General features: G+C 42.8%; 1 protein-coding gene and 1 pseudogene across 3 annotated transcripts; one reads left to right on the top strand and one right to left on the bottom strand.

Annotated features, from left to right (window-relative positions):
* Positions 1-32,431: 32,431 nt before the first annotated feature.
* On the bottom strand, positions 32,432-102,006 carry LOC148643326 (uncharacterized). Of its 3 annotated transcripts, none has more exons than XM_088615703.1 (3): positions 101,372-102,006; positions 80,694-81,722; positions 32,432-33,975 (listed from the first exon to the last, which is right to left on the bottom strand). In XM_088615703.1, the coding sequence occupies exons 1-3, from the start codon at positions 101,859-101,861 to the stop codon at positions 33,701-33,703; spliced, it is 1,794 nt and encodes a 597-aa protein (XP_088471829.1). In that variant the 5' UTR covers positions 101,862-102,006; the 3' UTR covers positions 32,432-33,700. The 3 variants fall into 3 exon arrangements, with proteins under 3 accessions (XP_088471829.1, XP_088471830.1, XP_088471828.1); XM_088615704.1 differs by lacking the exon at positions 32,432-33,975 and adding an exon at positions 40,493-40,581; XM_088615702.1 differs by lacking the exon at positions 32,432-33,975 and having other exon boundaries at positions 77,891-81,722.
* Positions 83,225-83,852, top strand: LOC148643327 (general transcription factor II-I repeat domain-containing protein 2B-like; annotated as a pseudogene).
* Positions 102,007-144,179: the final 42,173 nt, after the last annotated feature.

The raw sequence follows: 144,179 nt of genomic DNA, 5'->3' as shown, positions 1-144,179 counted from the left end.
TTTACCGAAGATATCACTTGTAGTATTAATAATGAATGACCTTGGACAAGCTGTAAACTCAAAGAATTGCCCTGGTCCACATTCTTTTTTCATTGACCGTCTTCTAAGACTTCTAAGCAACAGGAGTTTATGGCAGAAAAGGGGGTTAACTGATAAGGATTCCACATTCTTTTTTCATTGACCGTCTTTGTTAATGTAACACCACAGCACTTTGCAATCACGCATTTGTTTCAAATCATGCAAAGTACAGTAATTTTTGAGAATCTCCGATTCACCATGCCTTTCACATGCTCATAAAAGATATTGATTTCGGAACATAAACATATCCAGACACAGCTGTATGAGCTCCACCAGTAAAACTCAAAGTATTATGCGGGTCCACACTATTTGCAAACATCATTTTAATTGAAAATACTTTATTTTTTCGACAAAAAGTAACACCCACCACAGCATTTTGTTGATCTTAATAACAAGGATAGGTCATTAGCTAGCCAATATGAAAAAGGAATAACTTACTTTTTTGTTTATTCCTTTAGCGCATTTATTTGAACACTTCCATCGATTGTAAAAGCACTGAAAAACTGTTAAATCCCTATTTCGTCAGGCATTTTCTTTTACTATAACAGATATAAAAACTGCCTTGCTTTTAACAGAGCTTTTCATAATTTCTAACAACAAAAATTATTTAAACTGCGACACTTTTATCATTCAACGAGAGCTCAAAATATCACAAGGATCCTCAAGAGATCAACAAAGACAACAGAAAAAGATATGTGTATAAGATACTGTCCATGGGAATCCAAGCTTTTTTATCTACGCTAAGAAGTAGTCTTTAAAATTTCTTCATTACACAGTGAAGTCAAAATTACGGGATGTGCCTATATTAGTACGCTGGGCAAACGTTCCAAGGTCAAGCACTCGTGGTGCATTGGTTGGTAGTGAAAAGATTTAATCATTTAATCTCTTTACTGTGCACATTTTAATCCGCTTAGTATTGAATATTTATATGAAATTTTACCAATAAAGGGAAATTTTAGTAGCTGAGCATAAAAAGAAGAGGAGCATAACGCCTCTGAAGGTCATAAGCGATATTAATTTAGGAAAATAAACATATTACCGTATGTAAACTGTACCGTATAAGGCTGGTCATGGTAGTTTAAAGAAAACATACACACCAGTCTTCCATTTCTCCCTAAACATTTTAAGCATCAAAGTTTTATGAAATGGTTCCCAGATATGTGATTGCTTTATAGAATGAATTTTAATTAAAAAAAATATTTAAACACGAAAATTAAGCTGTTTACGTTCCTCCGCCTGAGATTATAGTCACTCGTTGCTACGCAATGCAGAAACACAGCCACAGGTAACTAGCAAAGAGAGGACATTAGCTAGCCAATATGATAAAGGAATAAATTATTTTTTATTTCTTTTGCACATTTTTCGAACATTTCCATTGATTGTACAAGCATTTGGAAACTTTCAAATCCCTAGTTCGTCTGCATTTTCTTTTATGCTCCCACTGGCGCCGGTCTGTGTCTTCTAGGATATAATGCCGCCGATTTGTGTTAAAATTGGGTTTCCAATAACGCCGCAGTAAACTCTTGTTTTTATGTCCACTATAATGGACAATCTCCCTTGCTTTTAACCAAGCATTTCATAATTTCCTAAAATGAAAATGCGACAGAATTCTGGGGTATCCCTATACCAGAGATTACGGTACTGCTTCAGAATGGTGATTGGCTGACACCAATTCAATTCAAGGTGCTTTATTAGCATGACCGATGGGTACAATCAGTGTTGCTAAAAGCAAATAAAAATAATAAAATTAACATAGAACAAAACAAAAAATAGAAGTAAAATAAAATCTACAGACATGTTACAGACATTTACAACAATTACATATTATAAAATATTTACATATACTCTAGGCGGCTGGAGCATTATTGGGAGGCGGACTCACTGTTCCTCAGGCTGTGACAGGAGATCACATACTGGGCTGCCAGATCAACTGAGTTCCCTCCTCCCTCTTCCAGTAAGATTGGGACCTGTTGTGGTTTTGGCAGGTGTGGGAACTCTGGGATTAGATTTCTGAATTTCAGGAAGAATGTTTCTCTAATCCCAGAGTATCTGTCACAGTGCAGTAGGAAGTGCACCTCTGTCTCTATTTCTCCCCGCTGGCAGTGGGAGCACAGCCTGTCCTCTCTGGGCAGCCAGGTCTGCCTGTGTCGCCCCGTTTCTATGGCCAGGTTGTGGTCACTGAGCCTGTACTTCGTCAGGGTCTGTTTCTGTTTGTTGTTTTTTATTTTGGTCAAATATTCAGCTAGTGTGTATTGTCTGTTTAAGGTTCTGTAACATTCCAGTTTATGTTGTGTTTGTGTGTGTGTGTCCCAGTGTGTGAGATACTGTTGTTTGATCTGTGCTGTGATGTGGTTGAGTCTGGGTTGTGGTGCTCTAGCAGTGCTGTCCTGAGGCTGGTTAGTGTTGGTGTGGCTCAGGACCAGCTGGCTCAGGGGGCTCTGTTTTGGGCTCAGCTCTTGGCTCAGCAGGCCTAATTCGGCCCTGCACCCGTTGTTAGGAGTTTTTCTCTGCACACGGAGGATGATTCTACAGATCTCCATGTGCAGAGTTTCTGTGGGGTGTTTGTCCCATTGGGTGTAATCCTGGTCTGTGAGGGGACCCCACACTTCACTGCCATATAGGGCAATAGGTTGGATTACACTTTCAAATATTTGGAGCCAGATTCTTGTTGGTGGGTTGATGTTGAAGAGCCTCCTTCTTATTGTCTTCACTGCCAGGTCAAAACTCCCGGAAGAGCTGATGGTGAGACCGAGATATGTGTAGCTGGATCTGTGCTCCAATATGTTGTTGTTCAGTGTGAATTTGTACCTGTTTCCCTGGGTCTGGCTTTCTTCTGGAAAACCATTAGGCTGGTCTTGTCCAGATTGACTGTCAGTGCCCAGGTCTGACAGTACTGCTCCAGCAGTGCCAGGTTCTGCTGCAGCCCCTGTTCTGTGGGCGACAGCAGGACCAGGTCATCTGCTTATAGAGCAGGAACTTGATTTCTGTGTTGTGTAGTGTGAGACCAGGAGCTGCAGACTGCTCCAACATTCCTGCTAATTCATTGATATAGATATTGAACAGTGTTGGGCTCAGGCTGTAGCCCTGTCTCACCCCGCGGCCTTGGGTGAAGAACTTGTTGCAACTTTGGGCTGCTGTGTCTCAGCATCTCATTTATGACACGATCATGGCCACAGGCTTTGCGTGGTCTGAGGGCCTGGAGTTTGTCCAGTAGCTCCTGCTCAGTGATTGGGGAGTCTAAGGGGTTTTGGTTGTCTTTGATAGCCAATTCCAAAATTTTGAGTTTTTCATAAATGGTGTTTTGGTCTGATTGATTTGTATTTGAGAGCTTTTCATAGAGATTTTCAAAGTATGTTTGCCAGATTGTTCCATTTGGGATGGCCAATTCTTCTGGTTTTGATTTGTTTAAGTTGTTCCACTTCTCCCAGAAACAGTTCTGATTTAGTGACTCCTCAATTTCTGCAAGTTGTTTGTCTATGTATATGTTTCTTTTCTTTTTCAGCGTGTGTTTGTAAAGTTTTACCATGTCACAGTACCTGAGTCGCAGATCTGTGTTGTGTGGTTGTCTGTGTTTTTCATTTGAGACTTTTCGTAGTGCATTTCTGATGTTTTTGCACTCCGTATCAAACCACTTTTCTTTTGCTTTTGTTTTTTGGTAGGTTTTTGATTTAGTTGTTTTTAGCTTAGATTTTGATGCTAGTTTGTGGAATAGGTGATTTAGTTTTTGTGTGGCCAAGTTTATGCCTAATTTGTTGGTTTGATACGGAGTGTTTAGGAATGTGTCCATCAGTGTCTGAATTTTGTTGTGGCCCAGTGCAGTTTGGTATCTGTCTAGGCTGTCTGTGTCCCATCTGTATGCCTGGTTGAGGTCATACAGCTGGCTGGGCTGTGTCAGTGTGTCTCTGTGCTGGTGTGCTCTCTTCATGTAGAGTGTGATCTGGCTGTGGTCGGAGAGGGGAGTTTGTGGCCTGACAGTGAAGGCACTGATACAGGAGGGGTCCAGGTCGGTGATGGCGTAGTCCATCACACTGCTACCCAGAGCTGAGCTGTAGGTGAACCTGCCTAGAGAGTCCCCTCTAGTCCTGCCGTTGATGATGTACAGGCCCAGCCCTTGACAGAGCTGCAGCAGCTAGCGCCCGGTGCTGTTGACCGTGGTGTCATGGCTGCACCTGTGTGAGGTGACCGGTGTGTGGTACAGAGGGGATTGTCCGAATATATGAGTATTTCCCTGTGTGCTGGTGAAGTCTGCCAGTGTGCCTGTTCGTGCGTTGAGGTCACCACAGAGCAGCACGTTTCCCTGGCCCTGGAAGTGACCGATCTCCGTGTGGAGACTGGGGAGAATTCCCTTACTGTAGTAGGGGGATTCTGAGGGCGGGATGTAGACAGCACACAGGAAAACCTCGTTTTCTGTACAGATGGTATTTCTTTTGATTTTAAGCCAAACTCGTGACTCTTCTTTCTTTACTAATTGTATGGAGTGACTGAGCTCCGCTCAGTACCACACAATGATCCCCCCAGAGTCTCTGCCCCGGGTGATTTGGGTTTTTTTGACAGAGGGCACCATGATCTCCTTGTAGCCTGGGGGACAGTGGGTAGCCAAGTCTCCCCGACACCATGTCTCCTGTAGGATCATGATGTCTGTCTCCTTTACATCCTTGATAAATTCAGGATCAGTGCTCTTCAGCCCAAATGCTGACCAGCCCAGACCCTGAATGTTCCACATACTTATCTTTAGAAATCTCATTGTTATCGTTTGAATTATCTTTGCAATTTGTAATTGTTTTCTGGAACTGTATCAAATTTGTGTCGGATATTTACATCATCAACAGAAACAAGTATTGTGCTGGGTTTTTGTCTGTCGCTGTGGGTTCAGCTCATAAGCCGGGTGCAGATGAGGTTCAGGAGCTGCTTCCTCCCAGCTCCAAACCGCCCGGGACTGCTGGCCTGGCCAGGGCTGCGGCGTAGCTGTGCAGGAGGGGCTCGGTCCGGCTCTGCTGTTGTGCGGGGTGGGGAGGGGTTGTGGTTCTGGTCCGGTTCAGCTGCTGGTCTGGGTGAGGGGCATGGGGTGGGGAGCTGGTTCTGGTCCTGTTCGGTCGTTGGTCTGGGTTGGAGGGCTGTAGGGTGGTGCTGGTTCTGTTCTTTGTGGGTTGAGCTGGTCTGGGTTGGGGGTGTGGGTGCTGGGGCGTTCCTCTAGTAGTCCTCCTGTTTCTCTCTGGGATGCTGTTTGGGTGTCTGCCCAGTGTGGTGTCTTTCAGAGTTTTTGTGAAGAGTCCAATGGTCTGTTTTTTGAGGTGTTTATGGTCGTGTAGATGCTGTGGTCCAAGGGTGGAGTGATGGGCCAGATAGACGTTTGGGAGCAGGGCGCAGCACCGTGAGATCTCAGCATTGATTTTCTGGATGGTGTGGTGCTGCTCGTCCTGTCTCGGCAGCAGGGTGGAGATGACAATTCGGGAGGAAACTCCTGTATGGCCCTCTCTGCCACTCTCCTGATGGACTGGGCCACCTGCTCCCTCTGGGTCCTCAAGTCGTTGGTGCCGGTGTGGATGATGATGTGCTGAGGGGCTCCCAGTACCGACCTGGACAGCAGCTGCAGGGCCTTCTCTGTCGTTGGACACCAGAGCTTTGCTGTTTGTAATTCCGGGAAGAGCCTGTGCTCATCGATGTACCTCCCGTTGGAGTCGATGAGAAGGGCTACTTCCATGCGTCTGCCTCTGGTGTCCAGTCTGCTGGAGGGGCGGGGGGCTGCTTGGGGGGGTGCAGTGTGTGAGGTGGAGGAGTTGGGTGGGGCCGGGTGTGTGTGTGGGTCACCCTGAGTGTTCGGCAAGGTGGATGTGCTTTTGGGCAGTAGAGTTCTGAGGGGATTTGGGGTGCCGGGGGGTGCAGTGGGTGTGGTGTTTGCTACGGTGGGGGTACTGGGTTAGTGGGAGTTGGTGGTGGGGGTTGTAGGGGTGTCAGGTTGTGTGGAGGTGGGTGTGTCTTTGTGGGTTGGTGGTGGGTGTTGTGTGTTGTGTGTTCTGGTTCTCAGGGCTGTTCTGTTGCAGTCAGGGTTGCAGTGGGAAGTAGTGAGTTTCCTCAGCTGGTCTTTGAGAGTCTTCTTGTCCTCTCTGCGAGCTGTAGCTCCTCTCTCAGCTCTGCTACTTCAGGCTGCAGCTTACTGTTGTCCCGCAGCAGCTCTTCCATCTGTGCCCTGAGCTGTTTGTTGGAGGTTTTACATTCGTTCCTGTGTTTGTTAACCTCGTCTCTTAGCTGTTGTGCTGTCTGCCCCTCTGTGAGTCTCCCCAGCATCAGCTCCTTGAACTCAGTGAAGTCCAGCTCCAGAGCAGAGAGTTTCTCTCTCAGGAGGCGCACTGTGCTGTGGTCACAGGGGGGTTGGTGTGGGCTGTGTGTGTCCAGGTGGTGTGTTTCCGTGTTGCCGAGGGCTACACTCTTGCTGGGCTGTTCTGTGGCTGAGGCTGTGTTTGTGGGCTCCGAGTCAGATGGAGCTGAACTCTCCGGTGTGGCGGGCATCAGGCTGCTGGGTCTCTCTCCTGTTTCTGGGGGAGGTTTCTCCAGGTCGGCCTGTGTTTTAAGGTCTGTGAACTTTTCCTCGAAAAGCTCCAGAGTGGCCTCTGAAGTGGAAATCTAATAAGTAAATTGATTCTTAAAAATGTAGAGAGCTTTGAAAAAAATATATTGGTGCTTTTAGATAATGTATTTCAAGGATGTAACTGCTGTGCTACAGTGCGTGCAGAATTTTAGAAAACAGTTCGTCAACAAAGTACACTGTTTAGGTTAGTTTAGAAGACAATGTACCAAAACAATATATGCTGTCTGGGTCATTAGAATTAGCTGAAAGTAACTGATAAGCTTTGAATAACAAATCTAGTTTTTCTTCTCTCGATCTATGATGTAATCTGTTTTCTCTTAGAGAAAGGGGAAGTTTTAGAAGGGACCAAGTCCTGAACTTTTTTACAGCGCAACGTCTTATAAAAACCCTGTACTGCTTGTAACAAATTGAGTCTCTGGTTGCACTTTGCGAAGTGGCAGCAGGGCTCCCAATATTGCAATATTGAAATAAAGACCTTACTCAGGTGAGAACTCTCTCTTGTGGCTTCCTTGATAGTTATATTTCCATGACACCTCACTGCCCTGTATCATCACTGTACCATTGTGGTAAGTGTTGACGGTCAGGACAGTGTCTTCTACCTCGCTGTCGTCCCCTATGGAGATTTGCCTGCCTTTGCTGATGCCCCTTCTGGTGGTGTTTGTATAATTCTTACACACAGCTGTGTGCCAGGCATTCGGATGCTCAGTAAAAAAGAGCAGGTTGGTTTTTATGTGTTTTTCTCCTGCCTGGCAGTAGTCAGCAATGAGGGTCTCTGGGTTTTCTTTCATCCAGGAGTCTTTGTACTGTTTCCTGGTCTTAACAGTTTTCACGTCCTCAGGGTACTGGAGTACTGTGCTAGGGGGCAGGGCTGGTCCAGTGGGGCTGTGCTCTGCTCTGTACTCATCTTGCTCTTTTAAATACAATGGGCCCAGGTGAGAAGAGCAAACAGACGGCCTGGCTCGGGCGTTTTGAATACAATCAGCCCCCTGTTGCTTGGGAACAGGTTCTTCAACTTTGGCCTTTTGAGTGTAGTGGGCTCAAGTGGTATTTTGTTTAATTTAAACTTTAAGGTAACTTTTTCTAAAGACTTTTTAAACTTTTATCTAGCAAAGCAGTTCAATTTTTTAGAGGCCTCTTCAAGAAAGGAGAAGAAAGAACAGGGCTTACCAGGTGTTTTTCGTGTTGATGGCTGAGTTCTTGGCTTCTCTTGATGCTGCTTGTATTTTCCCTTTCCTTCTTGTTTCCTTTGGTGTACTTTTTCTTTCTTTCTTTCTTGTCTTCTTATTCTTATTTCCTTGTTGTAATTATTCCTTTTCTTTTTGTTCCTCTGCATCTCTTGGGGATTTTTCTTTTTGGAGTTTTTCCTCAGGTCCTTTATCCTCAGGTTTAGCTGTGTCTTATAGTTGATCTTCAGTTTTTTAGATATTTGCTTTGTTGATTTTTTTTTCGATCTGACACCATCTGACACCCCTCTGATTGGAGAAAAAAGACCTGTTGATCTGTTCTACACACCAGGAAGACAAAATATGTTGCTTTTATTCGAAACCCGTATTTTAAAAGTTTAATTAAGAAGTAAAAGCCTTACAGCGTACGCAGATTTTTTAACTGCAGTCCAATACGGGTGCTGAAAGCTTGAACTACTCTCAATGTCATGCTGCCTTTCCCCGGAGTAAATCTGTTACATTGAAAGAACACTTCTCGCAGGTTCAAAAAGGGACCCTTGTTAATTGGAGAAATCAATGATTTCGAATGAATTCTGTATGCATTAAAAGACAGCTTTCTTGATTTCTCTAGTTCCTAGTTTCTCTAGTTCCCTTTAAAATAAACTATTGTTACGCCCTCGCCTGGTGGTGAGGAGGAAGGGCCCCTAGGCGCTCGTAGTACCGCTGGGCATGCTGGGAGTGGTAGCCGGGGAGAGTCTGAGGCTCAGCACGATGACCAGAGGCTGACCCTACCTGTGTAAATAATGTCCTAGTAGTTTGAGTGCCCTGTATAGTCTTGTAAAAGTATAGTGTGTTGTTAGGTAATTACCACCCTAACGATGTGTACGTGTTCTGTTAGTCTCCTCATGTGCGTGTATATTTTATGTGGTTGTTAACCAATAAAGCTAATGCTTGTTTGTTAATTGTGTCTCTACTCGTCCTTTGTTCTGAAAAGAACCTGTAAACGCTACACTATTATTCCACAATGCAGAGTATTACATGGCCAGTATTTACATATGATATTTGTGATTTAAAGAAATTAACACAAGCAGCTTTTGGGGATTTAAGTGTTGGCTGAGTTATTGCAGGATAAAAGACTAGCAATATTGGTAAAAAAAAGATAATTTTGGGAAAGTTGAGGAATACACTGATAACAAGAACACTTCCTAATGGGGTTAGGCATTCTTTTGATGATTTCTAGTTCACAGGTTTGCATGCATAATTTAATTTTGAAAGCCACTGAGACATCAGGTACTACCGTTGTAGTATTTATGAAAAAGAAAAAAAACAAAAAGCATACTAACAACTGTGCCATCCTACTCCTTAGTTAATACATTTTCTGATTTATAAACAGTTAACATTGTTAGCAAAATATTTTGAATTATATTTTACCCTCTTTTTTCTTTAGTTTTGTATTTAACTTATTATTTGATAGTCAGTTTTGATATGTAGCGGCTAGGCTTATTAATAAGGCAGAATTAAGTGTTTCTGAGCTTTCCCAAATTAGGCCTCATCTCTCTGTTCATCTCTGTGGTGCAGCCACAGAGAAACTATTCATGCAGGTTCCTTTGATAAGGACAGCTCCCAAAGGGGGATGCACTTAGCTAAGCCTGGCTATCATGATCAATGGTCATCCATTGGTGCCTATTTGTCTAGGGAGTGCCAGATGGACATCTGGACTGCATTCCTAAGTGTCAAGGGTAAGTGACTCATATCTCACCTTACTGGGTTACTGGTAAGGCAGAGTAACCCACGTGGGACTCTGATGCCCATGGAACATTCAGCCAATCAATGAGCTGAAGTTCCTCCAGGTAAAAACAGGCAACACAGAGAGCCGGGGAGATTCAGTAAGATTCAGAAGAGATTCAGTGGAGAATTCTGTGGACTGTTCTAAAGGGAATTCAAAGGAGAATTCCAGGGCAGGACGGCCCAGGAGCAGAAGGCTCCCAAGGGCAGGACATTCTCGCAGCACGCCTCCTGACCATCCTGAGACTCAGCCCGGACAACCACGGAATGGCCAGTGTGTCCGAGTTCCAGAACTTTCCTTTGTTCTAAGAGTCTAGAGCGGAGGTTGCCAGAGAGTAACCGGAGGATCCACCCGAGGTTAGCAACAGCAGCAGGCCTCGTGAACAGGTCGGAACTGTGGACAGCTGAATCACTATTCAGAACTAGCGCTTCATCAGGAACGAACCGGTCCTCTTCCTGACTTGCTGGGACCCACAGTCATCTTTTCTCCTGTGCACAAACTTTGCTAGTTAAAGCCAACACTAACTAGCCGGTCAGTGAGCAACAGCAACGCACCGTCGCAAGCCGCACAGCACAGCCTGGCACCTAGCCAGAGAGCGCGGATTGGACAGCAACAAGCCTGCAACTGTTTCTTTGTGCCCACAGGAGATCTGAATCCCCAGAGATTGGATGAGTATTCAACTTCAATGCATTGCAGCTCGAGAATTCAATTGTTATCCAAACCAGTTGATATCAATTTAATTCCTAAGAGTTATGTATTTGTTTTGAGTATCTAATGTAGAAGTTATAACCAAGTTCATTTACGAAACGGTCTAAATGAATGATATACTGAACATATGTCCTCTTGATATGTGTAACTCTTTGTAACTGACTGAATATATACCTTTTGTATTCTGATAACCCTCTCGATAAGATCTGTTAGGTTTACATGCATATTCTATGTATTAATAAATGTATCCTCGTGTATTAATACCTGTGTGTGTGCGTTGTTTGAGTTATGTCGTAGGGTTGGACTCTAAAGCAATCAAAAGAATCAACTTTGTGATTTACTGCTACAATTAATAATTGTATCAGTAAATGCCCAAACCCTACAGAACTGGTGCCTTCAGAGAGCCACTACATTTAGGCTATGGCAACGTTACAACTGTATAATTGAACAGTGAATATATTTTTACAAGATGCGGGGGAAAGTGAAACAACTTATTACTTATTAAAGTGCTAAATTTTATTAATATTTTTTTAACTCAGCAGCATATTAAAAACAGCTCCAATAATATGCCAACCGATTTTTTACACAGAAGGCTGACACAGCTTTGCGTTCTGAATCTCTTTTTCTCGTGCTTTTATTTAATGTGACACTATGCACTGGGATAGGGGAATGCTGTTCACAAGACAATAGCATTTAAACCACAGCACCCACAATGCTGCAAGTAAGTGTTTTACACACTAAGCAGGTCCTCTGACCTTTCCAAGCCTTGCTTTGGCTTGTGAAACCTTTTTGTTTTATATTGGCACCATTTTTGAATATAGCACTATAGGTAATATACTAAAATAAGGGGGTCTTCTTTAAAATGCATTTAGTTTGAAGGCGTTCTGTGTTTCCATTGTGTTGATATGGACAAGAGAATATTAGTGAGTTGACCAAAAAATGTCATAAAAACGACAAAGTGAAGGCTGTGAAAACAGTCACAATGTACTTTGTACACAAAGCAAGTGTTCTAGTAACCCTAGGAGGTTTCGTGAAAACGCTGCTGGTGTGCCAAAATCGTTTTCGAACTTTACCCCGGTGCATGCCGGGAGGAATTCATGCACTACAGAGGAAAGGGGGAGGCACGTACAGTTCACATTCAAGCCACAAGTACTCTTCTCGGATGTTGCACAAACAAATCCTAACGTCCTGAAAGCATTGCAGCATGTTTGTGTCCCACTTCCCGTGGCTGCAGGACGACTGACACGGACAAACACAATCTGTGGCGTTTAGCACGGCATAGTCTTGCAGGCATGGTGCTGTCTCACTGCAATACTATACCGATGGAGGAAACAGCCCGGGTTCGATGAGCCTTGGAATGTGACTAGGAAAGTGAAGCCTTTTGAAAGCGCTAAAGCACTGCACAACGGAATTGAGGGAGAATCTTACAAGGGATTCTGAGCGGTGTCTGCATACACGCAGTCCGATACGGGTGCTGAAAGCTTGAGCTACTCTCAATGTCATGCTGCCTTTCCCCAGAGTAAATCTGTTACATTGAAAGAATGCTTCTCGCAGGTTCAAAAAGGGACCCTTGTTAATTGGAGAAATCAATGATTTCAAATGAATTCTGTATGCGTTAAAAGACAGCTATACACAGAAAACATGCAGGACACTGCTCATGATGTTTCCCGAGCCGAAACAGTGCGTTTTTCCAAGCCATTTGACAAAGCCCGCCGACTGAAAACTGCAGCAGATCATGTAAAGACGTTCAACTTTGTAACTACTGCACGCACAGGAAGCAGAATAAATTCCTCTTTTCAAAAAGGTTTGCTTTGCGAACGCTGCAGGACATCACACAATCTCTTTTGAACGGGGACAAATGATTTCTTATGGGGCGCAGTAAGTACAGACGTTTAAAAAGCTCCACTCATGCCGATGATGCAGCATGAAGAAGCGCAACCTAACGTTTGACAGACAAAAGCCGGGCGCCGCTACTAGCGAAATGAAATCAAATTGACAGCACACGGCGTTTCGCGCCTGCTCAAAAGCGATCTCGACAGACGCTGTTCCCTGCATAACGCTAAAAGAGCTAAAGAGCGTTTCTGTTGAGAAGAAACAAACCCGAGTTTATGTAACCAGGTGGTTATGGAAGGGATATTTGAAATAATTCTTGAAAGAGACGTACAGATGCAGCCATTAAAAATGGGTGGGATATTTCGCGGTAAACCCCGGTGGGCTTGTCGCAGTATCAAGCAGTATCACAGGGTTAATCGCATCATTTGACGTCATGCCAAAAAGTATCTGGCATCACCTTGTAAAACCGCCAGGAGGAGCCAATAAAGCTTAACCTCTCATGTACAGCATTTTAACTTTTAAATTTAAACTGTGTATTACAGCATGTTAATCATCAGTCATTAAAAAGTTGGTATATTTTATGAAAGCAAGATTGCTCAGTTGTACAAAAGTACACAACTTACCTTTATCAGAAATATTTATGCATCAAAGCCTTTACCAAAGATATTACTAATAGTATTAATAATGAATGACTTTGGACAAGCTGTAAACTCAAAGTATAATTTCTTTAGCACATTTGTACAAGCGCTTGGAATCTGTCCAAGCCCCAGTTTGTCAGGCATTTTCTTTTACTGCAATGGACATAAAAACTCCCTTGCTTTTAACAGAGCGTTTCATAATTTCTAACTTCGAAAATGATTTAAACTGCAACACTTATCATTCAACCAGAGCTCAAAATATCACAAGGATCCTCAAAAGCACAGCAAGGACTGTATTAAAAGATACTTGTATCAGATACATGAGAATCCAGGCTTTTTTTTCAACGCTTTCTTTTCAGTATACCAGATATTATGGAATCACTTCAGAAGGGTGTCAGCCAGTCAGATTCCAGGAATCGGTACTTTAAAGAAAAAATACACACCAGTATTCCATTTCTCCCTAAACATTTTAAGCATCGAAGTCTTTAACTAACGTGAAATAGCGTGTAAAAAAGTGGTAGTTTTAAGCTTTTCTGCCAATACAATATGGAATCGCGTATCTAAAGAAATTAATAACGATTTGATTATATTTGTGTACTGCAACATTTCTTTGAAAAAATAGAATAGCAATATTATGGACAATTAATTGACTTTTATATTTCTAAATATCACAACATGATAGAATTTAAGTCATTTTAATAACAATGAATAGTCACCTATGCATTACAATATAAACATTTATATTGATTTAAATCACGTTTTGATTTAAATCGCAAACACGTGTTTAAATATGTTTTTTTTTTATTCACAATCAGACAAATGCAACATAAATTATATTTATCTTCTAAGTATCTTAATAAACTTTCAGCATAGCTTTCTCCCCGTTTAGATTTATTTTTCTTGGGATCTTGGGATCAAACATGGAAAGATTAGATTGTAATCGTTTTTATTTTTTACATACATTTTAGAAAAGTGTAATCTATACTAAAAAGCTGTACACCACCTGCTTTAAAGATACATATTGCAATACTTTCGGGCTCGGATAGGACGGACACAAGAACTCAGACTTGCGGAGTTAAATCTCAACAAAACAACAGCAAATCTCAATATCTTGTACGAATTATTCCTAATACAAACCAAAAACTCTCTCAAATTCCTCCAATTATCATAATCCCGCCCCTTATGCAAAACAAACCCTCCTCCCATCCCAGTTTATCCTCTTTATCATAAATAAAATCCAGCTCAATTTTCAACATAAAGCATTACACAAAATCAATACCTCAACACTATACTCAACAACGATAATTCACAAACAGCCAGAACATGTAACTCCACATTCCCAAATAGACCTCATTTCCATAGCCCCGCCCCTATGTAAAACCAAAATCCCTCCCCTGTTCTCTCTCTCTGCTGGCGTTTGTAATCGTTTTTATTTTTAAATATATTTTAGCAAAGTCAAGTATTTTAAAAAATTTAAGATTTCTATATTTATGTCTTTATTTTAGTGTTTTCATTAGTGACAAAGGCCAAACTTTCTTGGAAAAATGTATTTTATGTAAACCATGTTTGCTATTAATTCATTTAGGGCTAGAATATGTTCATTGTCTTCCAATGAAAGAAGGGTTCCTTTCGCCGTAGTCGAGTTGACTTTAGAAGATTGCCACGCCCGGACTGTTACACAAACGCATTAGCATGTTAAAGTGATTTCATTTATGAGCCTAGCTTTCTTAACTAGCAAGTACTCTACTTTTGGAGGGTTGGAGGTGTCTTTCGCTGGAAATCTTGCCCCCTTCTACTTTGAAAGTACCTGTGAAACCGGTTTAATTCAAAACAGCCAGCAGTCCAGCAGAGAGGGGGGTTGTACTCGTTAATGTCTAAGCCGGAACACATCATTATATCTCATTTTGTATTTCTTTAAAAAAATCGTTTGCCCAGCCTAACACTATTGTTGTTATTGTTTTTATCCTGTAAAGCGCTTTGAGGAGCACAGCTTTCTCACCACTTAGATTACTTTTTGATACCATCCTTACACAAAGCAGAAACTTCTTGTATTTTCCGATGACATACAAGTGGAAAGATTACAGATTTTAATCGTCTTTTTTCTGAACCAGGGAAAATCTGATCATGTTTCTCTATAACAATAATAAAAAACTTTATTTTACATATCACCTTTAAAAGTGGCATCTCAAAGCAATACAGTAGATGTAAACCACAGATCACAAAGTAAATACCCAGACAAACGCAAATACGTTTTTAATAAAATGCTTTTATTCATTCAGCAGAGAGAGAGCGTAAAACCTGGGCGTATAAGCTGTTCCTTTTTCTGATCACTCGCTCTCTGGATACACGTCTCACCTGCCCTGTTCTCTGTTTTCCTAATTTGCTGATTATGCCTTCTGCGATCCACTCCTGCCGTCACACCTAAAGACTATTTTAAATTTCTTTGCGCGGTCCATTGTGCAATTAACCCTTGTATGTGCTGTCCTTGTATGTGATATCACATAAAGGTGATATGTAAAATAATGTTTTTTATTATAGAGAAACATGATCAGATTTTCCCCGGTTCAGAAAAAAAGATCTAAAGTATACTAGTTTGTCACTAGTATACTTTTAATACAGTCTTTGCTGTGCTCTTGAGGATCCTTGTGATATTTCGAGCTCTGGTTGAATGATAAGTGTCGCAGTTTAAATAATTTTCGTAGTTAGAAATTATGAAACGCTCTGTTAAAAGCAAGGGAGTTTTTCTGTCCGTTACAGTAAAAGAAAATGCCTGACAAAGTAGGGCTTGGACAGATTCCAAGTGGATTTTTGCAATTTACGTTGCATTGTGCATTGTGCTGCTGTAATACAGTTTAAAATAATTAAAAGTCTAAACAGTATCAGCTTTATTTATGGGTTGCAATTTAAAAAAAGTCAAAAACCACACTCAAAATGCAATTTAGAGCTTTCTGGCAAGAGGAGACACCCAAATTAATAATGTAACATGCCACTGTTTGTGCATGAACAAGGTTATACTGCTATTTCCTTAGATACGCGATTAAAAAACATGTTATTAAGTTTTTAATAAAATGCTTTTATTCACTCATAATCTGACAATTTCAGGAAGATTAAGGAAGGACTAAGGGAATTGTCATCTGCTGTTGAAGCTCTGTGAGCTCGATGACTTTGAGACCACTTGTTATCCCAGGCTGTTTGAATCGCCATAATTCAAATAGAGTTATTTGAGCTGACTGACAAGATTTAAGATGTGGCTGCCAATGTTGGATTTAAAAAACACGTTGCCCGACGTTAGTTGCATTGCTTGAAAAATAATTTTATTTTGAGAGACTGAATAAGGAATTCAAGTGTTTTTTTAACTTCCTGAAAAACAAGTAATAATTTAATAGTATGTGGAAACGTTTTATGATATGTTGCTGTTGTGAATGTCTGTGGAGTGTATGTTATATGCCTGTCTGTCCTGGCTGTGCTCTCTCTCTCAATTCAATTCAATTCAAGGTGCTTTAACTTTAATTTGCTTTAACTCCGCAAGTCTGAGTTCTGAGTTCTGAAGTCTGAGTTCTTGTGTCCGTCCTATCCGAACCCGAAAGTATTACAATATGTATCTTTATAGCAGGTGGTGTACAGCTTTTTAGTATAGATTACACTTTTCTAAAATGTATTTAAAAAATAAAAACAATTACAATCTAATCTTTCCACGTTTGATCCCAAGATCCCAAGAAAAATAAATCTAAACGGGGAGAAAGCTATGCTGAAAGTTTATTTAGATACTTAGAGGATGAAGATATCAAGTTATGTTGCATTTGTCTGATTGTGGATCAAAAAACACATATGTTTAAACACGTGTTTGCCATTTAAATCAAAACGTGATTTAAATCAATATAAATGTTTATATTGTAACTCATAGGTGAGTATTCATTGTTATTAAAATGACTTAAATTCGATCATGTTGTGATATTTAGAAATATACATTTGTTTGGTGCGAGTGAAGTTCTATTTAATCTAATCTCTGACCCAGGGAAACGTTTTATTTTTTCAAAGAAATGTTTGTTAAAAAGGGAGTAATGGCTCCAGCACAGAACACAGAACATGTGATGGGGGAGTCAGAAACCTAACCCACAGCACTACCTGCAAGGTCACATGAGGAGTGTTGAAAAAGCCCTACAAAACATTATCAACAGACATTGTACAGCATTCACTATTCTTGTGTTGCGGTACATGAATATAATGATATCGTTATTAATTTCTTTAGATATGCGATTCCATATTATATTCCCTTTTAATCAAATTCCAAAAGTATGCTTGTTGACTCCGGTATCACGTTAGTTAAAGACTTCGATGCTTAAAATGTTTAGGGAGAAATGGAATACTGGTGTGTATTTTTTATTTCAAGTACCGAGACCAGCCATATACTGTATGTTTATGATCCAAAATTTATATTGTTTATGGCCTTCACACGTGTTACAGTATGCTCCTATTCTTTTTATGCTCAGGTACTAAAATTTCCCTTCAGTGGTAAAATTCCATATGAATATTCAATGCTAAAATGGGCACAGTAACGACATTTACTGTAAATCTTTCTGCGACCAACCAACGGACCACAAGTGCCCCTGTCGGTCAACCAATCATCTACCGTGGTATTATGCGTCAACGTGCGTCACAATGCGTGAGGCCGTAGCAAATTACCCCTGGTATGTGTCTGTGCCGTGCACTTTGAATGGCTGCATCTGTAACCTGTGCAACTCCATATCAGGAGGTGGAGATCTAGCAGGTACAGAGAATCTATCCAACTTGACATAAAAGACTGTGTTAAAATCACCCCCTAAAATAATTTAAATATCCTGGAACTTGTCCTTCACCTTATTCACTTCTTCTTCAATTTCAAGAAACAAATCTCTGGTATATTGTTTATTATTAAAAGCGTATATATTCCCAAGCAAAAACATTTTCCCATTAAGAGCCACTTCAAGAATTATCCATCTGCCTAAATGATGAACTCTACTACTAATAATTTTACCTTTAAATTCACCCTTTAATATTGCAACTCCCGAAGAATGATTACTACCAAATGATAACCAAACATCACCCCCCCATTGACTCTTCCAAAAATTCAAATCCGAAGAACAAGCGTGTCTCTTGTAAAAAATAAAAATCTGCATTAAACCTCTTGCAGTACAAAAAATTAGCCTTTCGTTTTGTCAAATCATGAATACCCCTGACATTAATAGAACAAAGCGATAACGACATATATAACCTTTAACAAGAAAAAACGTTTTGAATGAAAAACTGAAATATATGTAACTCGAGGGGCCCTTATTCCCTATAAAATACACAAATAGCACAGGAGAGAAAAAAAAACAAGTATACTTTAACAGCTATGCAGATAAGAACATATATATATAGTTGTTTTAATTCAACAATCATATAAGTAATATTCAAACCATTTATAAAAGAACGCTATAACAAACAATACTTAACCATCAGAGTAAATCCCATATAAACAGTCATTTCTTTATTTCCGTTTTATTCCAGCTTCACTTCCAGACCATCAATGTAAGCCTTTCCACCCACGAAGTAGGCTCTACGTCCTCTCTCCCTGGCGCCTCTCACCCAAGGCCACAGCAGCCTGTGCGCCGCTGCGTCTAGCACGCTCAGGTCCTCCACAAACCTCAGCCGCTCCGATCGGAGAAACTCGCAGGTCTTTGCTCGCTCGCCTCCACAGCAGATCTGGTGATGAACTAAATGATCTTGGTTCTCGGATTTTCGCCCTGCTCCTTCCGCCCCAGCCCATGTCTACCTCTGTCTTAAATCCCTCCTTGAGCTCAGGAACCACAGCCCTGCAGATATTGATCACTGTGTCTTTAATGTCCTCTTCTGACTTCTCAGGAATGCCGTGTAGCCTCATGTTCCATCACCGGCGATACCTTTCCGCCTCGTTTAACTTCTGCTCCAGCTCAGTAATTTTGTATTCATTCGTTTTAAGCACTTCCTTCGCTACTTTCATATCTGACCTTAAGTCTCTCACTTCCTCTAATGCGAAGTCCACTGATTTTTGTAAGGCATCAATTCTCATTGTGTTCTTTCGAATCAACGCCTCCAGATGATCTGCTCTCTCGTTAATCATCCTGGAGAGAAGCACCACGATGTTATTCTCCGTTCACCAATATTTTGGAGGAAAAATACCCCAAATTTTTCAGTGCTTAACAAAACATGTGCGATCTGGTCGCCATCTTGCCGACCCCCTCTTGGTGGATGTTTAGGGATGAAGTGATCCCGACCCCCATGAGGTTCCTGTGCTGTGTGGGTGAGTTCGTGGGAATAATGTTCACAACGTTGAATGGTCATACATTTTTGTTAGATGTTTGCGTTTCTTTTACCATTGTTTGTGGAGGAAATTATTTGTTTTGTTCTTTGAGAATGTACTTATTCTGTTTAACTTGTTCAGAGTGTGTTAAAAGAAGACTGTGATATTCTGTGTGTCTTGGATTAGATGAGATCAAAGAGTGAGTAGTTTTTTTATATTTCTGTGATGTAATGGGACCAATGAAGAATGTGGCATCAGACTAATGTGGAGTATTTCTTTCCTTAGGGAAATTGCCACTACTGTATTTTTTCTTTGTCTTTTTTATTTTAGTAGCGCTTTGTGCACCTTGGTGTGTTTATATCTCCATGTATATCTATGTGAAGCTTTTGGGTTAAACGTTATACCGCATCCAATCTAAGTTCTGTAACAGAAAAATATACAACCACTTATTTTTATGATTTCATGCAGATCCAAAATTAAAAAATCCCCATTTACATTCATTGTAGTATGGTGTGTTCTTTGCCAGGCTACCTTTTGATAGTTCAATATCGACCATAACAGTCTCCAAGTTCAAGTTCAAGTTCAAGTTCAAGTTTATTGTCAGTACACTCATATACATGGTATATAGTATAACGAAATGCTATTTAGCTAGCTCTCGGACATAAGTAGTACAAAGAGAAAAAAAACACAACAACAACAACAACAATACAGCAACACAACAACAACACAACAAGTGTAGCAAAAGAAAGACAGAGACAACAGGCAGTGTGCAAAAAACAACAACAGACGATGTGCAAAAACAACAACGGGCAATGTGCAAAACAACAAAAAAAGTAACAGGTTATGTGCAAAAATATGCATCAACAGAATAAAATAAAGGGATAGAGATTATGACTCCAGTCGAAGGGGCGGAAGGTATACCTTTTCACAAACATACAACTCCATGTAGTGTAGTTCAAAGTCAAATACCTACATTTCTACTGATAATATACTCTGTGTGTTAATTCCAATACCGCCATATTTCCATATACTAGAAATGTTTTTACATGGGATGTGAAAAGGAAAAGAAAGGCAGAAGGTGATAGGGTGAGGTTTCAGGGGTCAGTTCAGCGTAACACTCCGATAGTGTTCTGACACTGAAGAGTATTACAAATACTAAAAAAAACACCAGCTTCCCACATTTGTTCGAAGAAAGCTGTAGGTAATGAATTTGGAAAAAACAGTATGAATGCAATTTCTGTCCGAGAAACACACTGGAGATGCTGAAGCAATGATGCCATGAAAAACCAGAAGCAAACCTGGATCTTCAACCCAGAGTGTTGATGTGTTTACCAGTGACACCACAGAGGTTATATTTGTTATATTTCTTCTTTTAGAGCACAGGCTTGAATGTATGATATAAATATGCAGTTACAGAGTCTTTGAATCATAAAAATATGTTAGAATCCCTCATACTGATTTAGATTGATCTTGGTGAAAACAGGACACTCAGAGGAGTGGAGAATTCAGATCAGGAGTCTCTGCTTCATCGTTCATAGAGCTTTCGATCAACGTCTAAGAGGAAGCAATTCACTATGTTTACGTTTTGATTAAAGGACACAGAAAGGGCCTTCTTTCTGAGCCAGATTCGAACAAGTGATCTAAGGATTCCTGGTTGTTTCTACTACAGTTCTCTGCTCTACCAACTGAGCTACCAAAGGGAGAGGGATGCATACTGTAGCTGTTGTCACACATACAGCCCGATGTAGTGTAGTGTTCCTGACCTTTAAATCCCAGTTTGACATCAATCTTCTGACTCGTTTCTTTAGTCTTGTTTAGCTTGAATTGTGAACCAGGCTTCTACTGTATAAACCTCCGGAGATATTACCACATGTTTGATGGGACATCAACCATTCCAAGCGGTACTTGACTCTTTTTCTATTGGGATAATATGAATCCTTTTTGGATCGAGAAGAGGATCATCGTGAGTCACAAAACATACCTGTCTCTTCTTCTTAAAATCCATGGGTTCTTGAGCTTAAATGTGAAATTCTGCTCATGATTTCTACTTTAATCTCTTTACTGTACAGTTTTACCATTCCAGAGTCACTTTCAGGTAATTTGCTTGCTGCGCATTAGAGACTAACAAGTGGTAGGGCCGTGCGAGTAGCACGTGATGGCCAGTGCCTTAAGAGCTTTGCGTAATTCAGCTTTATTACCGCTTTGCACTTCGATTCAGATATTGCTCTGAAAGCAAGTGCTGTATGCATGGACACTAGTGAAAAGTGTGGGAAAGAATTAGTGAAGTATTCTGAATGAGGAAGAAACAGAATAAGTAGTTGTTGTGTTTTTGTCCTTGTGATCTATTTCTTTGGATACAGATGCTTAATATTGTTTATGTGCTTTTCTGTTTATTGTATTGAATTTGAGGATGGATTTATTAAAATTGTTATCATGTTTCTGTATAATTGAATGTGTTTTGTAATTGAGTCTTTTTTTCTATTCATGAAGACAAGAAAGCAGGGGCTGAGCAAACGTTTATACATACTCACCAGTAAGTATAAACACTTCAGCATTAACTGTTTGAAGCCCACACTTGGTTGGAACACTACTGCCTCTTAAGGTAATAAGTAACCTTTTTTGAGATCACATTGTATAGCTCATGTTGTTTTTAAAAAAGCTTAAATTCACATAATGGGAATATGGAATAGGGTGCAAAGTAGTCTAGCCGGTGTACAACTTCCAATGCCCACTGAGTACAGCTTAAAGCTACAACAGCAGGAGAGAGAAGTAACGGCAGCAATGTGTTTGTAGTTCGGTGTTTCTCTTTTCTTCTGCAGAGCCAATATGTTGGCTTCAGATCGTTTTTTCTGAGCGCTGTGTTGTTCTGTTCATGCTGCGTACACGCTTTGAATTGCTGACCATTGTCACAGTAAGGTGAACCCTTTGGGCGAGGAATGTTCCTGCGTCATGTACGACTACACCACCTAGCAATGCAAACGGGCTGCTAGGGCCCCTCTACATTACCACAAGTTCTGTTTATCTCCCAGAATCACCAATGCACACACAGACCAGCGACAAGCATTTGTATTGTATAAGTGCCCTTTTTATTTTCCAACTACATTCACATTCACTATCACTCAAAAACACAACGAAAACAGCATTTGCAGCAGCAAAAGGTCCTTCCCAGGGTTATATTGAATACAGAGGGGCAGCAGTCTTTCCTGTAAAATATGCCTTCAGGTGTAAAAGTCTCTGTACAGTACCTCTGTTCCAATGCTAATGTCTCCCGTGGTCGTCAGTTACTGAACCAGTAGTCCCTTGCCTTCAGGTATTAGAAGTCTCTGCACAGTACCTCCGTGGTCTCGCACTCTGTAGCTTCCCTTGTGCTATGTGACGTTGCCATTAACTGTGACCGAGAAATACTCCAACCGGCGCGTCGCTCCGCCTGCATCCCGAATATGGGGTGGGAGACTGTGTTACGGAAAGTAGTGAGGACCCTATGCAGAAAACCAGGGCAAACTCCAAAGGCGTGGTTGAAAGAACAATCCAAAGTCCGAAAGCTGTAGATAAACTAGCCGGTGCAAAAGAACAAATAACCAGAAGCGGAGCTGTAAACCGTGAGGAAGCCGATAGTCAAAAGTACTAAAACCAAAACCAGGAGACGTAGACGGAGAACAAACCAGGGTCAGGAAGCCAAAAATCAAGTAATAAATATCAATGAGAATGGGAGTAGCTCTAGCCAGGAAAACCCTAATATTGAGCACAGGGAAGAGTGTGAGGCAGCATTAAATAGGCTGGGGAAAAGGGCTAATTGGGAACTGTGCTGGAATGTGAGGTAGAATGACAAGTCCTCCGGGGGCGTGGCATAACAGACTGTTCCATAAGCTAGGGGCCCTGTTACTAAAGGCTTTATCACCAACTATTATTTTATTAATGCGTGGAATATGAAGAAGACCTGAATTCTGTGATCTAAGCAGGTGACTTTGATGGTAAACATTAATAAGTTCCATTAGATAGAAAAGTGCTTGACCTCTGAGAGCCTTGTAAGTAAGTAGAAGGCTTTTGAAGTCCATCCTGTACCTGACAGGAAGCCAATGAAGAGAGGTAAGTATGGGAGTTATATGGTTGTACTGTCTGCTCCTAGTAACAATTCTAACTGCTGCATTCTGAATTCGCTGTCAGGTGTTGAAAGAGGGGTGGGTGCTCCCTGATAGTAGGGCATTGCAGTAGTCTAACCTGCTATATGTCACGACCACTAACTGGCCCAGACCAGCTCCTAAGAGGTCTAATCAGTTCCAGCGGCAGGGTGATAATTACAAACGCCGCCGCACGTGTTAATGTCTCATCAGACGCTTACCGTGCGGCAGGCTGCATTATTTAAGCCTCCCTTACCCGCATATCACTGCTCGGTATTGTGTTCACTTCATGTTACTCTACCTAGCGTTACTTTCCCTTTTGCCTAACTGGATTTTCTGACTTCACCTTTTGCCTTCGGACTTCGGTTCTCGTCTCGCCCCTTGGATTGTTTGCTACCTGTGACTATTTTCGGAATTGACCCTGCTGCTCTTGTTTCGACCACGAACCTGTCTCTCGTTCTGGATTGTTCGCCACCAGTGCCTTTACTGGATCTTGACCTACCTTACGCCTTCGGACTATGGTTCAGCTCCTGGATTTGCTCTGTTCGCTTACTCACCTCCCAAGGTCTCCTGCATCTGCATCGGATCCGTTTCACCACAACCTAGCTCTGTTACACTGTATACAAGAGCATGGATTAATTTCTCTGTGTCTTGAGAGAAACTGCCTTCATTTTGCTATATTTCTTAACTGTAGGAAGCATGTTTTAGATACTGTTTTAACATGAGAGTTAAATGAGAGACTTGTGTCTTATATGACGCCTAGGTTACGTGCTGAGTCTTTGAGGCAAATGTTTAAATCCTCTGAGTTAAGTGCTGAAGTTATAGTAGTCCTATCACCGTTGTTGCCGCCGAACAACAGAACCTCAGTTTTATCAGAATTGAGTAACAAAAAGTTAGGACTACACACATAAGGGAGTCATGGACGCTTTCCTGATGCCTGTGGCTGAACATTTTCTTTTGTTGTTATTGGATTCAGAACCTACGAGGACACAGACTTGGGTGAAATCTGTTTTTTTATATTATTATTATCACGTTATCTGTGTTCAAAGAGCTCATGGGTGTGTGACTCTGTGGTATATGTCAAATATGAAAATGAGCTTTATGCACCTAATTTACACACAATTATTAAAAAATATTTATTTGATATCTCAAATTGAAATTTTAACCTTCTTTTGTGTGCGTATTGTTTCATTTTAAATTCTACTCTCAGCCAATGTTAAAGGTCTTGTTCTTTTGTGCTGTGTTTTCAGACTCAGAGGGCAGTGCTCTCCCTGATGCTGGGGAAAGGGCTCCTCTCGAACAGCAGTACAGTGAGGAGGAGTGGGGCTCCAGTCTGATGCAAGAGACAGAGCTCACTGCTGCAGAAGGGAAAGAGAAACTCAGTGAGGAGCACACAGAGAGCAGACAGAGTGTCAAAGATCTGGACTCTTAGTATCTGATAATTTTACAGAGAAGATTAATCTGGCTCTGTACAAAAGCTTTAAGTAGAACTGAATTACATTAATCTTACAGAGCAGAGCATGACGCTCCAGTTGATATATGCAGAAGAGCAGCAGACTGATGTACCTGGTGAAGAGAACAACACTGAGCAGCACACAGACAGTACAAGGAGGAACATCAGCGACAACTACAGGGCTTCATAATATCAAGGCCTTGTTCTGTTAAAGTGGAGAGACTGTCATTGCAGAGGTTGTTTAAACAATTGGATAATGACTAAATGACTTAAAGAAATTAAATGACTAAAGAAGGAGCTCAGGTACTTCTGTGGTGTTGGTACTAAAATTTGAGAGCTTATTTTATATCTATCTTTTGAGAACCTTTGATTTTTTTTTTACATCTTTTCTATATGTCACATTTGACTTGACCTTTCTCCAGTGTCGTTACAGAGGCAAAGCCCAGAAGGGGCAGAAGAAAAAAATATTTAGTGCTCCTGAAGTCATAGAAGGAATTTCTCAAGGTGATTCAGGAGCAGAGTCCGATGAATGGTTCTCAGGACTGGAGAGTGTGGATTCATTCTCCGAAGATGCATTCAATGATGGACTGGACCCACTGCTGGATTTGTAAGTATAATTGTGTCATCTTCACCATCAATATCTTTATTATTAGTTCTTAAGTTTTATTGTTGTGTATTTCATGTTCCTTGGTCAGCTGGCAATAACAGATCTGTGACGCTGCAATTACAGGCAGGCAATCATTACACATTCAGAATGTTCTGGTTTGTTACTTGTAAATGAAGTGCAGATCACTGACCTGTGATACTTGAAATTACAGGCAGGGAGATTTAGCTCTTTCTCTGGGGCCTTGGTCTGTTGTTGGTTGATTTTCATATTCAGAGAGATGTACTATTGTCTTCCCTTTGTCACCTAGCAGTCAAAGGGAGGTGTGAGGGTGAAAAAAGAAACCAATTTTATTTTCAGTGAGGACATTGAAGAGTCCCCCAGCCCCTCAAGTCAGCGCAGTCAGAGTACTGGCAGTCCTCAGAAAAAAAGAGGAAGCCTGATTCCCAACCCGCACTCCCAGCCTGCTGGACCAGCCCCCCCACAACCGCCAAGGCCGAGGGCAGGTGGAAGACTGAGAGAGAAGAAGAAATGGAACCTGTCCAGTTCCACTTCTGTCCAGTACAGACACCTGCCGCCCAACTGGACAGCTCCAAGAAATACTCCCCCCTTGACCTGTGTCAGCTCTTTTTTAGTGTGAATGTTGTACAGAGCCTCTGTACAAACATCAACAAAAGTGCTGAAAAGTGAAAGGGCCCAAGGCATAAAATATGAGTGGCATCCAGTGTCTATAAAAAACATATACCAGTTTATGAGAAGTCTAATTTTTATGGGGCTTCTAACATCTCACAACATGAGAGACTACTGGAGTCGTCAGGTGCCCTACAATGTTTCTTCCTGTCGCTCCATCATGACCCATCAGTGACCCGGAGGAGGAAGGGAAAATGATAAGAAAAGAGGCACCCCAGAATAACACCCCCTTTCCAGCTCAGACCCCTGTTAGACTGCCTGCAGTTGGCCTGTTGGTCTTTCTATCAGCCCCGGCAGAATCTCTCGGTTGATGAGAGGATGGTGGCCTCAAAGTACAGAATCGGCTTCAGGCAGTACACGAAAAGGAAGCCCACGAAATGAGGCTTTAAGCTGTTTGTACCGGTTGATGCCTCCACTGGCTACACTTGCAATTTCAGCATTTACACGTGCCGATCCCAGTCTGCCTCAGGAAAAGGGCTGAGCTATGACTCCGTCATGAACCTCCTAAAGGTATTGTATCTTGGCATGGGGTGTCATATTTACATCGACAGTTTTTACTCCGGCTCATGTCACGCCCTCTGCAGCCAGAGGGCGCTCCTTCTCTGTCCTGTCCCTAGTTTCCAGTCTTCTGTCCTTCCTGTCCCTCTCTTTCCCTTGGGCTATATATTTCCGGGTCTTGCACTCTGTCCAGGCTCAGCATTGACGTTCGGATGTCCTGAGACCCGCCTAGCACCAGGGCGCCCCACGTCCACTCCCTGAGGGCATAGGTTTCTATACGGTTCATTCCTGAACTCCTTGCACTAATGAGCCCGGGCCTTTTTCCCGTCTCGCCGCTATGCATATGGGTCTTTTTCCGCTCTCCTACTCCCCACGGTTAGTCCTTTTGGACGTCCGTGACAGAATGCTGAGCAACCTACTGACCCCGCGAGCGGCGCTTTTTTTTGTCTTGCCGCAGTTTTTTTTTCTTGTTCTCTGGGCTGTTTTTTTTTCAGTTCCTCTATTCTAATCACTGGATATCACTCCGATCTTCCGTGCCTGTGAGCGGGTCCTGCACCTGGCTTTCCTCGGGTAGATCACTCCGATATCAGTGATTGAATGTTGAGGTGGCTTGCTTATTCTTATTACTGGATATCACTCCAAGCTTCTGTGTCTGGAGCAGTTTTCCGTGCCTGGCTCTTCCTGGTCTTCCTCTCTCTGATATCAGTGATAGAATGGTAAGCTTTCTGCCATTCCTCCATTCTTTTCGCTGGATATCACTCCGGGCATGTGTGTCTGTGAGCGGGCTTCGGTCTGGCTTTCCTCAGGTTGTCCACTCCGATATCAGCGTTAGAATGTGAACGTGGCCATTGCCCAGTCTGCGGTATTTTTCCCTGGGGTTTTTGTGTGTTTTTTTTCTTTATTTTTTGCCTTTTGTTTTGATTTTTTCTTCCTGGTTTCCCCTCCTTTTTGGTCCCCCCTGCTCTCCGTGTCTCGGAACTTTGGTTCCTATCTGTTTTTTGTGGTTTGTCTCCCTGGTCTTTCCCAGGTTTTTGTCTGTTGTGTTTGTGCTTGTGTACTTTTTTTTGTTTTAAGTCTCCGGAGCTCTACTCGACCCCCCCTTCCTCCACCCAATAAAGGTTAATACCCCGGAGGAGGGGGTAGCTCTCAGCTGTGGACTCCCGGAGGTTTCCTTTCAGTTAAATGAGGTTTTTCCTCCCCCCAGTGCTGGGCAGCTCATTTATTTGTATGGGCGTCAGGAGCCGCCCATGAAGGGGGGGGTACTGTCTCGCCCTCTGCAGCCAGAGGGCGCTCCTTCTCTGTCCTGTCCCTAGTTTCCAGTCTGCTCAGTCCTTTTCAGTGACCCACACAGACTGAAATTCGGCGCCTGTGACACGATCACGGAGAACAGTCCGGGGTTCCCCAGCACAAAGGAGAACGCCCTCCCAAAAAGGGCTGAGAGGGGGTCCCTGCACTGGATCAGATGTGGTGAGCTGCTGTTTACCAAGTGGATGGACATCCGCGAGGTGATGATGTTGTTACGAGTTGGTGGTATAGTGAAACTCCTATGCGGAGTTTAGGAGAGCAAAAGCAAGAGATGGTTTTGCCGGGTAAAGGTGCCAAAGCCGAAATCCAAGAATCTTAGTCGTATAGAAATGCCAAGTCCTGAAACCAATGTCCACAAAATAGGAAAATCACACTGAGAAACAGGAGGATGAGCTCAACACAGGTAAACCCAAATACTGAGAGGTGATGTAAGCACACGGCGGTCTTAAGTATAGAAAAGCTGGAGGTGTGGTGGTGAACAGGGATGGTGAGTGGTTAGGTGACTGGACAAGAAAAACGCCTTCTTAAAGTGGCCATGGTCAGATTACGGGAGACCGTAACAGATTTGTAGCACCATCCACAAGTAGCCCAGACAGCAGGATAACTACCTACTCTTATCAAGAAATGGACAGGTATCTTTAATAACCACTGAGAGTCAGGACCTGGTTTAACGTCTCAGCCAAAAGATGGTACCCACTACAGTATAGTGTCCCTGCCACTATAATTAGAACCCACAAAGACCACAGGGCGGGCACCCCCCCACTGATCCCACTAACACTAACGCTAAGCCAGCAGTCATATCACTCTGCAACTAACAACTGGTAATCCACTGAAGCTAAGCAGGTGTGAGCCTGGTCAGTACCTGGTCAGTACCTGGGTGGGAGACCTTGTGGGAAAAAACTAAGGTTGCTGCTGGAAGAGGTGTTGGCCAGCAGAGGGTGCTAATGGGGACACTATACTGTAAATAGGCGCCGTTCTTCAGGTGAGCTGTAAAACCGACATCCTGACTCTCTGTGGTCATTAAAAATCCCAGGGTGTTTCTCCAAAAGAGTAGGGGTGTAACCCCCCCGTCCTGGCCAAATTTCACATGGGCCCTTACCAATGATGGCCTCCTAATAATCCACATCTTGAATTGGCTTCATTACTCTGCTCTCCGTTCCACTGATAGCTGATGTGTGGTGAGTGTTCTGGTGCACTATGGCTGCCATCGCATCATCCAGGTGGATGCTGCACATTGGTGGTGGTGGTGGAGGGGAGTCCCCATTACCTGCAAAGTGCTTTGAGTGGAGTGTCCAGAAAAGCGCTACATAAGTGTAAGCAGTTATTATTATTAATTAACACCACTTCCAGCAGCAACTGTAGCTTCTCAGAAGGTGTCTCAACCAGGTACTGACCAGACTCAATGCTGGTTAGCTTCAGTGGGTAGTCAGCTGAGAGATGCAGGGTGATGTAGGTGCTAGTTCGCTTCCTTGTGTTGAGCTGCCTTTAGCCTGGAGTAAAACTATTGAATTGGAGGAATGATTATCACGTTTAAAATGTTATTTGGAGAAATCAACAAACTTGTAGTTTTTACATGCTTTGAAAGATGGCTAAATGCACAGAAAAAAAACACTGCTGATGATTTTCCTGAAGCAAAGCACTGTTGATCATTGTGAGCCAAATGATTAAGCCCACGCAGTTAATACTATAGCAGAAAGTAGAAGGATGATCAACTTTGTAACTATTGCAACCATGGGAACAACAGCTAGAAGCAGAATCAATTCTCCATTGAAAGCTGTCTGTTGTGTGTGGACTTTGTGAACACATGTAGTGAGTCCCATGATCTCCTTTGAACTTGGACAAAGTATTTCTGATGCAACGCTGTGCACAAATATCTATTAAGCTCTACCCCTGCGGACGATTCGGCATGATGAAGCGGAGCATTATCATTTCACACCCAAAAGCAGCACATCACCACAACTAATTGACGCCACACTACGACTTGCACTGACTCAAATATGATCTCGGCAGATGTTGTTTCCTGCATAACGCTAAAGGTGGCAATGAGCATTTTTGTTGAGAAGACAAAATAAAGCTTTTTTTCTGCCTTGACGTGAAGCTGATCTTTAAATCGGCCTTGATGTTAAGTTCGTCTTTAAATACCTTGCTCAGTCTTTCAAGAGACTGTCAACAACTGTTTTCACAAATTGCATTTCACGTCAGTGGAAACATTTCTTAACCCACCAACACTTAGCAGCAGTGGGATTGGAACCTAAAATCTAGCGTCTTAGACCACTCAGCCACACTACCCTCTGCAGGATGTCCATTGACACATTGCTGAGTCAGAGAATGCTGGGTGGCTTCAACTCTTATCGTCCAGCAGAGAGGTGGTGTGACATGCATCTGTAAAGCAGTGTTCGTTCGCATCACTTACGTGGGGCAGCAAACTTATTTGATGAACCTTTGCAGTTTTCTTCAGTTTTCTCCCTTATATTCAAATACACTAGATTACAAAGACTCTTGTCTTGGGCTGCTGTGACCCGGCTTCAAAGCAGGGCTATTCAAGCCACAGCATAATAACCACTATATGATTACAACAGACTGCCAAGAAATACACTTCTTTTTCATGCCCACGTAGAAGTGAGTGTAATCTCATGTTGTGACAGGAATCAAACAAATGCTGTTGGTGGTGCTGCGTTTGCATGTAAAGGAGGCAACATGCTCAGCAAGCAGATGAAATGCCATGTCTCAGAGTGGTGTGTCCAAGTGGCTGTAAAAGAGCAGTGCTCTACTGGTGTCGTGGTTTAGTTTGTTAAAGTGCCTACCTAATAAGCAGGAGATCCTGGGTCTGAATCCCAGAAGTGCCTCTCTTCCTGTATTCTTGTACAGAATGTACCATTATGGACAATCACTATGGCTTGATTTAGTTAAATGCAAGTATTCATTTCCTTTCTGGAAAAACTTGTTTTTCAAGAAATTCATAGAGCTTGAGAAAGGTGAAATACAATTCTTGGTTATCAGTGCAGAAGAAATATTACCGTCTGGGAAGAAAATGACTGCAATTTGTTTTTTTTTTAACCAAAAAAAACAAATAAACATGATCTTTGTGAGTCACTGTGATACACTCAGTTAAAGTGTTTGGCTGTTAACCAAAAACATGGTATCTCAAGCCCACCCAGGGATGTAGTTGCTATTTTAAAATAAACTCTCCCCGAACCTTATACAAATCAACCCATTCAGAATACTTGATGAATAATTTGTCATAAGGCATCAAACATGTTTTTTAATATTCTGTACTTTGTAAAAACAATGAGAAAACATGTAATCACACGTTTTGCCATCCTTATAGTACTTTGTGGAGCTTGTTTCTACAGTGAGCTGATATTTTGGAAACGAAAAGGTTAAAGAGCCACATTCCTCTTGCAACAGAGCTCGCTGTATCACCTGCAAGTACACAGCCACCACCACACTCATTCAAGGCCCCTCAGGACAATTCCGGATCACCCAGACAGCATCTTGTTCCTCCAGCAACCTTATTTACTGTATCTCTTGCAGTAAATGCCCAGCCATCTACATTGGAGAAACAGGAAGGAGACTCGGAGACCGCTTCAGAGAACACGTCAGGGCTGTGAAGATTAAAGATCTCTCCAAGCCCATTGTTTCTCATTTCACCTCTGACGGCCACGACCACACTAATCTCTCCGTCTGTGTTCTCAAAGACGGTTTTCCGAACTCATACATCAGAAAGACCACCGAAACTAAAATTATTCTGCAGTTAGGATCACACATTCTCCCTTCCCTTAACGACAGATTACTGTTCTTTTAAATTTTCTCCATTCATTGGAAGTTTCATTTCACACCTCTCTGCACCCATTCTGACTTCACACCTCTTGATTGGCCTCTCTTTCTGTCCCCTGCTCCCGCCTCTCACTCCTCCTCCCTCCCAACCTTTGTTCTCCCGCTACTTTACCTTTGCCTACTGCCCTGTCTCTCTCACACCTGAAGAAGGCTCCACGGCCGAAACGTTGTGTTCTCTTTCTTCTTTTTTTCAGCATGGAATAAACCTATTACTTGTTCCTTCACATTCCTGTATAGGCAATCAGCTGCATTCCAGGCTGCATGGGTAAAAACTAGGATTTCTAACCACTAGACCATATGGGGCATTACCATTCTATGCATGATGCAAGCAAACTGTAATCCTTGTCTTTATAGTGTGCTTGTTAGAGAGCTAGATGACACTCAGAGCTTTGCAGAGTCTGTTTAATGAAACTCAGTTGATGTACAATGGCAGGACTTATCAGATCCCTGGCTCACAATGAGATCACCGAGGTGTCCACAAAGGCATGGCAAAGCAAAGGTAGCTCTGCGCAGCTCACTGTGATTGTATAGTGGTCAGGACTTTGCTATGCGGCCACAACAACCCGAGTTTGAATCTGCATCATGGCGGTTTGATATTTGTTTGAATTAAGAGGCCTATAAAGCTAAGCTTGTACTGCAAAGTATTATTGAATTGGTGTGCTGCCCCATATAAGTGATGTGAATGAGCACTGTCTGAGCTTGTTGTTGATAAACTGGAGACCACACTCTTTAATAGCGAAAATTAAAGGACAACACCCGCTGTATCTTAATGTTATTTCTTTAACCTTGTTTGTCAGACAGCGGGTTGTCCAAACTAATTTCCAATGAATATTTTCACATGTTGAATTCGAAGAAGGATGTGCAAGGAGAAATGAAGCAGAGGCTACACAGATGTGATTAATATTGCATTTCTTATCTTTTATTTCCACACCATCCAAGAACAGATTAACTGTAAAATCAGGAAGGTCAATACTGAAATAGTGACTTTCTCACGGATAACATCAGACACTATGACATATTCCCAAGGGGAAACTGGAATCTGGAATCTATCCAATAAGTGCATTTCAACAACCCACCCTCTTTGTTTAACAATAGTGCCACTAATCAAATCTTATTATAGCACGTCTGACAGAATATACTTTTAGTTTTGCACTTTTATTTTTCACTTGATGTCTTTTTTATTATATATATATATATGTAACCGGGTGGTTACGGAGTGGATATTTGAAATCTGACACTGAAATTGGTAGCTGTCTCTTTAAGACATGCATGTGTGAGTGACGTCAGTGCGCCAGTAATTGTGGAAGTGGACATCGTAAAGTTGAGCGTGGTGTGTGGCTACATGTGATGTGAATGCAGAGGTAAATGTTCAGAATTTAGTTGATGGTGTAGCTATTAAAAATGAAGTTTGGAAATCCTTGAAAGAGATGTATATTGTTGATATATGAGGGGAGGGTGACATATTAGTTAGACAAAATTGATGGATGTTTAGGGATGAAGTGATCCCGACTCCCATGAGGTTCCATGTCTGTAACGGTAAATGGTCATACATTTTTGTTAGTTTGCATTTCTTTAACCATTGTTTGTGGAGGAAATGATTTGTTTTGTTCTTTGAGAATGACCTTATTCTGTTTAACTTGTTCAGAGCATGTTAAAAGAAGACTGTGGTATTCTGTGCGTCTTGGATTAGACGAGATTAAAGAGTGAGTAGTTTTGTTTTTATATTTCTGTGATGTAATGGGACCAATGAAGAATGTGGTATTCATGTGGAGTATTTCTTTCCTTAGTGAAATTGCCACTACCGTATTTGTTTCCTTTGTCTTTGTCATTTAAGTAGCACTTTGTGCATCCTGGTGTGTGTATATCTCCATGTATATCTATGTGAATCTTTCGGGTTAAAGGTTATACTGCATCCAGTCTAAGTTCTGTAACAGGAAATAATACAACCACTAATTTTTATGATTTCATGCAGATCCAGAATAAAAAGAATCCCCATTTAAATTTATTGAAGTATGGTGTGTTATTTCCCGGACTACAAATGGTACCAGGAGTGGGGTATTCTGAGCATTTGGATGCAGTATAAGGTCAAGTAAAAAAAAAAATTAAAAAAAAATATGGTAGTGGTGAAGAGCTGCACTGCGGGTGTCCGGTCTGCACAGAGAGGTGTGGGAAGGACACCAAGGTGAGCATCCTGGACGTCCGGAGCAGGGACCCAGGAGTGGATCGCCGGCAGAACCAGCATCCTGGACTGTTCTAGCACACATTGGCAGAGACTTTAGTGCTACTCTGCTCTCCTCCCCACTGATAGCTGGTGTGTGGTGAGCGTTCTGGCGCACTATGGCTGCCGTCGCATCATCCAGGAGAAAGGCGTTGTTGCCTTCAAAACAAAAACAGAGTTAAGTTTTGTCTGTTGTACCATGGTGGATTTTACCACCCAATATTCACATTACCTCTCGAGAAGTTGTACAGGAAATAGTGTTGGAAAGAACATTGCGTATACCTGCTCTCGGTTATAAGGTACATAGAAATTAGATATCGGGCATCATCATTAGCCCTAGACCTTAAACTTCCGGCAGTTCACTATCAGTATCGGATAGCTCCGCAGCAGGCAGACGTTTGGGAGTGGTTACCTGATTTCGGTGATACACCATTGCTCCCTTTTTCTCATTGAAACTACCTCGCAAGGCTTTGATACAAGAGAACAGCATCCAACACATTACCCCAGCCATAACCAGCTACCCAGCAGCAGTGTCAAGATGACCACGTTTACTGTTCCCAGCTCCCCAGAGGATCCACAACGACTGTGCTTGGGACCTACCAGCGTAGTTTGTAAGTTTGTGTCGTTGAAAACAAATTCGACTAACTGTACCCCCTCAAGGCTTACTGTCTCTTGGATTCTGTCATCCAAGTCAATGCTGTGTCCTCTGAAAGCGTCCACAATCTCGAGTTCCATTTCATACAGTTCTGACTCCAGGTGATATAGTGCTAAATCATTGAGATTCGTTGCTCCTTCAGGAACTTGTAGAAAAACTGTTTGGTTGGCTAGCTGCACTTCTGTAGCTGTATCATGTCTGTCATAGGTTATTGTAACAGTTAACTGTGGTGTGCTGACCAGCCATTGCTTTCCTACCTGCTCAACCTTGGGTTCGTTAACCTCCCTTCTGCTCGTTACTGTGGCTTTATACTTTTCAGTGGCAGCCCCCTTCCTGATACCACACAACCTCTGAGTTGTGTCCCTAAGGAATGGCTTACTTGGGCATACCCAGTGGATATCCTTGGTTGATATACACAGTTCCAGGTTTGGAACAAGGTACAAATTCGGATCATCCTCCTGGTTAGCTACGAGCGGTGGGGTGGTCAACTTCACATGCATGTTCCCCCTCCAGAAGCCAGTGTTCGATATAGACTTGAGTCTATAGATATCCTTGCTACTCACGATGGGAAGGTTCAACAGGAAACCTATTTCCTTGGCTTCGGGGTTTAAATGTATGGGAATGGCACTGCCTAGACTGTATGCAAGATGTGCTTGCAATGGCTGCACCATCTCAGAAGTGGTTGTCCTTAGTACTTCTTCTACTAAGGGAAGTGGAACCAAGTAGGTTGGAATTTGTCCCATGGCTAGGTTAGTTACCGTGGCACTAAGCTCCCTGAGCAGATCCTGCATCAGCATTCTGACCTGTTGCACATAAGCAGAGTCCCACTGTAACACGTCGACAATCCTGGCCATGGTGTGGAGGGTGTTATTTAACACTGCTGCATGAAGGTTTACTGCTACAATTGTGCCCTGTAAGGTTTTCCCTAGGCTTTCCAGCCGCTGCTGCTGTTGATACAGCCTGTCATAAATTTCTATTTCCTTACGTAACCCAGACACCTGCCTTCTCAGGGTGGTCAGGGTGAAAGTGTTAGCAGCAAACAGACCAGCGAACCCACGGCGGAGGCCGCAGCAATCAGACCCCCCAAGAACCTTTTTGGGGAGCTGAGGCCTGTCATCTCCTCCTGGGTGACTGTTGCCTTCCTCAGCTGGCAGAGCATGTGTATAGTGTCTAGCTAGGCATGCCATACAGTATCCTTATCCCACTGCCTACCATGTTAAGACACCCTACTGTTCATGTTGATGTGCTTCCGAAACACATCAGTTGGGTCCAGCCGTACATACACTCATTGAGTATATGTTCTGCAATTTGTTAATAACAATCCGGGAGAGTCCTGTAGGATTATGCCGGTAGGAGGACCGGGTTCCACAACTTCAAGGGGCTGTGTCGAGGCGATCCACAGTACTGTCAGGACCAGCCGTGGCAGTTTTAGGATTCCCATTCTGGAACACAGATGAGGCACATGGTACAGTTCCACTATAATTTTGAATATATTTTTCTAGCAGGACCTACACTACAGTACCTAACTACCTGCAGCTACAAAGGGGCACCCCCCTCTTGATCGGGTTTGGACTTTAACCCTATTCTGTGTCCTCCGGCGCCATTTGAGGTGGGCGATACAACTGGAGGTGGTTGCGATGCACCCACTTGTAGACCAGAGATTGCCTTCCCTTTTCAAGCCGAATTCGATAAGCTAGCGGTGATGCCTTATCGACAATCTCGTGGGGTGCTGTCCAACTGGGTAAGAACTTCCACCCCTGTGGGATTGACAAATTGGAAGTACAGGACCTTGTTTCCTACTTGGAGTTCCTGGTTAACTGCCTTTTGGTCATAGTATGCCTTCCTACCCTCTGCACTCCTTCACAGATTGTTCTGGGCAAAAGCAAAGGTTGCCTGCAGATGTGCGTGCAGGTCTGACACATACTGATGGGCCGTAGCAGCCCCCGTCGTGCTCAGGTCCTCCACCCCATAGAGACAGTGTAGGGGAAGAGTCATCTTCTGACCTGTCATCATCTCAAAAGGTGGGACCCCCGTAGAGCAATGGGGCGTAGCTCGGATGGCCATCAAAACCAGGGGCAGCTTAATGTCCCAGTCCCTACTGCTGGCGGAACAAACTTTTTGAGCATACTAACCACCGTTCGGTTTGCCCTTTCTGCCTGACCCGAGGATTGAGGGTGGTAGGAGATATGCAACTGGGCCTTGACCCCAAGCATATTTCACAGGGTTGCCATTACTGTAGCTGTGAAATGGGGTCCCCGATCCGAGTCCACAGTCAGGGGAAGTCCCCTTTGACTGAACACACGGTTCACCAACAGCACTGCCGTGTCATTGGGTGCTCGGAGGCACTCAATCCATTTTGTGAATGCACATGTAACAGTGAGGAAATATTTATTCCCTCTGGATGACCTCACCAGTGGCCCCACCCAATCCATTTGTAGATTGGACCAGGGGAATGTCATGTCCTTTTTCTGGAGTGGTGCACGGTGCAAGGGCCGTGATGGTTGGAACTGGCTACACGTCAGACACCCCTTTACATACGCCCCATGTGAGGCCAGAATGCCACCTGCTGGATAGTGTCGTACGTGGCCTTGATTTCCCGGTGACCCCCACAGGGTTCGTCATGAGCATGTTGGATCATAACCCCACGATGACAGCGGGGAACTACCCACTTTGGGACACCCTGTGCAACTGGTACACAAACCAACAACCCCTTTATAATTTTTAGGTTGTCTTTCACCTCTGCCAGCTCCTTCAGCTCCGGAGACTGGTTCAGCACCTGCTCCGAAAGAGGTTGACACACTGGGTCAGCGATATGCCGATACATTTGCCCAATTGCTGGGTCCTGTTTCTGCATTTCCGCAAGATCGGTATTAAAACCCTGTGACCCAAGCACTACAGATTGAGGGTCAGCTCTGACATCCTGTCTAGCCCTGCCTCAGGTGACCGCCTTGACCTCAGCCATGGTTTCTGGGGGTAGCCATTCCTGCTGGAACTGCCAGGGTTCACCCTCCAACGCGCCAGATTTGGCCAGCCGGTCTGCCTCATCATTCCCGTCTTTGTCGGGTCCCTTCACCTGGGAGTGTCCCTTCACCTTCCTCCAGTAAACCATCATTCCAGCCTCGGTCGTGAGCTTGTCACTGGCCAGGAACAACTCTTTGTTCTTTACCTCCTTGCCCCGGGCATTTTTCATGCCGTTACCCTTCCAATACGGAAGATGGGACATGAAGCTGCGTCGGGCGTAGTTTGAGTCACTACAGATAACAAACTGTTTAAGGCCACGTGTCAGGGCCTGCTGGAGGGTGATTAGCACCCCAGCTACTTCCGCATACTGACTAGTCTTTGGTCCTAGCTTATAATGGGTCGGCCCACAGGGAGTATTGTCTTGCCAGACTACTCCTACCCCTGCTAGCACCTGCTGTTCGTGGCGAAAAGAGAAACCGTCAGCATAGGCCGTGGGTAAGCCCTGGGCCACGTTCTCATCGTAGTACTGATGATTGTTCGGTAGCTCAGCAGCGGGAAAAGTTTCTTGAGCTTCCATGTCAGTGTCACAGCCGTGACACAATTGCCCAAAGCCAGGCCCTGTCCCAGGTACATTTTCTTGCTCTGTGAATAATGTACCTCTATCTCGTAGCCTTGTAGGGCCACCATCCATGCCAAAATCCTGCTATTTGACACCCTGCCCGCTTTCAGTTTCTGGCTGTGCAGGAATGTCACAGGTTGGTGGCTGGTTTCGATGATGATCTTTTGTCCCCACCATAACTACGGAAGTGTTCTACCGACCAGATCGTAGACAACAGGGCCTTCTTGCAGTCCAAGAACTTTTGCTCCACTGGGGTCAGGGCTCAACTGGCATATACCACCACCCTTCGCTCTTGGTCATATTGCTGACTCAAAGCAGCCCCAAGGCAGTGCTCTGAGAACCCTGCTTCAAGGTAGAAGACCTTATTTTTGTCAGGGTAGGTCAAGCACGGCGCACTACCAAGTCTGCGCTTCAGCTCCATTACAGCCTGTTCTGGGGAAGACCCCCACTCAAAGGGCACGCCTTTCTGCAACAGCTTGTGGAAGGGCCTTGCTATTTCAGCGTAATCCTCAATGAACTGCCGGGAATAATTACATACTCCCAGAAAGCTGCGCAGTTCAGACAGATTAGTGGGCGACTTCATATTCTGGATAGCTTGGACTCTGCTGGACTGTGGCTGTATGCATTGGGCTCCAACCAATAGTCCCACATACTCCACTTGGGTCCTACACCTTAGCCAGGGACAGTTTGGCCCCTGCACGGGAGAGCTGGGTCAACACATGCCTGATCTCTGCCATGTGTTCTTCCCAGGTCTGACTCCGCATCAGAATATCGTCCACATAGACCAGGTTGCCCCTGGCAGCTGCATCACTCATGGCTTTGTGCAGAAATATGTTGAACTCCGCTGGGGAGTTAGAGTACCCAAAGGGGCATCGATTCCAGATGAACTGCCTGTTTCCAAAGGAAAAGGCCAGTTTGTACTGGTCTGTTGGTTCTACCTTAAGGGTCCAGAACCCATTGGCCACATCCACTGTGGTGAATAATTTCGCTGTTGTCAACTTGGCTAACTCCTGATCTTGGTAGATCATTGGCAATCGTGACAAAGGAACCTGTTTATTTAGCTGCCGGTAGTCAATGGTCAGAAGCCACTTACCATTGGGTTTCAGCACCGGCCACAGTGGGGAGTTATAAGTGGAGTTACACTCCCTTATGATCTGTCGCTCTACTAGAGCATCCAACATCTTCTTTATGGACTCGTATGCCGTGAGGGGAATGTGATACTGCCTGACATAGGCTGGGCGGGCGCTAGGGGCCGTGGGAATGCGCACTGTGTGCAAATCCATCACCCCGCAGTCATAGGCGTCTCGTGCAAACACTGCCTGGACGCAGCTGCTGACGCTGGCTTTCCGTTTCCAGGGCATCTGCCTTACCAATCTGTTCCTGTACCTGCTCTAGGAACCCCGCTTTTGACGGCATGGCGGTATCCCGGGTCGCACTCTTGGCTGAGTGGTCCGTCGGAACACCTGCGTGTACTGTGTACACAACCATCTCATCCTTATTGCTAAGGTCCACCCTGCACACCTCCTGGTTGCGGAATCCCTCTTTTGGCATAATTGCAATCATCCACCGGGGGTAGGTGTAGACTCGGTTCCCCCCTCCCTGGCCAAGGGACCAGGGAGCTGCCCCAGTACTGGGATGGCCAGTTTGAAATCATAGAACCCATTGTCAATTACCAGTCCCATGTCAGTGCGAGCAGGGATTTTGACATCTTGTTTTGCTATGTTCTGCACCAACAGGTGGCTCGGCCATTCCGTTCCAGTGGGGGTACCACAGACTGCTAGGTTCAGTCTGATAAACTGAGCTGATGGTTGGAAGAAAACCATCTCGGCGTCCATTCTCTGTCCCTTCTTTAGGACTAGGCGTACCAGAAACCCTGCTGTCGACGCAGTAAGATCAGGTCCGATTCGTTTACTACCTGGCAGGCCTGAGAAATCGTCTGACCTGACCGAATGTTCTCGGGTCGCCGCTTAGAGAGTTGGCATCTGGGTTCACCCGTGTCCACAGCACACTGTTTACTGTGTCCAGCTGGGCGCCCAGTTGAACCAACAGGTCTGCACCAATACAGACTGAGTGGGTCGGCTGAGGTGCTACCTGGAAGTAGTGAGCAAACTTCCTTTTTCCGATGGAGATGGAAGCTACACAGCTTCCTTTGCTCCAAATGGACCTATGAGGTGGGGGTGCCCACCACAGAACCTGTGACTGCGTCACCAGGGTCACCTGACGGCTTTGCGACAGGTCCTCGAAGAGACCTTCACTGATTATGGACTTCTCAGAGCTGAGGCTAAGAATTACATCATCAACCTGCACTTCTGCCACCTGGACCTCTCCCACCACCACAGGGTGGTAGTCCTTGTCCCCCTGAGGTGCCAGGATGCACAGAAAGGACTCCCATTCATTACCGGACAGAGAGATCCACTCTTCTTCAGGGATGAAAAAGGGGTGTGCTTTACCTGGTTGGGTCAAGCAGCTGCTCGGAGCACTGCTTCTGTAGTTGGGAGACCGTGGGAGTGCTGGCCTGGGCAGGACTTCCCTGTAGTTTTGGAAAGCAAGAAGAGACATTTATTTATTGTCCAGAGGAACCAGGAGGAACCTCCAACTCAGCTATACTGTTCAGTGGGCACTGTGTGAGCACAGCATAACCACTCAACCCCCCTTTTCACTGTAAGACAGGCTTAGGGTTTTTGACATGAGCCCACGCTGGCAGTCCACCAGAGGCTCCAGCCTCTTAAGCAGGTCTTGGCCAATGAGTAGTGGCTCTGTTTTAAACCTAGCGATGTAAACATGATGCACTACGTTCATTGGCCCGAACCTAAGTGACACCCACACTCGGTGTGTGATCCTGGCATGATCCTGGGTATAGCTGGAAATATCTATCTCACACGGTTCTACCTTAAGTCTGATGCCTTTTCCTTTCGCTAGTCGTTTGAGCTCGCTGAGTAGATCTGCTGACATCAAACTAATTTCAGCCCCAGTGTCAATCAGTGCTTCTCTATCTAAGACGTTTTCAAGAGAAACCTTGATATAAATACGCCTTGCTTTGCCTTTCTGGCTGATATTCCCTAAGAATTGTTTGAAGCCTGCCTTTTCTTTGACTTCAGGGGCGGGGTCAGCGCCCAACTCAGAGTCACAGCCTTCCTCCAGGCAGGAACCCTCCCACCCAATCAGATAGACTGAGGGAGGGGCTTGGGGCAGATCCTCGCCTCCTCCTGTGAGGAGGGGTGTGGTCCCCCTCAGCTCATTCACGCTTCCGGCAGTCGGTACGGAAGGTTTACCCTGTCCTGATCTCTCTAAACCTTTTAAATTCATGTTCTCTTCGCAACCCTCTTCATTCCGCCCTGCAAAATAGGTGCGCCTAAGCCTCTCATAATAGTCGCGAGGGGCTTCAGCTTTTTCATGCTTAATATGGTGCGCAGCGGCCACGGCAGATATGGGATCGATAAAAGCCGAAAATCCTCAGATCATTGCCTGACACAGCTCCTCAAAAGCTCTTTCAGACCTCCGGTCCTTGTCTAGACATCCACTCCTGGACCGCTCGGCTGGTAGTTTTCCTAACTAACATAGCCTTTTCCTGTTCAGTCACTTCGGGCATAAACTACAAAGTATATCTCAGCTCATCGATGTAGGTCTCCACATTATTCCCTGACACTGACGGGTCAAACCTTTCTACATCCTTGGCTAGGTGCCTCAGGTAGTGGAGGTTAATTTTTATGGTTTCTCCGCGGGCAGGGAGACGGCTGTGATCAGGAGTCTATGCCTGAATTGAATCGCCCTTGCATCTCACACAGAACTCGGCAATCTCTCCCATGCTGATCCAACCACAGACCCTGGCCAGGAGAAACCTCCTCCCAGCGCACTGGGTGAGCGCTCCGGGCTGCTAGGTGGGCTGGCATGCAAGTGGGATCTAGCCTGTTTTGCTTCCAGTACGGCTGCATCTAACTCCTTTTGCCTTTCCTGGCTGAGCTCATTTAAACTCTCAATTTCTTTTTCTTTTTCTTTCAAGCTCGCTTCCAGGTCTCTCCTTGCTACCTCAGCCGCAGTTTCTCTAGCAGACAGGTCATGTAATTTACCTAAAACTTCCCTGAGTCGGTCTTCACTTTCCTCATTTTTCACTCTCTTTTCTCTGATTATATCCAACAAACCAGCTTGCTCCGCCTCATATCCTTCTAGCATTCCCTGAAGCTTTTGAAACTTTGTCAGCTTGGACAAAGACAGTTCCAGCTGTTCAGCTAGATTTAAGGCAAAACTAGACAGGACCTGAACTGCGTTCACAGACCCTCCTGTGTTAAGCTGGTTCGCTACCTTAGCTACTAAATCTAATTGCAGCTTCTCAATATCATCAAAGTTCAACTTTTCGATACCGCTCCAGTAACCAGGATTGTCGTCGCTAGAAATAGTACTTATAAGAGACTCCACTTCAGACATATGTTGCAGCCATTGTCATTACGTCAGAGAAACTTTAAGAGTATTACCTTTTTTTTCCTTTTACCAAAATACAGTATGGAATCTTAACACCCGAGCAGATGGATTTCCAATCAGCACACCTTACACTAAACGCTAGAAAACAGGGGGATTTCTTTACGCAGTTATCAGCACACCCGGTATTCGCGTATAGAAGCCATGGTGCTGTGCTGAACTTAAACTCACAGCAACATCAGTTATTCTGTGCAATTGATTCTCATTTCATTCTAAACGAGCCCACCCAGGGACGCCAATAAATGTAGTGGTTTGATGGTTTTACTGAGACAGTTATTAATTGTAGCAGTAATCAAGAGGTGGTTCGTTGTGGCTTTTAGAAAATCAATCGTCAGAACAACTGACAATGCACACACACGGGTTCAATGCACGAGATACATTTATGAACATAAATTGTGCACCAAACATATACCAGTCTGCCCGGATACAAGCGGCAGACTTTACTGTGAAGGTTATCAATATACAAGGTATATAATCTTGAAGAGATGCAAACACAAAAAGATACACAACAGAGAATATGTGTCAATATATATCGTTTGGTTACACCAAATCGCTAATCAGTGTTATTACCCACTGTTACTCTAAACTCAGAAGTAAATACATTACTCATGAATTAAATTGATACCAACTTGTGTTGGGGTACAGTTGAATTCTCGAGACACATTGTAGAACATGGGGTTTACTTATCCACTGTGTATGGATTTGGAATTTCCCGGTACGATCACTAAACCAGCTGACAGGCTCTGTTGCAGCCTCTGTTCCAGCGGTTGTCCTGGCGTCCTCTGGCTACCGGCCAACCAGTTGAGGTGCAGCTCGGAGTAGGACGGGCTGAGAAATCTAACTGCGGCGCACAGGGCAGTCGTTGCTTCGAGGGGATCTACCAGCAGTCCGGCTGGCTAGTAGAAAGTCTCTATGCACAGAGTGTGGCCGCGAGTCCTCACAAGTCACTCTTTTGCCCGGGAAGAAGCTGGTTCGTTCCCGGTCCAGCGCTGCTTCTGAATAAGCTATTCAGGTTGTCGACGAAGGTCCAACTGTAGGCTGCCGTTGATCAAGCGGAGCATTCACGTTGGTAGAATTCTGAGTACGTACGGGATCCTCGGCCTCGCGCTTAGAACAAAGTCCAAGTCCCAGTGCAGACAACAGCAGTTGTCACATGATTGTCTCTGAGGATGCGCAAAAATGGCCAAGGAGAGCCCCGACATACGTTTGGGCTCCCTTTTTGACCAAGACACAGATGTGTGCTGATTGGTTGAGAATTTGGTGGGCATTGGAGACCCACGTGGTGTTACAACGCCCTGCCAGTCCCTGATTGGTTGATCAAGGTGAGATATGAGTCACTTACTCCTGACACTTAGGAATGCAGTCCAGATGTCCATTTGGCACTCCCTAGATAGAGGCACCAATGGATGACCATTGATCATGATAGCCAGGCTTAGCTAAGTGCATCCCCGTTTGCACTTATTCTAGTAACATGGCAAAATATATACATATAGTAATGACAAACACATGGTAAATCATCAAAAGCAACTAGTGTTCAATAATTGCTATACCTGCATCAAAACTACAAACTCTAATGACAGAGCAAGAGCTATTTACCATATTAAAGATGCAATTTTGGGTTCACGTATATGGTATATTGCACAATTTAGTCCAAATAGAATGTGATTTGAGTACCCTTTGTTGATAAATATTAAAAATAATAGTTACATTGCTGATGTGAACTCTAATTGCTGATTACATGAACACGCTAACTGTAATTGATATCAAGAATGACAAGCCACACGCTAATTGAATGAGAGTTTAATATCAAACTTAAAACCACATTTCGATCCAAATGTAAGTTTTAAAATGTACAACTTCTGTATTTTCAAGAAAATATTATTGCAATGTGAAGTTAGTAAGATTTTTACTGTCCACCATTTGCAAAGCCCTGTCTAATTGTCCTAACAGCACCTTATCATTTTCAGTGTCCAGTCTTCCTGGCCCCCTGCCTTGCATACACATTCTTCAAATAATGCATTGTGTGCTCCTTTATTTATTTTTCTGTTGCTGTTAGGTGGGACTTCAGCACTGCAGCTAGGAGAACATTTTAGTTAATTAATACTAAAAGAAATGATGACTAATCTCTTCTTGAACATAATCTAAAAAAAGAACCATTAAGATTTACTAAGATCAAAGGTTAGTCAATGTATAAAATTTGACTTGCATTATAGTAATGAAGTCTGTTCTAATTAAAGTGTACCCAAAGTTTGAAGTACAATATAGAATAAGAGTACCTTTAATTACTATACAAAGATTTGTGTCTCCCAGGCCCCTCTTTTCTTGAATTCTACCATCAGTTCATGAAAATCAGTCTGAAAATCAAATTATCACTGAGTTTAAATATTTTTCAAGTGAGTTCCCACTCAGCTTTTATTTACTCAGATGTTTAGGATCAAATGTAGGACTGTAGTAATATTTTAAAAGACAATTTTCCAGTTTTACACCTTGCAAATTCAGGGGTTAGCACAAAGGTATCTATAAGTTATATTTTGTGGATAGATATTTTGTGTACTTGATCAAAGTAAAAATTTCATGTAAAAAATTAAATAAAAAAAATCAATAATCAATAATTTCACACTCTCTGGCATCACTGCTGAGTACTCTCCGAAGTTGGTTTATCTGGAAATAATATGGACGCTATTTTTACTACTAGATCTTCATTAATCAACTAATCAGACATACACATTACACACGACCATTCAATATAACAAACACATGTTCACGTATTAACTGCACTTTTATGCAGTACTTGCTCAGCCTTAGAAAACAAAGTTCCAAAGTTGTAGTAACCTTCATCCAAAGTAAATGTACTAGCCCCTAAATTTATCACTGACTTGCTCTTTCTTAGGTGTTTGTAAGAGAGTCCTTTGGAAGCTTGTGCCCCTGATGTCTCAATATCTCCAATAAATCATTGAAACACTCTCTTTTACAACCATGCTTAGCTGACCAAGCTACAAGTTCAGTAGATAGATTTGGCCCTGCTGGGTCAGTTTACAAGGTCAATAGATTCAGGACTGGGGTCAGTTACCTCGGATTCATCAGAGTAAAAAATCTGCTCCTCGTTCAAGATTTCTTCTTCAGAAGAAAGAACATCTTTAGTGTACCCGTAGACATTTGAGCTCTGATGTATAATGTCATCATTGACGCTAGCACCCATATCACCAGATGATTGTTCCACATCTTCATTCTTAGTGTCATCTTCATGAAAACTTTCATTTTGATCATCACTGCTGGATTCTGCAAGAGCATTTAGCTCTGCACTGCGCTTCCTCCATTGGGATAGATAGTGCTTTGACACAATGGCTGGTTTAGCGTGCCCCCCTACTATGTGCTGATGTGCACCTACAGACAATTTTAATGCATGCAGTTAGTAAGGAAACTGTGACTGTTGTATGTAAGGTATTATAAGGACTAGGAAATATAAAGTTGGGGGGGGGGGGGATGTCCAGGAAATTGGCTTCCTTAATGAGAAGACAAAAATAGAAAATCTACAGGCATTCAAACAATCAAAATTTTATTATTTATTTTCAGGCAGGTGGGTCAAGACCCCCTCAGAAAAAACCCTGTATGCAAAGATGTGTAAATAAATTACATACTGTGAAAATAATTTACTTTGTACACTATGCAGATTGCGATCATATACTCCTAGTTGAGGCATACATGATATATAAAAAGCCTCAAATTAAAAACCTAAACCTAAAGATCCCCACCTCTTTCCGTTACAGTCCTCTGCTCTACCAACTGATCTATCCAAGGAACAAACATACAGATTTTCTCACACATACAAGACAATGTAGTGTTCAAAGGAACAAGTAATAGGTTTATTCCATGCTGGAAAAAAAAGAAGAAAGAGAGGCCAATCAAGAGGTGTGAAGTCAGAATGGGTGCAGAGAGGTGTGAAATGAAACTTCCAATGAATGGAGAAAATTTAAAAGAACAGTAGTCTGTCGTTAAGGGAAGGGAGAATGTGTGATCCTAGCTGAAGAATAATTTTAGTTTCGGTGGTCTTTCTGATGTATGAGTTCGGAAAACTGTCTTTGAGAACACAGACGGAGAGATTAGAGTGGTCGTGGCCATCAGAGGTGAAATGAGAAACAATGGGCTTGGAGAGATCTTTAATCTCAACAGCCCTGACGTGTTCTCTACAGCGGTCTCCGAGTCTCCTTCCTGTTTCTCCAATGTAGATGGCTTGGCATTTACTGCAAGATATACAGTAAATAAGGTTGCTGGAGGTACAAGATGCTGTCTGGGTGATCCAGAATTGTCCTGAGGGGCCTTGAATGAATGTAGTGTTCAGCTGAGTATGTGTGTATTCGCAGGTCCCACTTGTAATCTGGCCTGGCTGGCTCTCCTCCCAGTGGTGAATCAAATGCCAGATCCACTGGAGTACGTAGCTCCTGGCCCAGTATGAGCGAGGCCTGGGTGCACCCAGTTGACTCCTGCACAGCGGTCCGGTACGCCCAGACTGTGTGGGGTAAGTGGGGGTCTCAGTCCTGCTGGTGCTGCGAGACCAAGGTGGCCAGTTGAGTGGAGAGCATCCAATTGAAAAGCTCCACCAACCCTTGGCTCTGGGGATGCAGTGGGGTGGTCCTTGTTTTCTTAATCCCCAGGTGCTGGCACACCCCCGTGAACACCTAGGACTCGAAGTTCCACCCCTGGTCACTGTGGAGCTCCTCCGACACCCCCAGCTTGGCGAACATTCCCTCCAACAGGGCCTCGGCCACAGTGATCATACTGTGATCCAGAAGGGCGTAAGCCTCGTGCCACTTCGTAAAATAATCCACTGCCACCAGGACGTAGCAGTTTCCCACCTTGGTGTGTGGAAATGGGCCCAGTGTGTCCACCCCAACTCGCTCCATGGGCGCCCCCCACCTAGTGCTGATGGAGGGGCGCCCGGATGAGCTCGGGAGGGCCCTTCTGGGCCACACAGACTGCACACGTGCAGCAGAAACGCTCCACGTTCCGGTGGCAAAGACCCCAGTAGAAATGGCCCGGGAGTTGCTGCAGGGTTTTCGCAGAGCCGAAATGCCCCTCACCTCTCTGACCTTGCTCCGCCTGGAGGACCACCCTGCAGAGCGAGCAACTGCAGCACCACTAGCTGCCACCTGACCTCACCGCTCGAGGGTACCCGCCACCCCCAGCACAGAACCCTGTCCCTCACCTCAAAGGCCTCCCACAGAGCACAACGAGCCTTCACGGTCTTGGGGTGAGGGGCGAGCTCCTCCTGCGTGGGGCGGGTCCCCACTGCCCTCCTCCTGCTGCCGCAACACCAAACACCGCTCAAGGACGTGACCTCCTCATGCTGCTCCCGCTGGGCACAGTACCGCCAGTCCGCTGCCTCGGAGGGGTGCTGCAAGAGAGCCTCTGCATTTCAGTGGTGAGACCCCGCATGGTGCACAACCGTGAAGTCGTACTCCTGCAGGAACTCAATCCAGCTAGCCATTTGGCCCTCTGCCTCCTAGAAATTCAACAGGCAGGGGAGGGACGCATGAGGGACGAGTCCCGAACAGGTAGGGCTTTAAATGGCAGACCGCAGACCACAGCCAGCAACTCCCTCCAAGTGACACAATAATTTCTCATGGCCTTGCTGAGTGTCTGGCTAAAATAGGTGACAACCTTTTCCCTGTCCGGACCCTCCTGTGCTAGTACTGCTCCCACTCCTGTGTCACTAGCGTCAGTATCGAGCTCATAGGGCAGCATCGGATCCTGGAAGGCCAGGACAGGAGCCCCCACCAGCGCCTCCCGAAAACCCCAGAAGGCCTCCTCACACTCCGCGTCCCACATGAAATGGCACCCCTTCTCCATGAGGTAGTGCAGTGGAGCGGTGAGGCTGGTGAAGTCCCAAACAAACCTCCAGTAGTAAGACGCCAAACCCAGGAACCTACAGAGCCCTGCCACAGTGCAGGGCATCAGTCAGTCGTGCACCGCAGGGACCTTCACCGGGTCTGTAGCCACCCTTTGCAGGCTGACCACATGCTCCAGGAAAGTAACCTCCCATCTCACGAGTTCACATTTCCTGGGGTTGAGCTTCAACCCAGCCCACAAAATGCAGCCCAACACTAATCGTAGGTTCGCCAGTGCCTGCTCGAAATCCCGGGCATGCACGAGTAGGTCATCTAAATACACAACACACTTGCTCCGGGGGACTGATACCAGCACTAACTCTATCAACCATTCAAACGTCGCCGGGGCAATACACAGTCCAAACAGCATGACCGTGAATTGCCAGAGCCCCTGACCGATGAAGAAGGCCATCTTTGGGCTAGTCTCGGGAGCAAGTGGAACCTGCCAGTTGCCACAGCAGAGGTCGAGCAAGCTGAACCAGGTTGACCCTGAAACGTAGTCCAGGGCATCATCTTTCCGCAGAAGCGGATAGGACTCCTTCCGGGTTACCTCGTTCAGCTTTTTGTAGTAAACAAAACCTCCACAAGCCGTTCGTCTTCCAGATCAGGACAACCGGAGAGGACCACAGGCACATGGAGGGCTTGAACACTCCTGCTTAACGTGGACCATCCGCTGGGGTGGAATGCGAATAGGCCGTGCATCCCCGGTGTCTATTTTGTGCAGTGCGGATGCAGTCCTCATCCCTTGCCGCGAATAAAATTTTATTTTCAGTGAGGAGAGACCGCTGCTGGTCTCCGGTGAGGCCCTCACTGCTATGCCACAGCAACTCCCCTACAGCATCCTTGTCTCCTCCCTGTGCTTGGCCCCCGCGCTCCCCCCAGCAGCCACCCTGCCAACCGCCCGCCTGGGTGGCTCGGAAGCCACCCCCCTTCCTGCTCCAGTCAGCCTGCATGCCCCGGACACCCTCCATCCCGCCCCTCTGCGAGACGGATCCATTCCCCCTGACCCACAACTACCGCCGGCTCAAGTCTAGGCAGCAACTCACCTGCTGCACCCAGTCCAACCCCAGGATGCAGTCCTCACGGATTGGGGCGAGATAAAAGAGGTGTTTCACCCTTTTGACCCAAAACTACACAGTCTGCGCAGTGTCCCATCACCGTCCTCAGGTGCAGGCTGTTGGTCACCCATCCTGGGGGTCTGGAGTAGGGTGATGGTCAAGCCGGTGTCGACCAGGGGCTGACAGTGCCTGCCCACAGGCACAGGTGAGCAGGGTAGCATGATTCAAGAGTGGCCTGCCATCCTTTAGGTTGCCCCACTCCCATTTCTCAATGGCTTCCAGCAGCCCTGGGGCTCCGGTGCCTGGCACTCCTGGGTGAAGTTCTCCTTAGCAGGTGGAAGGTAGCAGGTGACCAGCAGGTTGCCACACTGGTCATCTCCTCCTCATCTCACAATTCCTCTGATGTGGCCTCCATTGCCCGGCAAGGAGCGCCCTTCTCAAACACAGCATTGGCCTGCTCAGCCAGCACAAAACCCTTCTCCAAGGAGACCGGCGCAACCAGCATCACATGGTACTACAACTCTGTCACCGCCAAGGCCCAGAGGAAAACCTGGGGTGCTATCTCCTGGTGAGCCACTTCTGAGAGGGTTTGGGTAACCTGGCGGTTAAGTAGGCCAGGTCTGCAGCAACCGGCCCCAGAGGCTCTCCCGATAGGTGCCGTTGTTGGGCCAGCTTTGTCCGCAGCAATCCGTACACCTCCTTTTCTCTGCCGAAACACGTCAGGAGGGCCGATGCCAACGCCACGTAGCTGTAGCGCTGGTCACTGGGGACATCCAGCAAAGTCTGGCAGGCCTTCCCTTCCACCGGCAGGCGAGGGCACCACAATATGAATCCTTTTTGGATCAAGAAGAGGATCATTGTGAGTCACAAAACATACCTGTCTCTTCTTCTTAAAATCGATTAATTTTTCAACTTAAGTGTGAAATTCTGCTCATGATTTCCGCTTTCATCTATTTATTGTACAGTGTTACCATTCCAGAGTCAAGTTCAGGTACTTTGCTTGATGCGCAACAGAGACTAACAGGTGATATTCTTCTAGTAGGACCATGCAAGTAGAACATGATGGTGTACAGTGATGCCCAGTGCCTTATGAGCTTTGCGTAATTCAGCTTTCTTACCGCTTTGGACCTTGATTCAGATATTGCTCTGAAAGCAAGGGCTGTATCCATGGACGCTAGTGAATAGAGTGGGAAAGAATTAGTGAGGTATTCTGAATGAGGAAGAAGTTGTAGTACAAATGTTTAATATTGTTTTGTGGTTTTCTGTTTATTGTGCTGAATTTGAGGATGGATGTATTTTCATAAGACTGTTATAACATTTCTGTATCATTGAATGGGTTTTATATTTTGTCACTTTTGACAAAAAAAGGCTCCAGAAAGCATTTGGTTGACATTATTGCCAATAAAGGAGGTTCCACTAGCTCCTAAATATAAGGGTTCACATACTTTTTCCATCAATGACCTTGATCATTTAAACCATTTGTTCAATAAAGTTATGGCCATGTAAAATGATAGTAGTGAGAAGCAACACCTTTCATCAAACTTGTTTATAAATATAGTGTGTATTGCCATCAAGGGTAGGCGATCATGACTGCAGTGGGTTTGAGTGCGCTATATTATACCCCTAAGGAATCCGGGAGTTACGGCAGCGTGGGGAGCCTGGTGAGGGCTGCAAGTTCCCGGGGTGTGAGCACAAGCCGCGGACATGTGTCGGAATGGCTGTACGATTAGCTTGCTCATAGAAACAGGACACTGGTGCCTGATATGGACTGGCAGTTGCAGGCTGACTTGGTGGACGTAAGCGTGTACAGAGAGTTCAACGACGGTTTCTGTTACATGTTAACATATATAGACATGTTGTCTAAATACGCCTGGGCTGTACCGCTGATACAGTTGACTCTGTCAATTTCTAAATGCTTTTTGAAAATCTGCCTGTGTGTCTGATTATGGTTGGTTTTCTTAGATAGTTCAATAACGATTATAACAATCTCCAGTCGAAGGGCGGAAGGTACAGCTTTTCTCACACATATAGCCTGATGCAGTGTAGTTCAACATCAAATTTCTACATTTCTACTGATAATATACTTCGTGCGTTAATTGCAATACCGCCATATGTCCAACTACTAGAATTGTTCTTGTCGCAGGATGTGGGCCACTGAGGCAGTAGCAGGCTGGGATTGATTAGGTTATGTTGATTTCCAGGATGGTTTCAATGTTGCCTCTCACTCAATGGTGGCAACTGCAGTTGTCCCAATGAATTATTAGCTTGGAACAGTCAGTAACAACAGTCACACTCAAGTCATTCAGGGAGCAATTAGGTATCGATACTTGGAGGTGTGAGGAGTCACTGAGCCAGTTTTAGCCAGACCAAGGGAGGCTGAAAAATGAAGTGATAAGGTCCCACAACACCTAGCTTGGCACTCCCACACCCCTCAAACAACACAAGCATCCCCCTGGAAAAATACTGGGCAAACCCGATTCTAACAGGGACAGTGGGGAAACCCTCTGAAAGGGATTGGCTAAGGAGTGGGATAAAAACACCTGAGACAGAACAGAGGGGGCTCCTGATTCCTTAGGGAACCTGGAGATGACACAGGCAGCACAAGGGAAGCTGCAGAGCAGGAGACTACAGAGGTAATGTGCAGAGACTTCAAATACCTGGAGGCAAGAAACTATTGGTTCAGTTACTGATGACCACGGTATATATTGGCATTGAAACAGAGGTACTGTACAGAGACGTTTAACACCTGAAGACAAAGAACAAAGAAACCAACCCAGCTAGCTGATTCGAACCGAGGGGAATATAATACAGCCCGCAGAGGATTTCTATTGTGTATTTCTCTGGATGACCTGGATGGCCCCAGGGAGGGCCTTTTTCTTGCTGCAAATGCTGTTTTTGTTGCATCTTGGGGTGATAGTGAATGTGAATGTAGTTGGAAAATAAAATGGCCCTTATGTAATACGAATGCTTGTTGCTGGTCTGTGTGTGCATTGGTGATTCTGGGAGATAAACAGAACCTGTGGCTATGTAGAGGGGTCCTAGCACCCCGTTTGTATTGCTAGGTGGTGTAGTCGTACACGAGGCAGGAACATTCCTCACCCAATGGGTTCACCTTACTGTGACATTCTTACATGGGATGTAAAAAGGAAAAGAAAGGCAAAATGTGATAGGCTGAGGTTTCAGGGGTCAGTTCAGCGTAATGGGGCGGGCAGAGACTCCGATAGTGTTCTGACACGGAAGAGTATTACACCCAACAGTATGGAACTGAACATTTTTCTTTTCATCGCATCCTTCTGTACACAAATCCTAATAATAAAAAGAAACATTTGATACTAAATAACAGGTATACAACATACTGACACTTATTAAACTCAATTCAGAAAGTCCTTAAAAATAACATTTTATTAAAACTTTTCTTTCTATAACTACCTACCTTTGCTCAAAGAAAGCTATAGGTAATGAAGTTGGAAAAAACAATATCGACAATTTCTTTCAAAGAAACACACTGGAGATGCTGAAGCGATGATGCCATGAAAAACCAGAAGCAAACCTGGATCTTCAACCAAAAGTGTTGATGTGTTTACCAGTGACACCTCAGAGGTTATATTTGTTATATTTCTTCTTTTAGAGCATAGGCTTGAATATGTTATAAATACGCAGTTACAGAGTCTTTGAATCATTAGAATATGTTAGAATCCCTCGTACTGATTTAGTTTGATCTTGGTGAAAACAGGACACTCCAAGGAGTGGAGAATTCAGAACAGGAGTCTCTGCTTCATCGTTCATTGAGCTTTCGATCAACATCTAAGTGAATGCAATTTGCTATTTTTACATTTTGATTGAAGGATACTGTTACGACCCCAAGTTTCTAGGGGAAAAGGGGTGTAACATTTAGGATAATTTTTTTGGAAGCAGGAAGGTTTTGGTGAGGGACTAGGAAGCGTGATAACAATAGTAAGGAACTAGAGTGGTGCCAAAGGAAAGAAAATAACAAACAAAAATGGAGCTGGCTAGGACACTGAGGGAAAGCTAATCTGACTTCAAAAGAAAACCCGAAACACACGGTCTTTGGCGTCTTCAACACCCTAGCTAACCTGCATTGACTACCCAAAACCATACAAGACAAATGGCACTCACCCGTACTAACCTAGTGTACTAATACAAAATCAACTAAGTGTGTAAAGCGTACCCAACAACCTAAATTAACCTTATATACAAAAGTTCACACAAAAACACAAGTGAGCCAGGAATACAAATAAGGGAAAACAAGAGTAATCAACAGGAGTGGGGTACAAAAGAACACAAAAGTTGAACATGTAACACTGGGGCAAGGTAATGACAAAACAAGGATGAACACACAAACAAACAAAAGTACAAAGAAACTAACGTGAAACCAACAAAACAACAAAGCCGGAGCTATACGAAAATACACACACACAAAGCAAAACAAACCAACAAACGAAGCCGAAGCAATAACCAGAAGCGAAGTGAAACGATAACCAAAACCAAACGGGACCGAAGTCAAACGAAAGGCCTTTTCTTTCTGAAAGCCTCCATGTTAAATAGTGAATAAAATGAGTTCTGATTGGCTGAAGGCTGATTGATGATGACATCATATTGAAACAGTGGTGTGATGGTTGGCCAATGAGGAAGGGAGAACAATCAAGGGTCAGCAGTGTGGACATAACAGAAAAAACACACACAGAACACACACTGGGACGTAACAGATACAAATTGTGCCTTCCTTCGAGGTGGATTCAAACCAGTGACCTAAGGATTCCCACCACAATCCTGCACTCTACCAACTGAGATATTGAAGAAATTCGACATACAGCTTTTCTAACACATACATCTGAGTAGTATTGTAGTAATGAAGTATTCCTGTTTTTTGTATTTAAATCAAGTTCAACATGGTATTCCTAACTTTCCCTTTTGCCACGAAGGGGCTGGACTTTCTTCGGCCACAACACCAACCAAGGGCACCACATCACCTCCACCTGAAACGTCTGGCGACCCACCAACATCAAATAACTGAGCTATGTTACGCACAAAATCCTCCAGGCCACACGGCTCCCAGGGCCACATTCTTGGCCACCCTGGTCAGGTGAAATCTGGAACTGGCTGCACCCTGGGCTCCTCCGCACCCTCCTGTTCAAGCCCTGAAGCCCTGAAGATCTCGGTGCCGGACCATCACCCTCCCTCCCTCGGTTCCCTCGCCAGACATGGTAGCAGACTTCCCCCACAAACTCCAGAACCTCCCCGGGTCCCTCCCATGCCGGCACCAGCTTTGGGCTGAGGCCCTTGCAGTGCTGTGGATTGTAGACCCAGATGAGGTCCCCCCAGTCTGAAAGGGGCCCCATTGTAGTGCAGATCGTAGTATCACTTCTGCCATACCCCTGCCTGAGTAAGGTGGGTTCAGGTGAAGCTGTATATTCACAGGTTCCACTCAATATCCAATCTGTCTGGCTGCACCAGCTCTCCTCCCAGCGGTGAATCAAATGCCAAATCCACCGGGGTACGCAGCTCCCAGCCCAGCATGAGCTGTTGAAATGACAATCAAATATCCTTTTGTATAAAAAAGTCAAACCTTTTCATGGGATGTACTTAGTTTTTCACACAACTGTTTATCGAACTGAACACACTATGAATCATCTCTATCACTCAATAGAGTTGTAAGGCGTGTTGAAGTGTGCACCCCCAACATAAACCTTTGCGCATCTGTGCAAGAAAAGCTCTTGAGCAGTCTATGAAACAGCTGGAATGAAAGACGTGATTGATTCCATGTGCATCTGAAGTTGATTTCTTATTTTCATTTCACACCACCCAAAGCATTTCTAAAACAGGAGATTCACATTTGGGAATGCATCCCCCTGTACAAATAAAATAAATAAAAAGGTCTGAAGCCTACTCCATGAAAACCATTTAATTTGGCTTTCGATCAACGTCTAAGTGAAAGGGAGATTCACTATTCTTACCTTTTAATGACATAACACCAAAAGGGGCTTCTTTTGAGCCAGATTCGAACCAGCAACCTAAAGTTTCATGACTGTTTCCATTCCAGTCCTCTGTTTGATTAACTAAGCTACACAAGTGACAGCAAGAACAACTTTCCTCACACATACAGTACAATATACTGTAGTGTCCCCGTTCATTTAAATAGTGTAGTTCTACATCAAATTGTTTCCTAAACCAGGCTTCTACTGTATAAATGTCTAGAGGTTGCACAAAATATTTGAGAGGCCATCATTCCAGTTGCAACTGACAAAGTCTATCTTTAAACACTTAGCGCAGTTTCTCGAGAGACTGTCAAAAATTGCTTTCTCCATTTGCATTACAAATAAGTGAAAGCGCAGTCTTAACCCAGAGCCACTTGGCAGGAGCGGCACATAGATACTGTTACTGTCACTGCTCGATACTGATGTTAGCCTACTATACCATGTTCAGCCACCGTTAGAAAAAGGACTGCTCTAGTACCAGAGCAAATGAAAGCAAGGCCAACTTTGAACAGGCACACATCAGAGATTGAGAGTGATGAGGATGGGATTTGAACCCATAGGTGCAGAGTCTAATAGATTAACAAGCCATAGCCTTAACCACTCAGCCACCTTCTCGAGGAAACTTGGCTGTCTGGACATGAGTTGGCCTGCTCCAGATGATCTTTTTTTTTCCTTGTACTCGAGGGTCATTTTCCTGTTCCACATGTGACTTGGTAGCAGCGGGATGTAAATCCATTCCTCCAACAAGACTGGAGCCGTAATCCAGCGCTTTAGACCTTACCCTGAACTGCTATCCCCTTCCTCATAGTGCTGACTGTGAGAATGCTGAGTGGCATCAGCTCTTGTTGTTTGATCTAGTGGTCTCATGACATGTGGGAGTGACTTGTCATGGAAATATACCTATCAAAGAAGCCACAAGAGAGAATTCTCACCTGAGTAAGGTCGTTATTGCAATATTGGGAGCCCTGCTGTCACTGTGCAGAGTGCATCAGAGATTCCACTTGCTACAGGCAGTACAGGCTTTTTATAAAGATGTTGGATGCAGTGGAAAAATACAGCACTTAGTCCCTTTTCTAATACTTCCCCTTTCCTTAGGACAAGAAAGATTACAACATAGAAACGAAAGAAGAAGCGCCAATACATATTCTGCAATGTTTAGCAATTGCACTCGGCTAATTTGGTAATTTAGTTATGTCTTGTCTTGACAAACTGTCTTCTGACAACCTGCATGCAGCACTGCAGTTACATAATTGTCATATATTTTTCTAAAGCTCTTTAACATTTTAAGAATCAATTTACCCATTAGATTTCCATTTCGGACTGCACCTCAATTTTCTGAGGTGTTTCCTCTCTCAGGATGTGGTTCTTCAGCAAGGGTACATTTCACCCTGTGTTTGTGCAGTGCCAGTCTGTGTGAGGCAAGCAGGTTGTGCAGCTCCAATAGCACAGTCAGTTAGCGTATGGTATGTATACAGCAGTGCACAATGGAGCCATGCAGAGATTGTGAGCTCCAGTTTTACCTGGAGCATTGGCGCCTATGTCTTTAGCTTCTAAACGTAACTGTTGACTTTATGTCAATAGTTGATACTTTTTCGCTCCAAAGAGCTGTATTACTGCAGTCATACCTCTTTCCACAAGAAAGATATTGCTGCTCCTAAACAAAAGTACTGCAGCCTCATCTGATACTGATACTGTCACTTCTTGATACTGATGTTAGCCTACTATACCATGTTCAGCCACCGCCACCTGTCTAATAAACAGGAGATTATGGGTCCAATTTCCAGTAATGCATTTCTTCCTGTCTTGTTGTATAGAATTGATCATTATGGACAACCGCCTACGGCTTGATATAGTTGAATGCAAATATTAATTTCCTTTCTTGAACAACTTGTTTTTCTTGAAATGTATAAAACTTGCAAAAGACGAAATACAAACCTTGCTTATCAATGCTGAGGAAATATTCCCAGCTGGCAAAAAAATGAGGGCATTTTTTTTTCACTTTACCATGAGTCGGGCTCGGTGACACAGAGTCGTCACATGCTGGTGGTTTGACATGCAGAAGATCTATATGCCATCAGTCTGCATTTTGAATCCAGCCATCTGAGTTTAGATCTCAGTGGAACCTGAGCCACAGCTCCTTCTTAAAACATAATCTGCTGAGTGTTACTAGAATCTTACTTGTATAGATGAAACCTTTAATGTGCTGCTAGGTTAAAATTGATGACTTCTTGAACTTCAGTAGGCAATTCCCCTCTTGATTTCGGATTTAATTGCTTTATTACAGGGGCGCTTTTATGATGAAAGAGTCAAGTTCAGGTACTTTGCTTGATGGAGGAAGCTTATTTCGGACTCTGTGATCTGCTTACCTGGAAAAGTCTGCTGTACCACCTTAAGAGAGAGGTAGAGTCTGGATGAAAGTGACGATTTTATGATGTTTTGGAAGAAAACGTTTTTTTTCTTTGAAATCCAAATAAATCGGACTTGCAGGGCAAAGGATAAACTCTTGGTTTGAGAGATGATGTTTTAAAACAGACAAAACATAGAAAACAAGTGTTTCTCACTTTTGGAAAATAATGGACCAGGGTAACGCATTGCTAGTAGCAGCACTAAACTCACTGTGTTACAGTTCAACAGCATCACCCCAGTGGTACAATGGATAACACATCTGACTACAAACCAGAAGGTTGCAAGTTCAACTCCTGCCCAGTCGTGTTGCTTTTAAACACATCAGGTAACTCACTAAGTATCCTCTACTACTTACTGCACTGTAATCTTACTCGGTAAGAGATTTCCTTCATGTAAATAAACTGCACCTGACAGCTATAGAAAAAAACCTGTGGTCAATTGCAATTAACTTTAAAAATTGCTACTGGTCTCCAGACTATTGAACACAGATCTATCTAGAGATAATCTTCAGCTCTGTGCTGAATTGCAACGAAACAAAGATGGAGAGCAGATGGACGTGTGCTCAGTATGGTGCTGAGGGCTCAGTGTTTCTGTTGTTCTATTTCTCTACTTTATGTTGTTTTCTGTACTGCTAACTGTACATACCGCTTGTTGGACCGACAAATGCAAATGGACATAAGATCGTCTATCGGCACAACTAGATTTGCACGAAAAATAATGATCGATTACCTAGACTACCTGGACTATGGAGTCTTGTACCTGTTCCTGGAGGAAAGTAGCCGCTGCCCAGAATGACATTAACCTGTACACGGAACATGCTACTAGCTATATCACTAAATGCATAGAAGATGTCACCAGGATTACAGTTCACACATACCCAAATCAAAAACCATGGGTAAATGTTGAAATACATGCTAAGCTCAAAGCAAGAACAATCGCTTTCAACTCCGGAGACATGAACATGTACATAAAATCCAGATCTGACCTCAGAAAAGCCATCAAAAGAGCTTAACATAACTATAGAGGGAAACTAGAATGATCCCTGAGACACCCAGAATATGTGGAACAGAATTTGCACCATCACAGACTATGAAGCGCAACCCAGCAATACGACACAAATCACCTTTCTCCCTGATGAACTAAACTCATTCTATGCTCGGTTCAAAGTCCATACCACAGAACCAGCTAAGAAAATCCCCGTAAACCAGGGGGAATACCCACTCTTTGTCTCCAGAGCTGATGTGTATCAATTTTTAGGAAGACAAATCCACGCAAAGCTCCTGGCTCTGACACTGTCCCTGGCCAAGTTCTAAAGGCTTGCGCAGACCAGCTGGCAGACGTCTTCACGGACATATTCAATCTTTTCCTTACTCAATACACAGTCCCATTTTGCTTCAAAAAAACCAACATTGTTCTGATCCCCAGGAAAACCAGAGTTAGCTGATTACTGCCCCATTGCACTCACATCAGTCGTCATGAAGTGCTTCGAGCAGCTGATCAAAGCACACATCACCTCTTCACTGCCTGACACCTTGGACACACTGCAGTTTGCATACCGACAGAACAGATCAGCTGAGGATGCCATCGCCACTGCTCTACACACTACCCCCCTCTCACACCTAGACAAAAAACGAACTTATGTGAGAATGTTGTTTGTTGATTACAGCTCAGCATTCAACACCATTTTACCCTCAAGGCTTGTCACCAAGCTCCAGGACCTAAAACTAAGGACTCTGCAATTGGATCCTGGAATTTCTGACGGGTTGTCTGCAGGTGGTAAGGTTAGGCGCCAATTCATCCTCCACCCTGACTCTGAACATCAGTGCCCCCAAGTCTGTGTGCCGAGTGAAAACATAGGGAAATAGACCCTGTGCAGAGTCAGAGGGCGACAAAACTGAATTCTTAAGGTGAATGTAATCCAAATTGTCAAGCTAGAGTGAGGTCAGAGATCAGAAGCAAAGGGTCAGAAATCCAGAGGGTCACAAGAAAAATGAGGTCGGACAAAGTCGCAAACTGGAAACATAGCGCTGGCTGAGGAAACCTCAATAGTGAGCAAGGACAAGTTTCAGAGTGGGAGTTTAAATAGACAAGGTGAGTGAAGTTAATTAGTGAGTGATCGGGTGCTCATGGGAATGCGACGGTGTCTGCGTGCCCGCGTGCGGTTAGTGACAAGCCCTCTCCCCTACTCCTTATTCACTCACAATTGTGTTGCCAAGAACAAAACAACCCCCACCATTAAGTTTGCAGACGGTCATCGGCTTACTCACAAACGGCGATGAGACTACGTACAGGCAGGACGTTGAAATCCTGAGAGCATGGTGCCAGGACAACAACCTCTCTTTGAACACCAGTAAGACCAAGGATTTGATTGTGGACAACAGAAAACCTGAGAGCAGACCATGCACCCATTTACATCAGCAGGTCTGCAGTGGAGAGGGTCAGAAATTTTAAATTCCTAGGTGCTAACATCACAGAAGACCTAACCTGGTCCCACCACACCAGCTGCGTAGCCAAGACAGCACTGCAGCGCCTATTCTTTCTTCACAGACTGAAAAAGTTCAGCATACCATCACATTTCCTGACCAACTTCTACAGGTGCACCACCGAAAGTATGCTGGGCAAGCGTTTTTTTTATTTTTAAAAAATAAATCGAAATAAGATACAATGACCTGTTCTTGCCTAACTTAGACATTGCATGACTTTAAAAGCTATAAAAAATGGGTTTACATAGTGAAAAAACAGTTTTTTTAACTATGTAAATGGGTAAATTTTCTTCAGCTTAGAACTTTGTGTAAGCTGTTAGTTTTTTACTTTTTAATTAAACATTTAAAATACTTGAATTTCATAAACAATACACGCATCTCATACAGAAAAATCACATTCTTTTCTCTTCCTGTGTTGTCAAGCAGATCAGCAGGTCTTTTTTTCCAATCAGAGGCTGGGAATATAGTGCACTGCCCACTGCTCTCCGTCAGAGGAGGAGGCAGCACCGAGAAAGGGAGGAGGAGCAATAAACAATGAGTGTTCTCTAGCACAGAGTGCGAATGGCACCCATTGCATCTGCATTTATAACTTCGTGTTTAAAATTAAACAACATAAATAATTTTCTTTGACCCTCTATGTCCAGGGTGTATTCTGACTTGCATCACTTGCTTGCTGGGATAGGCTCCAACTCCTCTGTACTGGATAAAGAGTTTAGAAAAGGGATGGAACTAAAGGCACTGTGTAACTATACACAGTGTTAGAAACCCACTATGAGATGCATGCAAGCATCTCACTGAGGATAAATTATTTTATAGTGCTGGCTTAAGGAAAAAGCCTTTCTGTCTGTCTTGCACATCAGTATCCATAACTAGTTAGTTATTTAAACAAATTGCCTCTAAATATAAACATCTTAAGATGCTGGCTCTGTGAATCAGCATCAGCTATGTTTGCCCATTCCTTCAAATTGTGTGCATCCAGCACACAGTTCAATGCTAGTAACTACACAAAATCTAAAATACAATCTTCATTCCTGTATCTATATAAACATTCAGTCTGTTAACTTCATCATCTTCCTCTGCGGTCTATAACATCTCCTGTCATTTTGTCAGAAGTACGCCTAACCCTATTAGGAAGTGTTCTTGTTATCAGTGTATTCCTCAACTTCCCCAACATTATCTTCCTCCTACATACATCTCTAGTCTTGCTATAACCGCAATAACACTTAAATTCTCAACTGCTTGCATTAATTTGTTTACATCACAAATATACGTAAATAGAGGCTATGTAGCAATCTGTATTGTGGAAACATCACACTGATTTAATTTCTTTTAAAGGGAACTAGAAAAACCAAGAAAGGATTTTTTCTAGAATTAAAAAATGCACATCCCATTTACTGGGTAATTAAATCCACACTGAGCAATCTCCAGTATGTTCAGAATTTGGCAGCCAGAATTCTGATCGGGTCACAAGCAAACAATCACATTACACCTGTCTTTGGCTTCCTATCAGGTTTCGAGTCAACTTCAAAATTCTCATCCTCCTTCAGTAACTATCTGTCTTATTATCTGTCTACTCCCCACCTTGCAACCTTTGTCCGCCTGACTCTGGTCTTGTAGATGTCCTCAAAAACATCTACATTCTGTGGGTGACAGGACCTTCTCTAGCTGCACCCCAGAGCTCTGGATTTGTATCCCCAGTGATATCAGAGTCACCTACCCTGAGTGCATTTAAATCTAACCTCAAAACCTTTATTTTCAGAAGACTTATTTAGTGTCTTCATTTTCTTCAACTGCTTCATTTTCTAATTTCTGTAGCACCTCTAACTGCTTGTCTTTATTATATTTACTTTGTAATCTGTGGTCCTTATAACTGTTTTAACACCTACTGTATTGCTTTGAGATGCGACTTTTTATTATTGTAATAGAGAAACATGATCAGATTTTCCCTGGTTCAGAAAAAAAGATCTAAAGTATACTAGTTTATCAGTCTTCTCAGACCTTCTTTGCTAAATGGCTTTGCATACGAATCTAATCAATCTAACTACCTATTTTCTGTGCTTTCTCTATCCTGCTAGATTTATAATTATTCTGAAAATCTTCTTCTTGAAATGAGTCATTTCTAAAAGCCTGTTTTCATTGTAAACATCTTGCAGCAACTCTGCAACAAATATACACTTAGCTCAACCTGACAGTTCATCCTGCTACCAACATTGAATAAAAAAATCTTTAGATTTCTATATTTATGTCTTTATTTAGTGGTTTCACTAGTGACAAAGGCTAAATTAATTTCTTGGAAAACTGTATTTTATGTGTTGCAAAAAACTGACTTGCTTTGACAAAATATATTTACAAATACTTTCGCCTGGCAATCTACCTGAATGTCCACCTATTTGAGAAGCCCTCTATGAAACGATGTTGCTATTAATTCATATAAGTCTCTCTGACAGAATTGCTGTTTTTTATGTGTGCTAATTTTCTATCTATCCCATCAAGCCTTCATACTCTCCCTGCCAGAAATGCACCTGATTATTCAAGCCCCTCATTCTCTGCCAAATCTTTCATGTTTGCATGTTCTTTTGTAACATACCTTTCTGTGATTTTTTGTATATCTAAGCTTTTGCAAGTGTTCCTTCATCCCTCTTCTGCACTATGTCTAGTCATGGCTTTTTTCTGTTCACTTATTTCAAAGTAACACCTGCTCCATTTCTAAAACTGTTTGCTCATGTACATATTTGTATTTTTAAATTTATTTACATCTCTAGCACTTTAACGTCCTTAATTCTAAATGGCCTATTCTAGATGATTTTACTAACTAGTGCAATGAGTTCTCCCTAAAGTTAAATGTTTAAAAACAAAGAAACTGGTTATTGATTTTAGGAAAAATACCATACACCCTCAACCCACTACAATTGATGGTCAGCCTGTTGAAATTGTCGATGATTATAAGTACTTTGGGACTGGTCATTGACAAATGCCAAAAGCATTGGGGAGTGTGTGTCTCACACCCTCCATTGCGAACTCACACTTCTCCCATCTCTGTGCTCCTAGGTGTAAAACCAACAGACTGAGGAAATATTTAATTCCCACAGCAATTACACTCTTAAACAATGCACAGTAACTACCTTGTCTCTTGTTTCTTTTCTTCTGTAACACTTCTGTATTCTCTTCCCTTTTGATGATGTTTTTTTGTTATTGTTCACCGAATTATTGCACTTGACATAACTTCTTTCATTCACCCTTTCCTGAATGTCTATGACAAGATATGAGATAGTGCTGTCTCGGGTGCAATCTTTTGCATCTGAAATTTCACTGTTTAAATGAATAAGAAATTAGATTGCTCATAAATTTTATCACTTTTTCTACATAAACACAACATAACTGCTCTCTGAAACTGCTCTTTTTCTTGTTCGTTTTGGAGACCTTGATCGAAACTGATTTCAGATGACAAAAAGGATTTCTTTTCCATGTGTATTTCTGTTGCAGAAAAAGTGCGCGTTTCCTACATTGCTTTGTTTGTCGAGATTTTAACTTTATATTTTGGCTCAGATTTCAACTATAAATCTTACACTAATTAATAGCAGTAAATACTGATGTCTTGCTCCCCCTTACCACAAAAATATATTTGTATTGTAGCTAGGGAAGTCTTGTGACTGATCTTTGCCCTGTTTCATTGGTTAAACACAAGGATCACAAGCACCGCCATGTTAACTGGGATGTGTAGTTTTTAATTCAGTTTGAATTATAACTACGTACTGTCTTCGTATTTGGCCAGGGCTTTAAAGAGAGGGAGCGCAAAAAAGTTTTGGTGCTGTCATCTCCACTTTAAAGGTGCCCCCCTCGTGGAAGAATTTGACCTCGAAAGTTTGCACAGCGTACCTATTGAAGATAAAGTGCAACAAATGTACCCACAGAAATTCTATAACACTTACATTTATACAGTTGTGAAAAAAAGTTTGTAAACCGTTTGGAATTATCTGGATTTCTGCACAAATGATATCTAATCTGCATCTGAGTCATAATAATAAAGACAGTCTTGTTTAACAAACAACACACACAGCATTTTACATTTCATATCTTTATTGAACAAATAGTTTAAACAATCAAGGTCATTGATGAAAAAATTATGTGAACCCTTATATTTAGTAACTAGTGGAACTGTGGAACCTCCTTGTTTGGCAATAACCTCAACCAAATGCTTTCTGTAGCTTTTTTGTCTTTATTAATAGAAAAAAACTAAATTACAAAATATATCAATCATACAGAAATGTTCTTAAGAAAATAAATCCATCCTCAAATTCAACACAATAAATAGAAAAGCACATAAACTATATTAAACATTTGTAGTACAAAAATAGATCAGAAGTACAAACACAATTACTTATTCTGCTTCTTCCTTGGTCAGACTACTTCACCAGCTCTTTCCCACTCTTTTTATTTTTTATTATTTGGATTTGTGTACAGAAAACGCGATGACAACAAGAGCGTTCAGTTCCATATTGTTGGGTGTAATACTCTTCTGTGTCAGAACACTCACCCAACACCTTTTGCCTTTCTTTTCCTTTTCACATCCCATGTAAAAACGATTCTAGTAGTTGGACTGGAAGTTGGTATTGGAATTAACGCACAGAGTATATCAGTAGAAATGTAGAAATTTGACTTTGAACTATACTACATGGGGCTGTATGTTTGTGAAAAGGTATACCTTCCGCCCCATCGACTGGAGACTGTTATGATCGATATCGAACTATCAAAAAAAAACAATAATCAAACACACAGGCAGATTTTCATAATTGAGGAGCTGACAGGGTGCTCCATTGGAATAGTCATCAGAAAATTACAGAAAAGGAAAATTATTGAAAATCACACTGCGCAAGAGATTTGAATCTGACTGGAGAAAAGCCACCTGCCTCCCCGGCAGGGAATTGAACCCTGGTCTTTTGCATGACAGGCAAGGATACTCACCACTATACTAACAAGGAGTGCTTGTTAGAAACATTTCCTCTTATAACTACAACTGTTTCGGGTTTCGGCTTTTATCTTAATTCCTTCCAGAGGAGTGAATGAAAACATACAGTGTACATATTGGAACATCCTCCTTCATCCTACAAAACTCTCCTCCCTCCTTCATACACTCCCTGCACATTTACTGGTGACGCAATCACAAAAGACTCTGCCCAGTCTACAATTTAATTGGATCAATTGCCTCTTTACCATCATTTCTGTAGGACCAATGCTAAAGAGGACAGCGACGTGAGCTGCTTTTTCAAAATATTTTTAAAAATGTTTTTAAAATAGTAAAAATACAATAAAATCACCCACGTTCAACAAATACTTGATACAGTTTTTATATCGTAAAAAATCTAATGAAGTTAGATTAACCTATGAACCATAGGTCCATTAACCTATGAATCTCATCCAAAAAATTAAATTTCAATATCAAGCAAAAGACATTTTGCAGTTATCTGATATTTATTTCAGGAGGCCACTTTTTATTGTCAATAGAAATAAAAATATTTTAAGTAACAGCTCCTGCACAAATAATATCTTCTGAATGTTTTTGTACGATTTTGTGAAAATAAATATTTTTAAATGTTGTAGATTAAGGTGTAATGACAAGCCCTATCCGGAGTGTGCAAGACCACATTGGCACATGACAGTAAGACATCTGAAAGTTATTATTATGCCAAAAACGCATATTTTGAGATTGTCACCATAAACTGCTTTTGACATGTTTTCGTGTTCACACTGAACTACACCGCTGATGAACTTTTGTCACCATGTAATAATTTTGCCAGCTCCTCACATTTTTCTTGGTTTCACTGACATAGGACAATTTTTGATAAACTGTTATAAAAAAGGAATTTTACTTAAAATATTTTTGCTTTTAGGCAGTTACATTTTACAGAGTTAATTTGTATATGCTTAAACTACTATATTAATGAATCCCTTTAATTGTGTTTGAAAATGAGGTCTTCTATCCTTGTATATATATATATCTTCAGTGCAGTATGGCAAGATGGACTTAACCATTTACATTTGAACTCTCTTCAAGTTGCACAATAACACAATGCATTTTTTTAGAGATCATCGACTAAAGAGGATTTTGCAGAAATTGGGATTAAAGCGAAGAAGACCTCCCTCTTGAGGCCATTTATGCAGCTGTTAAGGTATAGTATTTGAGGAACACTCAAAATATTGCTATTGGAAATTAAATTGGCTGTGATATTTGTTTCAGAATGAGCTTCAGAATTGGTCTCCAGTGAAAGGAATCAGAGTGATGCATAAATGTGTCAGGGATGTACAGATGCAGCCATTCAAAGTGCGCGGTACAGACACGTACCGGAGGTAATTGACTATGGCGTCGTGCATCGTGACGCGCGATGACGCAAAATACCGCGGTGCATGATTGGTTGACCGACAGGGGCACTCGTGGTCCATTGGTCTGGCGTAGAAAGACTTACTGTAAATGTCTTTACTGTGCCCGTTGTAGATATTGAATTTTACCACTGAAGGGAAATCTTAGTAGCTGAGCATAAAAAGAATAGGAGCATACTGTAACACGTGTGAAGGCCATAAACAATATTAATTTTTGAACATAAACATACAGTATATAGCTGGTCTTGGTACTTTAAAGAAAAAAATACACACCAGTATTCCATTTCTTGTAACATGCTGTAACAAGATCGGTTAAACTGCGAAGAAAATGCTTTCAGAGAAAATGTTTCAGGTGTGAAGAACATAGATCTCCAATGCAATTTCAAGCAAACCTGTTCCCACACACCCTGCCCCCACTACCATTAGAATATACACAAACATTTTAGCGTTTCATTCTGAGCAGAAGACCCTCACATCTGAAGAGTGCTGGCTGTGACGACTTAAACCGGTTTCACAGGTTTCAATCACAGACCATGTGACATGGGACTCAGTAAACTACAGTAACACCGTATTTGATAACGCTATAAAAACGCTATAAAATAATGTGACTTGGCACAGAACAAGTTTATAGCACAGTACAAAAATAAATTCTGACCATGACTTTAGAAGCATAAATTGCCCTACACTCAATTTAAACACAAGCTGTCTTTAGCCCTCTAAGCTGGTTCATACAGAAATGTAGAGATCCAGGCTCAGAACACACAGCTTCATTAGCGAATACATATGCAGGACAACTAGAGAAGACGTTTTACAGAGGATGGATTTTTAGAAACATCCCATCAGACATCCCATCATATTCACAACGTGGAATCTAGAAAATAATATTACGTAACCAAAATCCGCAATATGGAAACATAACCTGTGTAATTGTTGATAGATGATGTACTCGTAACATTTTTTCAAGACGAACTACAACATTTAAAAAATGACTTGTATGTACTTGATATCTCTAATCAATCCATGGGTCCCAGCACAAAACGAAACTAAAATGCATACCGTTTCGCGCTTCTTATTAGTTGCTCAAAAGTAATTTGACCGTATGAAATGCATAATATAAACCTAGAAACATATACATGAGCAGTACTTAAGGACTGTAGTATCGGTGTTAAGACATACCTCTCAAATACTGTAAATCAAGTTAAAAATATCTCAAGACCGATATTGGTCATAATGAAACAATGTTTCGTGTATGTTTTCTTTAAAGTACCGAGACCAGCCATATACTGTATGTTTATGTTCCAAAATTAATATAATTTATGGCCTTCACATGCGTTACAGTATGCTCCTATATTTTTATGCCCAGCTACTAAGATTTCCCTTCAGTGGTAAAATTAGATATGAATATTCAATACTTAAACGGGCACAGTTAAGACATTAAATATACATATACATACTGTATACAGTACAGTTTGCATATGGTAATATGTTTATGTTACGCGATTAAAAAATAAATAAATAAAAATGAAAAGTCCAGCACCAGCTGGATTTAAACACACAACCTGCCAGTTGGTAGTCACGCACCTAGACCAGTAGGCTACAAGACAGCTTGCATGAACAGGCAGGCGAAACAGCCCTACACAGCCCTGCCGGATATACACGGATATAATCATACCGTTATTAAATTCTTGAGATACGCGATTCCATATTATATTCCCTTTTAATAAAATTCTAAAACTATGCTTGTTGACTCCGGTATCAAGTTAGTTAAAGACTTTGATGCTTAAAATGTTTAGGGAGAAATGGAATACTGGTGTGTATGTTTTCTTTAAAGTACAGAGACCAGCCATATACTGTATGTTTAAGTTGCAAAATTAATATCGTTTATGGCCTTCACACGCGTTGCAGTATGCTCCTATTCTTTTTATGCTCAGGTACTAAGATTTCCCTTCAGTGGTAAAATTCCATATAAATATTCAATACTACAAGGGGCACAGTAAAGACGTTTACTTTAAATCTTTCTACGACAGACCAACGGACCACGAGTGCCCCTGTCAGTCAACCAGTCACGTACCGCGGTACCGCGCGTCATCGTGCGTCACAATGCGCGACGCCTTAGCCAATTACCTCCGGTACGTGTGTGTACCGCGCACTTTGAATGGCTCCATCTGTATGTGAGTATGGTAGTCACATATAATTAATACTATTCCAAAAACAATCATCATTTACCCCTCTAAATTTGTTAATTTCACCTCTTTATGACTACTTGAATGGCTGATGGATGTTGTTTTTTCCTTTTACAGTATTTTGTTCATTTTTGACTAATTTTTACCTGATTTTGTACAGACTTCCCATACTTGAGCTGTTGAATATAATATGGAATCGCATATCTAAAGAAATTAATAACGATATAATTATATTCATGTTGCAAAAAAACTGCAACAGACATAAAACCTCCCCTGCTTTTAACAGAGTGGACGTGGCAAGCTTCTAATGTCAACTCGATTCGATTGGAAGACAATGAACATATTCTAGCCCTAAATTAATTAATAGCAAACATGGTTTACATAAAATAAATTTTTCCAAGAAAGTTTATAATAATACGATCTATAGTTGAAATCTGAGCCTAAATATAAAGAAAAAGCATTTTCAGAGAGCAATCACACTGTGTTTATGTAGAAAAAGTGATTAGGTTTATGAGCAATCTAATTACTTATTCGTTTAAAATGCTGTATAAAATAAAGTTTAAAGACAGAGTGGTGAACATTATTATGGATAAGACAAAGATAACGATCCTGATAAGTTTAGAAATCTGTGTACACTGTAAGGTTTTTACTTCTTAAACTTTTAAAATACACGTTTCGAATAGAAAGAAAACATCTTCCTGGTACAGTATATACAGTATAGCAAACCAGCACGTCTTTTTTCTCCAATCAGAAGGGTTAGACGCTGGGGTTAGATCCCCGGCGGAACACATTCCATAAGATTCAGCACTTTTATATATCGCCTTTAAAGGTGGCTTCTCAAAACGCTTTGCAGGATAATAACAACAATAACAGCAACAACAACAATATTGTATTTCATTGCACTTTGAAAACCAAGTAATAACTTAACTATTACAAAGTAAGATTACAAAGTAAATACCCAGACAAAGGCAAATGCATTTTTAATAAAATGCTTTTATTCATTCAGCAGAGAGAGAGCTAAAACCTGGGCGTAACAGCTGTTCCTTTTTCTGATCACTCGCTCTCTGGATAAACATCTCACCTGTCCTGTTCTTTGTTTTCCTAATTTGCTGATTATGCCTTCTGCGATCCACTCCTGCCCTCACACCTAAAGAAGACTATATTAAATTTCTTTGCGCGGTCCATTGTACAATTAACCCTTGTATATGTTGTCCTTAAGGTGATATCACATAAAGGTGATATGTAAAATAATGTTTTTATTATTGTTATAGAGAAACATGATCAGATTTTCCCCGGTTCTGAAAAAAATATATAAAGTATACTAGTTTGTCACTAGTATACTTTTAATACAGTCTTTGCTGTGCTCTAGAGGATCCTTGTGATATTTCGAGCTCTGGTTGAATGATAAGTGTCGCAGTTTAAATAAATTTCGTAGTTGGCAATTATGAAACGCTCTATTAAAAGCAAGGGAGTTTTTATGTCCGTTGCAGTTTTTTTTAAACTGAACTTGTTTGAATTGACTGAGCTCCGTTCTGTACCACACAATGTCTGTTTTTTTTGTGCTGTCCTTTGACAAAACAAGGCTCACCAGATAATGTGAATCGAAACCTGTTTTTCTAGCTTTTAAAGTCGTGCGATGTCAAAGCAGGAACACATCATTATATCTTACATATGAAAAATACATAATATAGCTCCCAAACAAACGCAAACGTGTTTTTAATAAGATGCTTTTATTCGTTCATAATCCGACAATTTCAGGAAGACTACTGGAGGTCTGGCTTTTTTTCTGGAAAACCATAACTCTGGTCTTGTCCAGATTGACTGTCAGTGCTCAGGTCTGACAGTGCTGCTCCAGCAGTGCCAGGTTCTGCCGCAGCCTCTGTTTTGTGGGGGACAGCAGGACCAGGTCATCTGCAAAGAGCAGGAACTCGATTTCTGTAATTAATGCAGATCAGTAAATCAAGGGACAAAACAGTTATTGTGCCCGGCTCCTCAATGGGCTTTGACGTGCTAATGCGTTGGTTTAATGGGTGTGGCAATGTTTTTTATTATTGTTTTTACTATTATTATTTTATTAATGTTTTAAAATATACTAGTTTGTCACTCTTCTCATCCCCTCTTTGCTAAATGGCTTTTGAATAGAGTCACATGAAGAGAGAGGTGAAACAGCCCTACACAGCCCTGTCGCAGTACACAAATATAATTATATCTTATTAATTTCTTTAGATACGCGATTCTTTTAATACAGTCTTTGCTGTGATATATCCTTGTGATATTTCGAGCTCTGGTTGAATGATAAGTGTCGCAGTTTAAATAATTTTCGTAGTTAGAAATTATGGAACGCTTCATTAAAAGCAAGGGAGTTTTTATGTCCGTTGCAGTTTTTTTGCAAGATGAACATAATTATATTGTTATTGATTTCTTTAGATATGCGATTCCATATTATATTCCCTTTTAATAAAATTCTAAAAGTATGCTTGTTGACTCCGGTATCACGTTAGTTAAAGACTTCGATGCTTAAAATGTTTAGGGAGAAATGGAATACTGGTGTGTATGTTTTCTTTAAAGTACCGAGACCAGCCATATACTGTATGTTTAAGTTGCAAAATTAATATCGTTTATGGCCTTCACACGTGTTGCAGTATGCTCCTATTCTTTTTATGCTCAGGCACTAAGATTTCCCTTCAGTGGTAAAATTCCATATAAATATTCAATACTTAAATGGGCACAGTTAAGACATTAAATATACATATACATACTGTATACAATACAGTTTGCATACGGTAATATGTTTATGTTCCTAAATCAATCTCATTTATGAGCATGTGAAAGGCACGGTGAATCGATTCTCAAAAATTACTGTACTTTGCATGATTGGAAACAAATGCGTGATTGCGAAATGCTGTGGTGTTACTTTTACAAAGACGGTCAATGAATAAAAGAATGTGGACCAGGGCAATACTTTGAGTTTACACTTACAGCTTGTCCAAGGTCATTAATTATTAATACTATTAGTAATCTCTTCATTAAAAACTTTGATGGCAACAGCTCAAACATGAGAGGTTGAGCTTTATTAGCTCCACCTTGCGGAAATTCCGGATACTATTATTTTGCTTGCGGTATTATAGGAGAATTTACGGTAACTAGCGGTATTTACCGGTAACTCGCGGTAAACTGCGTACAGCTCACTGGAAAATAATGCGGTATCGCCCGCGCATTTTGAATGGCTGCATCTGTATACTGCAGAGTTAGGTTTTCTTCCATTGACATTTTCACTTTTCATAATTGTTGTTTTTCAAAGTGTGCAGAGTACCTCAATGGATATCTGAAGAGTTATTGGATATCTCAGTGACAAAAACATTTTTGGGGTATATGAAATACATTTCCTGCATATGAATTTCAAGTTGGTATATATAATATGTCCTATACATGTTGCAGTAGCATAATCAAGAAGATAATGTACTCTATTATTTTTATTACAGGCAATGATGGGCCATCCATATGTAAGTCTTGTTTGCTTTAAAACTTCAGTGTATATGTTACAATATTCCTTAAAAGTAAATTAAATTATTAATAATTAATATTAAGTAAAATGTAAATTGAGAAACTAAAGCTTCCATACACAAACACTAAATGGTAGCCTTACAACAAGATAGTCAATGTAGTGGAACAGTTCAAGTAAAAAAATATAACTGACACTAGGATGAACTTAAGAAGTAAAATGAATTATGACTGTTGTATTGTTTTGGACAATTATAACGCGTGGGACAGTGGGAAGGACAGTGGACGCGTACCTATGAGCCTTTGAGAGGATGGCAGAGCGGCTCCAGTGGGATCGTAACCTGTGGGCCTGCATTGTAGCCCCTTTCCTGTTTGGCGAGGCTCAGAAGGCATATTTCGACCAGGACAGCTCCTTCACCTCTGATTATGACACTCTCAAGGCAGAGAATCTAGCTCGGGAATGGAGTCTGAGCCCAACAGTTCCACGAGTGGTGCTACGATCCCCAAGTGTCTACCCGCTCTCAGATGGTCGACTTAATCTATCTTGCCAAAAAGTGGCTCGAACTGGACACCCTCGCCGAGAATAAGACTTGCGCATCGTCTTGGATATGTACCTGAGGCAACTACCCCCGGAAATTCGGAGAGACATCTTGCCACAGTATCGCCAAAGAAGGCGGTCTCTTTCTGTCCGGGAGCTCACCAGGAAGAGAAAAGGGCGGAAGCGAAGAGCTGCCGTGGGGTCTGCCTGAAGGCCAGGATGACCATCTCTTTCCCAAGCCAGGCACGGAGGGACATGAAGCAGACCAGTGCCTCTCAGTGGACATGAAGATGGACTGTAACATCATCTATGCCTCCATAAACCAACACCTAGGGGGCTTTCTGCTCATGGATCGGACCCCCCTGGTAGAAACAGTCTTTCTGAATATGCAAACCCTAATTGAATTCGGAAGTGCTCTGTGTATGGTGTCCTCCGAGATTATTTTACCTAACCAGATCGAGGTACACCGCCGGATCACTGTGGGCAGTATCCATGGGGAGCAGAAGAGTTACCCCGTTGCACACTTAAGGCTTACGATCTCAGAGAGTCAACATCCAGGCCGCTGTAGTACCGGGGCTGCCACATCACCTTATTTTGCGGAGAACATTTTCCCAATTTAAAGAGCTTTTCACCTCAGTCTGCCCTTGAAAAAACAATCACAACAACTCTCTAAAGACAAAAGAGGTGGCTGAGAAGAAAAAAAGAGATAAAAACAGGGGTAGCCGTCTGTGCACTGGGTAAACGAGGTGGAAAGGGGATCGCCACCCAGACCGATCCTCTTGTTGAACCCTCTTCTCCTCCTTCTTCCCTGACAACTAGGAGAACAGAGGCTGCTACAGCCTGCACAGACCCCCTAGACAGCTGGGAAATTGAGATCTAAACAGCAGACTTTCCCCGAGATCAAGCTGGAGAACCCTCACCCATGCCAGAGCGCAGGGAGTAGAACTGAATGGACAACCTGTGAAAGGCCACCAGAAGCTTCCTAATTCCTTCATCATCAAGAACGACCACCTCTATCAATGGAAAGGGCCAAATCAGGATTGACTTCTGGTACTGAAAAGAGACCGTCAGCTCATACTCTGGCTAGCTCATTCACATCCGGCTGTGTGGGCATCTTGGGGTCGACAAGACATGCAAGCGCTAGTTCTGTGTGAGACAGTATATCAGCGCCACCTGGGGTCTTTATTAGAAGTCCTATATTACATTTTCACGTGATCTCCCTGTGTTCACACTGAGAACTACAGCACCAGCTGAAAGGCTGCAGAAGCCCTTTTCTTTCTCTTGGAGAATTCTCTACACTCACGTAGATTCTTGCCATTCTTTATTTCTTGTGGGCCTGTGAAAAGGCAGCCAGTAATTCCAACACTGTTACAGTACATGCAGTGTGTAGGAGTTTTGTGAATTTACTGGGACAATTCATTAATTGCAGCAGTAAACCACAAGGTGATTCTTTTATGGCTATTAGAGGATCAATCGTTAGAACAATCTGCAACGCATGCACACGGATTCAAAATACATGGATATAATTTCCTAATATCAGCTATTTTCATCATTTGTGCATCAGAATGCATCACAATCATTTTTCTAACCTACGGATAAAGATTTGCAATGAGTAAACCCTTCTCTTCACAACCCTTTTTCGAAGAAGTGCATCTAAGTCTTTCGTAATATTCAAGAGGGGACTCAGCTCTCTCGTGGTGAACGTGATGAGCGGCAGCCAGAGCAGAGATAGATTCCACATACGTCAAATGTCAAAGCCCCACAAAGCTATTACAGACCTCTGGTCCCTGCCTATTCATTCACTCGTGTACCGCTTGGCTGATAGTTTTTCTTACCAACATAACTTTCTCCTGTTCTGTGGCTTCTGAGATAAAAATGCAGTGTATGTTTCAGCTCATCTATATAGATCTAAACATTATTCTCTGATGCCGTTGGGTCAAATCTCTCTGTATCTTTCGCTAGCTGTCTCAACAGGTGGAGGTTAATTTTCCCAGCTTCTCTGCTGACGGGGAGATGGCCGAGATCGGGGCTGGAGGGTTGAATTGAATTGCCCTAGAATATTGTTCACGGCTTGGCGATCTACCCCACGCTGACTCTGGTATAGAACCTGGCCGGAAAAACTCTCTCTCAGGCGAAACCCTTAGCTCCAGGCTGAATGAGTGCTACTGAGGGCTCTTTGCGGTGATGCCTGATTTGTTTTGCTGATTTGTTTTGCCTGATCAGGCTCTGCCTGATTTGTTTTGCTTCCCGCAGGGCAGCATCTAGTTTCTGTTTAAACATTTCTTTATCCTCACTTACGTGTAACAAATCCTTGTGTATTTTCTGATTACGCTCGTACAAACTCTCCAGTTCCCCTTCAATGCAGTCTAGCCTCTAGTTCGCTCCTAGCCTCCTCAGCACCAGTTTCTTATGCAGACAGGTCCTCCAATTTCACTAAAGCCTCTTCGAGTTGGGCTTCACTTATTTTCATTCTCCACTTTCGTTTTCTAGATTATCTCTAATAAATCAACTCGTTCAAATTTAGTCTGAAGCTTTTGACCTTTCTCCAACTCGGCTGAAGTCAATTCGAGGCTTTGAGAGGTTTAAAGCGAAAATCAATAGAATCCATACTGCATTCACAGTTCTACCTGAACTTTTTCAATTTGATTAAAATCCAATTTTTCAATTTTTCAATACTGCCCCAGTACTCTTTTGTCATGATCGCAAACCCCTCCTCTTAAGGGCGCTCCAGCCCTTCCTTGTTTTCTCCCATTACCTGCACCTGTTCCCTATTTCCATTCCGCCTTAAAAGCCAGACGCAGACGTCACCCGAATGCCGTTTCGTGAGAACCCGGTGTAGTGTGCTCTCTGAAGGCACCAGTTCTGTAGGGTTTGGGCATTTACTGGAACAATTATTAATTGTAGCAGTAAATCACAAAATGATTCTTTTGATGGCTTTAGAATCCAACCATGCGATATAACTCAAACAACGCACACACACAGGTACTAATACACGAGGATACATTTATTAATACATAGAATATGCATGTAAACCTAACAGATCTTATCGAGAGGGTTATCAGAATACAAAAGGTATATATTCAGTCAGTTACAAAGAGTTACACATATCAAGAGGACATATGTTCAGTGTATCATTCATTTAGACCGTTTCGTAAATGAACTTGGTTATAACTTCTACATTAGATACTCAAAACAAATACATAACTCTTAGGAATTAAATTGATATCAACTGGTTTGGATAACAATTGAATTCTCGAGCTGCAATGCATTGAAGTTGAATACTCATCCAATCTCTGGGGATTCAGATCTCCTGCGGGCACAAAGAAACAGTTGCAGGCTTATTGCTGTCCAATCCGCGCTCTCTGGCTAGGTGCCAGGCTGTGCTGTGCGGCTTGCGACGGTGCGTTGCTGTTGCTCACTGACCGGCTAGTTAGTGTTGGCTTTAACTAGCAAAGTTTGTGCACAGGAGAAAAGATGACTGTGGGTCCCAGCAAGTCTGGAAGAGGACCGGTTCATTCCTGATGAAGAGCTAGTTCTGAATAGTGATTCAGCTGTCCACAGTTCTGACCTGTTCACGAGGCCTGCTGCTGGTGATAACCTCGGGTGGATTCTCTGGTTACTCTCTGGCAACCTCCGCTCTAGACTCTTAGAACAAAGGAAAGTTCTGGCACTCGGACACACTGGCCGTTCCGTGGTTGTCCGGGCTGAGTCTCAGGATGGTCAGGAGGCGCGCTGCGAGAATGTCCTGCACTTGGGAGCCTTCTGCTCCTGGGCCGTCCTGCCCTGGAATTCTCCTTTGAATTCCCTTTAGAAAAGTCCACAGAATTCTCCTGGAGCTCTGTGTTGCCTGTTTTTACCTGGAGGAACTTCAGCTCGTTGATTGGCTGAAAGTTCCATGGGCATCAGAGTCCCACGTGGGTTACTCGGCCCTACCAGTCCTTGATTGGTTGATCAAGGTGAGATATGAGTCACTTACTCCTGACACTTATGAATGCAGTCCAGATGTCCATCTGGCACTCCCGAGACAGATAGGCGCCAATGGATGACCATTGATCATGATAGCCAGGCTTAGCTAAGTGCATCCCCCTTTGGGAGCTGTCCCTTATCAAAAGAAAACATCTTTAAATCAGCCTGCATGAATAGCTTTTCTGTGGCTGCACCACAGAGATGAAGAGAGAGATGAGGCCTCATTTGGGAAAGCACAGCAACACTTAATTCTGTCTTATTAATAAGCCTCGCCGCTACACCGGGATCCTGCTGCATTTATGATTTTATGATTCCTGCTCCGTTATGATTTTAACCTTCTGTTCCTGATTCCCCACCCCACCGGTCCCGACCCGGTTCATGCTTTTATTCCCTGGATTGATCTCCTGGTTTTGGACTCAACTCTTCTGTTTTGGATTCTCTGTTTGGACTTTGTCTTTGTTTGTTCGCCCCGGACTCACTTCCCCAGGACACCTGCTCACCTTGGACACGCCCCTTGCCTCCAGACCCTCTCCTGCATGACCTTTTCCCCAGCGTATCTTCACAATTCCGAAGTCCTCTGCTCATGTCATCTGCATAGGGCCCGGAAAGAACTGTTCGTGACACCTTTGAGCATATTAGGTTCAACCACAATACCACAGTTCTATCACCACAAAATAACACAGTACCGAATACAAAACAACCGAACAGATAGATCACAAAGCAGCGCACACTGCACTATAGTTTCAAGAGCAAGCACACTGCACTATACGTTAAACCTTTTTTTGCCAGCACAATTATTCCACTTGATTGATTCTCATTTCAATCTGAAGGATCCTCACACAGGCACCAATAAATGAGTTTTGTTAATATACTGGGATAATTTATTAATTGTAGCAGTAAACAAACCACGAGATGATTCTTTAATGGCTATTAGAGGATCAATCGTCAGAACAATCTGCAACACAAACACACAGATTCAAATTCACGGAATACATTTATTAATACATAAAATTGTGCATATAAAAACATGTAACAGCCTGCCTGGATACAGATGGCAGATTGTACTGTGAGGGTTGCCAAGATACAAGATATATATGATCATGAAGAGATACAAAACACGGAATATGCATTCAGTATACAGCTATACTATAACGAAATTCAGCAATAGTGTTTTGTTCATCTGTCTCATGAATATGAATTCTACATTATATACTCATAAGTAAATGTGTAACTCAACACGAATTAAACTGATATCAACCTTTATTGAGATAACAATTGAATTCTCGATAGGCAATGCAGAATATTGGGTTTACTTATCCAAATATGGATTTGTATTTCTCGGGGCACAGACACAAAAGACCAGCTGGCAGGCTCTGTTGCAGTGTCCTATCGGCATCCTCACGCTCCCGGCCAACCAGTCCTGGTGCAGTTCCGAGTTGCAGAAAGAAGGAAGGAGAGAGAGAGGCCGCAACGCGTGTGACAGTCGTTGCCTTCCCAGGGAGCTACTAGTAGTCCGGCTGACTAGTAATGCAGAAAGCATAACTGCGGGTCCGAGCAAGTCACTTGTTAGGGTGGAAGAAACGTGGTTTGCTTCTGGTGTAGAGCTACTGCTGAATAAAAACTTATTTAGATTGTCGACAAGAGTCCAAACGTAAACTTCGGTGATCAAGCTAAGCGTCCACGTTGGCTGGTAGTGATTTGGGCAAGATTTCCTAACATACTGGTTTTCCCCTGGCTGATGCTTTGCTGAAATGAGGTTCCAGTCCCAATACAGACAACACTGGCCATCACATGATTGTCTCTAAGGGTAAGCGAGAAGCAAAGTTCTCAGCTCTGCAGTCTCCTTTAGCTAGAACAAAGACAGGTGATGACTGATTGAAAGTTTGGCAGGCATTTGAGACCCACGTGCCCCACAGGTCCCTGACTGGTTGAGCAAGATGAGAGAAGTGTAACAATGACCTCTGACTGCAATCCAGATGTTCCCAAGAATCGCATAGATAGATAGGCACCAGAAATGGCAATTGATCATGATAGCCAGGCATAGCTGGGCGCATCCCCATTTGGGAGCTGCTGCTTATTGGAAAGAAAACACTTTAAATCAGAAACTATCCGAATAGCTTCTCTGTGGTGCAGAGGAAGAGGGATGGGGACCTCATTTAGGAAAGCACAGCAACACTTAATTCTGTCTTATTAATGAGCAGTGAAGCCCAAAAGCTGCAGTATATTGAAGTCGTTAGAAGGATGTTAATTTTCAACTTTAATAATTTGAAATAAAAGGTAACAAGTGGAAGAGCCACCATTCAGCTTCTCCTGTCACACACAACACTGTACAACAACAGAAAAATAAGATTCAATTAAATAAGAAATTCTAAAGTAAAACCGCACTGCAAATACAAATACATCAATGTTTCACATTATTTTACTCCAAGCAGGGGTGAACTACATTTCTGTTGTGAAAATACTCAGGTTTAAAGACTGAAACTCTTGTTGATAATGTTTTTAAGCAAAAGGGTAAACAATTTCATATAAAATACAATAGTTTCAAAAACTCAATTTATTTTGATAAATCAAATTATTTATTTACTGGATTTAGAGAATGTTGGAGATCACTTGCATGAGTGTATCATTTGTATTTTTTTAAAATGTTTTGTTTATGATGATGCATGTTTAACTTGAGGGCATTGTAAATTTAAAACCTGTACAGACCTGTACAGTGAGTTCTGCTATGAGGTTAAAGACTCCTTTATTCCATAATCCACCCAAGGTGTAATAGTTTAGAAAAAACAAGAAGATTTGAATTTTTAAAATGAATAAACCATTTTACAACTCTAAACTTCTGTGTAACATTTAATCATGTTTTTGTCTCTTGTGTGAATAAGATGATGTCTTTTTAAATGGCTTTGCCGATTAAAAGTCTTACCACACTGACTGCAACTGAATGGTTTCTCTCCGGTGTGAATACACTGGTGGGCTCTTAAGGATCGTGAGTCAGTAAAACTTTTCTCACACTGACTGCAGCTGAATGGTCTCTCCCCTGTGTGAATGCGCTGGTGGGCTTTTAAGGTACGCGAGTCATTAAAACTCTTACCACACTGATGGCAACTGAATGGTCTATCTCCTGTGTGAGTGCGCTGGTGCATTTTTAAATAGCTTTGCCGACTGAAACTCTTCCCACACTGAATGCAGCTGAATGGTTTCTCTCCTGTGTGAATAAACTGGTGAGTTTTTAAATGGCTATGCCGACTAAAACTCTTCCCACACTGACTGCAGCTGAATGGTCTCTCTCCTGTGTGAATGCGCTGGTGGGCTCTTAAGGTACTTGAGTCACTAAAACTCTTCCCACACTGACTGCAGCTGAATGGTCTCTCTCCTGTGTGAGTGCGCTGGTGCATTTTTAAATGGCTTTGCTGACTAAAACTCTTCCCACACTGACTGCAGCTGAATGGTTTCTCTCCAGTGTGAATAAACTGGTGCGTTTTTAAATGACTTTGCCGATTAAAACTCTTCCCACACTGACTGCAGCTGAATGGTTTCTCTCCTGTGTGAATTAATTGGTGTTTTTTTACACTGCCTGCCTGACTAAAGCTCTTCCCACACTGATGGCAGGTGAATGATATCTCTCCCATGTGAATGCACTGGTGGGATCTTAAGGTACTTGAGTCACTAAAACTCTTCCAACAGTTCCCACAATTGTCTGAGCAACTAAAATTCCTCCCACATTGATTGCATCTGAATGCTCTGTGCTTTATGAGAGTGTGCTGGTGACTTTTTACTTTACCTGATTGCTGAAAACATTGCTGTTGTCTGTGCTGTACTGACATTTTCTTCACCTCATCTGAACAAGGTTTAGGATGAGACCTCTTGATCTTCTGACCTGCAGTGAGCTGGTGATATTTTAAGTTGCTTGAATGATCAATCCACTGCTGTACTGACAACCTCTGCATTATTGCAGAAGAAGGATTCATCAAGTCTTGTGGGCCTCCCTGCTGTTTCTCCCCTTCCTCTCTGTACTGACTCTCCTCTGTGTGCTGTAACTCAGTCCTGTACTCTTCATCAGTATGCTGCTCTGCAGGCTGTGGCAGCTGGGATCCAGTTTCCTGCTCCCCTAGACTGTAAAAATTCAATTCCTTCTGTTCCTCTTCCTTGTGCCCTTGTACAGATACCGATTCCACTTCATTGAAATGCTCTGCAATATTATTAGTGTCTAAATTATTACACTTCTCTGTAAAGTCCATAGATACTAAAGGAACATTCATTTGTTTAAATCCCTTATGCAATGACAGGCGCTCCACTTTAACAGCACAAGACCTTATTATGAAGCCCTGTAGGAGCTGCTGTTGTTCCTTCCTGTACTGACTCTCCTTTGGGTGCTGTAAATCAGTGCTGTTCTCTTCACCAGGTCCATTCATCTGCTGCTCTGCAGGGTCAATCAACTGGGGCTCTATGTCCTGCTTTTTAAGATGTAACTTATCTAGGTGTTCTTTGTGGTTTTGTACAGAGCCACAGTCCAGTTCATTACAACCTTCTTTAATATTGTTCATGTCCAGATTATTAATCTTCTCTGTAAAATCATCAAATACTAGGAAACCAGATGTCTCACTCTCAGGCTCTGTCTTTATCATGGGCACACAGTCCAGATCCACAACACTCTGTCTGCTCTCTGTGTGCTGTTCACTGAGTTTTTCTTTCTCTTCTGCAGCAGTGGGCTCTGTCTCCTGCATCAGACTGGAGCCCCACTCCTCCTCACTGTGCTGCTGTTCAAGAGGGGCCCTTTCCCCAGCATGAGAGAAAGCACTGGCCTCTGGCCCTGCAAACACAGGACAAGAGGACAAAATCTTTTACATGGGCTGAGAGTAGAATTTAAAAATAACACCATGGAGAAACAAGAAAAAAAACTTTAAGATACAGGGATTTTTAGCATCTAGACCACCCCTGGCCCCTAGAGGTTAGTTTTAACCGTCCCTCGAGGTAAAAATAAATTTGTCAATATTCGCCATTTTCCACCTTGTTTGGGGCTATTTTTTCTTACATTTCATTATTCTTGCCGTTAGATGGCGCATGAAAGCAATACCAATTTGATTTGCTGGAGAATCAGTGTGTTTGAGAAATGTTTCCCCGATTCCCCTTTAAAGACAGTGAGGAGTCCATCTCAGAAGTTAAAATACATTTTTATTTCATGCGCATGGGGGGAAAAACACAGAGATGCTTGGGGTATTTTTCTCCAAGTAATTCAGCCAGAACAGTCCTTAAATATTTTTCTGTTATCTATCAAACTTTCCTGTGCTTACAAGATTAGCAGTGTTCAAAAATCACGCACAACCTCCTACCTTCCGATTCACTCAAGATAACTTCTTTTGATACAACTGGTTACTTAGGTTCCTAGCACGCATCCCTATAAAATGATATAGAATTAAATAATAGCCCTTGTTCTAAATGTCCACCTTGTAAAATATTGCATCCTCTGCAAGAAAAAAATAAAAAAATTCAAAGAGACCCTTTCAACAAGTGGGTGCATCATACTGCAATCCTCCGTCGAAATGAGCGGAGTGAAGAAGCAGAAAGATGACAGTGAATGCAGAGTGTTCAACAAAGAATGGACTGCAAAATACCTTTTCACAGAGGTTGGAACAAAGGCTATATGTTTAATTTTAAGGAAAGTGTTACAGTGTTCAACAAATACAATCTCAGTTGGCATTTTTCTACCAAACATGTTAACTATGCTAGCAATCTGTCATGGGAGGAGTGGGCTAATAAAGCTTCCAAACTAGTTCCTAGTTTACAGGCTCAGCATAATGTTTTTTCCCTCCCTTCTTCCATCCAAGAGGCCAGCACAAAGGCACACCAACTGCTCACATATAACATTGCTAAACAAAGCAAGCTATTCTCTGAAGTTTTTTTTTAAGGAGTGTATGATAGAAACCGCAGATATTCTTTGTCCAGAAAGCAGAGCAAATTTGAGAAAATAAGTTTATCACACAGAACCCGTCGGGTCGAGGTAATCGGTGAAGACTTGGCTTGTAAACAAGAAGTTGGAGAACTTTAAGTTATTCAATTGCATTGGCTGAAAGTACTGATATAAAGGACACTGCACAGCTTCTAATTTTTGTCAGGGGAATTAATGGCAGTTTTGAAATTACGGAGGAGCATTTATCAATGGAGATTTTTAAAGGAACAACGAAGGGCTCGGACTTGTATGACAAGGTGTCACGTTGTATTGACCAAATGAAGCTACTGCGGAGCAAATTAGTAAATGTGACCACAGAATGATCTCCGAATCTAACTCAGAAAAACGCTGGACAACTGAAGATAATGCAGGACAAACTGAAAGAAAATGACCCTGAGGCGGAGGTAATATTTCTTCACAACATCATTCATCAGGAAGCCCTGTGCAAAAACATGCTGGGCCTCAATCATGTTGTGAAAGCTGTTGTGAAACTTGTGAACCATATGCGCGAGGGAACTTAATCATCGTCAGTTCATTCAGTTTCTTGAAGATATTGGCTCAGATCACCATGACTTACTCTATCATTCACATGTTCGTTGGCTCAGCTTGGAAAAAGTATTCAAGTGAGCATGGGAGCTGAGAGGGGAGACTGACTCCTTTTTGGATAACCTGGGGAAAGCCACAAATTTCCCTGAGTTCTGAGATTCAGACTGGCTCTGCGACTTTACGGTCACTCTGGACATTTTCGCTCACTTGAACGAGCTTAACATGAAACTGCAAGGAAAAAGTGTATTTCTTCCAGAACTGCACTCGAATGTGAATGCATGCAGAGCTAAGCTCACCTTGTTCTCAAAACAGATGATCAGCCACTCATTCACACATTTCCCCACTCTTGGGACACTAGACGTGTCACACGCTCAAGAACTAAGGCACAACATGTCCCTCACAGACTTGCATGGAGAATTTTCCCATCAATTTGCTGACTTTGATTAAATTGAGAGGTCTCTAACGTTGGTGTCATGTCCTCTGACTCTGAACTATGAGACGGCAGCACAAGAATTGCAGCTGGAATTGATCGATCTGCAGTGTGACATAACTCTGAAGGAAAAGTTTGATTCTCTAAAGCCGAATGATTTATATGCATCACTGAAGGAGGCCAAGTTTATATTTGACAATCAGCACAAAAGATACTGGTGTTATTCAGATCTACTGACGTATGTGAGCAAACATTCAGCTTGATGAACATCAACAAATCACGTCACAAATCACAGTTGAGTGACCACCACTTGAGCTGTGTATTACGGATTTCCACAACACATCTATCAAGGAATACACAAAAAGAGGTGATCAGCTGCACAGCTCTCATTAATCAAGTAGCCTTTTGGGTGAGAGTATTTTTCTCATGTTATAGGGGGAATGTCACTTTAGCTTTTTTGTTCCACGTTATAAAAGACCATCTTTAGTTACTGATTTTTGAGTTCGGTGGTTGCAAGCCATTCTTCCATATGCATATGTAATAAAGAGGCTTCTCCAACACAGACACCTGGACAACCTCAGCAACCCATTTTTTATTTTAGTTGAAGAAAATGAAACTAAGCATTTCATTGCACTTGTGCATATGACAATAAACTGAACCCTGAACTCCTAAATAAGTTGCCTAAATAAAATTGATATTGCTCTGAAACGTTTTAAAAAGTTGCTTTGAAAACATAACCTCAACAAAAACCTCTAGAAAATTACAGAAGCATTATCAGTGCCAAAACAGATCTTCCTGTATGAAAGTTTCATACAATGTCCCTATATAAGATTTATTATCAATAATCAGTAACAAAACTATGACCAAATCATACAAAATAAATAATGCTGACTAAATTAATACTGCAAACAAGTACACAGAAGCATTACACACAGGTTTAACAACTTTTTTTCACGTACATTAACCTTTGTGGGTAAAGATAGAATGTGAAAACAGCGTGATGATTGGTCAAGCACAGTCCTCAGCGTGCTGTTTAAGGTTGAACTCTAGCAGCAGTGAATGCCTTAGACTTAGATGGTGAATTCAGAGAGGGAGAGAGATGAACCAGGCAGGTGAAAGGGAGACACCTACAAGAACATATCTAACACCACACTCATTCAAGTCCCCTCAGGACAATTTCCGGATCACTCAGATGACATCTTGTAGCCCCAGCAACCTTATTTACTGTATCTCTTGCAGAAAATGCCCAGCCATCTACATTGGGGAAACAGGAAGGAGACTCGGGAGACCGCTTAATGTTAGGGCTGTGAAGATGAAAGATTTCTCCAAGCCCAAAGTTTCTCATTTCACCTCTGACGGCCATGACCACACTGATCTCTCCATCTGCGTTCTCAAAGAAGGATTTCTTAACTCCTATAGCAGAAAGACTTCAGAAACTAAAATTATCCTGAAACTTGGTTCTCACCTTCCCCCTTCTCTCAGCGACAGATTTGCTTAGTTCTAATCCTCTCTATTCATTTGTAGGTTTTGACTTTACACCTCTCTACACGTCTCTCAACTTCGCACCACCTGAGTAGCCAATCTAACTCTCCCCTTCTCCAACCTCCGCCACTCTCCCGGCTTTTGCTCTCCTATGCTATATAATCTTTGCTGTCTGCCCTGTCTTTCTCACACCCAAAGAAGGCTCCAAAGCCGAAACGTTGCGTTTCCTTTCTTCTCTTTTCAGCCTGGAATAAACCTATTATTTGTTCCTTTGCTGTCTGATACAGAACTTTTTAATTACAGATAACCACCGAGTCAAAACAGAAAGAGGCGAGCTGGCAATTAAAAAAATAAACCAAAGAAGGGAAAAACGGTAAAAAGGCACAGAGATAACTTGTGGGAGAAAATGAGTCCAGAGAGGATTATCCACTGAGCCGTTGCTTGATATGATAAGGGGGGGAAATTGCTTTGAATTTACTCGCAAAAAGGAAAGACAGCACTAACATAGTGCAAGGCGCTCAATAACAACAGCAGACTTAAACATAACAATAAATCAGGGCTTGAATTTCGGCGTGGGATTGCAGGTATGCGGCACAATTTCAGTTATTCCCGCAAATCCAGCATTTAGAATGCAGGGATTTCCCACATGCATCTATCGGCAAGCCATCTTCCAAGCAGAATTAGCCTAAATCAATCCACACGTATTCGCTGCCAGATTGAGTTTTCAAAGCAAGTTGCACAGCACTATTACACGATTTAGTGACGTCACTCTTTGTGGTGTCGTGTTGCACATCTTGCATTGCTTATAGGTGGACAAATAGGGAAAGAAATTGATTTTAAATTGGTTAACATTTGTTCAATGTAGAAAACTTCAACATCTGGCTAATTAACTCGATCAACAATGGAACTGAAAAGAAAGTCTTCTGAATAAGGCGAGTCCCCACAGAAAAAACACCAGACTCTGAAAAATGTAATGACGGGTATGAGGAGATTCACAAAAGAAACAGCGAGGAAAAATCGTGCCAAGATATGATTCAGGCACGTTGGCTGAAAATATACCTGTGGCCTCGAAATGAAAGATGGAGAAATTAGCTGCTCAGTTTGCGACATGTTAAAGTAGTGTGAGGTTTGCTAGCCAATGTTACAAAACGTTTATATAAATTAGATACTCAAACACAGTTGCTCATAATGCAGCACTCAAAAGAAAGCGCAAAGCAGAATCGTCTAAGAATGTTATGGCTGGTGCAATCGAAGCTGCACAATTGTATGGCAAAGAAGAGGTAAAAAGGCTACTTAAAGTGACATAATTTGTTGCAGAAAACAAGTTAGCCAATTCAAATTTCATGGAACTCATGAGATTCATGAAAGAAATGGAATGTTCTTCTTTGAAGTGTCTTAAGATTGACGGATCAAACTACGGAATGTTTCTGAATGACAAAGGTTTGTCAGAAATGCATCACGCTATCTCTTAGCAAGCACACTCTTAGAAGAGTAAGATGCCACTGTGGGTACAAGTCCTGTGTCTTCCTTAATATTGTATGGGTCCACTGATATACAGTTGTGAGAAAAACGTTTGTGAACCCTTAGGAATTATATGGATTTCTGCATGAATAGCTCCTAAAATGTGATCTGATCTTCATCTAAGTCAAGTGTGTATTTTTGTGAAATAAGACTTTATTAATGACGTAGATGGAGATCAGATCACATTTTAGGAGCCATTCATGCAGAAATCCAGATAATTCCAAATGATTCACAAACTTTTTCTCACAACTTTAAGCACAGTAAGTGGCTTAATACTTCTGTAAGATACATACACGGAAACAAGGTGAAAACAAAGTTTTTTAGAAACTCAGAAATTTCAGATAGAAGGGAAAAAATAAAGCAACACAATGAGAGAAAATATAAACGTGTTGCAGTATGCACAGATGGAGATGCTGTTATGACAGGAAGCCACCAAGGAGTTGTTCAAAAACTGCAGGAAGAATTCAATTCAGAATTAACCGGATTGCCCTACACAGCTCACCAGCTTGCCCTTGATCCAAGTGATGCATCTGTGCAACAAGTGAAAAGGTTCCAGCAAGACGTGAGGGCACTTTTTTTGTTTAAATTTAGCAACTCCACTATAAGAAGCAACAAGCTTCATGAGTTGCAGAAACAACTCAAGAAGCCAACTCTGACGTTTACTCAGCCATGCACAGTGAGGTGGTTGTGACGTCCTGACTCTCTGTGGTCATTAAAAATCCCAGGGCATTTCTCGAAAAGAGTAGGGGTGTAACCCCAGTGTCCTGGCCAAATTTCGCATGGGCCCTTACCAATGATGGCCACCTAATAATCCCCATCTTGAATTGGCTGCATTACTCTGCTCTCCTCCCCACGGATAGCTGATGTGGGGTGAGCGTTCTGGTGCGCTATGGCTGCCGTCATATCATCCAGGTGGATACTGCACATTGGTGGTGGTGGAGGGGAGTCCCCATTACCTGTAAAAGTGCTTTGATCAGAGTGTCCAGAAAAGTGCATATAAGTGTAAGCAATTATTAATTATTAATTAAGAGAAACTTGAAACACTTCTCGTCTACTGTAAGTACAGAGGAAGCTAGGTCAGGGTTCACAAAGAAGCAAGGTATCATCTCCAATGATACATATGCTTCATTTTCCTTTCAATAGTTTACAGAGACTGGTGTGTTCACTGAAATGGAGAAGCTACTGCAAATAGCCATGGGAGTTATACCAGTTGCAAGTGGATTCAGCGCACAAAAAAGAATAGAACAAAATTCAGAATTTCACTGAATAACACAAACATCACAAATCTGATGCTCATTTCAGAGCTTGGGCCTCCTTGAGGACAGTTTAATTTCAACGGGGCAGTTATAAAGTGGAAAGAAAGCAGAGCAGGAGAGAGAGAACAGGGAAAAACTGAGGGAGACAGCGGGGAGAGAGATTGAGGAGAAGGACAATAAAGTACAGTGCCTTCAGAAAGTATTCACCCCCTTGAATTTTTTCTCATTTTGTCCCTGTTATACCTCCAGAATTTAACACATTTAAATCATTTTTTCTCCCTTCAATAACACAATAAATTCAACACATTTATGAATCAAAACTTTTTTTTTCCCAAGAACATTAGTTTCTCCAGAATGAAAGACTTACATTTCTCATTTACAAAAGTATTCACCCCCCCAAGGCAATACTTTGTACATAGTCCTTTAGCAGCAATTACAGCCTTGAGTCTTTTTGGGTATGTCTGTATGAGCTTTGCACATTTAGATTGTGGAATTATTGCCCTTTCTTCAATGCAAAGTTTCTCTAATTGCGTCAGTGGACAGCAATTTTCAGGTCATACCACACATTTTCAATTGGATTCAAGTTCACAGTTTGGCTGGGCCATTCCAGAATACTAACCTTCTTTATATTCCTTGATAGTGTTTGTCCTGTGCTTGGGGTCATTTTCCTGCTGAAAAATGAATCTTTGCCCTAAACGTAGATCTCTGGCTGACTGAAACAGGTTCTCCTCAAGGATTTGCTTGTATTTGGCTCCATCCACGTTGACCTTGATGGCAACAAGCTTTCCAGATCCTCCTGCTCAAAAGCAACCCCAGAGCATGATGCTGCCGCCACCATGCTTGACGGTAGGGATGGGTGTTACCTGGGTGTTGGGCAGTATTTGGTTTGCGCGAAACATAGCGCTTTGCTTTTAAGCCAAAGAGCTCAACTTTAGTCTCATCAGAACACAAAATGTTCTTCCAAAAGGTTTCAGGTTTTGTCACGTGCCTTCTAGCAAACTCCAGGCGTGACTTAATGTTGGCCTTTCTCAGAAGTGGCTTCCTTCTAGCCACTCTCCCAAAGAGGCGGAATCAGTGAAGTGTCGAAGAGATTGTTGATGTCTGGACATTTCAGCCAAAGAGCTCTGCAACTCTGTCAGTGTTGTAGCTGGCCTCTTGGTCACTTCTTGTCCAGTTTCTCAATTTGGTAGGATGGCCTGATCTTCGTAGTGTCTGGATTGTGCCATGTTTTTTGTTACAATGGACTTCACGGTGCTCCTAGAAAGGTCAAAGCTTTGCAAATCTTTTTATAACCTTCTCCAGCCTTTTTCCTCCTAACAACTTCTTATCAAAATTTCACAGGCAGCTCCTTGGTCTTCATGACAGCAGGACTGATCTGATCTGCTGTTTGAGTTGTGAGACCTCACAAAGTCAGTGATATTCATTGTACAATCAAGCAATTGAACACAGGTGGATTCGAAATGAACACAGGGTGTACCTTGTTAACATATTTAGTGTGATTTCTCAAGATAATTGATAACCTTACCCAATTTAGGTTGTTAAAGCAAAGGGGGTGAATACTTATCAATTAAGTAATTTCCAGATTTTTATTTTTCATATAATTGTGAAGACAACAAAATACTTTATTTCATTTTAACATTATAGAGAATTACTTCTACAGGAGGGGAAAAAATCCTATTTAAATGTGCTTTAATTTGACTTTGCAACACAGCAGAACGAGACATAATCAATGGGGGGTGAAAACTTTCTGAAGGCACTGTATATAGTTTAGACAGAGAACACCAGAGGCAGATGGAGTTTTGTACTTAAAACTGTACTAGTTGTACTATTTATTAATCGCCATATTATTTTTGCACTGTTTGCCAAATACTTTTGCACTGTTTTTGTCCTGTTTGTATACTTTTCTCAGTTTGCGCATTTGTACAGTTTTTTACAATTTTGCACTGCCACCATACTGTTGTTTACACTGTTATTGTTATTGTATTACTGTCTATTGTCTTGCCTTCTGTTCTATGTATATACTGCACCTGAGAGACTAATGAGAAACACTTTTCACTATACTATGCATACTATGTTTAAGTATAATGACAAATTAAGTTGAAATGAGAAGAGAAACCATGAATGAGGAAGAGAAAAACTGAGGAAAAGGTCAATAATTTTAGTTTGAATGAATTTCAAGCCCTGATAAATACAAAACTATCAAATTTTATAAAATAATATTAAGAAGTGAATGGAGATATGACGGATAACTCTTGGCTATTATCAACATTTAAAGCTTCAGAGCAAAGGAGATGTTTGCTGGGATGTGAAAGGCCCAGATTCAGATCCAAACAATTGTAAAGTTCACCTTGGTTTAGATACAATGGTTTGGTTTACCTTAGTTAATTAAATTAAGAGTAAATGAGTAAATTAAGTGTTAATCAGCAGTCTAGAAAGACAGCATACAAGAAAATGACAACTAGGAGAAGAACAGAAGAGACAAGAGAACATGAAAGCAGGAGTTCCTTTTTTCAGATCACCAGGAAAGAGCAGACTGGAGCTCAAAATCTGAAACCCTGTTAAGAGAGTCTGTTATTCTGTAGTCTCAGATGAAGAAAGATACAAGATGTTAACTTTAAGTCCTTTCTGCATGAAGATTAGACTTCTAAGCAACAGGAGTTTATGGCAGAAAAGGGGGTTAACTGATAAGGATTCCACATTCTTTTTTCATTGACCGTCTTGTAACACCACAGCATTTAGTTGATCCAATCATGCATTTGTTTCCAATCATGCAAAGTACAGTAATTTTTGAGAATCTCCGATTCACCATGCCTTTCACATGCTCATAAAAGATATTGATTTAGGAACATAAACATAACTGTATGCAAAACTGTACTGTATACAGTATGTATATGTATATTTAATGTCTTTACTGTGCCCGTTTAAGTATTGAATATTTATATGGAATTTTACCACTGAAGGGAAATCTTGGTAGCTGAGCATAAAAAGAATAGGAGCATAACGCGTGTGAAGACCATAAACGATATTAATTTTGGAACATAAACATACAGTATTACAGTATGTAAACTGTATATTGCTGGTCTCAGTACTTTAAAGAAAAAATACACACCAGTATTCCATTTCTCCCTAAACATTTTAAGCATCAAAGTCTTTAACTAATGTGAAATAACGTGTATAAAAAGTGGTAGTTTGAAGCTTTTCTGTGAATACGCTCGATACTGGAGTCAACAAGCATACTTTTAGAATTTGATTAATAGGTAATATAATAAGGAATCGCGTATCTAAAGAAATTAATAACGATATAATTATATTAATGTTCTACAACACAATAGAACACAATGTACAATGTCTGTTGATACTGTTTGTGTTGAAACTGTCTGTTAAAACTGGGGCTGTTTCATCACTCCTCCAATGACCTTGTGGGTGGTACTGTGGTCTAGGTGCCATGTTATGGACAATTAATCGACTTTTTATATTTCTAAATATCACAACATGTTCGAATTTAAGTCATTTTTAATAACAATGAATAGTTGTTGTAAATACGTTTACATTGGCGTTATTAATTTTTCACTTGAGTGTATGGAGGATTGTCAGCTGACACTGAGAGCAGACCCCCCCTCTTAGGCTGTGCAAACGATCTTTTAGATTTTTATAGAGAAATGGATGCTTTACAGTATGCGTTACAATATAAACATTTACTGTCAAACTTTAAATCAGCAATTGATTTAAAGATGATCTGTCAAAGTGCAATGAAACCTATTACTTGATTCTTATGGACGCCCGGTCCCGCCAGGGATTAAAAAAAAACATGCAATCGCGTATCTAAAGAAACAAGAGTATAACTATGTTCATGCACAAACAGTAGCATGTTACATTATTAGTTTGGGTGTCTCCTCTTGCCAGAAAGCTCTAAATTGCATTTTGAGTGTGGTTTTTGACTTTTTAAAAATTACAACCCATAAATAAAGCTGATACTGTTTAGACTTTTAATTATTTTAAATTGTATTACAGCAGCACAATGCACAATGCAACGTAAATCACTACCTTTGTCTTCTGCGTAATAATGTTCACCTCTCTGTAGAGCAAATTAACAATAGTAATAATAATGAACTTTATTCTACATAACGCCTTTAAAGGTGGCTCCTCAAAGCGCTTTACAGAATAAAAACAATAACAACAATACTGTTATGCTGTGCAAACAATTTTATTTATTTTTTTAAAAGAAATAAATAATGAGATATAATGATGTGTTCTGGCTTAGACATTGCACGACTTTAAAACCTATAAAAACAGATTTCGAGAGTTAATAACCACTTTTTATGCGTGAAAATTCGGTGATCTTTTGCAGCTGTTTCACTGTTTTAAACGAATAAGAAATTAGATTGCTCATAAATCTAATCACTTATTCTACATAAACACAGCATAATTGCTCTCTGAAAATACTCTTTTTCTTGTTCGTTTTGGAGACCTTGATCGAAACTGATTTGAGATTTCAGAACGGATTTATTTTCTGTGTATTTCTGTGTGCGCATTTCCTACATTGCTTCGTTTGTCGAGATTTTAACTTTAGATTTAGGCTCAGGATTTCAACTATAAATCGTACACTAATAACTAGCAGTAAATACTGATGTTTTGCTCCCTCTTACCACAAACATATATATGTATTATAGCTGGAATTAACTTTTTTTCGTACGTGTCTCTACACGCGACTCAAACACGGAATGCTTAAAGATGGTGACAAGTCAGGCACCCAGAGGTGGGGGGTACGTCTTTCCGCCTCCATAACATTTAGCAAGTGAATAAGAGACAAGATGTAAAAAGGGTTAACTTAAGTCAGTTCTGCCTGAAAATAAGACTTCTAAGCAACAGGGGTTTATGGCAGGAAAGGGGGTTAACTGATAAGGATTCCAGATGCGAGCTAGGAACCCCCTGGGGGCGTAATCTTAAACTGACCATTTGGTCAGGGTCTCTTAACTGGCCAAATACCATGACCCCCCCTTACCATAACACCAAATGACGTCCGAAGCAGCAAGGAAGGACTATATAACCTAAAAGTTTGTACCGGCACATCGAACAATGCTTTGGTTTTGTTGTTTCTTTCGGGAAACAAGACTTCGGCTTTATTGTTCCTTGCATGCAATAAACTCACCTGTTTTACTTCATCTCGGGATCCAGAACCTTATTCTTTCTGTTACAACACAAGTAAAAAAAAAATTGCGTCAAAAAGCCGGGCGTAACAATTGTTTCCTTTTCTGATCACTCACTGTTTGGATACTCGTCTCACCTGCCCTGCTCTTTGTTTTCTTCTTATTTTCTGTGTATGCCTGCTGCAATCCTCTCCTGCCCTCACACCTAAAGAAGACTATTTTACATTTCTTTGTGCGGCCCATTGTGCAATTAACCCTTGCTAATACATTTGCAGCCTTTTGAAAGTCTGTGCTGTCCTTTGAAAGCGAGATGATCTTTGGTTCTTTGACAAAACAAGGCTCGCCACATAAGGTGAAAAAGACACGAATCGAAACCTGTTTTTATAGCTTTTAAAGTCGTACAATGTGTAAGGAGGAACACATAATTACATCTTATATATGAAAACTACGTAATATAGCTCCCAAACAAACGCAAACGTGTTTTTAATAAAATGTTTTTATTCATTCATAATCTAACTCGCATAACTCACATTCCCGAGTGCCCCCCACCCCATCTAACAATTTTAGGAAGACTAAGGAAGGACTAAGGAAGTTGTCATCTGTTGTTGAAGCTCTGTGAGCTTGGTGACTTTGAGACCACTTGTTATCCCAAGTTATCTGAATCACCACAATTCACATAGAGAAAAAAGAGCTGACTGACAAGATTTAAGATGTGGCTGTCAATGTTAGAAAAAAAAAACACATTGCCCGATGTTAGTTACATTGCTTGAAAAATAATTTTATTTCGAGAGACTGGATAAGTAATTCAAGTGTTTTTTTAACTTCTTGAAAAACAAGTAATAATTTAACAATATGTGCAAATGTTTTATGATATGTCGCTGTTGTGAATGTCTGTAGAGTGTATCTTATTTGCCTATCCTGACTGGTGGAGCTCATCCAGCTGTGTCTGGAGACACAGGCCAGGGTATCAGCCAGAGTATCGACTTGTTCCCCCCTCCCGCCCCTCTCTGTGTACAGTAGAGCCTCCTGTGCTGACTGGTGGAGCTCAAACAGCTGTGTCTGGAGAGAATCCAGGGTATCAGCTTCAACCACATGGCTGGGCAGCTTGTTCCCCCCTCCCGCCCCTCTCTGTGTACAGTACAGCCTCCTGTGCTGACTGGTGGAGCTCATACAGCTGTGTCTGGAGAGAATCCAGGGTATCAGCTTATGAGCACTGTGATTAAATTAATTCTCATTACATTATCATTCCCACTGTGCATAACAAGGAAGATAAATAAACATAAGGTTGTTTAATGACAATCTATTGTATATCTCATGGCTAAATAGTCAAGTCTAGCCAAAAGAGAAAACATCGACTTTATTTAAACCCAAGTGAAATAATTAATGGTTTTTAATTATCATACTTTTATGGTACATGACTTTGCTAAAATGTATTTAAAAATAAAAACGATTGCAATTGGCAAGCCTGTAGCTTTTTCACGAAACCTCCTAGGGTAACGAAATTCTTGTGTTGTACAGCTTTTCAGCTAAATATTCAGTATTTTTATCGCTTACGCCTGAAATTGGAGCTGCTCGCCGAGCGGTGAATAGTGAGTAGTGAAAACATTTGTCTGTCTTTCAGAGGGGGGAAGGGAATCTGATCTGATCTGCAATCGCTATAAGACTCGCCCCCTTCTACTTTGAAAATACCTGTGAAACCGGTTTAATTTGTCAAGAAAAAGAACATTTTTAAATTTGAACATGTTGTGATATTTAGAAATATAAAAAGTCAATTAATTGTCCATAACATTGCAATTTTATTTTTTTAAAGAAATGTTTGTTACAAGAAAAGTTGTGGCGCCAGCTGGATTTGAACATCCAACCTGTGGTTTACAAGTCGGGCACCAAGGTCACAGGAGGAGTGATGAAACAGCCCCAGTTTTAACAGACAGTTTCAACACAAACGGTATCAACAGACATTGTACAGCATGTACTATTGTGTTGTAGTACATGAATATAATTATATCGTTATTAATTTCTTTAGATATGCAATTCCATATTATATTCCCTATTAATCAAATTCTAAAAGTATGCTTGTTGACTCTGGTATCGAGCGTATTCGCAGAAAAGCTTAAAACTACCACTTTTTATACACGTTAATTCACATGTTAGTTAAAGACTTCGATGCTTAAAATGTGTAGGGAGAAATGGAATACTGGTGTGTATTTTTTCTTTAAAGTACCGAGACCAGCCATATACTGTAATGCTGTATGATTATGTTCCAAAATTAATATCGTTTATGGCCTTCACACGCGTTATGCTCCTATTCTTTGTATGCTCAGCTACTAAGATTTCCCTTCAGTGGTAAAATTCCATATAAATATTCAACACTAAAAACGGGCACAGTAAAGACATTTAAATCTTTCTACGACCGACCAACACACCACGAGTGTCCCTGTCGGTCAACCAATCACGTACCATGATGTAGCCAATTACCCGCGGTACATGTCTGTGGCGCGCACTTTGAATGGCTGCATCTGTATTTTCATTGTTAAGAAATATTTGTTTAAACCAGTCTGCCTGAATTATGACTGTTTTCTGTGTCTCAGAACAAAAAACTCAAGTTCCCCTGACTATACCAACTGCCTATGTATATGGGGGTTATGTCCTGTCCAGGCTGTATACCACACTGATCCCCTTGCAAGCTGGGATAGGCCCTGGCTCCCCCAAGAGCTGGTACGATGAAGCAGTGAATTCAACTGAGCGAAAATGACTGTTTCCCCAGAAGGCTAATACACATTATGCTGGGTTCTTAATCCAAATAGGTCAGAAAGGGAACACTGGATACTTCAGTATTTGTAGAGCAGACAACATTGGACAGAGAGTGCAGCACAAATACACCAAGAGAAAGAGAGACACTCCCTCTCCTCCAGGATCAATGAATACAGCAGAATCCCCAAACCTCAAACACCCAAATATACACTTTTCTTCTACACCTCAAACCACATTCATGAAGATACAAGCCTAACATTTTACACACTATTTATTGGGCACCATGACATTATTTTCCTAGACAGACCAGTACAGAGCACTAGAGACAACCTGATATTCACTTGATCCTGCACCTCAGACCACTGAGCGCCTGAAAACATTAGAATACAAATATCTGTCGACAGCTTGACATTATCCTGTTTACCATTTCACGTTTATTTCAAGAATTTCTTTGCTTTCGGGTCAATCCAAAAGGGCGGTGTAGTGGCACTGTGGCTCAGGATCTGTGCCTGTGGCTGGAAGGTTGCCGGTTCATATCCCGTGGCCAGCAGAGGAATCCGATGCTGTTGGGCCCCTGAGCAAGACCCTTAACCCCAACTGCTCCAGGGGTGCCATATAAATGGCTGACCCTGTGTTCTGACCCCAAGCTTTTCTCCCTGTGTGTGTGTCTCATGGAGAACAAGTTGGGGTATATGACAAGAAATTGTATATGGCCAATAAAGTGATCTGATCTTATCTTACCCATGTGAAATCACCAGAGGCCTCCAGACTGACCACCTCAGATTTACTTCATACTTTCAGGAAATAATGTCATGGTGCCCGATAAATAGTGTGTACAATTTTAGGCTTATATCTTCATCCCTGTGGTTTTATGTGTAGAAGAAAAGTGTATATTTGGGTGTTTGAGGTTTGGGAATAAAGTGCAAAGTTCCATATGTCATTACCAGTGGTTTTCAACCTGTGAGCCGCGGCCCCATGTACTGCAGGGGGGCTGTCAAACGATTGCTGTAATCAGGGCGCTACGGGGGGGTGAAATGGTTGCAACTGCACCCAGGCCCAGATCTAAGGGGGGGTCCGTTGCCAATGTCATTAAAATGAAAGCTTTTATTGGGAAAAGGCCTGGAGTCAAATAAAACGAACAAGAGTTCGTATGTCTGGGGCGGGGACAGCGGTATTATCCCATAGCAATATTAATCCGGCATGTTTTCAAATCAAACACAATGGTCTATTGGAAAACATGGCAGTGCAGATGATTTGCAGTTGGTCATTGACGCCTTCATTCCAAAATATGTAGAACTGAATAACCCAACCTGGTCCCCTGCAAGACTGAGCACCACATAAGCTTACATTTAGCTAAGCTGTGTTCGTTAGTGTGCAACATGAAAGAGATCCAGAAATGTATGTTGGGTAGTGAAAAACACAAAGAACAGAAAAGAAAATTAGAGAGGAAAAGTTTAAAGTGAACTTTTTTAATTGCTTACTGGACACTGCCTCCAGTGAGACAGAAGACAGGTTTTCTTTCTTGAGCGAATCCAGACGTCTTTTTGGCATTTTGTTTGACATCAAAAAGACTGGAGATAATTCAACTGAAGCCTGTAACGAACTTGCCTTGTTCTGTAGTAGACATGGCGGAGATTTGGCAACTGAATTAAAGTTTCTGTCTCATCTGCTCCCCAATGAATAATAATAATTAATTATTATTATTATTATTATTATATTATTATTATTGCTTACACTTATATAGCGCTTTTCTGGACACTCCACTCAAAGTGCTTTACAGGTAATTGGGACTCCCCCCCACCAATGTGCAGCATCCACCTGGATGATGCGACAGCAGCCATAGTGCACCAGAACGCTCACCCCACATCAGCTATCAGTGGGGAGGAGAGCAGAGTAATGTAGCAGATTCATAGAGGGGGATTATTAGGAGGCCATGATTGGTAAGAGCCAATGGGAAATTTGGCCAGGACGCCGGGGTTACACCCCTACTCTTTTCGAGAAACGCCCTGGGATTTTTAATGACCACAGAGAGTCAGGACCTCGGTTTTACGTCTCATCCGAAGGACGGCGCCTGTTTACAATATAGTGTCCCCGTCACTATTAGGACCCACACGGACCACAGGGTGAGCACCACCTGCTGGCCCCACTAACACCTCTTCCAGCAGCAACCTTAGTTTTTCCCAGGAGGTCTCCGATCCAGGTACTGACCAGGGTCACACCTTCTTAGCTTCAGTGGGTTGCCAGTTGTGAGTTGCAGGGTGATATGGCTGCTGGTAAGTCAACGCTCCGTCTCACGTTCTGCAGTACTGGGTCAACAAAGATAGGAAATCTGCGTTTCCAAACACAGTGATAGCATGTCAAATGTTTTTAACAATTCCAATAGCCGGCGCCGGTGCTGATAACTTGTTTAGCAAACTGAATTTGTTCAAAACGTATCTAAGGTCCACCATGTTACATGTGTCGATGAAGGTCCGTGAAGTTGGTCCGTTAGTGCTACGTTTGTGCCGTTGAAAGTAGTGTTTGTGCTGGGTTGCATCTTTAAACGGCCGTAGATTCACATATTAATTTAAAAACGACACAATGAGAAACCGATTACTTCTTCAGATTTTTTAAAAAAGGACATAGCTACGAAATATTGAGACGTGCTAAAGCCTCTTTCTAAAAACATGCAGTTGTTTACTAATGTTTTCCTTTTAAGACTACATCCGCAACTATTCTGATAAGGGTATATATCTCAAGAACGAAAGCAGCACAAATGCTACTTTCAATGGCAACACTAATGAATGAGACCAGTCCGGGTCCCCTACGACATTGTAGGGGGGCTCAGTGATGTCACACCCCCCAAAATGAAGGCGCTATATCTCGGGAAAGAAAAAAGCTGGGAAGTTACTTTCAACGGTACAATCTGGCACAAATGTAGCACTAACGAAAGTGGCTTCTCTACGATGTTGATGGGGGACTGAGTGACGTCACGACCCCCCCAAAAAACAAGGTGCTATATCTCGGAAACAAAAGCAGCACGAGCGCTACTTTAAACGGCACAAACATAGTACTAACGAATGAGGTGGGTTTCATCGTTTGTGCTGTCTGTAGCGGGGCCAACTTCATGGAACTTGTTGATTAGGCTACTGTTGAGGTATAGCGCAAGCCCATTTCAGACGGTGAGGACGGCCTGGTCCTTCTATGGGCCATGGAAATTTTTATGGTCGGTCATGTGAGCCGCGAGTTGTAATAGGTTGGGAACCTCTGCTTTAGAACTATTGATGCTAGATGCATGAAATTTTCAGGGATTGTTCATTGGTGTAAGGTGTCTTTACTAAAACAAATTTTCCACAGTTGTATGTCTGAATTTATGGGTTGTTAAAAATATTTTTTTTTCTTTCATGCATTGGAGCAAATTTGGCCCTCTGTATCTCCAGGTTGAAGCATATCGGATCTTTCAAATTTTGGTATGTATTACTACTAGGTATTTGTCTAAATAAATCAAACATTCTGATTTATGACACCTTAAAAATGAAAAAAAATCATGCTGCGCCTATATTTCAATTGCCTTTTGCTCATATCTGACAAGGTCTGCCATAGAAACAATTATAGCGAGAGCATGTGTTAATTTGCAAATGTACCAAATATGAACTTGGTATCTCAAACCAAACTGTATTTTTTAAGGTATCAAACACTATGTTTTACTACAGACAGAAATGCTGTTTTAAGGCATGTAATATACATAGATGCTCCCAATAATCCATAAAACCTGTAAATTCATAAATTATTTTTTATTACTGTCCTTTAGAAGCACATAGCTGTGTGCTTATACTTGCTGGCCAGATATGGTGGCTGATGCACATCCTCATGGTGCCTCTAAGACTTACAATTGGCTCAGGAGAGGAGATATCTGGGAGATATCGATGAGTTGTTCAAATGTTTCAGGTAGACACTATTTCTTTAAGGTTTGGGTTGTTCTGACACTGTAGTTTGTTTAAATGGTAGAACTGGGTAAGGTAGAATTACCTAGAATAAAGATCAATGGAGTATTTAGACATAAAATACATATTAGTTATCTGATAACACTGTATGATTGTATTATAATTAGTGTGCCTCTGTATTTTACATTTCCATCTGTAGTAAAACATGGTTCAAGATACTAACTTCATATTTGGTACATTTATTAATTGAAACATATTATTTTCTGTGGTATAATTATTTTTATGGTAGACCTTGTCATACATAAGCATTATGCAATTTAAATAAAGATGTGTTTTTTTTTCCAATTCAATTCAGTTTTATTTGTATAGTGCTTTTTACAATGGACATTGTCACAAAGCAGCTTTACAGAGTTCCAGGCCTGAGCCCCCAGTGAGCAAGCCTAAGGCAACAGTGGCAAGGAAAAAGTAGGACTAAAGTAGGAAAAAAAAACAAGGCTCAGGTTAAATTATAATGAACACAGATGAGAGTTGTATATATTTACATGGTACATGATACATGGTGGGAAAGCACATTTATTTTTATTTTTAAGTTTGATTACTTTTAGACAAATACCTAGTTGCCAAAAGAGTACTACAAAATGAGCAATAAATACCAAATTTGGAAAGATCTGATGTGCTTCAACGTGGAAATACAACGGGCCAAAGTTGCTCCAATGCACAAAAGAAAAACTTTTTTTATACGATTTTCAGCAAGCCATAAATTGGCAAACATGCAACTGTGGATCTTATGCTTTATGTTTAAGACACATTTACACCAAAGAACAATTCCTGAAAATTTCATGCATTCCGCATCAGTAGTTCAAAAGTAATGATTTATGGAACTTTGCACTTTTTTAACACAAACTGGGGCCACGCCCCCCGTTTTAAAGCCTATATATCTCAGAAACTATTGAAGATACAAGACTAAACGTCTGCACACGATTTATTGGGTACAATGACATTATTTTTTGAAAGTATGAAGCACATCTGCGATGGTCAGTCGAGAACATTTTCTTAAATCTGAATTTACCCTAAACCTAAAGCGCTGGAAACACGTTTGGCCGAGATGATCTTAAAAATAAGGAAAATGTTCCAACGATAAAAAAAACATTAAACAAGCGAGATCGCAGAGTTTTCTATAGCGAGGGTGTAAACACAGTAGTTCATCGTTTTTATTCGAGTTACTGAACGATATTAAGGCAATTTAAACGACGTGTTTTCAGCCGTTACTGTGTAACAGATGTTTTCAGCACCATAAACGGACATTGTCACAGTTTCCAGTAAAGAATCCTGTTGCTACATCACACAAGTATTAGTAAATAGTTCACTCTATTTATGCACTACTCACCAGTAAGGAAGTTAAATACACTGTTTTTAAACACATACACACTAACTCCATACAAGTCACTGCACTGACCTGGCAGCTCCAGTTTCTTGCCCATTTCTTCTTTTATTTCTGCAGTGACTTCACAGGGAAGCGTGTGTCCAACATGATCTGTTTGCGCCTGATCTCCTCCAGCTCCCGACTCCTTCTCCCACAACTGCAATCTCCACTTCAGGCTCTCGTTTTCATTCTTCAGTTGCGCCATTTCGCTCCCGAAACTGTCCTCCACACACTGTGTGATTTTAGACACAGTCCGTCTCACCAGGATCCGGGAAATGCTGTGGAGTTTGTCTTCAAACTCGATCTCAGAGTCAAACATCCTGTTTCGGAAAATTTCTGACACTTCATACACGATCGATTTAAGCAAAACCTCCATGAAAGAGTGGAGCTCGGTTTGCAGATTTAACATGCACTCCGCCATCCTTCTTCGGAGTCGGTCAGAAACAAAGGCCGATTTGCGGAGTTTAAACACAATAGCCTTCTTTATTTTATTCTGCGCAAGTCCTGTGATCTGTTCAAGCATGAAAACAGTCGACAAGACGTAATCATGTAGTGTATTCACGAGTGGAAACGATATTTTAAACAGAATAACTTTCTTCTTTATTATATCAGCTACACTAACTGATTCAATCGACACCACAAGGTGAAATGTCTGCACAGCCGCGCAGCATGATGACGTCATTCAGGGGCGCTGCTGAGAAAGAGAAGTTTCTGATTCAATTAGCTGATGACACAACGCTATTTTTAAGAAACCATGCAGAGATTGATAAGGCAATTAAGTGTATAAAGGTTTTTTCCTATGTTTCTGGTCTTTCTCTAAATTTTAAAAAATGTGAACTGATGGCTCTTGGGAACTGTGACGTTTTATCCATATGTAATATTTCTGTAAAAGATTAAGTTAAATATCTAGGTATTAAGATTGCCAAAAATCCAAAAATGAGAAATGATCTAAACTTTTCTCCAATTATGCATTCATTTGAGAAAAAAATTGACTTATGGTTGTTAAGAGACCTTTCTTTAAATGGTCGAATACTTTTGTCTAAATCTGAGGGTTTATCTAGATTAGTTTATGCTTCACTGGTTCTGGATGTACCACCTTCAATTATTAGGAAAATTGACTTTAAACTTTTCAGATTTATATGGAGGAATAAACCCCATTATCTTAAAAAAGAGATTATTTGTCGTCCACAGGCAGAAGGGGGCTGCTTTAGATTTAGATGCTTTAGATTTTAGGACATCTAATGCTATTTTTAAGATTAAATGGATACAGAACTATTTAAAAAATAAGCAAAGTATTTGGGATATAATCCCCAATTTGATATTTCAAGAAGTCGGGGGTATAGAGTTTTTACTAAACTGTAACTTTGACATTGGAAAAATCCCCTTGAAACTTACTAGTTTTCATAAACAAGTACTTCTAACGTGGTAAATTATGTGTAAACATAACTTTTCCCCTCATAGATTTACAGATATACTGTATAAAAGTTAGAAATAAAACCTTTTTTAAAAATTGGGTCAAGAATGGTATAATTTGGATTAAATAATTAATGCTGATGGTGAAATATGCAGTTACGCCTAGTTTGTTAATAGATACAATATTTCTATTAATTTTGATCGGTATTTCAATGTAATTAATGCGATTTCTGGGGAATTATTAACCCCTTTAAGGAGTTGTAATAGTAGTCCTTTATAAACGTTGGAAGAATTCACATTAGACTACAAGGAAAGGATATTCTGAGTTGTGGATGTAATAACCAATGTTTTAGATCCCTGTTGAAAAATGATAATTTACTTGCGGTTACAATATATTGGAATTCCTCATTTGGAAAACGCATTGATTGAAAACATTTTTTGGATGATTCCCAATAAATATTGTATAACCAATAAGGTTAAGGAGGTTTTATACAAAATAATTAATCTAATTTACCCAGTTAAGACTCTTGTTACTCAGCGATTTAAAATTAATATAGATGATAAAAGTGTTTTTTGTGACAGTAGCCCTGAAACTATTCAGCATCTGTTTTGGTTATGTCCCAGGGTAAAACATTTCTGGACTAAGCTGCAGACCTATATTAAAAAAGAAACCAATATTGATATTTGCTTTGATGAAAAAGATATTATATTAAGTTTCAGCCCCATCGAAAACAATATTAATGAATTTTATTAATTTGTAAAAAATTTAATTTTTATAATGACACATATTATACATAAATTGAAGTGGTCTGGGAAGAACCCTTTGTTTGAGGATTTTAAAATGGATGTAAGGGTATTTGCAGAAGTGTAAAAATAGGAAAGCCATGTGGATATTTTTATTTAATTTGTGTAATCTTTTTACATAACTTGAATTTATGTAGTAATATGTACCGCTGATGATCTTTTTTTCTTGAATTGTTATATGTAGTCTTGTTTGTGCTGTAATTTTTGTTATTCTGTTAAGCATATTTATTTAAAAAAAGATTGTACTCATGGGACATCTTGAATTGAATTGAAGTTTCTGCAGCCGCATATAAACCTCGCTGACCTCCTAGCGCCACCTACTCAGGAAGTGCGAAATTTTTTTTTATTAAACGTATAAAGAATTTACAAATACAACTACAACCAGAGGATCAGAAACAGGTACAAGAGAAAAGACACAAACAGAAAAAAACATTTAACCGCCAGAGGTAATGAAGTAAATGATGTGATCAAATTGTATTTTTTACATACAGATGCAGCCATTCAAAGTGAGCGGTACAGACACGTACCGCAGGTATGATGACACGGGGTACCGCGGTGCGTGATTGGTTGACCGACAGGGGCACTCGTGGTCCGTTGGTCTGTCGTAGAAAGACTTACTGTAAACGTCTTTACTGTGCCCGTTGTAGATATTGAATTTTACCACTGAAGGGAAATCTTAGTAGCTGAGCATAAAAAGAATAGGAACATACTGTAAAGGGAATAAAGGGAATATAATATGGAATCGTGTATCTAAAGAATTTAATAACGGTATGATTATATCCGTGTACTGGGGCAGGGCTGTGTAGGGCTGTTTCGCCTACCTGATCAGGTGAGCTCTCTTGTAGCCTACTGGTCTAGGTGCGTGACTACCCACTGGCAGGTTGTGTGTTTGAATCCAGCTGGTGCTGGGCTTTTATTTTAACAAACATTTCTTCGAAAAAATAGGTAAGCGATATTATGGACAATCAATTGACTTTTATATTTCAAAATATCGCAACATGATCGATATTTGCGATATTTTGAACATATCTTCCCTTCTGACAGCGGTTCCTGCTTCTATTGTGTGTGTGTGTGTGCAACAGTACATTTTTATAGAGAAATGGAGGCTGGACAGTATGTGTTACAATATAAACATTTATATTGATTTAAATCGTGTTCTGATTTAAATTGCAAACGCGTGTTTAATTATGTGTTTTTTAATCATAATCAGGCTAATGCATTTCTACATTTTCTATATGAACCAGCTTAGAGGTTCATACAGAAAGACAGCTTGTGTTTAAATTGAGTGTAAGGTAATTTACGCTTCTAAAGTCATGGTCAGTATTATTGTACTGTGCTGTACTGTGTCACATTATTTTATAGCGTTTTTATTGCGTTATTAAATCCGGTGGCGCTGTGTTAGTTTCCTGACTCACATTATTTAAACTGCGACACTGATCATTCATATCTAAATAAACTTTATTTTATATAGCGTTTTAAGCGAATAGGTAATTAGATTGCTCATAAACCTAATCACTTTTTCTACATAAACACAGCGTGATTGCTCTCTGAAAATGCTTTTCCTTTATTTTTAAAGTAGGCTCAGATTTCAACTATAGATCGTATTATTATAAACTTTCTTGGAAAAATGTATTTTATGTAAACCATGTTTGCTATTAATTCATTTAGGGCTAAAATACGTTCATTGTCTTCCAATTGAGTCGAGTTGACATTGGAAGCCTGCCACACCTGGACTGTTAAACCAACGCATTAGCACGTCAAAGCCCATTGAGCCAGTATTGGCTTTAGTATCCCCCCCTTCTCCCCTCAATTCAATTCAAGGTGTTTTATTTGCATGACAGATGGGTACAAGCAGTGTTGGGTATGTATATTGTAACGCTTACGGCAGACAGGCACTGTGTAGGAGCCGACGCACCAGAGCAGCACCTGCATTTATAACTTAGTTTTTAAAATTAGTCAAGCAATACGAAGCATCTCCTTTTACTTAGTGCCTGAGCATACTGCAACGCATGTGAAGCCCATAAACGATATTAATTTTGGAACTTAAACATACAGTATATGGCTGGTCTCGGTACTTTAAAGAAAACATACACACCAGTATTCCATTTCTCCCTAAACATTTTAAGCATCGAAGTCTTTAACTAACGCGATACCGGAGTCAACAAGCATACTTTTAGAATTTGATTAAAAGGGAATAAAATATGGAATCGCGTATCTCCAGAATTTAAAGACCAGACAATCACAAACTCATTTTCAATAAAATTATTTTATTCAATCAGCATTTTGTGAGAGGGACATCCAGCAGGGAGAGACACACACACCGGTTTTCATTGACAACATTGTTTTTTTTTCAATTCCTCTTGTCTAACAGGAATGTTTTGTTTGTGGACAGACTGTTAGACAAGAGGAAAAGACCGCCTCCTCCTACGAAGCATTTCGTTGATCCGATCACGAATTCTTTTCCAGTCGTACGCAGCAAGGGTTGAGAATCTCCGATTCACCATCGTACTAATGGTTTCCCGGAGATTGCAAGGCAAGGCACTTTTGCCTCTGGACCCATCGAAATTTACAGACGTGGTCCACCCCCAGTAAATTTCGAAAGTCACAAGATTTCGAAACACGAGGGCGGCGTAGCGGTCGGCTCTTGCTTTCCCGTCTATGCCGATGCACTGCAAGTACAACCCCCCCTCCATCTCCTGGGTGATGGGTAGCAGTTGGACATCTGGGAGAATTATTCGTCCCACTGGCATCTGTGAATTCCGCTGTGCTTCCTGGGGGGAGATAGCCGGCGGGGACAGCATCAACAGATTCCTGCGCGGTGGTGAACTGAGAGGCCGGGATGGAGTGTCCTGAGGCGGTGTGTGCTCTGCGGGGGGCAGAGCTTCCGCCAGGCATTGCAACCTGCGCGGCGGGGAGAGGCACTTTTCGGGAGACAGCTGCTCAACTGTTTGACTGCTGGAACATACTGTCTCCTTCCTCTGCATTTTCAGGAGTGTCTCTAGCCTCCCAATCCTCCCCAGTAATGCATCGTACTGCTCCTGCTGCTGCTGAAATGTCTCCATACAGGTGCTGCTTCTACAGGTTGGCACCCTGGCCAGTGGCCGAGAGCAGAGACCCACGGCCTGTGGCAAAATAACATAAGTCATGTAAGAAATAAAGTCACACAGTAGTATTCATCAGTCGCGGAACAGAAGTCAAAATAAACTTTTCTTTTTTTCCGTCTTACCGCTTTCTTTTTTACTATCCTGGTGGTAGATCGTTTCGCCCGTGCGGTGTTTTCTTGAAGAACAGGCTACGAAGAAATAATTATAATTGAATTTAAAATTCAAAACGGCAATAATACCTTGGAATATGCGCTGTAATCGCATATTTCAGATGAAGTCTGCTGTATTTGCTTACCCTTTGCTCTTTGGAAGCTGGGGCGGCAGAAGCACCCCGTCTCTTCCCGTAAAAGGCCTTGGTCTCCATACTGTACCATGGTCGCTGTAGTGCAGGTTCGCAGTTTTTTTTTTTGTGATGGGAGCTCACCCAATCCCTTGGTGTCTTTTATGCTATATTCACATGTACGGCTAGGGTGTGTTCATTGTCTTCCAATGAAAGGCGGGTGCCTTTTGCCGAAGTCGGGAGACATTGGGGGCTTGCCACACCCGGACTGTTAAACCAACGCATTAGCACGTCAAAGCGCATTGAGGACCCGGGCGCAATAGTTGTTTTGTCCCTTGATTTACTGATCTGCATTAATTAAATCTTGTCAGTCAGGTCTTTTTTTCTCTATTTCAATTGTCGTTTACACATTCACGACTTTAAAAGCTAGCAAGACAGGTTTCGATTCACATTAGCTGGCGAGCCTTGTTAAAAAAAACAATGACAATGTAACATGCCACTGTTTGTTCATGAACAAAGTTATACTGAGATTTCCTTAGATACGCGATTAAAAAATAAATAAAAATTTGAATCTCCTCCAGAACACATTCCATAAGAATCAGCAGTTCTACAACATATATCGCCTTTAAAGGTGGCTTCTCAAAACGCTTTACGGGATAAAAACAACCAGAACAGCAGCAACAACAATATTGTATTTCATTGCACTTTGAAAACCAAGTAATAACTTAACTCAGTACGTGCAAACGTTTTGTATGTTGCTGTCTTGAATGCCTGCATACCCATAAGTATCTTATTTGCCTTGAGGCCTGTCTACAGTATATTTGTCCCCCTATCTCCCTCAATTCAATTCAATTCAAGGTGTTTTATTTGCATGACAGATGGGTACAATTCTTGTTGGGAATGTATACTTTGATATTTACACCCGGCGCGTCACCGAGGGAGCGTCTGCATTTATAACTTAGTTTTTAAAATTAGTCAAGCAATATGAAGCATCTCCTTTAGCTTTTAAGTCCCTTACGGTTTTTTCGTATTATATTCCCTATTAATCAAACTCTAAGAGTATGTATCGGCTTGTCAGTCAGGTCTTTTTTTCTCTTTTTCAATTGTCGTTTACACATGCACGACTTTAAAAGCTAGCAAGACAGGTTTCGATTCACATTAGCTGGCGAGCCTTGTTAAAAAAAACAATGACAATGTAACATGCCACTGTTTGTTTATGAACAAAGTTATACTGAGATTTCCTTAGATACGCGATTAAAAAATAAATAAAAATTTGAATCTCCTGCGGAACACATTCCATAAGAATCAGCGGTTCTACAACATATATCGCCTTTAAAGGTGGCTTCTCAAAACGCTTTACGGGATAAAAACAACCAGAACAGCAGCAACAACAATATTGTGTTTCATTGCACTTTGAAAATTGCATTTGAGCACGGTTTTTGACTTTTTTAAAATTGCATTTTGGGCGCGGACAGCACATACAAGGGTTAATGAACTGCGCCAAGAAATTTAAAATAGTTTTCTTTAGGTGTGAGGGTAGGAGTGGACCGTAGCAGGCATAATCAGTAAACCAGGAAAACAAAGAACAGGACAGGTGAGATGTGTATCCAGAAAGCGAGTGATCAGAAAAAGGAAATGGTGTAACGCCCAGGTTTTCGACCCAATTGTTTTAACTTGCTAATGCATCAGACACATTTCCTGGCGTATTGTGTTTTAAATAAAATAGGAGTGTCTTTCCCTGGCATTAGCTCATCGGTATGGTGTAAGTTTTATCTGTACCATACCATACAGTATATAGGTACAGAATTCAAGCTGCACCACTGTATCGCTTTGGTAAGGGGACGGACAATGACCAAAATCACGAAGACTCTCTCACACCAAATAATGAAGATAAAAAGAAATGGGAAGTCAACACGGGACATTGTACAGCAGTTGGCTTCGATGGACATCTTCGTTTCTGAAAGCACAGTGAGACAGCATTATAAAGGGGAGAGGAGGCAAAGAGAATCTAAACCGAGGACGATTCAAAGGTAAATAAATTTCTAAAAATACCTTTCTTGCATGTAAATACAACTACGCACATTATTTTTAAAATTAACTGCTGATCTCTTTTTTTTTTCAAGTCCTATTGTGCGAGCTATCGACAAACTGACCGATGAAAATGATGAGCTACCGGCGATGCAAGTCCAAAGACGGCTATGGGCTGACCTCGGTGCGAATATAAGCCCAACATTGATAAGAAGAGTACGCAGGAGGCTTGGATGGAGATACAGAAAAACCAACACATGCCCCATGATAAGGCTAAAAACCAAAGAGGAAAGACTCAAGCAAGTGCTCCAATGGATTGAAGAGGGGGAGGCATTTCAGGATGTAGTTTTTACCGACGAAACAACAGTGGCTCTGGAACAGTTTTCAACAATGGCATTTTGCAAAAAGGGGAGACATGTGGACAAGCCAAAGCCCAAGCATCCACTGAAGGTTCACGTCTGGGGGGGTATATCTAGAAGAGGCCCGGGACCACTTCTTATTTTCGAAGGAATTATGGACCGTGTATTCTTCGAGGAAGTCGTGGTCACACAGCATGCTGCCCCATATATCAGGGAGCAGTTTGGATCAAGGCACCGTCTCTTTCAAGACAACGATCCGAAACACACAGCAGCAAGGGCGAGGCTTATAGCAGAAGGAGTGAACTGGGTGAAAACTCCAGCCGAATCCCCAGATCTAAATCCGATAGAAATGGTTTGGCATTCGTTGAAAGACTACATTCGGAAAACCGCTAAGCCCGTCACAAAGCAGGAACTGATTGATGCGATCTATAAATTCTGGGAGGAAGAACTGACCGAACAAAATTGTAACAATTTTATTAACAGGCTGTTTCGTGTTCTTCCTAGGATTGTTGACCGTGGCGGGGGACATTCGGGAATGTAAGTCAGAGAAAGACAGTCTCACGTTCGATAATTATATTTTCTTTCTTTTCTTTCTTTCATTATTTCTTCGTAGCCTGCAGAGCACACACCGCCTCAGGACACTCCATCCTGGCCTCTCAGTTCACCACCGCGCAGGAATCTGTTGATGCTGTCCCCGCCGGCTATCTCCCCCCAGGAAGCACAGCGGAATTCACAGATGCCAGTGGGACGAATAATTCTCCCAGATGTCCAACTGCTACCCATCACCCAGGAGATGGAGGGGGGGTTGTACTTGCAGTGCATCGGCATAGACGGGAAAGCAAGAGCCGACTGCTACGCCGCCCTCGTGTTTCGAAATCTTGTGACTTTCGAAATTTACTGGGGGTGGACCACGTCTGTAAATTTCGATGGGTCCAGAGGCAAAAGTGCCTTGCCTTGCAATCTCCGGGAAACCATTAGTACGATGGTGAATCGGAGATTCTCAACCCTTGCTGCGTACGACTGGAAAAGAATTCGTGATCGGATCAACGAAATGCTTCGTAGGAGGAGGCGGTCTTTTCCTCTTGTCTAACAGTCTGTCCACAAACAAAACATTCCTGTTAGACAAGAGGAATTGAAAAAAAAACAATGTTGTCAATGAAACCGGTGTGTGTGTCTCTCCCTGCTGGATGTCCCTCTCACAAAATGCTGATTGAATAAAATAATTTTATTGAAAATGAGTTTGTGATTGTCTGGTCTTTAAATTCTGGAGATACGCGATTCCATATTATATTCCCTTTTAATCAAATTCTAAAAGTATGCTTGTTGACTCCGGTATCGCGTTAGTTAAAGACTTCGATGCTTAAAATGTTTAGGGAGAAATGGAATACTGGTGTGTATGTTTTCTTTAAAGTACCGAGTCCAGCCATATACTGTATGTTTAAGTTCCAAAATTAATATCGTTTATGGGCTTCACACGCGTTGCAGTATGCTCAGGCACTAAGTAAAAGGAGATGCTTCGTATTGCTTGACTAATTTTAAAAACTAAGTTATAAATGCAGGTGCTGCTCTGGTGCGTCGGCTCCTACACAGTGCCTGTCTGCCGTAAGCGTTACAATATACATACCCAACACTGCTTGTACCCATCTGTCATGCAAATAAAACACCTTGAATTGAATGGAATTGAGGGGAGAAGGGGGGGATACTAAAGCCAATACTGGCTCAATGGGCTTTGACGTGCTAATGCGTTGGTTTAACAGTCCAGGTGTGGCAGGCTTCCAATGTCAACTCGACTCGATTGGAAGACAATGAACGTATTTTAGCCCTAAATGAATTAATAGCAAACATGGTTTACATAAAATACATTTTTCCAAGAAAGTTTATAATAATACGATCTATAGTTGAAATCTGAGCCTACTTTAAAAATAAAGGAAAAGCATTTTCAGAGAGCAATCACGCTGTGTTTATGTAGAAAAAGTGATTAGGTTTATGAGCAATCTAATTACCTATTCGCTTAAAACGCTATATAAAATAAAGTTTATTTAGAGATGAATGATCAGTGTCGCAGTTTAAATAATGTGAATCAGGAAACTAACACAGTGCCACCGGATTTAATAACGCAATAAAAACGCTATAAAATAATGTGACACAGTACAGCACAGTACAATAATACTGACCATGACTTTAGAAGCATAAATAACCTTACACTCAATTTAAACACAAGCTGTCTTTGTAGAAAATGTAGAAATGCATTAGCCTGATTATGATTAAAAAACACATAATTAAACACGCGTTTGCGATTTAAATCAGAACACGATTTAAATCAATATAAATGTTTATATTGTAACACATACTGTCCAGCCTCCATTTCTCTATAAAAATTTACTGTTGCACACACACACACAATAGAAGCAGGAACCGCTGTCAGGAGGCAAGATATGTTCAAAATATCGCAAATATCGATCATGTTGCGATATTTTGAAATATAAAAGTCAATTGATTGTCCATAATATCGCTTACCTATTTTTTCGAAGAAATGTTTGTTAAAATAAAAGCCCAGCACCAGCTGGATTCGAACACACAACCTGCCAGTGGGTAGTCACGCACCTAGACCAGTAGGCTACAAGAGAGCTTGCATAATCAGGCAGGCGAAACAGCCCTACACAGCCCTGCCGCAGTACACGGATATAATCATACCGTTATTAAATTCTTTAGATACGCGATTACATATTATATTCCCTTTTAATCAAATTCTAAAAGTATGCTTGTTGACTCCGGTATCACGTTAGTTAAAGACTTCGAAGCTTACAATGTTTAGGGAGAAACGGAATACCGGTGTGTATTTTTCCTTGTGATATTTTAAGCTCTAGTTGAATGATAGGTGTCGCATTTTAAATCATTTTCGTAGCTAGAAATTATGAAACGCCCTGTTAAAAGCAAGGAAGTTTTTATGCCCGTTGAAGTAAAACAAAATGCCTGACAAAGTATGGCTTGGACAGATTCCAAGTGCTTGTACAAATGTGCTAAAGAAATTATACTTTGAGTATACAGCTTGTCCAAAGTCATCCATTATTAATACTATTAGTAATATCTTCAGTAAAGGCTTTGATGCATAAATATTTCTGATTAAGGTAGGTTGTGTACTTTTGTCCAACTGAGCAATCTTGCTTTCATAAAATATACCAACATTTTAATGACTGATGATTAACATGCTGTAATACACAGTTCAAAATTAAAGGCTCAAATGCTGTACATGAGAGGTTAAGCTCCCCCTGGCGGTTTTACAAGGCGACGCCGGATAGTTAGTCACGTGACACACGTTAAACACGTGATACCGTGTGATACCGCGACACGCCCACCGGGGTATGCCATGAAATACCTCACCCATTTTGAATGGCTGCATCTGTATATCATATGTTTTTCTTGCTTTATTATTTCTCAAATGTTTTATAGAATTAAAATAGTGTTTCAGCTCCACCTCAAAAGTACTAAAATGGGGAGTATTATTAGACCATTTTGATTTATGAATGTGACATTTACCCAGAATGACTAATAATTTTACTATAAATAAATGCTCTTTTTCCAAATTTTCTATGAAACAGTACAATAAAATATCAAAATCCTTAAATCTATAAAACACCTTTAACTGTCTGCAAACTAAACTCTGCAAGTCTGTCCAAAACAAGTTAAAAAAACCTACACCTAACAAATAAATGCATTAAAGATTCCCTTTCAGCCCGACAAAAAACACACAGATCATCCTGCTCATGCTTAAATTTAGAGAGCATTAATTTAACTGGAAAACTTTTGAACAATTTTAAACAATATCTCTTTAACTTTATTTGTTATACAATATCTATCAGGAGTTGTCCAAACTAACTTCCAGTTTATATTTTCAAACATTGCATTCCAAAAAGATAAACAAGGAGGGATAAGATGGGGTTTACGAAGATTCCTTATATGAGTATTGTTACATTTCTTATCCTTTATTTCCACGCCATCCAAGAATAAATCAGTTGTAAGCCCAGAAAGGAAGTCCGTTCTAATAGCGCCTTGATTTGCTTTTAACAAGTTCACTACACCTTCCAGAATGGCATAAAAAACTATTGCATATTCCTTAGGGGTGACAGGGAGCTGAAATCTCTCTAGGAATTCAGGATAAGTAAACAATATACCGTCTTCATTCAACAATTGAGCCACTTAATAAATTTTGTTGTTATACCAAGTCTGTAAAAAAAACTATTTTTTAAACTTAGTCTTTATTATTCCAAATATAATATGTATGTGGTGAAAAATTGTGTTTGTATAATAAAGTCCAGTATAATAATACTTGCTTATGAAAATTGGATAACTTAATTGGGATTTTTGTTATATCAAAGTTACATTTTTACAAAAAGTCAAGATCCCCAACATCCTGAAAAATTATGTTTGGAATAAAATTCCAAATATTGAATTTATTATTAATATATTTCCTAATCCAAGTAATTTTAAATGTTATATTTGACATATAAAAAACATTCATGCCACCTTGATTTTTTGGTTTATTCAGAAGGTGTTTTCTAATATAATGAGGTTTATTCTTCCAAATAAAGATAGATAGATACTTTATTGATCCCGTGAGGGAAATTGCAGAAATTGGCCGAAAGAGTAATTAAGTTAAATTAGATTATATAAATAAAGTTATATAATAGTTTGTCAAGTGTACACAAAGCAAGAGATACCCTCTGCTTTCAACAGTAGAACCCCACCTGCCAACGATAGGTTCCTCATTAAGACTGGAATCTTTTTTTAGTTTTATCTGAAATAGGTGTAAAGTTCAATTGAGATCGTTCATCTTGGTCTTTACAGACTATAATATCCAGATAATGAACCACTTTCTTCACAGGTATATTCACTATTGCATCTAAATTAGAATCCTTAAGAGAAAACAGTTCACACTTGTCAATATTCAAAGACAGTTCTGAGACTGATGAAAACACATTTAAAACCTCAATTGCTTTAGACACCTCTTTACTATTCTTAAGAAAAATAGTAGTATTGTCCACTCGTTGACAAATCTTAATTTCTCTTTCCAAGATAATAATGCCTTCCATAATGTTATTTTTAATATGAAGAGCCAAAGTCTGAGCTACTAATAAAAAAAGAAAAGGAGATATTGGACATCCCTCCCTAATACCTCTGCCAATTTCAAATCTCAGAGATGTCCCATTATGCAATCTGACTGAGCTATAACACCCATTATAAAGAGTCTTAACAACATTCTGAAAATATTCACCAAAACCAAAAAATTCTGAACACTTAAAAATAAATGTATGTTCTACTGTATCAAAAGCTTTATAAAAGTCCACAAATAAAATTTAATTATCATCTTCTATAAGATCACTATAATCTATTGTCAGGGGGAGTTCTTTCTGGACCCTATGCAGACTACACGATCCAGGCTTGAGTGAAAAAACACGAGGAAAAAAGCATGCAGGATACGGGGATGAAAACAGGGGGCGTGTCCATGGAGTGTTGGTGGTCGGGGAAGGTGTGGCCGAGGCAAACGGGAAATCCAAAACAGCGCAAAAAGTCCAAGGCCAGGCGATCCATCTGTGACAGACGATTAAAAAACTAGAACCGGGTCAGGACTGGCAGGGGAAACGGGAACAGAAACAGAAACTAAAAGCATAATGGGGCCAGGCGCATCCAGGTCCCGTGCTCACATTTTGAACTTGTCAATCAATTTATATTCTAAACTTTTTTCTAAATTATATAAATATTTAGATTTTTTTTCCCTTCTTCCATCCACTTCTTCTTGATCGTATAAATGCACCTTTAGCTTTTTCTTCATAAATCTGATCTAATTGCAATTGCAAAAGATTCATTTTTTCTTTTTCTGCCTGACTGTAATCGGTGGTCTGAGTTAATGCAATTATATGTAACCGGGTGGTTACGGAGTGGATATTTGAAATCTGACACTGAAATTGGTAGCTGTCTCTTTAAGACACACACGTATGAGTGACGTCAGTGCGCCAGTAATTGTGGAAGTGGACATCGTAAAGTTGAGCGTGGTGTGTGGCTATGTGTGATGTGAATGCAGAGGTAAATGTTTAAAATTTAGTCGATGGTGTAGCTATCAAAAATGAAGTTTTTGGTTATTTTTTGGTTTTTGGTTTTATGGTTATTGTTGATATATGAGGGGAGGGTGACATATTAGTTAGACAAAATTGGTGGATGTTGAGGGATGAAGTGATCCCAACTCCCATGAGGTTCCAGTGATGTGTGGGTGGGTTCGCGGGAATAATGTCCGTAACGGTAAATGGTCATACATTTTTGTCAGTTTGCATTTCTTTAACCATTGTTTGTGGAGGAAATGATTTGTTTTGTTCTTTTAGAATGACCTTATTCTGTTTAAAATGTTCAGAGCGTGTTAAAAGAAGACTGTGATATTCGGTGCGTCTTGGATTTGACGAGGTTAAAGTGAGTAGTTTTGTTTTTATATTTCTGTGATGTAATGGGACCAATGAAGAATGTGGCATTCAGACTAATGTGGAGTATTTCTTTCTTTAGGGAAATTGCCACTACTGTATTTTTTTTCTTTGTCTTTGTTATTTTAGTAGCACTTTGTGCATCCTGGTGTGTGTATATCTCCATGTATATCTACAGTGCCTTGCGAAAGTATTCGGCCCCCTTGAACTTTTCAACCTTTTGCCACATTTCAGGCTTCAAACATAAAGATATAAATTTTTTATTTTATGTGAAGAATCACCAACAAGTGGGACACAATTGTGAAGTGGAACGAAATCTATTGGATTTTTGAAACTTTTTTAACTAATAAAAAAATGAAAAGTGGGGCGTGCAAAATTATTCGGCCCCTTTACTTTCAGTGCAGCAAACTCACTCCAGAAGTTCAGCGAGGATCTCTGAATGATCCAATGTTGTCCTAAATGACTGATGGTGATAAATAGAATCCACCTGTGTGTAATCAAGTCTCTGTATAAATGCACCTGCTCTGTGATAGTCTCAAGGTTCTGTTGAAAGCGCAGAGAGCATCATGAAGACCAAGGAACACACCAGGCAGGTCCGTAATACTGTTGTGGAGAAGTTTAAAGCCTGATTTGGATACAAAAAGATTTCCCAAGCTTCAAACATCCCAAGGAGCACTGTGCAAGCGATCATCTTGAAATGGAAGGAGTATCAGACCACTGCAAATCTACCAAGACCTGGCCGTCCCTCTAAACTTTCAGCTCAGACAAGGAGAAAACTGATCAGAGATGCAGCCAAGAGGCCCATGATCACTCTGGATGAACTGCAGAGAACTACAGCTGAGGTGGGAGAGTCTGTCCATAGGACAACAATCAGTCTTACACTGCACAAATCTGGCCTTTATGGAAGAGTGGCAAGAAGAAAGCCATTTCTCAAAGATATCCATAAAAAGTCTCGTCTAAAGTTTGCCACAAGCCACCTGGGAGACACCCCAAACATGTGGAAGAAGGTGCTCTGGTCAGATGAATCCAAAATCGAACTTTTTGGCCACAATGCAAAACGATATGTTTGGCGTAAAAGCAACACAGCTCATCACCCTCAACACACCATCCCCACTGTCAAACATGGTGGTGGCAGCATCATGGTTTGGGCCTGCTTTTCTTCAGCAGGGACAGGGAAGATGGTTAAAATTGAGGGGAAGATGGATGCAGCCAAATACAGGACCATTCTGGATGAAAACCTGTTGGAGTCTGCAAAAGACCTGAAACTGGGACGGAGATTTATCTTCCAACAAGACAATGATCCCAAACATACAGCAAAATCTACAAAGGAATGGTTCACAAATAAACGTATCCAGGTGTTTGAATGGCCAAGTCAAAGTCCAGACCTGAATCTAATCGAGAATCTGTGGAAAGAGCTGAAAACTGCTGTTCACAAACGCTCTCCATCCAACCTCACTGAGCTCGAGCTGTTTTGCAAGGAAGAATGGGCAAGAATTTCAGTCTCTCGATGTGCAAAACTGATAGAGACATACCCCAAGCGACTTGCAGCTGTAATCGCAGCAAAAGGTGGCTCTACAAAGTATTAACGCAAGGGGGCCGAATAATTTTGCACGCCCCACTTTTCATTTTTTTATTAGTTAAAAAAGTTTCAAAAATCCAATAGATTTCGTTCCACTTCACAATTGTGTCCCACTTGTTGGTGATTCTTCACATAAAATAAAAAATTTATATCTTTATGTTTGAAGCCTGAAATGTGGCCAAAGGTTGAAAAGTTCAAGGGGGCCGAATACTTTCGCAAGGCACTGTATGTGAATCTTTCGGGTTAAAGGTTATACTGCATCCAATCTAAGTTCTGTAACAGAAAATAATGCAACCACTCATTTTTTATGATTTCATGCAGATCCAGAATAAAAAGAATCCCCATTTAAGTTTATTATAGTACGGTGTGTTATTTCCCGGACTACAAATCTTGGTACCAGGAGTGGGGTAATCTGAGCATTTGGATGCAGTATAAGGTCAAGTAAAAAAAAAATGTTAAAAAAATATGGTAGTGGTGAAGAGCTGCACTGCGGGTGTCCGGTCTGCGCAGAGAGGTATGGGAAGGACACCAAGGTGAGCATCCTGGACGTCCGGAGCAGGGACCCAGGAGTGGATCGCCGGCAGAACCAGCATCCTGGACTGTTCTAGCACACATTGGCAGAGACTTTAGTGTTACTCTGCTCTCCTCCCCACTGATAGCTGGTGTGTGGTGAGCGTTCTGGGGCACTATGGCTGCCGTCGCATCATCCAGGATGCTGCACATTGGTGGTGGTGGAGGGGAGTCTCCATTACCTGTAAAGCGCTTTGAGTGGAGTGTCCAGGAAAGTGCTATATAAGTGTAAGCACTTATTACTTACTTATCACTTTCTGTAGCCAGTCACTGAGTTTGAGTTCTACAGGCAAATAGTGCACTATATAATGTCATGAGAAGCAGATGACTGTTCTCTCTCAGAGGAAGAAACTTTGAATGAGACAGATGTGCAAATGGTCATGCCCTCTGCAGCCAGAGGGCGCTCCTTCTCTGTCCTGTCCCTAGTTTCCGGTCTGCTGTCCTTCCTGTCCCTCTCTTTCCCTTGGGCTATATATTTCCGGGTCTTGCACTCTGTCCTGGCTCAGTATTGACGTTCGGATGTCCTGAGACCCTCCTAGCACCAGGGCGCCCCACGTCCGCTCCCTGAGGGCATAGGTTCCTATACGGCATTCCTGAACTCGTTGCACTAATGGGCCCGGGCCTTTTTCGCGTCTCGCCGCTATGCATATGGGTCTTTTTCCGCTCTCCTGCTCCCCACGGTTAGTCCCTTTGGACGTCGGTGACAGAATGCTGAGCCACCTTCTGACCCCGCGAGCGGCGCTTTTTTTTTTGTCTTGCCGCAGTTTTTTTTTTCTTGTTCTCTGGGCTGTTTTTTTTTTCAGTTCCTCTATTCTAATTACTGGATTTCACTCCAATCTTCCGTGCCTGTGAGCGGGTCCTGTACCTGGCTTTCCTCGGGTAGATCACTCCGATATCAGTGATTGAATGTTGAGCTGGCTTGCCTATTCTTATTACTGGATATCACTCCGAGCTTCTGTGTCCGGAGCGGGTTCTCTTGCCTGGCTCTTCCTGGTCTTGCTCTCTCCGATATCAGTGATAGAATGGTAAGCTTTCTGCCGTTCCTCCTTGCCTTTCGCTGGATATCACTCCGGGCATCTGTGTCTGTGAGCGGACTTCGGTCTGGCTTTCCTCAGGTTGTCCACTCCGATATCAGTGTTAGAATGTGAACATGCTATTCGCCCAGTCTGCGGTATTTTCCCCCGGGGTTTTTGTGTTTTTTTGCCTTTTGTTTTGATTTTTTTTCTTCCTGGTTTCCCCTCCTTTTTGGTCCCCCCCTGCTCTCTGTGTCTCGGAACTTTGGTTCCTATGTTTTTTGTGGTTTGTCTCCCTGGTCTTTCCCAGGTTTTTGTTTGTGTTTGTGCTTGTGTACTTTTTTGTTTTAAGTCTCTGGAGCTCTTCTCTACCCCCCCTTCCTCCACCCAATAAAGGTTTATACCCCAGAGGAAGGGGTAGCTCTCAGCCGTGGATTCCCAGAGGTTTCCTTTCAGTTAAATGAGGTTTTTCCTCCCCCCAGTGCTGGGCAGCTCATTTATTTGTATGGGCGTCGGGAACCGCCCATGAAGGGGGGGGTACTGTCACGCCCTCTGTACCCAGTCCTGTCCCTAGTTTCCAGTCTGCTGTCCTTCCTGTCCCTCTCTTTCCCTTGGGCTATATATTTCCGGGTCTTGCACTCTGTCCTGGCTCAGCATTGACGTTCGGATGTCCTGAGACCCGCCTAGCACCAGGGCGCCCCACGACTGCTCCCTGAGGGCATAGGTTTCTATACGGCATTCCTGAACTCTTTGCACTAATGAGCCCAGGCCTTTTTCCTGTCTCGCGGCTACGCATATGGGTCTTTTTCCACTCTCCTGCTCCCCACGGTTAGTCCCTTTGGATGTCCGTGACACAAACTCAGCTTAGGGAGTTGAATAGGAAGCATGAAGAAGCGATGGCCAATATTGCTTCTTGGAGTAATGCATCCTCACGATCTTATGTCTATGTCCCTAGGGAACGTTATATTTCTCCATTTAGTGGTGATTATAAAAAAGATGGCAGGTCAGTTGATGACTTCATTGACGAAATAGAGCAGGTATTGCGTGTTCGTAACCAGTCACCTGTTGATAAGTTTGATTTTGTTATGTCTCTTCTGGGAGGTCCAGCCTTAGAAGAGGTTCGCCTGCGTGGTGTACATGAAACAGATCAAATCAGTGATATATTTGGCTATCTCAGAGACGCATTCGGAGATAAGCGCAGTACTTCTCAGTTGCTGAATGATTTCTATGGCTGAAAGCAAAAGGAGGGTGAGAGCATTCGTGATTTTTCACATGCTCTGTCTCAAGCTTGGTGTTTGATCTTGAAACAAGTGCCTGGGGTTGTGGCCAAAGAGAGAGAGATGCTTAGAGATCAATTCATAGAGGGAGTCAAAGATCCTGTATTTAGGAGGGAGCTCCGGAAATTTGTGAGGGACAAAACAGAATCTACCCTGACAGAAGTGTGTGAGGAAGCATATATGTGGAGTATGGAGGAGAGCTTGGTGAATGTAAAGGCCTCTAAAACTACAAGCAAGGGGCTTGATAAGTTTGCAGAGGGGGCACAATGTACTTTGGTTAATGCTGATTAAACAAAGTCAGTCGTGCTGGAGGATGTCCTGAAAATGGTAGCAGAGTAAGGGAAAGCCATTAGAGAGCTATCCCAATTTGTAAAAGATCTTGTCATTCAAATTTCGCACCTGGAAGCAGATAATGACTCTCTATGCATTCACATGCCTTTTGCCCTACTCCAAGCCTTTGAAAACCCAATTGATAAAGCTGAAAGAACCGACTCCATAGGTCTTTCTAGTGCACGAGGAGGAGCAGAGGATGAGTGAGGATGGCGCAGATGGAAACTCATTTTTACGTGCTCCTCTGGAAGGAATGCAAATAAAAGCCGAAACCCGAAAACAGTAGTGGCCGTAAGAGGAAATATGTCCGCGCGGCACGCCAGTGCAACTCGTTAGTATAGTGGTGAGTATCCCCGCCTGTCATGCGGGAGACGACGTAGCTTTTGTCCAATCAGATTCCAATGTGTGGGATCTTACAGAATTTCCCTTCTCCGTCATTTTCTGAGCCCCATTCCAAAGGGGCATCCTGTCCACTCCTCGATGCTTTTCGAAAACCTCCCAGTGTGTTTGATTAGTGTTGATTTGTTTCAAAAAAGCTCAAAGAAAGGAAGACAGATCTAGCTCTTTATCAGGAGTGAGATTTGAACCCATGCCTCCAGGGGAGACTGCAACCTAAATGCAGCAGCCATCCTGACGTGTGCTGCCAGCCCCAACCGGTCCCATGAGCCACCGCGATCCCTCTATGTTTCTTGCTCATCGCACTGTTATTAAAGTTACATGGAGTGACATCAGTACTGAAATCTTTGAAAAATCTGTCGGCTTTCATGACCCGTTTTCTTTGTGGAGTGAATGTTGCACACTTGCGAGAAAAAGTTTGTGAACCCTTTGGAATGATCTGGATTTCTACATGAATGGCTCTTAAAATGTGATCTGATCTTCATCTGAGGCATAATAATAAATAAAGACAGTCTTGTTTAACAAACAACACACACAACATTTTACATTGTCAATTCAATTCAAATCAATGTATATAGCCCCTTTCACAACAAGGTTGTGCCAAGGCACTTAACAATGCAAGTTGTTAAGAGCCTTGTGTCTAATATGACGCCTAGGTTACGTGCTGTCTCCTTGAGGCAAATGTATAAATCCTCTGAGTTAAGTGCTGAAGTTATAGTAGTCCTATCAGTATTGTTGCCTCCGATCAACAGATCCTCGGTTTTCTCAGAGTTGAGTAACAAAAAGTTTTCACACATCCAAGTCTTTCCTTCATTAATGCATTTAACTAAAGTGATAATAGAAGAGTTGTCGTTTGGTGTAAACAAAATGTTTATTTGAGTGTCATCAGCATATGAATGAAAGTTATATTATGTTTTCGTATTATCCTACCTAGCAGCAGCATGTAGAGAGAGAGAGAGAGCAATATTGGTCCCGGCACTGATCCCTCTGGTACCCCAAATTGAACTGGTGACGTTGATGAAGCAGTACAATTATTAGATATTTGAGCATAATGAAAACGATGAGTTAAATGTGAAGTAAACCACTTAAGGACGGTTCCAGATAAGCCAACCTCAAACTCAAGCCTGTGTAACAAAACAGAGAGGTCAACCGTGTCAAAGGCAGCTCTAAGATCTAGAAGCACAAGCACTGTTACATTTCCCGCATACGTAGCTAAGAGTATATCATTTACGACTCTTGTTAATGCAGTTTCAGTGCTGTGGCCTGGGCAGAAACCAGACTGAAATTTGTCAAGAATATTATTTAAATCCAGATACGATTGAAGTTGGGCCACAACTATTCTCTCAAGACTTTTAGATTGAAATGGGACCTTTGAGACAGGCCTGTAGTTGTTAAGAACTTGTGGACCCAAATTTGACTTCTTAAGGAGCAGTCTAACAACCGCTACCTTAAATTGATCAGCAAGCGATGCATTCATCATACTAATTATAGGTCCTGCCAGTCCTTCGAGGGAATCTTTGACTAGCTGAGTGGGGATGGGATCTAGCGAACAGGTGGTTGACTTTGTCTTATGTCTGTGTTCATGAGTCCACCATAAGAAGAAATCTGAACAGGAGTGGTGATCATGGGAGGTCACTACGGAGGAAACCACTGCTCTCCCCCCAAAAAAAACCACCACTGCACCTCTCAAGTTTGCTAAAGACCACATGGATGTTCCACAGCAACCCCTGGAACAATGTTCTGTGGACAGACGTGACAAACGTTGAACTTGTTGGTAAATGTGCACAGCGTTATGTTTGGAGAAAACAAAACACTGCATACCAACTCCAAAACCTCATCCCACCTGGGAAGCATGGCGGAGGCTGTACGGCTTGCAATCATCGAGGGACTGATGAATTCCAAGTTGTATCAGGAAATTCTACAGCAGAACGTCAGGGTGTCTGCCTGTGATCTAAAACTCGAAAGACGCTGGGTCATGCAACATGACAAAAACAAAGGAGTACATCAACAAGAGTGGCTGAAACAGAAGAAATTCTGTATTTTGGGATGGCCAAGTAAGAGTCCTGACCCCAATCCCATTGAAGTGCTGTGGCGTGATCTGAAGCAGGCCGTTCAGCGCAAGACAGGAAACAAGTCTGTAACTTGTGTAAAAAGTGATGCTGCACTGTTTCTGTGTTTGAAAACCCACTGTTGAAATAAAGCGGTTCACATTTCACATGGTGTTTGTCCTGCGAGTTCTTTCCTTGAGACTTTACACAGTCAGTGTGTGTGTGTCTGTGTGTGTGTGCTTACAACCCTGCTGCTTTTGAGACACGGCTTGTGCAGCGTATAAGCAGCCTGGCCGGACAACCACTCGGCCACCCCGCCGTGGCTGGCGCCGCTCACACCACGGGATCTCGCGGCCCTCACCAGACTCCACGCGCCGCCGTAACTACCCGATTCTCTATGGTTATAATAGAGCGCACTCAACCCCGCAGATATGGTCCCCTTCCACACCAATACACACTTTCACACACCTAAAGCGAGGGATGCGCCACCTTGAGGCTTTGGGACCCTGAGGCTCCGGACCGACCAGCCGGGGGGGGGAAGGTGGGAGTTCCGACCCTTAACGACACACCGTTGGCTCCTGAGGGGGCGGGACATGCACACATAAAAACACGCCATTGGCTGGCAAGGGGGCGGGACATCCAACCACCCCTGACTCCCATTGGCTGGAAAAAGGGGCGTGGTACCCGTCAAAAGTTTGACAAAAGGTGTCGCTTTATACTTCTATTGTGCTCTGCACGCATGGGTTCGAATTCCACCCTCGTCGCTCTCCGTGTCTGACACGTGTGCCTGTTCGAAGTTGGACCTCCTGTCGTTTGTTTGGGTACTAGAGCCGTACATTTTTCTAGCGGTGGCTGAACATGGTATAGTAGGCTAACGTCGGTATCGAGCAGTGACAGTAACAGTATTTACGTGCCGCTGCTGCCAAGTGGCTCTGGGTTGTGATTCCTCTAGACGTTTATACAGTAGAAGCCTGCTTCGTGGCTTAAATCCAAGCTAAGGAAACGAGTTAGAAGTCTGATGCAGAACTGCGAATTCAATGAACGGGAACACTACAGTACATTGCACTGTATGTGTGAGGAAAGCTTCCCCCTTCTGTCCCTTGTCCCTTGTCGACCGAACAGAGGACTGTAAAGGATACCGCCGAGAAACTTTAGGATGCTGGTTGAAATCCAGCTCCAAAGAAGCCCTTTTGCGTGTTATGTCATCAAAAAGTAAGAACAGCGACTCCCCCTTTGATCAAAAGCACAACAGAACTGTTTTCCGTGGAGCAGGTTTCAGACCCGTAGACCTGTTTTATTTGTAGGGCAGGGCGCATTCCCAAACGCGAATCTCCTGTTTTAGAAATGCTTTGGGCGGTATGAAGTGAAAATAAGAAATGAGCTCCAGATGCACATGGAAGCAATCAAGTGTTTCATCCGAGCTGTTTCAAAGACTGCTCAAGAGCTTTCCTTTCACAGAGGCGCAACGATTAATGATGGTGGTGCACCCTCCAATGCGCCTTACGACTCTAGGGAGTGATTGAGACGATTCGTAGCGTGTTCTCATTTCCCTCTATTCACAGTGTTGCAGTGGTACAGTAGGATGACGTAGATTACTGCTTCGACACGGAACGCCATTATAATCAAGTGCAGGAGCTGAGGGCTTTTGTTTTGTTTCATTTTCCATGGCGTTCGTAAGCTCGCAAATCAAAGGCAATTCCTGCGTCTAACACTAATGTAAATGCTTTTGAAAGTGCAGTGTGGTGCAGCTTGTAAAATCCTTGTCCACATTTGTGGTTTGTTGATGTTTTTTCTGTCTGCCAAAGTTGCATTTTGACATCCGGACGGGGAGACTTTATCATTTGAACGTGAAGCCAGCCTTAAACCCTCTGAGGCGTTTCTGTCTGCCGGCACGTATTTTGTCAAAGGTATTTTTTTTTTAACGGAGAGCGACTTTGAAAAGGTTTCCGCAGCCACCTCGCACTCCGTGTTAGATTATAGGAGGAATGCGGCAGCGGTGAGCTCGCAGTAGTCGTGGCCGAGTGGTTAAGGTGATGGACTTGAAATGCGTTGGGGACTCCCCGTACAGGTTCAAATTCTGCTGACTACAGCGTCTGCCGCACGTCGCCTTGTGCCTGCATGGCAAAGGTGAAGTGCCACTTCTTTCCTAGTACTATAAAAACGCTAAATCGCTTGTACCCGCTGTGCAACAATTGTAGCCTCAGAAATTGCATCAGTAATATAAAGTGACACCTTTCGTCAAACTTTTGAAAGGTACCACGCCCCTTTTTCCAGCCAATGGTAGTCTGCGATGGGTGGATGTCCCGCCCCCTTGCCAGCCAATGGCATGTTGTTATGGGGGCATGTCCCGCCCCGTCAGGAGCCAGTGGTGTGTCGTTAAGGGTCAGAACTCCTGCCTTCCACCCGGCCGGTCGTTCGGAGCCTCAGGGTCCCAAAGCCTCAAGGTGGCGCATCCCTTGCTTTAGGTGTGTGAAAGCGTGTATTGGTTTGGAAGGGGGCCATGTCTGCAGAGGGGTTAAGCGTGCTCTATTATAACCCTGGGGAACCGGGGAGTCTGGTGAGGGCAGCAAGATCCCGGGGTGTGAGAGTTGTCCGACCAGGGTGCTTATTCACTGCACAAGCCGTGTCTCAAAAGCAACAGGGTTGTAAGCTCACACACACAATAGTACTAGCACATGCACACACTGACTCTGTAAAGTCACACGGAAAGAACTTGCAGGACAAACACCATGTGAAATGTGAACCGCTTTATTTCAACAGTTGGTTTCCAAACACAGAAACAACGCAGCACACACTTTTTACACAAGTTACAGACTCCTGTTTGCAAGTATGTGAAATGTGAACCGCTTTATTTCAACAGTGGGTTTTCAAACACAGAAACATCGCAGTACACGCTTTTCACACAAGTTACAGACTCATGTTTGCAAGTATGCGAAATGTGAACAGCTTTATTTCAATAGTGGGTTTTCAAACATAGAAACATCGCAGTACTCACGCGTTACTGGCTCCTGTTTGCATTCAACGATTAAATGTTGGTGCGGAAAATTAATTCGGTACACGTAACCACCACCCCAACATTGCTGAGAAACTTTGAGGCATCTGAAAAAACACTCATAATCCCCTTCCGCTCCCCATGTCTAAAACCATGCGAACCATACTGTGCGATCCGATCTAGCAAGAAAATTTGCCTGCGTAATCAGCGGGATGGTGTTACCACAGGTTCTGTGCAAAACACGCTGTATTTTGGAATACACACAGTAGAACCCCCAAGGCCTCCATTTCTGATCTGAAAACATCAGATCCGCATTAATTTAATTCATGTTCTTGACATACGCATCTATCTCTTTAACAAATTTAAGGACATTAGCATTCGACTCTCAAATCAAGCTTTGTAGAGAGAATTGTGTAAAGTACTCTTAGTAAGAATTCTAAGAAAGTAAGAAATAAAACCTCAAAACAAAGCTTGGTTTGTGAACACGTCGCTATAAAGAATAGATACATTTTCTTATAGCGATACCGTTAATAAGAAACATTTTGCTTAATAATATTCTTAGTGGTCTGTTGGTGAATCAAACACAGACACTGGGGCACATTTTCACTACGTTTTAACCGCTATGAAATTTAGACACCGTTGTATGTCTTAAAATAATATAGATCTTAACATTATAACGGTCTAAAACATTCTCTAAAATGTTTCTTAAAATAATTTCTACAGCCCACCACGTGCACACCCCATGATACCTAAGGTTAATGGTTTTATGGGGGGGACATGTGAGAAACGTGTTTCTTAGAAGAGAATGTTTATCGGTTTGGGGTATAAGTACCAGCTGTGTAACAGGCGAAGTTTTTGCTGGATTCCAATTCTTACAGTCTCGCGTTATCGACTAACTCTTCAGAATGGATCACTTTGATCAACTACAACAGTCTGAAGATAGTCTATTTACAGACTTAACACCGTTCACTTTGATAGACGAAGACAAGAACTCCACGAATCACAGCGGTATGTATATCTGGCTTATTGTGAGAAAATTACAACGTCACGGTGCATGTCTCATGTTGACATGTTGTTAGCTATAGTTGCAAAACGTTGTATAATATTTGTATACTAGGCAATACTGAATTATTATAATGGAATTACCTGGGAGTTGTTCTGTGATGTGGCCGTGACTGTGTGTATCCATTCATTTCCATTAGCCCCGAAAACTACAGCTGTAAAAAGACCAGTTACAGCCCAACCCAACGCGGGTGAGTAATTACTACAATGTTTTGAATAACGCTTTACGACCATGTGAGTCTTAAAGACACACGGGTACTTTCTCCACATCAATACACGTATGTGTCTATTCCACAGACGTGGGCGAAGGGACAAATCGATACACGTTTAAAAAACCTCGTTTGGGGTTTACAATACCACCGCAAAACCTTGTGGAGACACAGGCAGATGTTTACGTTATACCAGAGGGTGCGGATCATATTGTAGCGCCCTCGCCTGGTGGTGAGGAGGAAGCGCCCCTAGGCGCTCGTAGTACCGCTGGGCATGCTGGGAGTGGTAGCCGGGAAGAGTCTGAGGGTCAGCACGATGACCAGCGGCTGACCCTACCTGTGTAAATAATGTCCTAGTAATTCTAGTGCCCTGTGTAGTCCTGTAAAAGTAGAGTGTGTTGTTAGGTAATTACCACCCTAAATGTGTGTACGTGTTCGTCAGTCTCCTCATGTGTGCGTAGATCCTGTGTTTGGTTTTGGTGTGGTTGTAAAATAAAGCCAGTGCTTGGTTAATCGTGTCTCCACTGTTCTTTAGTTCTGAGAAAGAACCTGCAAAACGCTACATTGGTGTCAGAAGCGGGCAGAATGAACAACTCGTGGCAGACACTACCCGATTCCATAAAGCGCCGGCTGACGCTGGAAGACGCAGAACCCATCGGCGGCGCACATAGGGAGCCTGAGCAACTCCTGGGTGCGACAGGTGGCCACAGCCCTTACCAGGGCTACCCAGTAGTGGTCCCGCCAGTAGAATTGGGGCGGCCGCCCCAGAGAGAGGATGCCCTCCCTGCCGGAGCCGATCAGCGATTCCCACACCCATCGGCGCGTGTGCGACCAGGTCGCTACGATGGTGAGGCGCCTTGGGAGACCTATGAGGCGCAGTTCCAGCTCGCGGCCCGGACGAATGGCTGGAGCCGGGCGGAGATGGCCGGCCACCTGGCGGCGGCGCTGGAAGGAGCGGCCTGCCAGGTGCTCCTGGACGTCCCGGAGGAGGACAGAGGCGACTACACGGCGCTGGCAGCAGCCCTCCAGCTGCGCTTCGGTGTAGAGGAGGCGCCGGACTTGATGCGGGAGAGGCTGGCCCTGCGGCGGCGCCGACCAGGAGAGCGACTGGGCCCGGTCGCCGCGGATGTCATGTTCCTCGCCCGCCGAGGATACCCAACTTTCCCCCGGGAAGCGCAGCGGGAGATGGCTCTCCAGGCCTTTCTCAAGGCCCTCTCGCCCGAGGAGCTGCGGCGCCACGTGCAGCTGGCCGCGCCAACATCGCTGGAGCAGGCCTTGGCCCTTGCTACACGGGCTGAGGTAGTGTTCGGGGTGACTGGCAGCGCCAGCAGACGCAGTGCGCCCTGCCGGCTGACCGAGGCGGCGACGGAGGAATCCAGCGAGGGGGAAGAGGAGCCAGCCCGTGCAGCGACCGCCGCGGAACAGCCCCGCACGCTGATTTGCGACCGCTGCGGGAAAAGAGGACACCGAGCCCGGGTCTGCCGGGCACCCGAACCTCGCTCTCCCCGATCGGCGTCGGGAAACGGGAACGGGGCGGCTCAGCGCGGGGAAGGCCGCCCTTGAACACCTCAACCCCCGCTCCGGAGAGCGCTGTAAAAACCGGCGCCCCTCACGCCACCGTGGGGCGAGTCGGCTGTAGCCGGGGCCTGTACCTCCACTGCCGGATTGAGGACCAACCCTGCCTGGCCCTACTCGACACCGGTTCATCAGTGACCCTACTTCGGCCGGGCGTCCTCCCCGACACCGAGGGCACCAACCCCCCAGGATGGGAGGCCTCCAGCCTGCGGCTGAGGACCGTAACGGGACAGCTCGCTGCAGTCCAGGGGAAACGGGTGCTTGCCTTCCGTCTGGGTGCAGCGACTGTGCGCCACCCCTGCTACCTTGCACCCATCCAGGAGGACTGCATTCTGGGGCTGGACCTACTGCAGCGAGTGGGGGCCAGGTTGGACTTGGACCGGCAGGAGTTGGTGTGGCAGGGGGAGCGACTGCACCTGGTGGAGGGCAGGTCCGGCGAAGGCCGAGGGACGCGGGCTTGCCAGAGCCGGGGGAACAAGAGGCAGCGGCGGCGGCGGCGGCGTCAGTCGCCGGGGCAGACCAGGCCTGCGAGCCGGGGAGCGAGCGTGCCGGATCCTGCCCCTGAGTCGGCCGGGGGGCCAGACAAGGCGGCGGCGGGGGCCGAGCGTTGCGTGGAAGCGAAGCGTGCCGTTGAGGACCTCTTCCAGCGGAGCTGCGAGGGCCTCGATCAGGACCAGCGGCAGCGGCTCCAGGAGCTACTCGCCCAGAACGAAGACCTCTTTGCGGCGAGGGATGAGGACTGCACCCGCACTGCCCTGGTCCAACACGAGATCAACACCGGCGACGCTCGGCCCATCCGCATCCCACCAGGACGCATGGTCCACGCCAAGCGGACCGCCGCAGAGGAAAAGATCCGGGAGATGGCCGCAGCGGGGGTGATTGAGCCCTCCGCGAGCCCGTGGTCGGCGCCAGCCGTACTGGTTAAAAAAAAAGACGGCTCGTGGAGGTTCTGCGTCAACTACCGCAAGCTGAATGAGGTCACCCGGAAAGATTCCTACCCCCTGCCGAGGATAGATGACGCCCTGGACTACATCACCGGGTCGACCTGGTTCAGCTCCCTGGACCTCCGCTGCGGCTACTGGCAGGTACCGCTTGCTCCCGATGCTCGCCCGAAGACGGCCTTTTCCATCGGCCAGGGCCTCTGGCAGTTTACTGTCATGCCTTTTGGCCTGTGCAATGCCCCGGCGACGTTCGAGAGGCTGATGGAGAGGGTGCTGGCATCGGTCCCGCGGAACCAGTGCGTGTTATATCTGGACGATCTGCTGGTTCATGCACGGAGTTTCGACCAGGCCTTGACGAACCTCCAGGCGGTGCTGGCCTGCATCCGCCGTGCTGGCCTGAGGCTCAACCCCCGCAAGTGCGAGCTCCTGCGGCGGGAGGTGACCTTCCTGGGACATGTTGTTGGACCGCGAGGGGTGGCTACGGACCCAGGTAAGGTCGCCGCAGTGAGGGGCTGGCCGACTCCACGCACCGTCGCGGAGCTCCGCAGCTTTCTGGGGTTGGCCTCGTACTATCGGAGGTTCGTCCGGGACTTTGCCAGCATCGCCGCCCCGCTGCACCGCCTCACCGACAAGGGCCGCCGTTTTGACTGGGACTCGGGCTGTGAGACTGCCTTTGGCCGGTTGCGCGAAGCTCTGGTGGGGGCCCCCGTGCTGGCCTACCCCGACCCGCGGTTGCCGTATATTCTCGACACCGACGCGAGTGACTCGGGGGTGGGGGCGGTGTTGGCGCAGGAGGGGCCGGATGGGGAGCGCGTAGTGGCCTACTATAGTCGGGCTCTGACTAGGCCTGAGCGGAACTACTGCGTGACCCGTCGCGAGCTGCTGGCGGTGATGGCGGCGGTCCACCATTTCAGGCCGTACCTGTTCGGGACCCGGTTCCGGTTGAGGACCGACCATGCGTCCCTCACCTGGCTGCTCCACTTTAAGGAGCCAGAGGGACAGATGGCGCGATGGATAGAGATCCTGCAGGAGTACGACTTCACTGTCGTGCACCGTGCGGGGTCTCGCTATCTCAATGCCGACGCTCTCTCGCGGCGCCCCTGCGAGGCCGCGGACTGCCATCACTGCGCCCGGCGGGAGCAGCGTGAGGAGGCTGTCCGCACCGTGGCGGGGGTGAGCGCCGCGGCCACGGCCCGGGAGGGGCCGCTGGGGGTGGGCCTGCCAGACCTGGCGCAGCGTCAGGCAGCTGATCCTGACGTGGGCCCGGTGCTCCGCTGGAGGGCAGCAGGAGTGCGGCCTACACGAGAGGAGCTCGCCCCGCACCCGAAGTCCGTCAAGGCCCTCTGCGCCCTGTGGGAGGTCTTGGAGGTAAAGGACGGGGTGCTGCGCCGGGGGTGGCGGGTACCCTCCAGTGGCGAGGTACGGTGGCAGCTGGTGGTGCCTCGGTCGCTCCGCGGGGCGGTGCTCCGAGCGGTGCACGGCCAACCGGGTGTGGGGCACTTCGGCGGTAAAAAAACCCTGCAGCGTCTCCGAGGCCATTTTTATTGGGGTCTTTGCCACCGGGACGTGGAGCGGTACTGCCGAACGTGTGCGGTGTGCGTGGCGCAGAAGGGTCCCCCCGAGCGCTCTCGGGCCCCCCTCCAACAACACCAGTTGGGGGCTCCTATGGAGCGGGTGGGAGTGGACGTTTTGGGCCCGTTTCCGCGCACCGAGGCCGGGAACCGCTACGTCTTGGTGGCTATGGATTACTTTACGAAGTGGCCGGAGGCCTACGCCCTCCCAGACCAGAGTGCCCCCACGGTGGCCGATGCACTGCTGGAGGGGATGTTTGCCAGGCTGGGGGTGCCGGAGGAGTTACACAGTGACCAGGGGCGTAACTTCGAGTCCCAGGTCTTCGCCAGAGTGTGCCAGCACCTGGGGATTACTAAGACGCGGACCACCCCGCTGCATCCCCAGAGCGACGGGTTGGTAGAGCGGTTTAATCGGACGCTCGCCACCCAGCTGGCCACCCTGGTGTCCCGGCACCAACGGGACTGGGACCGCCACCTCCCCCTTGCGCTCTGGGCGTATCGGACCGCGGTCCAGGAATCCACCGGGTGCACCCCGGCCTCGCTCATGCTGGGCCGGGAAATGCGAACACCGGTGGACCTGGTCTTCGGCCCGCCGCCCGGAGACGGGTCAGCACCGCCGGCTGGACCGGACTACGAGTGGGACCTGCGGCAGCGGATGCAGCGGGTGCACAGCTTTGCACGGAGCCACCTGACACAGGCGGGGGTCCGGCAGAAGCGGTACTACAACCTGCGCTGCAGGGGGCCTGCCTTCCAGCCCGGGGACTCGGTTTGGGTGTACAACCCGCGGCGCCGCAAAGGCCTCAGTCCTAAGCTGGCGCCGTCGTGGGAGGGGCCCGCTGAGGTACTCGGGGTGGTGGGCGAGGTCTGCTACCGTGTCCGGTTGCGAACACGGGGGAGAGTGGTGGTCCTGCACCGAGACCGCCTGGCCCCCTACCGGGCCCGGGAGGAGGAGCCGTGTGGGGAGGCTCCAGAGGAGCAGCCGGGGCCGGAGCCGGCCGATAGTGGGGCGTCCGTGGATCGCCAGCCATCACCGCGGCGCAGCGGCCGCTCACGCAGGGTTCCGCAGCAGTTGGCCGAATACGAGTACAGCCTGAGGGGGGTGTTCGACGTCGGCGAGACGCCAGACGCTTCAGGTGGGGGCAGTGTAGCGCCCTCGCCTGGTGGTGAGGAGGAAGCGCCCCTAGGCGCTCGTAGTACCGCTGGGCATGCTGGGAGTGGTAGCCGGGAAGAGTCTGAGGGTCAGCACGATGACCAGCGGCTGACTCTACCTGTGTAAATAATGTCCTAGTAATTCTAGTGCCCTGTGTAGTCCTGTAAAAGTAGAGTGTGTTGTTAGGTAATTACCACCCTAAATGTGTGTACGTGTTCGTCAGTCTCCTCATGTGTGCGTAGATCCTGTGTTTGGTTTTGGTGTGGTTGTAAAATAAAGCCAGTGCTTGGTTAATCGTGTCTCCACTGTTCTTTAGTTCTGAGAAAGAACCTGCAAAACGCTACAATATTATCAGATCGCCTGGGAGAAGAGGTCGGTATTATATAAAACATTCTTTTAGCATGCACATTTAAACGTGTCTATAATAAAAATCCCCACCGTTTTTCTATTTTTTGGTAATTTGCGGTATTGAGTTCTTTCACTAATGGTATTTTCCCTCTCCGTACAGAACCCGAACCTTCAAAAAATAAACTGCGACGCTGCGCTAAGACGTTAACGGGGTCAACGACCTCAAAACGTCTCAAATCAACAACCAAAGGTTAATATAATTTAAGCGTGGTCAAGATGTGTTATGATCCACTTACGGCAACCGTTACTTCTTTTGTTAGAATGTTAATTCGTTGAAAGATCCTACTTCGCGTAGTTTTCTGTTTGGGGTTATTAAAAAGCCTTATTTTAAAACTGCTTAGCCTTTAAAGTTAAAAAACGACTGGTCTGTGCCATGGGTCTATATACCGTTAACCATACCGCTTGACCCAGCAGCACCACCACAGTCTTAAAGGAAACCGGTGTAACAACATGTCCGGGTAACTTGTTCCATTCACACGCAGCCCTTTGTGTAAGGATGCACTACATGTGTGGCGTTTTTATCACAGTTATCGTAGTTTTCTGATTTTGACTGTTTAGGTTGCATTGATTGTTGTGTTGAAAAGTCTTTTATTTTTATCACAGCGTAGTTTTCTGATTTTGTGTTATGGAACATTGGCGTGGTATTAAAAAGTATTTTATTTTTATTCACACAGCAGCTGTATCGACGAGCGGTTGAACAAATGTGGTGAAAACATCGGACCCTTAGGTGGTGACTGCATCGAAGACGGCTGTTAATAATCTGACCTAAACCAAACGTGTCAAGCCTTTGGAGAGAAATAGTAACCCAATTAGAGCTTTGGTGTTTGGTGATGTGCGAGACTCAGTGTGGTATGTTGCACAGTTACTATCAACGGTGAGCACTAATGAGGTGGATAAAAAGTGGGATTTAGAGAACCTAAGAGCAGCTTTAGCAAGTGTTCATTCCATGTTTCCAAAACCGATCCAGGTTTACGCTGCTAGCCTCTTAGACATAATTTCTAAAGAGGATGCCACTCTAAACTCTGGATTTCATAACCTGAAAATGCTATTTCATGGTTCATTGGCGAAGACCCCCAGGGATAAATGACTAAACATGCGGTCTAAAAAGTATTTAAAAGACCGACCGCTTGCCAACATCAAGCGTTTGTACATTAATAAAATAATTAAACTGGCAAAAGCATGTTTGTTGCGTCGTAAAAGATTCAGAGAGAGGCATCAGATTTCCCAAGGGCCACCCGAACCACGCAATGAGAATGCAATGGTCGAAAATAACTTAATGGCTGGGGGTGCTGTAGCAGAACAGGATGTCGGTAACTTTGAAAACCGAGAACCGGTTGTGTTGAACGATGTGAATCAGGTTGGTGGCGGTGCAGAAGCGAATAGAGACCCCTTAGTTTTTCTGGAGCGTATACGTAGTTATAACAGGTCTTATAATAATTTTAGAGCAACAGAGCACAATGAAGAATTACGTTTTGTTAATCTCGACAGAATAGCCTCGTATGTACAGGCTATAGATGGTGTGCATGATGCAGTCCAGAGAATATTGGATGAACTTTCTCCAAACATCGGGAAGAATGATTTTGTACAGCTGCGTTTGACTGCGGGTGGTTTTAACAAACCCTTGTTCTCACGCAGGAGACACCCCGGAGAATTAAATGCTTCCGATTTTTTAAACCACATTTCAGACCTCTTACAGAGCCACACAGAAGTTCTCACCGATGACAGCCTCCGATTAGTGGTGACGAGTTAAGAATATGCAGGGTGGTGCCCGCCTAAGATTTAAATCCGTTCTGTACAGCAGGGTAATTGCTTGAAAAAAAGCCTTCCTTATTGATTTACATTACATGGGGGGTAATCTGTGTTTCACCGGGAGTGTGTACGGTTTGTTGAATGAAGGTTGTACCGATGGGGAAATGTTACAGGGCTCTAAACACAAAGAGTTGGGTTTTCCAGAGAATCGGAAAATTAGTTTGTCAGACATTACCGCTTTTGAAAAACATTTAAAGGTGGTCATTAAAATTTTGTACCACAACCAGAGTGAATGGAGATATTTTACAACGGGGCCCACACCACCAAATTCTAAAATACTTTTTGTTCTACTGCATGAAGAGCATTTTTACGGGGTCTTAAATATTAAAGCTTTTGTGGGGGCGGCATATTTTTGCACTAACTGGCATGAGGCGTATAGCCACAAGAACGCACACGCCTGTGTTAAAGCTTAAAACCTGTTTAGATCCCCAGTGTTGCGAAACTGATGCAGAAATTCAGAATTGCCCGGCCTGTAAGGTCTTTTGTCGTAGCCCTCAGTGTTTTGCGAGACACTTTCAGAATGAGGCGATGGGTGTTAGTAAGTGTGAGCGCAGGGTCTTTTGTGTGAAATGTGGGGTTTATAACCTCGCAAGTCACAAATGTAAAGAGAAACTGTGCTTGCGTTGTAACAACGTGATCGACACCCCTGACACACATTTGTGCTACATATCGCCTTTGGACAACCCCAAAAGTACATTTTTTTTCAATTTTGAATGCATGCAAGAAACGGGGACACACATACCAAATTACGTCCATGCCCTTCATATTAACAATAAACGAAGCTGGGAATTTTATGGTGAAACTTGTCTAAAGGATTTTGTGTGTAAATTTATCGATAGACGTTTCAAAAACCATACATTCATATCGCACAATGGCAAGGGATATGACAATTACCTAGTAATCAGACAGTTGTAAGATGAAAAGGTAGACGTTGAACTAATTAATCAGGGTAGTAAGATAATGTGTATGACCGTAAAAGCTCTGAACATCAGATTTATCGATTCTTTAAACTTTCGACCTATGAAATTAAGCAAACTGTCAGAAAACCAAAATTATGTCGGCCTGATGCCGCGGCCAGAACTTTACGGCGTTAACATGCTGCCGAGGGAGAAAGCCGAGTTTTTGGTTTGGTATGAAGAATGCAAGGGAAGTGTGTTTAACTTAAAGAGAGAGTTGAAACGTTACTGCCAGTTGGATGTGGCAATTCTAAGAGAAGGCTGTGTCAGGTTTCGGGACGAGGTCATGAATATGACCAGACAGACACGCGTGACTGAGTCAGGGGCCGCCTGCGTTGTGTGCATCGACCCCTTTCAGTTTGTGACCGTCTCTAGTGTCTGCATGGCCATGTTCAGACTTATGTTTCTACAGGAAGAGACGATAGTGTTGCTACCCCATGACAATTACCACCACCAGCAAAAACGATTTTCTACACCCAGCATTCAGTGGCTTATGTACATCGAACACACAGAGCCCGTTAAAATCCAACACGCGTTAACCACGGCCGGTGAGTTCAAGGTTGGTCCATATTTTCTGGATGGTTATGCTGTAATTGACGGAGTGCTGACAGCCTTTGAGTTCAACGGTTGCTTTTTTCATGGTTGTAGCGTTTGTTATTGTGAAAACTATTTTAATCTGCTGACAAACACTACTTTTGGTTGGTTGTACAGAAAGACGATGGTGAAAGTTAATTTTCTCAAAATGAGAGGTTTTAACGTGCGTGTTTTGTGGGAGCACGAGTTCAGAGACAAGCTTGTTGAAAATGGAGACTTGGGTAAATTTCTAACAGCTGCGCAGTTACCAGAGCCTCTACAACCGCACGATTAGCTTTTTGGGGGGAGAACAAATGCTATTTGTTTGCATTACACAGCCCAGCCCAGTGAAAAATTTCATTACTATGATTTCACCAGTCTGTATCCGTTTGTGAAAAAAAAATACCCACTGGGGCACCCCTGAATAATTTATAACAACTTTGGAGATTTAAAACGGTATTTCGGTTTAGCGAAGGTGAAAGTTTACTCACCCAGACGTTTGTACTTTCCAGTTCTTCCAACAAAAATTGACAAAAAACTGTTTTTCACACTGTGTCGTACGTGTGCTGAAACAAAACAGACCACTCCCAGCGAGCACAGTGATGAAGATCGCGCCTTGACTGGTGTCTGGTGCACCCCTGAATTACAGATGGCCTTAGATCTGGGGTATAGAGTGTGTAAAATTTACGAAATTTGGCATTTCGAAAAGGCCTCACACAATCTTTTTTCCGACTACATCAAACTGTATCTGAAAGGGAAACAGGAAACCTCGGGGTTTCCAGAGTGGTGTACAGACAACAAATATATATCAGCGAATATTTTGAAAAAGAGGGTGTCCGGCTGGACGCCGGCAACATTAAAAAGAATCCGGCCAAAAGACAGCTTTCATAAATTGCCTTGAACAGTTTGTGGGGCAAGTATGGGCAAAGAGACAATTTACCACAGACCACCATTGTGAGAAACCCCGATGAATTGTTCAGATACTTATTTAAGCCATATCATGAGGTGTCAGCCTGCGAGTTTATTGATGAAAACACAGCCTGTGTTATGGCAAAACACACTAAACACCACTATACAGGCCATTCAAACACCAACATTTTCATCGCTAGCTTTACAACCGCATATGCCCGCTTGGAGATATACAACCTGCTAAATGCTTTGCAAGGCCGTTGTCTGTACCACGACACAGATTCCGTTATCTTTGTGAGCCGGGAGGGTGAGAGGAATCCGGGGCTGGGTGACTATTTGGGTGAGCTGACCAGCGAAATCGATGCTGGACAACACATCACCGAGTTTGTGCCAACAGGACCCAAGTCGTACGGGTACAATCTGTGTGGTGGGAAAGCCTGTTTAAAGGTGAAAGGCATTACGCTCAATGTGAACAATTGTGAAAAAGTTAACTTTGAGAGTCTGGGGGACTTGGTTTTTGATTATGGCATTAACCCTTATGCAGAGTGCCGGGAATTTAAACACATTTCTATTCAACAGCCGATGATCATACATATTAAAAAGGATTGGCGCATTGAGACCCGGACCTTAAAGAAAACCCAGAAAGTGGTGTACGACAAGCGGGTGCTGCAAGAATGTTTGACATCTTTGCCCTACGGATATTAATATGATGGATGTCAGGTTAAAACACCCTTTTTCATGCATTTTGTCCAGACCCTCGAATTGTGGTAAAAGTTATTTTATAAAACAACTCTTGGAGAACGGTGATACTGTTATGACTCGTAAACCCGAAAACATAGTCTGGTGTTACAGCTGCTGGCAACCTCTATACGCTGAGTTGCTTGTGAAATTTCCATACATTCGGTTTATTGAAGGACTACCGACGTCGTTTTCCGACGACCAGATACTGCCACTGGGTAGAATAAATTTGATTATAGTTGATGATTTGATGGAGTCTGCGTGTGAAAATAATGAGATAGAAAAAGCTTTTACCAAATCCGTACACCACCGAAACCTCAGCGTCATTTATATCATCCAAAATGTGTTTTGTCAAGGCCGGAAAAGTAGAACCATAGCGTTAAATACAAAGTACATGGTGCTGTTTAAAAACCCTAGAGATAAACTAAAGATTGCAACCCTGTCCCGGCAGATGCACCCGACCCCGGTAAAGCCAATTTTTTTTTGGAAGCGTTCGATGACGCTACTAAAAAATCTTTTGGTTACTTGTTGGTGGATTTAAATACTGACACACCATATGACTATCGCTTGCGAACAGGTCTTTTCCCCCCTGATGTACCCACGGCTTATGTATTTAAAAAATCTAAAAGTCGGTGATCTCACAACCACAGACTCAGTAGAAAAAACAAGTTCGGGGCGTCGTCATGTCTTCACGCGTTCGGAGAAACATGACTCTCTTACATTTTCTGGTAAAAGCCGCCCCCAATCAGCGGAAAGCTACTCTCTGCAGGGCTTCAAATGATCTTGTACAGGCCATAGCTGAAATCGCCTAGAATACCTTGAAAGGGAACATACCGTTATCTGCTAAGCAGTTTGGGACCCTGAAGAGAAAGCATAAGCTTATAAAGACTTTGAGTCAAAAGGGTCTGTCTGTTAAAAGAAAGAGACTCTTGGTGAACCAGTCCGGCGGTTTTATCGGGACCCTGTTGAGTATTGCAGTACCATTGATTATGGGGCTTCTACAACGTCAATTATGGAGCATGCTGAAAAAATGTACCTGGTACCTCAGAAACAGCTCGATCGACTCCGAGAGCGGTCTGGCCTCGAAAGCGATGTAAGAAAAATAACAACCTGCCAGTTGGATGATGAAATGAGAGACATTCTTCAGAACTCACATCTGGCCGATTATGAAAAAGTGAAATTCTACAGTCAGGTGTTACAGCGGTATTTGACATTAGTATGCCAGGAGACTTCCGAAAAGGGGGCTTTAACTGTTGTACTACCAGAAAATGCACCCGCCGAGTTATCTCACCCGTTAGCACAACCGCCGTCATCTAGTGACGCTAACTTTGGGTATATTTTGGACAGCGTGTCTCAGCGGTTCTGGAGAAATGCCAAGATATTGTTAAAGACCATGGCCCGCAATGAACCATTAACAGCCTGGAATGAAAAAGGGGAATTTGTGTACAAGGGGGCACCCGTTGAGGGCTCTCACATGATTGATCTTGTCAGGGATCTCACGCAGCAGCAAGCAGTTGCGGTCGGTGAGAAGCCAAAAGGATGGGATGTGTTCATGGAGGCTATGGCAGAAATCAATGTGCCGGGCACCTTGCTAACCAACGCTGGTAACCGAGAGCTACTTGAAAAACTCAAGGCTACCCCGCTGGAGTGTGCAGCGTCGGTAAAAACATTAAAATAGCCGGTAGAGTTGTCGACGCCCGACCCGGTCTCTAAGATAACCTGAAAGGAGACGATCATTTATAACTAGAGCCGCATGGTTTTCTTTGTAACATTTTTTCACTGGGAATGTGTGTTTGTGATAAATGACTTGAAATTTATATTAAAAAGCGTGAGCAATATAGTTAAAAATGTTTTTGATAAATGACTTGAAATGTATATTAAAAAGCGTGAGCAATATAGTTAAAAATGTTTTGGATAAATGACTTGAAATGTGTATTAAAAAGCGTGAGCAGTATAGTTTAAAATGTTTGTAATAAAATGGCTTGGATGTGACGTATTAAAAAAAAAGCTTGAGCGCTATAACCGCGACTGTATAATAAAAATAATGTATTGATTTTATTTCATATTTTGTGTTCTTTTTTTAAATAATAACCACACAGACAATGAAATGGTTTGATTTCATTTTTATTTTAGATGGTCGATTAACATTTATCACATGTTTTAAATTGTCATAAACACCCGCATAATTGAACATTTGTATTTTCAATGGCTTAAAAGGGTGCAGGGGTCTCCGTCTCACACGGTGTCGGTTTTTCAGAAACATTTCCGCCATTTTCCGTCATTCTGGATTGCATTCGTAGAATAAAGTTCTAAAATGTTTCTAAAAGATACGCCTTTACATCTACGGTATAGAAAAAAGTCCCAATGTAGTCCGCAGGTCACCGCAAAAGAATCTTGCAATTTTCTGTTGTTGTAAAATATGGAATTAGCATTTCTGTTTAAAAAATCAATAATGTTCTTGGGAAAGAAAAGGCTTCAGGTGAAAATCCGTAGGAGTCGAAAAATTCTGCTCCTGCGTCATCGGGTAAGTAAATAGCAAGCCAGTGTTCACCTGGGCGGTTGTGTGGGTAAGTATTAACTATTAAACTCAGAGGGCGCATCACTGGGGAACACACCTAGAAAACTGTCTCGGGTGTAGCGGTCTCAGGTTAGTATGTCTTCCAGCTGTTTAGTGTTCATCTTTATGTGCAGGTTGTGTGGTCTCCCGTGCTTTTTAGCTGAAGTCGTAAATGACGTGACGTCTCATATCCAGCTCTATCACGTTGTCGAACAGCGCATACAAAACCATGTTAACTCTAGTGGGTAGCGGTTGCGTGAAGCGTATTTCAGCTCTCAGATTACCTGTTTTGATAAGTGAATAATGCCCTGTGCACTCGTCGTCGGGGCTGAGATTGAAAGCGAACAATGTGTAACCGTGCACGTACTCCTCGCGGTCCACCAGAAGTGGTTTGTCTTTCAGATGCTTCCCGGATGTTTCCACCAGATTAAAATATTCACAGATGCAATGGCCATTCTGGAAGTCTGGTTGAAGCGGTTTAGTGGAGATTTGTTCACCGTCAGCGTAGAGAGCCAGAAATTTACCATTGTAGTGTTTAAAATTGAAGGGGTTTTGTGTAAAACTGCCGCTGAATGCCGCGTTGTCCACAAACCCCAAAATGACCACTTTGGGTAACTGTCCGAGAAAGAGGTTTTCTTGGTTACACACACAGCTCCCTGCAGGCAGACTGAAGACTTTCATCTGTACGCAGTCTATGAGGTATTTAGCGTTGGCCGTCAGGAGTGCTTCGGCGTGTCCCAGTCGGACCCCTGGTGACACTCTGACTCTTTTCACAAACAAAGATGCCGCAAGTACGCTCAGTTTGTGTTCTCCGATGTTGTTCATTAAGCAGAAAGCATCTCTGTTGCGCCTGAGTTTTTTATTTTCAGGTCTACGCCATTCAGTAGTACTTTGTCCTGAAAAAAAAGGTTCTGCGTGAATGTGACCCAGGAGCTCCAGTTTTCAGCTTTGCGTCATGTATGATACTCTTTTCCGGAACCCCTGATTGGGTCCATCCAAAATTGTGGACTCGTGCTGTGTCTTTGTAAAAGAACTCTGTTGAATACTGCGTCTTCAGCGTCTCTTCACTGTAATTCAGGACAGACTCTATAAAGGCTCTGTAAGGATAACAGTTGTTGCTCTGGCTGATCAATCGGTCTCCTACGGTGATGTCAACCTGGCTGAAGATGGCAGCGATGGGGTAATTCACCAGGCTCACATGGGCTGCCGCATCAATGTCCCGACCATCTGCTTCCGTTATTTTCCAGGTCAAATAGAGCAGCGTGTTGTTTAAATCTATATAATCTTCTCCGTTGCCTGCGAAAACTCCAGAGGTGCTTTCTCCGTTAGAGCCGTGAGGGGTGGAACTTCTATGTAAAAGCTTTTCTCTATGCATGTTTTTGTAGGCGCTAATTGAAATATGTCCAGCTCCGACTTGGCGCATTCTGCAGACCCGCCGTGAACAAAAGCCATATTTAAAATAGGTTTCGTTTCGTATCTCGTTGATTGCGGTGTGTCACACCCCTCTTCCTTGTCGACCTGAAGCTTTTATGAGTTGACTGTCTGCACTTAGCCGTTCTTTTCTCAGGTTTCGGAGGCCCCCGACGGTGAGATGATGATGAAGTCTGTCTTTTTCTCTTGACACCCCTACGGCTGTATGCTAGACCCAAACCTTCCTGCTGATGTGCAGCCACCTTAGACATGACCACGTCTTTGGTGATGTTTTTAGTCGCCGATGCCATGTGCTATTTCAAACCCTTGTTTCAGAAAAGGCACGGCTTTTTTAAATAGCGCTCTGAAAAATCCCCGATACCCGTGCCGTACTGAACCGGTAGCCCTGAAAATCCTGGTAATTAATAACCAGCTGTTGTTTGTAGTAGTGCGTATACAAAGAAGGATCCCCGTAGCTCTTGATGACCGTCATCCTTTCAGATGTTTGTCGCTTTCACAGGTCTGAAATGCAGCTTGACGATGACCTTGCCAAATGCACGTGCTCCTTTTGATCCATCTTTATTTCAATAGTGATGTTATTAAAATGATCGATGCTCACCGGCACGTAATGGGGTTTGTCGTACAATACTGTGACGAATTCACCATCCACGCCTCTGAAGGGCACACATCGCAAAAGCGGTGCGTAGACGTCGCCTATTAACTGGTGTTCTATGATATCGGTGTATATATACATGGTGTTAAATCCGCCAGTCATATCGACGGGGTGCGGTGATTTTACACTTCTGACACCCGATTTGAAACCCAACATCCTCGCCAGGCGGTTATGTACCTGTATAACAAACCGTTTATCACTAACAATCCTTACCGACCAGCTAATGGGGTTGTATTTAACACTTACAGCCGTTAACTTGGATTTTTCCGCAGCCCGTTTCATTTCATGCAAGAGCTGCTCGATGTTGCTGTAGTACAGATGCAGCCATTCAAAATGGGTGAGGTATTTCGCGGCATACCGCGACACGCCCACCGGGGTATCACGCAGTTCACGTGTGTCAAGTGACTAACTATCCGGCGTCGCCTTGTAAAACCGCCAGGGGGAGCTTAACCTCTCATGTACAGCATTTGAGCCTTTAATTTTGAACTGTGTATTACAGCATGTTAATCATCAGTCATTAAAATGTTGGTATATTTTATGAAAGCAAGATTGCTCAGTTGGACAAAAGTACACAACCTACCTTTATCAGAAATATTTATGCATCAAAGCCTTTACTGAAGATATTACTAATAGTATTAATAATGGATGACTGGACAAGCTGTATACTCAAAGTATAATTTCTTTAGCACATTTGTACAAGCACTTGGAATCTGTCCAAGCCATACTTTGTCAGCCATTTTGTTTTACTTCAACGGGCATAAAAACTTCCTTGCTTTTAACAGGGCGTTTCATAATTTCTAACTACGAAAATGATTTAAAATGCGACACCTATCATTCAACTAGAGCTTAAAATATCACAAGGAAAAATACACACCGGTATTCCATTTCTCCCTAAACATTGTAAGCTTCGAAGTCTTTAACGTGATACCGGAGTCAACAAGCATACTTTTAGAATTTGATTAAAAGGGAATATAATATGGAATCAAGAATTTAATAACGGTATGATTATATCCGTGTACTGCGGCAGGGCTGTGTAGGGCTGTTTCGCCTGCTTGTTCATGCGAGCTGTCTTGTAGCCTACTGGTCTAGGTGCGTGACTGCCAACTGGCAGGTTGTGTGTTCAAATCCAGCTGGTGCTGGACTTTTCATTTTTATTAACTTATTTTTTAATCGCGTAACATAAACATATTACCGTATGCAAACTGTACTGTATACAGTATGTATATGTATATTTAATGTCTTAACTGTGCCCGTTTAATTGAATTTAAAAAAATTATTTAAAACACGAACATTAAGCTGTTTACATCTTCCGCCTGAGAACAGTCACCCGTTGCTACCCAACGCAGAATGGTGATTGGCTGACACCATCTGACACCCCTCTGATTGGAGAAAAAAGACGTGCTGGTTTGCTATACATACTGTACCAGGAAGAGGATTTCTTTCTATTCAAAACGTGTATTTTAAAAGTTTAAGAAGTAAAAACCTTACAGCGTATACAGATTTCTAAACTGATCAGGATCGTTATCTTTGTCTTATGCATAATAATGTTCACCGCTCTGTCCAGCAAATTAATAATAAACTTTATTTTATATAGCGTTTTAAACGAATAAGTAATTAGATTGCTCATAAACCTAATCACT

The sequence above is a fragment of the Lepisosteus platostomus genome, chromosome 22 (genome assembly GCF_059453375.1).
Source record: "Lepisosteus platostomus isolate fLepPlt1 chromosome 22, fLepPlt1.hap1, whole genome shotgun sequence".
In the NCBI taxonomy this organism is placed as follows: Eukaryota; Metazoa; Chordata; class Actinopteri; order Semionotiformes; family Lepisosteidae; genus Lepisosteus; species Lepisosteus platostomus.
The sequence above is the reverse complement of the archived record's forward strand: the minus strand, read 5'-3'. Positions and strand labels throughout refer to the sequence as shown.

What these genes read in the sequence shown, in the direction of transcription:
- LOC148643326 (XM_088615702.1), bottom strand. Translation starts at nt 101,861, where the DNA reads ATGCTTGAACAGATCACAGGACTTGCGCAGAATAAAATAAAGAAGGCT. An exon ending in CAAGAAACTGGAGCTGCCAG is followed by an intron (nt 81,723 to 101,371) that starts GTCAGTGCAGTG and finishes CTGTGTTTGCAG; the next exon opens with GGCCAGAGGCCAGTGCTTTC.